Raw genomic sequence first — 129,178 nt, 5'->3', positions numbered from 1 at the left:
AAAAGCAGAAGAGGTAAGGCTGTGTCCTCCATGAATCCTAGGATGCTGTACTTAAGGCCACATTTTTAAGTACCAGTGTCACCTGGTCTGTCACTCCAGTGCTGGTCTCACAACTGACTTACTGAGGTCGCTGGCTTTATTGTCATCCTCACTTGCACAGCCTGGGCAGAGCCTGCAAAGAAAACATGGCTGTCACTTCTCAGTGCTTGAGTGACCGAGCTGCAGGGAGTGGGTCTCCCTCAAATCTGTGTTTTGCTGCTTCCACTGGATAACACAAGGGGGGCAAGGGAACATCCATTGGTGACATGCACATGGCAGCTGTTTCTTCCTCTTCCCTGCCCTTGGCTCAGGGTTGTGTTTGGAGCTGGTGCCTTTGGGCTGAGGGCATATTTTGCCCTCCTGATCTGTGTCCCTTTCTGCTCTAGGCTTATTCAAGCTCAAAAGACCCAACCCTAAAGAGCCAAGGAAATGAGGAGCAGTCTTCATTCAGTGAGGGAATACCCTGGAGAGGCAAAGCATCTTTATCGCTTTAAAAGTACTCCTTAAAAAAGCAGCCCTACAAAAGGTGAGAGAAGAGCTCCTGGATGTTAGGTGTGGGGGTTGTGCTTGGTGTGTTTGGTGTCTGGCCACACCAGTAGAGCCTGGAGTTGGGTGGATGCTGGTGCCAGGACAGCTCCTCTCCAAAGAACCCTCCAGCCCTTCCCGTCGGTGATTGAATGCCAGAGCATTCACAGTGCTGGGGGCAAACCCAGGCTCCAGCTCTTTGCTCTTTCCTTCGGTGTCGCTGGGTCAGATGACAGCCCCACCCACCGCCACCCTCCGAGCATTGTTGTTGTTATTTATTTGTGTCGTGGCAGTGCCTGGGAACATCCCCTGGGGCAGGGAGCCTTTCTCGCTAGTGCAGGTCAGGACATGCAGAGCCAAAGCAGTAAATGCTGAGTGTCATTGCAGTGACACCTCTGTCCCCAGCCGTGCCAGCATGGAGGCAGCACCCAGCCAGCACCCTGCCTGCCTTCTGGTTCGTTTGGTGACCCAAAATGGAAGAATGACAGAATCCTTTAGGTTGGAAAAGACCTTCAGGACCATTGAGTCCAGATCCCCACTTTGTCAACCAGACCAGAGCACTGAGTGCTGCCTTCAGTCATTCCTCAAACATCTCCAGGGGTGGTGAATCCACCACCATCCCACTGACAGTGGAACTGGCAGTTCCTCAGGACCATGTCGTGGAGCAACATGGAGCTCTGGTGGCAGCATGGTCCTGCTGTCCCTGACTGCAGGGGCCTCTTGTTGAAGCAGGGCTGTACACACAGCCTGGTTTGGTGAAAGCAGCAGGTCTCCAATTTAGCAGGAATTGGTTCCCTGGGTTTTGCTTCTTGACCTCAGCTGTCCTAATTATCTGGCTCCCCTTACAGTGTTTTTCAACTGTACAGAGATGAGCCAAGGACACATGAACGTAACGTGATCCAGGAAGATTCCCCGAGTGCCAGGAAGTTGGAGCGCGGCTGCCTCTGCTCTTTATGGCCGTGCTCGCTGCTCGGGGCTCCTGGAGCGGAGTTTGGAGCTGTTTGGCTCTTACGTGCTCAGGGCTAGGTTGGTGCTGCAGTAACTCCCTGGGGCACCCCGATGCACCCCCGAGCCCCCACTGTGCCCTGCCACGGGGGTTCGCGTGCCATTGCCCAGAGTGACCACTGCTCTTGGCCAGAACCCTCCCAGTTTGCTGGTGAGGGTGCAAAGCCCCTAACGGGGAGGGCAGGGAAGCACCAAGTGATGCATGCAGCCAATACCTGCACATGGCTTCTCTCCCTGCAGCCCGGCTGCAGGATCTGACTCCATGCCCGTGCCCCCAGCCCGTGGGGTGGTGGTCAGTCAGCCACAGGACCTGCTTCCTGCCATTGCCTCCCCTTCCCTGCTTTCCCTGCAGCCCAGGACACGTATCCTGCTGTGCCCCTTCTGCTCCTTGTGCCCTTGTCCAAGGAACAAATGGGGCAGCGGATCCTTCCTGGGAGCTCTGGGCAGCAGGACGAACCTGCACCACAGGTAGGTCATTACTGGGTGATTGTGGCTTTTGAGGATTTGCCTGAATTGCTGTGGTCTAGCTTTACTTAAGGGCGTTTTTGCTTGCCAAATTCTGCCCGCGGCTACCCCAGTCTGCCGCTCACACTGGAGCGCGAGCAGGATGCTCCACAGCAGATGGTGATGCTGGGAGGGGCGCTGTGATTTTGGCGACCGTTCCGTGCTGGCCCCTGCCACGCCAGCAACTGCTCCGGCTTTGCCCCGGTGGCGCTGTGTCCTGCCCGGCCCGCGGGAGGCCCAGGTGGCCTCGGTGAGCATCATGTGAGGCGAGGAGCCGGGGGCTGGCGGCGGCCGCGGGCCAAGCGCCTCTGACCATCTGCTCCGGGCCGTGCCAGGCTGGCGGCTGCTCCGGGGAGCGGCCGTGCCACGGGGCGCGGGCAGCGCCGTAACCGGAGCCGCAGGGCTCGCAGAGGAGCTGACTCTGGCTTTTCGGCTCTGCCTCGTGTATATTTATCTGTACGTGCAAACAGAGCCGCCGGCTGAGCTGAGCTGGCTGGCTGTTCCAGGCTGAGCCGATGTCCCTTGTCCCCATGCCCGCAGCTCCATCGGCCCCGGGGCCGTGGGGAGCGGCCGGCAGGGCAGCGAGGAGGGCAGTGGGCAGTGGGCAGAGGATATGGGGGCGTTCTGTGCCTCTTTCCAGCCCAGACAGGCGGGGTTGGGGGTCTCTGCCTGCTCATGGCAGCAGGTGATGCCAAAGGCCAGGAGCCATGAGGTGCCTTGGGCTGGTGGTACGGATGGGGGAGAGCAGGAGCAGAGCCTGTCCTCTAGCTGGAGCAGCAGCGAGTGCCTCAGTCAGAAAAGGGACTTTTATCTAAGGTACACACCTTGGCAACGCAGAGGAAAAGCAGGAGAGGGCTTTTTTCAGCACTATAGAGCAGCTGACAAACACCTGACTCTACATTTTTCATTTGAGCCAACCAAACGAATGCAGCCCAAGGCATGGCTTTCTCTGAGCTGGGGTTTGGTTTTTCAGGGAAGTGTGTTATCAAAGGCAGAAACGTGTTAAGAGGATTGAATGAGGACTGCTGGGGTATTGTGTGCTCACGGACATGGCACAGCATGGGGCTGTGCTTTAGGATCTCAGAATTGCAGAATTTTCTAATATTGTCTTTGAATTTCAGTCCTTGGCTTTCCTTGTAACCTATAAAATGCATAAGACCACTCCTAACTCCTTGTGAGCCAACCTGGACAAACCTCAGGACTCCTTTAATGCTGTTTTAGCTCAGAGCGAACCTCAAAGGGAGACTAATTTATTCTGAGCCTAAAAATGTGTCAATAATTGCCTTAAATGCAAGGATTATCAAAATGAGGCAACATGAAAAAGAACTGCTTGAAAACAAACCAACACTTATGATAACTGAATTTAGGGGACCAGGAATGTAAATGTGGGAAGAAACGGGTGGTGGAGGCTCCCTGTAACGTTCCCTAAACCTAAAAAGGTCTTTTATTTCCATCCCAAAAGCGCAGCAAGAGTCAAAGAAAAAGAAACCTGAATCTAGTTGACTTAAAGGTCATGAGACTTAGCGTTGGGATATTTGAGGTCTCGTGATTTTTTAAATGTTAATACTGCAATGCCTGCGGTGGGAGATTCACTGCCACCGTCACCAGCTCTGACCCAGGGATCTGAGCTGCTTCTGCCCTGCTTTAGTGGGGGTTTGATGGTAGAGTTACCAGGTTACCTGTAGGAAAGGTCTTTTATACCGTGTTCATGAGAAAATGTCAAACAGGGGATTTTTTTTTCTCTAATTCCTATAACTTTTCTGCTATTTTCTGACCAGCCCCAAAAGTGTTTAGTTATTTAGGACTTAGGCAGCTGAAGTCACCATTGCACCATTTTTTTTGTCCTCAGGGATCTCAGCACACCTTGATGAGGACACCTGAGCCCCTGCCCAGGTCTTGGAGAGGGGGGACTGAGGTCTGAGGGTGCAGAGCTGAGGTTAGAGGCACATTTCTCTGTAGCATACGACTTTCTGAGGCTGCCTCTCCTTTCCCTAGCCCTGAATTTTACCCACACATAATCTGGAAGCTGTTGGTTGAAATATTTCATGCTCAGTTTATATGTAATGCTCAGCAAGTGTACAGGGCAGCTCTTAAAAGGTCAAGTTTATATAAATCGATAATGCATGTGTATAAAATAGATAATAAATTCAGAACCCCTGTAAAACATGGGAAGGTTTTTTAGGGTAACCCATTTTAATGCTAAGTCGGGGGAGGCCTGCACTTCACCACCCTCACTGGGAAGAATTCCTTCCCAATATCTCATCTAACCCTTCCCTCTGGCAGTGGGAAGCCATTCCCTGTGTCCTGTCACTCCATCCCTTGTCCAAAATCCCTCTCCAACTTTTCTGGAGCCCCTTTAGGCATTGGGATGAACTCTAAGGTGTCCCTGGAGCTTTCTCTTCTCCAGGTAAACACCCCCAGATCTCCCAGCCTGGCTCCAAGGCACAGAGGCTCCAGCTTCCACTAGACCCTCTCCACATCCTTTTCATGTTGTGGACACCAGAGCTGGACACAGCACTGCAGATGGGGTCTCACCTGAGTGGAATAGAGTGGCAGAATCACTCTCCTCAACCTTATCCTCAAGCTCCCTCCCATCTCTCCCTTTCCTGGGAATGGCTCCAGTATGCACCAGTCAGCCACCAACCTCCACCAACAGACTGTTCCCTCAGCAGCTCTTCCCCTGGGCTGGATCCCTGCCTGTGGATGGGGTTTTCCCTCCTGGAGTTCCTCCATGTACTCAAGATAAGGATGCCACAATTATGGCATGAGCAGAAGGGCTGTGATTCACAGCACCAGTGACATCCCTGGGCCAGTGACACCCTTGGGCTGGATGGTCCCTGACTGACTTCCTTCTGGGAAAAGACATCCCCAATAACTCAGTTACTGAGAAACAAACAGTGATGATTCAGTATTGCTGTACATACCTTAAGTGAGGTGAATTCTTGTTCTGCACTTAAACACAGCGGGGCAGGTGCTCAGGTGCTGGAGTCACATCTGCCTCGGAGCAGGTGAATCCCCATAGGCCAGCAGAGCTGTGGTATTTACCCTGTGCTTTGCAAACCCACCGTGCCTCCATGCCAGAAAGTCTCTCTGGTGATTGCCCACGCTATGCTCAGTGCCTGCCAGTCCCTTCCCAACACAAACACCTCATTAATTCCCATGCTTTTAAGGAAATGAAGCCATACAGAAATACGCCACTGGTAACAAATTACGTGGTACTGATGCCACCGATTAATGCTGCAGGAAATAATGCTCTATTTCAGATGCTGAATGGTTTTATTTTCCTCCTAAATTAATTTGCCACTGTACAATAAATCATAGAATGAATCACAGAAGGGTTTGGATTGGAAGGGACCTTAAAGATCATTTAGTTCCAACCCCTCTTCCATGGGCAGGGACAAAAATGCTGTCCTGCCTGGAAGATGCTAAAATAACATGCAGACATTGTCTGAAGGGCTGGAAAAGAACTTCATTTTACCTCCTCTAGTTTTCACTATCTGAGAGCAAATAAGTGCATAAGTCTGCTGTACCAGGGATGTCCTAGCGCTTCCAGCCTCCAGCACACCTCCCATCCCAGTGCTCCCATCTCACCTATGGATACTGCAATATTTCTAAAATCCAGTGGCTGCCAAGACACCATCAGTCCCTGCTGGGTTTGTAATTACCTCTTTGCCCAGGTGATGCAGAAGCTGTGGAAGTTTCCCATGCTGGTGAGGATACAAGCAAGATCTTCTGGTAGTCTGTCAAATTGGTTGCAGTTTTGCTTTCCGTGGAGTAGCTAGGATGAGTTATGGGAAAAGGAGGAAATGAGGTGAAATACATAGTCCTTACAAGGCTGATCTTTGCACCTGCCAGCCCAAGTGAGTGTCATTATCATTTATGGAAGCTCATAAAGGAGAGGGTGTCTCTACCTTGCCAGGTGTGGTGGTTTTGATGGAATGTCCATGTGTGAATGAACCAAGAAATGTACAAATGTGCAGGTGCCATGGAGCACAGAGGGACAACAGGGAAATGAGCTGGGGCAGGAAGTGAAAGCAAAAGCGAGCACAGTACTGGGAAGCAGAGTGCTGGGTGGTGGCACCTGGGCAGGAGGAGGTGTTTACTGGCATGGGCTGTGGCTGCCTGGAAAGATCTCTTGGGTTATCATCAAGGTGCTCTGTAGACTCCAGGAACAGTGATTTGATTAAACACCAAATTAATCTCACTTAAATTAGACCTCAGAGTTGGGAGGCAACATTGGTTTAGCAGGGCTGGCATGCAGGCTGCAGCCCACCTCTGTCTGCAAGGATTAGCTCAAAAATAGCCAAGCTATCATTGTTGATAGTTTTCTTTCTTTATTTATTATTTAGAACCTTTCTAAGTGTATGATTAATCAAAACCAGCATCCTGAGACATTTACCTCTCTTGCTGGGTTGCAGTGTGGCTCTGATCGGTGCCGGGGGCTGGGCAGTGTGTGAGGAGCTGAGGAGGTGCTGGCATTGTCTTTGCAAGGCCATCAAAAGTGGACTCAGGCCATCAGTCAGGGAAGCATCTCAATGCCAGGGACAAGGAGGCCAAGAACAGAGACTTCCAGCTAATCAGCAGGAAGGGAGAGCTGGCAGGGTACGACGACTGCTGCATCCATGGCTCCGGGTGGTGCAGGCAGTGCTGCAGGTGAGGACAGGTCACATTCCAGGACATTGGGCACATGTGCTGCGAGTCCAAAGGCAGAAGAACCCAATTGGGAGAATGTGAAATTAAGACTGTTACTGACCTAAACCGAGCTCTGAGAGCAAAAGCAGTCACTTGTACGATGTGTTTTAAAACTGGTGTCATGCAGCAGCTCTGTAAGTCCTTATGTAGCACTTTCCCCTTTCCCCAGTCTTAGTGTTCTGTCCTGCCAAGACATGGAATTAGTTAAAAAGAGATTTTCTCTGAACCCCACAGACTTTAGCTGGAGAGAATACCTGTCAGCCAGGTGTGTTCCCAGTGTCTCTTGGCAGCTCAGCTGTCTGGAAGGAGCAATGCAGTGATGTTGGGGTTCTCCTCCTGGCTACCCGAACACCACTGTGGGTAATGGGAAATCACTTTGACAATGTGGAAAATCTGGGCATTATTGAGAAGTTAAATCAGTCTTCAGCTGGATTAATTCACTGCTGGTAGCTGGAAAAATTAATAAAGTGAAGATCTGTATCAAACTTGGTGACTTTCTGTAAAGCTGTAAAGTATGAACATTATCCATGGCAAACTGCTAGAATAGCAGCTCAGGCTTGGACCACTGAGAGCTTTTGTGTGCTGGGCTGCTGCAGCCATGGAGCCTGCTGGGAAGAGGCTGGGAGGGATGTCCTGGCTTCCAGCCCCTCTGCCAAGGCTGGCAGGATGTTCAGCTGGATCCCCCATAGCCAGCCAGGGTGTCCCTGCACTTGTGCCAGTAAAGTGGAATGGCATCATGGGTGTGCCTTGCTGCAATCATTCCTTATATCTTGTCCTGGTGTGAAGCTGGACATTTAAATCCCCAACATCCCAAATACCAGCTTCAGGATGAGGCTTTCAGAAAATAAAGCCCGATGAGTTGAGCTCTGACTTCAGGACTGCAGTGAACACAATGGAAATCTATTAGACACCCTGCAAGGGAATAATTTCCCAGCTTGTACTGGAAAGAGTTGAAGAGTTGAAGTCTGAATTTGGGCTAGAGGTATAAAAAATGCACAGGTTGAACTGGCTTTTTGTGTGTGGCAAGAGATGAGTATCTGAAAGTTAAACTGGCCTTGGTTAGTGTTGAGTGGGGTTATCTGTGCCGGCCATAAATCGAACCGGGATGGCTTAATTGCTGCTTGGCAGTAAATAAAGCTCTAACTGAGATGTCTGCTCTATAACATGGAGGGGATCTCCCGGGCTATGGAGGATGATAGATGGCCAGAAAAATCCATTTGGAGGCTCTTTGGGATCAATAAGCAGTTAAGGGAGTGCAGGAGGATGACATTGCCTGTCTTTGTGCGCAGGCACCACAGGCAGGCCTGGCTGTAAAACACGTGGGAAGGGCTTGGGCTCAGAGCCATTGGCTTTATGGTGGCTCCAGGTGTGATTTTGGACACCTGATGTTTGAATACAGAGAGGTAAGAGCAGTCTTTACACTGGAGGAAAGATTCCTGGTGCCAGGGTGATGGGCTGAGCCACCAGGTTTATTAATACTGTGAGGGCTCCGTGGCTCAGAGGGCTCCCAGGGCCAGCCCAGCTTGCAGGTAACCAGCCCTGGGGCTGCCTTATTCGGGCTGGAGCGAATCCACTGTCACAGCAGAGGGAGCTCAGAGGCTCAGAGCTGGTTTCAGCTGAAGGCTCTGAAGAGGTGCTTTGGTGGGGTAGCAGCTCCATCCAGCTATGTTGGAAGAATCCCTTCCACTCACTGCTGGTGGAATGGAGTGTGTTCTTGGAATTTTCCTGTGCTGTTTCTCCCATTCCTGGGGCAGTCAGAATGTGCCATTGATCGTGGGAAATGTAAATGGCAATGACTAGTTCATCCCTAATAATTTACTTTCAAATGCTGTTGTGCAGAAGGGAGATGAATTGGCACCTAGCTTCCAGCACCAGCCCTCCTGCCTTTTAAAATGGAAATATTGCAGCTGCCTTCAAGATTCAGTACTCCTTACCTGGCCTGCATTTAATTATTAATTCTCCTGTGCTGGGGGACTGCAACAGGAGCTGGCCTAAGCTGCTGCCCCTCCAGCCCAAATCTGACTGGTATTCAGAACAGACCAGGAAAGTCCAAATCCTTTCTGCTGTGGTGACCCACAGGTGTTTCACCCAGCATGGCTTTCCCTTGGGCACATGCACCTTCCTCACTCCAGGAATGCAAAATGCTGGAATCTGTGGGTGATACCAAATGCTGACTGTCCCCAGCAGGAGTTAGAAACACTTCCATCCTTTGAACAGCCCTTTTGGAAACAGGAAAGTTCTCCTGATGGTTTTGGAGCAGATGCACCCAGTGCCATGGTTTGCCAGCAAATGCTTGGGAAAAGTTGGGGGCAGGTCATGGTGTGCAAAATGATATATTACATTTTCCCTCATGAGCACATGAGAAAATGGTCTGGGTCACAATAATTTTGGAAGGACATGAGAATGTGAGGCTCTTCAGAGTTGATTTTCTTGGCCTTGTTTAATTTGCTGTCCTTGAGCCAATTTGCTTAAGTGATACTGAGTGTACCCCCATGCAAAGTCCAGACTCATCAAGATGGAGCTGCATGAGGTGTCCAGTGCACCAAAGCACTGTCATCTTCTGCCTTGATTTTCCCAGCAGATAGCTGACTGATCCAGTCACAGGAATGCTAATTATAATGCTTTTTTGGGGGGGAAGGTGGGGTAAACCCCTGCTAAAAACTTGTAGATCCATGATGTTCGAGCTGGACAAGCCTAATGGGACAGTTTGAAATATGAATCCAGACTTGGCTGGGTATTTTTGCTGAAAGGATGTTATATGTGTTTGAGCAAGTAGCGCCATAATTCTCAAAAAAATGTGGAAGTGTAAAGAAACCCACAAAGTGTAGGAGCAGAAATTCCCTCAGACATCCCCCCCACTCTGACCTGGCTAAAATGAACCAATAGGTTCTAAAAGTGTGGGTAGGGAGTGGGGCTGGGTGCAACTGTGCCAGAAGGTACCTGTTTTGCTCTTTACCTTCGGGAATGTTTTCCCCCTTGTGGTATCTACTAAAATGTAACTTTAACTGTTTAAAGTGATCCTGCACTTACCTCTGTGGCCTTATTTAGATGTGCCTGCTGCCTTGCATCCCGTCCTTGCTCCCTCCCTGTGCCAGCCCTGTCACACTGGCACGGAGTGTTGGGATGTTGCACATGTACAGGTGGTGCTTCCAAAGGCATCTGTGGGGACAGACACTTGGATCCAGGCTGTCAACATGGACAGCACTGTCTGTCCCATGGGAGCATCAGGCTGCCTTCCCTGGAATAGAACCCTTTCACAGCATCATCTTCCAGCACTCTCCTGCCAAAATCCCTTCTTTGCCCTCCTTCCTTCTCTGCTCTGGCCTCAGGATTATGGTTTTTTCCCCCATAAATAACAAATCCCTGAGCTTGGAAGCATTGCATGGACACATGTGAGCTGGGGGAGGGATGGCAGCTTTATCCCTCCCTTTGACCACACCATCAGATGTGCGGTGGGCACTGAAGAGCCTGGGCAGGGGCATTGCTGAGCCTTGCAGCCATGCAGGAACCACTGTCCAAATTCAAGATGTTCTTTGTATTTATTTTTCTGTCTGGCTCCATTTGCTGACTGCAAACGACCTGTGGCTTTGGGCAGCCGGGGTCTGTGCTACATATTTTTGTTCATCCGTCCCTCCCTGCCAAGTGCTGAAGTCAGACAAGTGGCCCTGGCTGGTGCCAGCTCTGGTTGCTCACACTGGGATTAGCACGTAAACTGCTTCTCTCCCCCTGTGGAGGCCGAGCAGGGCCTTCTCTCTTACCCTCCTGCTGCAGTGAAAGATGTCTGTGACTTTGCTTTTGACTTTCTGCAAGAGGTTGTTGTAAGAAAAGGCTTCTTCCTGGTTTTTACAGGTGTCTCTGCACCCTGGGTGAATGTGGGAGAGCGTGAATGCCTCGTGGTATTCCCTGTCTCAGCTTGCTCTTGTGCTCGACCCTTAAGCTGGACACCAAGAGTGGTAAAGGGGAAATGTCAGACACGGGGATCTCCAGGAAATCAAGGAGTAATCTCCAAGTGCTGGGAGACCAAAGAAAGCAAATCCTCCCTGAGATGGTGAACACAACTGGACTGCTCACTTGCAAGTGAAGCTCTTGTGGTTGGTTGCTCTTTGCTTGCAGTCTTTGCCCAGGACTCCACAAATAAAATTAAAATCAGCTGAAAAAATACAGTTGGGCAGGGGGAACTGGGCAGATGATGAAGGAAGACAGTAAAACCAATATAGAGATTCTGGGCCACCTCATCAAATAGCAGGAGCTGGCGTAGGGGTATTGATTTCAGCAGAGTTGTGCCAGTTCATGCAAGTTAGGGCTTTGACCTAACTCACAGTAATAAAGATATCCAAATGCTGGAAAACTTCCAGGGAAACTGTCTCCTTGGAACACATTGGTTATTCATGTATATACATATTGATACACATACATTAGCAACTGTGTGGGGCTCTAAAATCCCACACTTAAGGCAAGTTACAGCTCAATTTCACCGTGCCAGGTGGTTACCTGCACAACCTGCCAGAGCGAGGTGCTGTCCTTGGCAGGACCAAACGTCACTGCTGTTCTCTGGTGCTCAGGGAAACTTGATCTTTGCTCTTCCCGTCACTCGGAGCGTGACTGGGAGGTGCCTGGGGGGTGAGATGTGGGATTTCTGCGAACCCGCTGGGAGCAGGCGTGAGGGGGTAGCCAGGGTGGGAGCGTGGCCGCGGGGGGAATGTGCAGACTCAGTCCTACCTTGGAAAAGCTGGGGTAGTGCTGCTGCCAGGGGGGCTCCTTTTGGGGTCCCTGGGCTATAACCCTGCCCACCTGCTGCTCAGCAGTGCTGGATCTCATTGCAGGGACAGGGCTGGGCAGAGCCTGCCTGTGGCTTGCTGGGGGATCCCAGTGTGGAGATATTGGTTGTGTAGGTCCTGCCTGGGGTGCCTGTGGGTGCTGTGCCCTTCATCCATGCCCCACCTGCCTCCTTAGGGCATCCCAGGAGGTGCTGTCCTGCATTTAGGACCAGGGAGCCACCTGCACATTCCAGGACTGTCCTCTGAAGCCTACTCAGGTTTGGCTGCCAGAAAAATAAAGTCAGGTCTAAAGCTCTAGGTTTCCCATGCTTCCTACAGGTTCTTGTGGGTGCTGAGCAGGATGCTTGGAAGCCACTTGAGTGGGAATGGCTTGCTTCCATACGCTGTTACACCTGTTTTGAACAGGCTTCTTGTGACTTTTTACACAAAGCCCCCTCACCTTGGAGCAAAGTGTCTGCTTAGGTCTAATTTCTTTCAATGGGACTTCAGCATGTGCTCAAGTACTTTGCTGATTTGGTGCCCCAGTCATTAGCTTTACAGTTGATTACTCAAGTGGATTTTAGGTGAGGAAATGGGAATGCTAACATCCAGTGGGAAGAGTTGAGCCAGCACTCAGGCTTAAATTGAAACCAGCCTCAAGGTTGGCCCGTCAGGAGTGCTGGTCAGCTCTGAGTTTCAGTGTTGTTCCCATGTTTCCCTGTGTTGCCCAGGTGTCCTCTGGCCCAAGGGAGCACCTGGCCAGTGCCTGGTCCTGGCAGCAGCCTCCCCCTGCTCCACTGAACAGTTTAATGGTGCTTGGCAGCTCTGAAATCACAGTTTGAGCGGCTTCCCCCACACCAGAGAGGAGAATGCCGCGGAGCTGATTGCATGCACTGGAGGAGCTGATTAACTTCTGGTGTCGCAGATCATCAGAAATGCAAACAACCTGCACTGTAAATATACATTTAGGGCAGATCAGCAGTGTGTGCATGCTCTCAGGCCCTCACCAATTACCCAAATTGGCATGTTCTGCTCATCGCACCGGCGGTTTCGGATGTAATATATCATAGAAAAATCAGCAGCTCACAGCTAAGGTTGTCTGTTGTGCCGTGCCTCTCAACTTTTGGTTGTTTTTTTAGAAAAAAAGGTAAATAGATTATTTAATACGTACATTTATGAAGTTTGTAAAATTGCAGGTACAGGTGGGGGTGGAGTGTGTCAGCCTCAAGGTGCTGCCTGGCCTTGAAATAGTAGTATTATCTCCATTCCCAGGCTCTGGCATGTGTTGTCCTGGCTCACTGGTGCTGAGGAGGAGAAAAGGATTTTTTCTTTCTTTGATGGATGATTTGCAACCAAGTGCGAGGGCTTGGATTCTGCAAAACGACAACATTCAGTACAAATAGGGAAAAAGTGTATTTTTGTCCCAGCACCCCCAGTTCAATCTGGCCTGTGTGCTGCAGCCTTCAGCCGCCAGCTGCATGTTCTGGAGCAGCAAAACTGAAGCAAACCCTGTGTTTTATCCCTCTGCAAGATTGCAAGATGTTTCCAAATTATTTTGAGAGAAATGAAGAGAATGAGCTAAACGTAACACTGTATAGCCTCAAAAGGGGTCAGTATTCAGCTTCAAACATACACATGCAAACTTGTATGGTTGTATTAACCTTTGAAAAAACCAAACTCACATGAAAATCAGCTAATCTGAAATGAAGGCTTGATTTTGTTGTTGCCAAAGAGGCTGAAAAGTGTTGCTTTGCTCAGGTTTATCTCTTCTCCCTCTCCCAGGTCTTGCTCTGGTGTGGCACTGTCTCCACACCTCGCTGGGAGCATGGCACCTGCAATCTGGAGATAACCTTTGTGCCTCCAGCTGTGTCTGCCCATCCAGCCTGGGGGATCTTCTTCCCAGTTTCTTCCTTTAGCGTTCAGGATCACTGCTGTCTGTGCTGGCATGACCCAAGCATGTCTGGGGTTGTGGAGACTCCCACAGATTAAACACCGTGTTCTGAGCCCATGTTAAACACATTTCAGTATGAGTCTCCATTTTCTGGGGATGTGCTTGTCTGACAGACAAAGACGTGCACTTCATCCCACGGAGCTCTGTTGTAACTCTGTGGGTTTTGTAGGGAGCTTGTGAGGCTCAGGGGGCTTTGACGCTGTGTTTGCTCCCCCTGGGAGGGCTCCCACCTCCACACTGGGTGCAGAGCCCTTCCCAGCACAGTGGCTCAGCTCTGCAGGCAGCAAGAGGTGAACAAAACACCCCAGAGCAAGGAGGTGGGAGATGAAAAGAAACTTTGATGAAAGAAATGAAAGGGCAGGGAAGGGAAGGGGGTGTAGCACGATGTCGCCAGGATATGCTTGAAGCTCCTGGAGGGAAAGTGAGAGTAATACTGTGGGAAAGTTGCTGGTTTGAAGGAGATGCTGATGGATGGGACAGTGAAGGTGCTGGTGGCAGCCCTGTGGCTGCCTGGCCACAGCCACAGTGTGGAGCAGTTTGAGCTGGGAGCATGTCATGATCCATCCACCCAATCCAGTCAGAGACTCACAGGATGTTTTGGATTGGGAAGGACCTGAAAAATCATCTCAGACCTCCTTGCCATGGGCAGGAACACCTTCCACTATATCAGGTTGCTCCAAGCCCTATCCAGCCTGGCCTTCAACACTTCCAGGGATCCAGGGGCAGCCACAGCCTCCCCTCCTCTTAACTTTGAAGGATCTTCCATAGCTCAGACAGCCCAGGAGCTCCTCCTGATGCAGCAGGAGGAGATCTTTCACTTGGTGTCTGAGAGCTGTCCCCTGGTGAGGAAGAGCTGGATGTGGGACAATAGGGAGAGGTGGTTGCCCACTGCCTGTGGATGTTCCCTAGCAGGGCTCTCCAGCTGCAGAGGAGCCCTGCTGGGAAAAGTCTCAGCTGCCATGTGGCTGTGGGATAAAGACAGGCCCAGGTGTGCTGCAGGAGGTTCTGAGTAGCTGAAGTGATGCTTATCATCTCCTCTGGCAAAGTAGGGGCCTTTTGCTCCTTCCACCAGAGTAGTGGCTAGAGTTGGCCATCTGCTCCACTGCCCTGAGCCTGAGTGATGTGGCTGAGCTGTCAGCAAGCTCTTAGGATGTCACAGCCTACTTTTGATGGGAGATGTCCTCTTCCAGGTAAGCATTTGTCCTCTTTGACCACCACAATTCCAGACTTGTTACCTGCCCTCTGCTTCCATCCATTTTGGGGAGTGATCTTGTATTGGTGGACAATGGACCCATTAACTTGTCAGTGCTTGTGCTGTGAGCCTGGAGCTCTGCGAACACACCTAGAAATGTCATCTAAAAATAATGAGATTAATGATCCTCACTGAAAGTCAGACTTTAGCTTTCCTAGAGAGCAAGATGGAAACAGCAATGGGAACTTTTTCCCAGTGGGCAGGAATTCCTGTTTCTAGCTAACCAAGAGTGAGCTGTAACTCAGCCAGAAGACAGCTTGCCACAGCCTCATTTGTGGGGAAAATCCACCTTTTGGTCATTATTCAGCTTCTGGCACACAGCAGAGCAGTGGCTCTGAGGGATGCTGGCCCATGACATCCTGGTGATGCTCAAGGAAGTGTGTTCTTGGGAGGTGTCTACCTTGTCCTGACAGACCTGCTGTCTTTCCCTTCCTGGCTGGGAAAAGCAGGAGGGTTTCTGCTACATTTTTTTTTTTGTTTGTTTTTACCTTTTTGGACCAGGTGAAAGTAAGGACTCCCTTTCCTATTCTGCACAAGGGGGTCTGGATGTGCTTTCTTCCATACCCCCAGTTCACTTGCCTTAGCTCATGTTGGTGTCTCACATTGTCTAGAAACCTCTGTTATTTACCAGGAGCATGGAGATTTATGCAGGACAATGTCAGATTCTGTGTAATAAATTTACCAAGAGGTTTTTTTTTTTTTTTAATGTTACCAGCAACTTGTAACCTCTGTAAAATCAGTAATGATTTAGCTGTAAAGGGTTTGCTGTAGTGTCCTTCAGACATGAAATGAGCAAATGACATTGGAGGCTGGCAAAGTGAAATGGGGATTCATTCCTTTTCCCAGAACGGGGCTCACTTGTGGACAAATTGGCACGAGACCTGAAGATATTAAATGGGCAAAGCAGGCTTTGGAAATTAATCATTTCCTATTAATGAGGAAGGTCCTGCACTCCTGAATGCCTGCAGGGAAGGAGAGCAGTGCAGGGAGGATGTGTGCCAGCCCCTGCAAATGTTTGGGGTCACCTATGGTGTGTAGAAAGCATCTTGTGTCCAAGCCACCGGGTCTTTCCCCGAGTTCCATTGCTTTCCTGGGCCGGGTTTTATTTCTCTGCTGCCGGCAGCCAGCGCGGAGCCCCAGTGCTGCCGGCTGCTGACCTCCAGAGGTTGGTGGGGGAAAACCTCAGCCACCTGCGTGGCCCTAGGGGACACGGGGGGCTGGTTCCCAGCCCGGGCAGCAGCAAAAAGGGGGTGTCTGGCCCCAGCCCTGGTTGATGAGTAAGTGGGGAGAGGAGATGGCCGCCCTGGCTGAAGCCCTGAGCAGCTCTTCTTGTTCGGGTGCTACTCAAATTTGTTTGGAGACTGTTCCCCAGTCTGAGGCATCCATGCAGATCCATGGCCAAATCCGGCCGCTGTTGCTCAGCCTTGGGGATCTCGGGGTGTGCTGAGACTGTAGGAGTGGGGACAGAGTGTGCCTGTAACCCGTGCTCGGGTGTGGAGTTGGAGACTCACCCCAATGCCGCTCTGTGAGATGGCCCCGCTGAGCTGCTTCCTCCATCCATGCCCTGGAGCCAGGGATGTGCAAAGCAGTTGGGGTGAGCTGTGGCATACACCGGAGAAATGCCTGCAGAGAGGCATATGTGTTCAGGCTTCATTAGGACAATTTCCTCTGTAATTGAAGAGCTGCCTTGCTGCTGTATTGCCCATTCCTGGTGAGGACTGTCACTGTCCCCAGCTGGCTGCAGCCACCCCAAGTGCAAAGCTGGCAGAGAGATAGAGAGCACAGGATGCTGCTCAGGTGGGGATTGTCCTTGTGACCACAATGAAACAATCTGGTCACAAATGATGGTCTTACACAAACTTTATAACACATGACAGCTAATTTTCAGAATTACCTCTGAATAAGTTTAAAGTTTTGGCTGAAAGATCTCTTCTAGCTTCTTCTTCTTCTTCTTTTTTTTTTTTTTTAAATCCATATCCATATTTTCCTGTTGGTTTTCTGTAAACTGGTATTTCTAAATGGAAATAATTTGATGACCTTATTGTCTTTATGAAAATAGAAATACAGGTAACAATTAAAAGCTTTTTTTGCAGACCCTGATCAAAAGTCTTTGCAGGCTTTGATCAAAAAGGTCTGATTATGGTAAAAAAAAAGCTGTTGCTGTGTTTTTTCTTCCCCCACCTGTATCGCCCCCTCTGTTCTCCTCCTGCTTCCACTTAGACAAAAAAAAAAAACAAACCATTTCCACAGGCTCAGTCAGCATCAAAGAGTCACTTACTTAAAGGGAGGAAGAATATTGTGATGTTTCACTGCCTGTTTTGGATTCTGTGAAGGAATTTCATCCCCTCCCAGTTGCCACATCTCTGGCATCCCTCCCAGATCCGAACTCTCTGGAGGACGGAGGCAGAATTATCTCTGAGCTTTGCAGCTGCCAGATGCTAACCGATGAAACAGCAGCCTGGCTGCTTCCCTCTTCACTCTGGGTAAACCTCTGCCTGCCTGCCCTGTTTGAAATGCAAAACTCCCTCAAATCCCCTCTTGAAGGGTTCTTGATGTCTTCTGCCAATCAAGCCTGGCGAGGACTCCCTTTATTCCTCTTCCAGCAGCCTGCTCTAAGAATTGCACTTGTGTGTGGCTCTGGGAGTGCCTGGACATCCTGAGCTGTGGTTTGGAGGGCTGGGAGTTGAGGCTGGGGCACTTATCCTGTCCCTGGAAGTTATCTGTCCTCCTTCCTGTAAGAAAGCAGTCTTCCTCTCCTCCCTGGATGGAGATTCATGGAACAGAGCTAGGAATGTGCAGGTCACTGGCAGGCTTATCACAGAATCACTGAGGTTGGAAAACACCTCCAGGATCAGAGTCCAAACTGTGAAGGATCCCCACCTAGTCACCCAGCCCACAGCTCTAAGTGCCATGTCCAGGAGTTCCTTAGACGCCTCCAGGGATGGGGACTCCACCACCTCCCTGCATTGCCCTTTTAGTGAAGGTGCCTGACCACCCTTACAGGGAAGAAATTCCTCCTGATGTCCAACCTGAACCTTCCCTGACACAGCTTGAGGCCGTTTCCTCTTGTCCTGTCCCTTGTTCCCTGGGAGCAGAGCCTGGCTCCACCCTGCTGAGTTGTAGAATGTGAGAAGGTACCCCCTGAGCCTCCTTTTCCAGGCTAAGCCTCCTCAGCTCCCTCAGCTGCTCCTCGTATGACTGTGAGCCCCTGCCTGAGCAGGACGATGTGCATGATGGGAGCCAGGACGTGGCATCTCGTGGTCTTGGCAGCTGATCCCTTGGGAGTGACTGTGGGAAGGGCTGCCTGGATGTTACCAACTGCCCTGTGGTACCTGTGATCCCTGTTCAGAGGGGCCCAGGAGCACTGCTGGGGCAGTTCACACGTGTCCCCGAGCTATCAAAGCAGTAGCTTGGTAAAGACCTGGTTGGGAGGCAGGTTTCTCTTGCAAGCAGTGAAATGATCACGGCAGAACTCGCTATGTGAGGTTTGGGCTGTGCAGGGAGGCCAGGAGGTGCAGCAGGTCCTTCTGGCCTTCACCTCCTGTGTCTGTGAGACTGATAATCAATACAGTAGGGAGGCTGCAATGCCTGATGAGACATTCACTGCCTTGTATGTGTGACTAGTGGGTTTTGAGCCTTGAATATTCTTGGTTTTGCTCCTTTTACCTGAGAAAAACTGCTGTTAGTGCCCTGGTGATGCCAGCAGTACTAGGCACTTGTGGGCTCTGTGCAAGGGTGCAGGACACATGCTCTTGCCCTTGAGTGCAATCAGCCATGTAATTACCCTGTGAGTGATAGGATTAGGGGGAAAAATCATATTATCCTTATGATAGTGTTCATGGGGCCATTGATCAAGGTGACAATTGGAAATTCATCACGATAAAGCAGGAAAAAATGGCAAGTTTCCTTTGCACGAGGTGAGCACCTGATCCAAGCCAGCTTTTTGCACTCTGATGTGTGATTTCAGTAGGAAAATATCTGAATGGGACCCTGAAGCAGCAGATATGGAGTGAGCTGGACCATTCTCCCTCTTCCCTCCTTCTTTGGATGGACTTGCACCTTAAAACTTCCCACCCTTTGTGTGCTTCCAGATGTGGGAACATAGCTCAGACTGCAAGAAACCAAACACTGAGATAAAGTGGAACTCTTGTGGCAGGTTCCCCTCCCTGCTATTTTTTTTTTTAAAGTTTCCAAAGATAAATTGCATTTCTCTTCAAGATAATGAAATTTCCTTGGAGAAGCGACATATTTTTCTGTAGCTTTTGCATTTGGAACATGAGGAGAGTTTTTATTTTAAATCTCCATTGAAAGTGTTTGTCTGTCTATATTTTGCTTTCTTCCTTGTGAATGTTCTGACTTCACAGAGCTAGCAGGGACCCGGAGATGGAGTGTTTCTGTCACTTATTATAGCTTGCCTTGGCATAAAATTTAATCTTTGGATTTTTTTTTTTCCCTCCTAAAGAAATGGAAGTTGAAGCTAGATTAGAAACAGATAAAAAGATGTCATCCATCCTCAGACAAAGGAGTTTTTGTTTTTCTCTTTTGCATTTGCCTTTGTTAATCCTCTGCTTTCAAAGGGAACAAAGAGATCCTTCCACCTGGAGATGCTAGGAAGAAAGGGAAAACGAGGAGAAAGTGGCATGGCTGATCTGTGCTTGCGTTGTCCCACAGCTGGCAGGTCTGCTGGGACTTGCAACTGCCCTGAAAAACCCGGTTAAGAGGAAAAGCCAGGTAGCAGAAATTGCAGCATCTATGAATCAAAGTGAAATCTTTCACTCCTAAAAGAACTTGTTGATCTTTATCTGTCTTTGCTGTCCATTCCTAGAGGAGCAGGTTCCTTCCCTGCCTCCTTCCCCATCTCCATGGCAGTGTGGAGGGGAGGGCGTGGCATGTCCATCCTGTTACATGGTGCCTGGTGTGACACTGAGCTGCCTGAACACTGCTCCCACCAGTGATTAATATGTTCTCAGGCACCGAGAGGCTCGAGGCACTTGGCACTTGACTGTCTCCTATTTTGGAACTTAATAAACAGAATATTCCACCAGCAGAACCTGCAATTTATCTTTCTGTACTGTGCTAGGAGTTACTCTGTGGCCTGGCTCAGGCTGCGTCTCTTGCCCAGGGAATTAATAGACTCTTCCATACCCCAGCTCCCTCTGTTCTCACTCCGGTTTCCAAATTAACCTTCATCTCACCTACTTTTTCTTCACTTCTCACTTCAATTTAGTCCTCAAATTGTTCACATGACAAAGGAGTTGTCCTTCCTACAGCTTCTTCTGCTCTGATAAGACACCTGAATTTTCTGTGAATGCCTGGAGAGGACAATAACTTCTCTCCCTCCCTCTCTCCCTTCAGTTTCCCGATGGTATTCAAACCCAGAAGTCTCCCTGAGGTTATTTCCCCTGGGAGAACAGTAAGCAGTTTGGGTTGCACTGTGCCAAGTGGCTGAGTTGTGCCTTGAATACACTAAACATTTAATGCTGCTAATTAATGTTATTACATCATATTACATTTATTTAGACTCACAGGAAGGGGCTCAACTGCGCAGAAGGTGCTGCAGGGGCTGGATGCTGCTTGCCAGCATTGCCCTTGTTACCTGTCTCACCCACCTCTTGTTATGTGGTGCACAACAGACAAGTCTGGAATGCTGGAATATTGAAGGGACCTGCCTCTCTTATCAGGGAGAGGATTTACCAGGTTTTGACTCTTGAGAGGATGCTGTAGGTGCAGGCTTTTCCTCTACAATTAATGCACAGGCAAGCTGCTGGGAGCAGCCTGTGCTGCCTTGGCAGGATTAGGGATGCAGGAGCAGTGCTGCACTGTGTGAAAATCTTCCTGCCCTCCCTGCAGGCCAGGCCTCGGCTTGGAAAATAAACTGGGAGTGTCATGGCTGCTTTAGCTCTGTGCTGGTTCTGGCTGGGGAGGCTCCCGTGTCCTCTGCCAGCTCTGCTGCTCTGTGAGGCTGATGCAGGGGAGGTTTGTTTGACCTTTATCCTGCTCTGAGCCGCTCCTACATTAGTGTGTGGCTCACAGGGTTCTCCTGCCACCAAGGGCACCATCCCAGTGAGCTCTTGGTCAGAGCTGGGTGGTAGCTCTGGTGCAGGGCAGGAGCCTTGGTCACCCCTCACCTACTGTCACTGCAGATGTCAGGCTCCCAGAGTGTAGGCTTGCTGCTTCCCAGCTTGAAAAATTTGGGGTGACTCCTCCAGAGCCTCCTTTGCAGCATCATTGCTGCCACCAGATGCATAAGGACGGCCTGGTGGGATTCATGTTTGTACTTCAGCTGCTCCTGTCACAGCCAGCGTGGTGGGGATGAACAGGGACTGGCGCAGGCTGTGACCCCTCAGCTCTCGAAGGTGGTTACGAGGGTTTTTTGAGAAGGAGATCTGTGATGTGCCATATGATAAATCTTAATGTTTCCTTTCACTGGGATCCCAGATCTTCATCCTCCACAAAGGCTTTGGCATCTCCTGAAGCAGCATCTGAGAACAAAGGCAAAGCTGTTAATTAAGACAGAGCTAATTCTGGCAGCCGACTGCCGCCATCTCAATGCGCTGCTGTGGGCTGTGAGCACTGAGGGACCGGCCGTGCACCCCGGGCACAGCACCACCCAAAGCCATCCCTCTGCAGGGCTGCTCGTGCTCTGAGCACGTCTGTGCCCCGTGTCCTTCCCTCACAGGGACCTGGCGGGCAGAACTGGAGGTTGCTGGTTGCCCAGAGGGTGGTTTTGCCTTCTATGGGGTGTTTGCCTCCCACACATGGCTGGCTCAGAGAGGAAAATAGAGCAAAATGTGCCCAGAAACCCATCAGGTTTTAATGCTCTTGATGTGCCCTCCAAGGGGACACTGGTAGGCATTGTCTCTGGGGCAGGTGGTGACAATCCCAATGGGTGTGCAAGGAAGAGTGGCCCTGTGACAGGATGCTGCCACCTTCCCACTCCCACCCCCAGATGGTACACAGCTTTTTTGGAGATGTGTCCTCCAGGAGAAGCAAAGCCTTGCTGTTGGGAGACTCGGAGCAGGGCTGACAGAACAGAAAACATTTTGAACAAACACAGCTGGCTTTCACCCAGCGCAGCCAACTCTTTGGCCAGCTGAAAAGAAATCAGAAGAATATTGATGTATTATTCTTTTTTTTACCCTACAGAAATTGTCAGGCTTTTTTTGGTCAAATGTTAGTTTCTGAATGCAAGGTTTTCAGTTGCTAACTATTATTTGGGAGGAACCCCCCCCCCCCCCCGCCCCAAATGAGGCACTTCTCTGGATAACTCACAGGCTCAGCTCTTCGCCTCTTGTATTCTCAAACGATTAACATTTTTTTGCTTTGCACATCATGAATATTCTATACTTGAGCTGTTACTGAGTTGTGCTAGATCAGATAAATAACATGGTGTTGCTTTTATGGCAGACTGGATAAAGATGCAAATAATACTGACATTTACTTCACAGTTTTCTTTCTGTGATCCTCTGAGTGAGTAAACTGGATTGCTGAGATATTCATGGGAAGGAAATGAAGAAGGGTTGTCAAGATGAAAGCAAATTTCCTTAAAACTTAGCCAGAAGGTTCTTGGCAATTTTTTCTGTTATTTGCTCAGCTGAATAGGAGCTGCTTGCAAATACATTTTGCACAACCGCAAAAGGAAAACTCTTGTTCCCGCGGCACCTCTGACTGTTTTTTGCACGCTCTTTCCCTGAGAAGCTGACGATTTTCCAGCGTTCGGCGTCTCTGCAGGGTTTCTGGTCCCACCGTGGCGTGCGGCCGTGACTGGAATGAGCCCGTGCTGCCTGCCCTGCCCGCGCTGCTTTCCCTAACCCGCTTGTGCTCGGATCCCTGACGAGGCGGGCCAGGCTCAGCTTTGCTGTCGGGTGGGCAGCGCAGCAGCGGAGGATGCTGAGCCCTGCTAAGGCTGACCCGGGCGGTGCCTGCGGTGAGCGGGACCGGGCGAGCATCCTTCCGGATGGTTCCTTTTGTAGGCTGCGGGTGTAGATCGTTCCTGGATGGGCCTGTGGGTACCAGGGCACTGGCAGTGACGGGGCTGCGGCTGAGGGGCTGAGCATCCCGGTGTCCCCCGAGCCAGGCCGCTGCTCCGCTGCTCCCGCGTGCCCATGTGGCGGCGGCGCCCGGAGTGATGCCCAGCGAAGGATGAGCTCGGTGGAGGAGAAGGCAGGAGGCTGAGGGGCCCCGCACAGTGCCCGACCCCTGCGGCCGCGGTTCCTGAGCCTGAGGGAAGCGGCCACGCTGGGGGCGGCTGGGCAGAGCGGTCCCGTCTCTGTGGGGCGGACGGTTCGCTCCAGATTCCTTTTGGGGGTGAGAGAGGGGAGCGGGATTGCGGCGCTGTGATCTCGCCGGCGCGTCCCCGCTGCTGTCGCCGCCCGTCCACTGCCGCGTCCCGGCTCTGCGGGGGCCGGGTCCGCCCCGTCGCGGGTCCGGCTGAGGGGAGGCACGGCGTGAGGGGCGTCCTTTGGCCGCCAGGGGGAGCCGTCCCCCTTCGCACGGGCGCTCGCGGAGGGCGGGGGCGTGGCCGAGGCGGGGAGCGGCGCGGGGATTGGCGGAGCTGTGGTGGGGGCGTGGCCAGGCGGGCGCGGGGATTGGCGGGGCGGCGGCGGGGGCGGGGCCGGGCGGCGGCGGGGGCCGGCGGCGGCGTGGCCGCGCGCGCCACTCGCGGCGGCGATGTGACCCGGGCGGGCGGGCAGCGGCACCGGCACTGCCACCGGCCCGTCCCGTCCGCGGCCCCGGCCCGCCCTGCCCCGGAGCCACCCGGCCCGCGGACGCACCCCCCATGCCCGCTCACGGCCGCCCGCCGGTAGCGGCTGACGCCTGCGGGGCCCGAGGAGGCGATGGCTGCGGATCTGGTGGTGCTGCTCTGCCTGGCCGCCGCCGTGGCCGCCGTGGAAGGTGAGCGGCGACCGGGACTGCCGGGAGCGGGTGGGATGCTGAGCCGAGGGTCTTTGCGCCGCCCGCGGCGTCTGCGGCTGGGGAGCAGGCAGGGAGAGACTCCCCCGCCGTAGGGCACCGGCACCGCGCTAGATCCTGGCCCCGTGGCCCCGGCCTCTTGTGCCAGCCCGGGTTCCCCGGCCCGCGGGCGGTGCTGGCAGCCCGTGCCCTCGGGAGGGGGGCCGGGCATGGAGGAGGAAACCCGCCTGCATCCGCGTGGGGGGAGCCCCACGGCTCTCCTTCCCTGCGGAGCCCTGCCCGGCGCCGCGGTGGGGTCACCTCCGAGGTCCCTTCTGGTCCCCGGGGACGCGGTGGGGCCGTCTCCGGAGTCCCGTCGGGATCTCCTCTGGTCCCCGGGGCCGCGGCGGGGCCGCCTCGGGGGCCGTAGCGGTGCGCGGAGCCGCCTCTGCCAACGCTCCTCGTCGCAGCCCCGGCGGAGGATGGATGCGCCAGGAGCCGTGGGCAGGTGGTCTCCATTCTGGGGATGAACTGAGCCGGGGACGCTTTGCTCGGCCATGGAGCCACGGAGCAGGTGCGTGTTCGTCCTCTCGTCACGGTCCGTGCCAGTGGGCTGGGATCTTTTTCCCATCTGGGATTTGCTGGGCGGCAGGAAGGTGCCTGCAGCCAAGACTCAGGCTCCGGGCGGTTGGCCTGGTGGGACAGCCATCCCGCCCCAGCCTTGGTTCTGTGTCGCTGCTCCGTGCCCGGCACGGCTCTTGAACTATCGCTTCGATTATTTTTTCTCTTTATTTTGCCTCTGCCACCTTTTTTGCTGGTACAGCAGCAGCTCGTGGCAAGGGCTGCCCAACGCCAGAGCGGTGGCTGCGGGCGGGGGACGTGGTGCAACCCCGGGGTTTGTGAGCAGCGAGAGGCGGGGTGCGGGAGATGATGCTCGGGATCTCAAACCGATGCCGGCCGGCCGGCCTGGGGCTGGGCCCTCCTCGGGGGCTTTTAATCGGAGTATGGCTGTGGCTGAACTGGAAGCTGATGGCAGGAGACTCCGGCTCAGCTCCGGCTGCGAGGAGCTGGTTCAGGAGCTGGAATGCTGCTCCGCTGGAGCTTGGCCGCAGCTCCTCTCCGCTCGCAAGCACGGCTGCTGGATCGTGGCAGGCAGGCCCGCTCGATGCAGCATCCCCTTCCCGCTGGCTTTTGGCTGACACACGTGTTTGCCTTTCGCATTTCTTGGGCTGCCTCATGCTATCTCTGTAGGAATAGCTGGCGGTGGGAGTGCTGGTGCCATGCCGAAGCGTGATGCAACGAGCGCGGTTTGCTCGCCGCACGTGAAGAGGCAAGACCTGTTAGCAGCGCTTTGCTCGCAGCGTCAGCGGCTTGAGGCGCTGCTGGAATTGCGGCTGGACGGGAGACTTCGGCTCCCTCCTGGTCCGAGAGCACTCCTGGGTGTCACCCGGGATGTTCCCCAGCTTGCCCGGGCTCTCCCTGCGAGCACTGGCAGCGTCAGTGTCCCTGCCTAGGACCGAACCTGTCGAGGAGGGGTGATATTTCTACTCTGCTCAGGAAATTGCTTGGATAGTAAAGTAGTATCATAGGAGAGATCTCAAATATCAGGGAAAATTTTGCATGGGGAATTTCTAAGGTAGAGCAATCGAATCTGATTTGGAGTTAAGGCAAGGGTCAAATGATGTGGTCATATAAAGAAAATGCCTTTTAATAGGGTTTATTTAAATCTTACTGGATCTCTTGATACAGAGGTTGAATTTGCTAGATTGTAACATGGTTTTCTCTAATGGATCTGGAGCATGTCCTAGGACCTGCCCTGCCCTGGGTCTGGCTTTCCCCCTGGAGCATCGGTGAGGCTGGATTAGCCAGCAGCCCTCTCTGACAGCACCACCGTGGCTGGTGCCCTGCTCTGCCCTGGGCTGCAGAGGCAGCTGAGCCAGCCATGGCTCCCCGTGTCCCAAATCAGCCAACGAGACAAAAAGTCTTTTTCCCGTGATGGTGGGGGAGGCGTCTGGGGGTCTGGACCCGGCTGGAGGGGGAGGAGGATGCAGCTGGAGTCAGGGCATGGGCTGCCTCCAAACCACCCTCGTTATTCTCCATAAAACCTTGCTAACTCATTGCCTGTGGCATGGGAACCTGGATGTAATAGAGTCACTTATCTGACTTTTTTTATGGTTCCTTGATTTTTTACTAAATCCTGTGGCTTAGCTGACCCTTTTCTGCTGGACACCTGGATGTTTGTAATAATTTATAAATTTTTTTTGTGGCTTGCAAAGAGGAAGAAGGATGTGAGAAGATGACAGCACCAAATACTCTGTCTCTCCCACACCCTGCAATCACTCAGGAGCCGCTGGTGTGCTCTCTCTCATGTTAGCTGAACCAAATATAATCCATTTAGCATATAGAGAGGGTGGTAATGGACTGACAGTACGTGTTTTAACTCGGCTTGGAGCTGTTGGTAGGTCAGATGGGGCTGGTGACCATTTCAGTGCAGCTCCTCCACCTACTCTGTTTCACCTGCCTGGCCTGCTCTCCTCTCCAGCATCTCCCTGCCTCGCGCCTGCTCTTTTAAAACCCAGGTTTTTATCTCTGTGCTTGCAGCATCACGATAAGCAGAGGACAGGAGAGAGGGGGAAAGCTCTGCTTGAGGCTGGTGAATCTGGCTTAGTTTTCTTCCCCTGCTTACCCACTGGCTTCAGAGCTGCTGCCTGGGAAAGGAGCAGGGATGGGATTTGACTGGAGAGGGACGTCCCTGGCTCGTGCTCCGTGCTCCATGCCTGCCCTGCTCTCCTCCCTGTTGGCTCAGGATGCACACATCTGTTGCAGGCATCCTTTGGGCTTCCTGTGCTTCTGGCAGGCGCCGGAGCAGGCTGGGAGCTTCCCCGAGCACCAGCACCCCGTGGGCTCCCACCTCTGCCCAGCTGCTCCACCCCGAGCTGAGCCCTTCTCAAGGAGAAGCCAGAAATAAGTCTTCAGGAGGGAATTTGCAAATGCAAGTGGTTACCTTCATGGGAATTTGCAAGTGCTACTATTCAGCGGTCCGTTTACTCTTGCTTTCTTTGCTCAAACTAACTGAGGGAAAAAAGAAAGCCCTAAGGGAAAAACCCTTATTCTTGGCATGATGAGTGAGCCCAGATCTTGTCAGCCTGAAGGGAAGGTGTTTTGTCAAGTCATGGAAAAGGGGCTTTGACACTGCAGGTGCTTATGTTGCCTTTTTTTTTTTTTTTTTTTTGACTAATTCCTGTTATCTCTGCTCATGGAGAAGGTGAGGATTGTGTTTCCCTGTTCTTTTGGATATTGGAGTGCTACATGTTCTCCCATGTGTTAAGCAGCCCTGACTGCTGTGGCATGAGCTGCCGGAGGGTTTGCTAGGTCCTCTCACCCATCTTGGGTGCAGCTCCTGACACAACAGGATGGAATAAAACCCTTCCATTGGCCTTAGAAATCAGAAGAAAATACAGATGTTGGATTATGAAAGAGGCCAAATATGTTGGTCTGGATCTGGATCCAGGCTACAGTGCTGAGTAATAGATTTTTCTAGCAGAGATGGGTTCTGTAAGCTAAAGAAACGCTCAGATTTGATGAGAAGGGGGAAGTGGTACCTTGGGCAGTGGGCAACTTGATGCTCATCAGGTCAGCAAATCTTGGAGAACCCGGTCCTGGTGCAGTGGGAGTGCTGTGGGATGAGGCTGATGGAGGTGATGCCCAGAGCAAGGCTGAGGCTCTTGTGGTGTGTGTGCCCTGCGCTGGCTCAGTCCAACCAGCTCCAGGGGCTTTTCTACCTCTCCCAGCTGGGGGTACCCCGAGCTCAGCACACATGGAAAGGGCTTCCTGCAGGAACCCCAAAACTGTGTGAGGCTGCCCAAAGGGCACCATGGTGCTTTGTTCCCTCTAAACAGACAGTGTTGGTGTGAGGAGCCATTTAACAGTGCAGTGAGGCTGGGTAAATACTTGGGGTTGTGGGATGGAATGCTTTCCTCAAATATTCCTTAAGATTTGAAAGCACATTTCAATTTGACCTTGTTCTGCTGCAAACAGAGCTCCCAAGGGCTGATGCATGCATCAATACCTGGGCAAGGCAAATGTTAAGGTTGGATGTTGGCTGGGTGGCAGTTTGGGAAGGAATCTCCTGGAATGGTAGAAGGTTGGAGTGACTGTTGCTTACAGAGGTCCCAGGATGGTGTGAGAGCAGAAGGCTGTGGGAAAGGATGGAGTGATGGCAGAGTAGTGTCAGGAAAGAGCTGGGACCTTGGATGGACCCTGGACCCTGAGCTGGTTATTGCATTGTTCAACTTTCAGGGGTAAGCCCACAGAGACTCCAAAAATGAGCAGCTTGAGAGGCTGCCCGGGAGTGTGCAGGGAAGGGAACGGACACAGAGCAGATGCAGACAGCAGGTAGAGGCAGCACAGCCTTTTCCTTAGGGACAATGGGAACAAACTCTTGTCCAAATCAGCTCCATGGCTTTCCAGATAAGTGGCAAGCGTGGATGGGCTCCCTCCTTCCCTGTAAATATTGCTCACAGCCACAGCTGAGTTTTTGGAGCTCTTTTATTTTGGTCACCATCCATTTTCCCACCAAGTCACATCATGAGAAATAGTGAGAAAAACAGGACACGTGTTTTGTAGGCACAAAAGGATCTGTGCTCAATTTATTTATTTCTCACAACTTTTGAATTATTGAAGTGCGTTCAGGGGAGATTAACTTTCCCTGCTCAATATTTATTATTGTTTCATTTCCCTGAAAGTTGGAGCTACAAGAGCTTTGATGAATGGGCTGGAAGGTTCTGTAGTTTCTCTATGGCTAATTTAAATACGTCCGTATCCTTTGCTGAAAAGCTAATTTGTAATTTCCTATGGTAATGCTGCTTAGTGAATTATAATGATACACCAGGGCCTGCTTTTCATCCCAGCCCTCTGTCAGGGGAATAACGCTACCACTGGAAAACGGTGTGAAACCTGGAAACTGGCCATTAGTCCCCTAAATTTCTGCTCTAATAACAGGAATCCAGAAAGCCTGTGCACCATCTGGTCTGTTTGCTCACGTCGGGGCTGCAGAGCATCCGTCTGCCCCCAGGTTGGTTCCAGGCACGGGAGGGAGGGGTGCCCTGTGCTGATGCCACGAGCCGTGGGTTTGCGTCAGCGACTGGAGCTGGGTGGTGCAAGCAATCCCTGCTTCTGGAAACCTCTCCCACCACCCCAATTATAACCAAGTGTTATCAGTCTTTTGAATAATTGAAGAGGCTTTCTGTTGAATATTTAATTACAATAATATTTGGTTAGCAGGGGTTGTTGGGCTCAGTTTGTGCAATTGAGAATTGCTGCAAGAAAGGCTGTTAAAGGAAAATGTTGTTGTCTATGATCATTGATTTATCTTTTTTTTCTTTTTAAGCTAATCAGTTACTTAGTTGAAATTGGTTAATTAGCTCAGCTCCATTAAGATTCTTTGGCATTTAAACTTGATGTTTCTAAATAATTATAGTTTTGCCTGCTAAGCCCACAACCCAGGGTGACCTAATTACTATTAAAGCAAGACGTGCTTTGGTCTGGCTTTAATAAGTTCCTGCTGGGAGCCCCGCAGTGAAAAATCACAGAGGCAACAGTTCAAAGGGGAAGGGGCTTGTGCTGAGCCCTGGACAAGGAAGATGAGTGTCCTTCGGCCTCACTTCTTCCAACTTAAACCAGGGATGCTGTTGGTTTGGGAGGAGGGGAGTCCCAGAGCATCCCATGGTTGGCATCTCCATATTGTGTGCATATGTCACAATGGATGGTCATGGCAAGCAGTTGTTTGGAGGAGGTGAGGGTTAAAATTAGTTATAGTTAATTGATGAGTGTTAATTTGCTTTTTTCTCTTCTCAGTCATTCCCCTTATTAAGCAGGATGAGTCCTTTCAAGGCCTTTGTGGATGGGGGGAGAAAAAATAATGGTATTAAGTTAATCTTGGTGATTTTTAACGGTATTAAGGTTAAGTTATTACGAAGATCTAGTGGAAGTTGTCACTGCCCATAGGAAGGGGTTGGAACGAGATGATCTTTAAGGTCTCTCCCAACAAAAACCATTCTGGAATTCTAGGATTTTATTTATTTATTTATTTAAAATTCTAAAATATCCAGGCCAAGTAATTAGGTATTAGTAGAGCCTCAGGTATGTGCTCATTAGTTAGTGGAGGAAATGCTTATTGTCTGGGGAGGCATCCAGTCGGGGTTACTGGTGGTTGATGAAGCTTTAATTTCTTTTGCAATGAGTGAAAGTAGAGGGTGGGAATAGGTAAGGGGCTGTGGAAATCCTCACTTCCAGCTGTTTCCTGCCATCCTTGATAGGGGTTTCTTGACAACTTCAAAGGATTGTTTTATGATACTCTCTCCTCAAAAGCCCTTCTCTCATCCCACCTGCCTCTCCAATGCACTGGTACCCAATGTGCCACATCCCATCAGCAACTGGGAACCAAGCTTTGGATTATTCAAACCCAACCAGCATTTTCCCTGGATTGCTTCAAGCACAGATGGGTTTTGGTATCTTTGCCTGACTATATATTATTTTTATGAGAGGATGGACAGCTTAGTCCACTGGATGCTCCCTGCTCCTGGCTCTGCTGTCTCCCAGGAAGCCTCTGAACTCCTGCAAAGCCCAAGACCTGTTGCACATCCACGTCTTTTCTTCCCCTTCTCTATTTTCTTCCTGTTTGCAGGGCAGAGCAGTATTGTATTTACAGTAGGGTAACCCCAATGTCTGGGAAGAATGATGTGCAGAACTCCATGATATCAGAAGGCTAATTAATTACTTTATTATACTATATTATACTATAGCTATTTTACACTGTATTACACTTACAAGAACTGTAAGAAAACTGAAGAAACTTGTGACTAAACTGAATAAACTTGAAACTTGAATACTAAACTGAAGAAACTTGTGACTGTCTGCTGACCAGACAGTCGACACAGCTTGGATCTGATGGGCTAATTAACATAAACAATGTCCACCAGAATCCAATCAAGCAATCCCTTCAGGTAAATAATCTTCCAATGTGTTCCACATGTTCAAAAAACACTGGAGCAGCAAATGAGATAAGAATTGTTTTGATCATTCTTTTCTCTGTTTCTCTCCGTTCAGAGGGCATGTGAGTACCACAGAGCAGGGGGTGTGTGTCCTGGGCAAGTCACCTTCAGCTCAGGGTGGGGGATGCTTCTCCCCAAAATTTGGGCAAGCGGGGCTGCTGTGTCTGCTTTGAGCAGCAGGTCAGTGCCCCCCTGCTCTCCCTCTGCTGTAGGTGACCTGGCAGGTGCCACCCAAGATGCAGCTGGCTGTGATGAACCTGGGGGTACCCGGAGCTGCTGTTGGTCACTTGTCTCCTGCTGCTGAAACCACACCACAGGTGGAGGCATGGAGCAGGGAAGGGCCGTGTTTGAAGTTTTATGGAGGTTTTTCATTTCTTTTTCAGCAATCAGAGGCCAGGGATGGGCCTTTGATTACTCGAGGGCTCTGCTGGCTTCAGCCACTTCCGTAGCTGCGGGGCTGGAGCCGCCTCATTATCATCCTCACTAGGGCCCTGTTGATATGGGGATAATTGCATTTTGCTCAAAAGACATTAAATCACTGTGGAACAGGCAGAGGGATGTGAATTACATCTTCCCCGGGAAAACTGGGAACTCAGCAGAAGAGTTAAAAGGGAAACACTGTCCTCAGGGGGCAGGAGGAGAATGGGGCTAGCTGTGGGGGGCTGCTCTGGGCATTCCCTGCCCTCTGAAAGGGGGAAACTGAGAGGGAGACAGCCTGATGTGCTGGAGGCAGTCTGGGGCTGACCTTGGTGTTTTCACCAAAAATCTGTAGCTTCTTATTTCCAAATACCCAAGGAAGAGGATGGGCATGAAGGGAGAGAGCATGAGTGGGATGCTCTTGCAGTGCTCTGTTTGATACTGGCTTTGCTTTTCATTTGAAACAAATGTGTTTGGAAGTAACAAAATTGTCACAATTGCACTGTCAGAAGTGCTTCTTGTAATGGTTTTGACTAGTCCAGGACCTTTCCTCCCATGATGAACCCATGGAGCTGGAGAGGCTGCTCCATAGGTGTGTTTGCCCTCACCACGTGGCCACTCCATCCCTGCTCTTCTGCTGTAATTATTTTAAAAGCAGTTTTTATTTAGTCCTGGAAATTATGGGCATGACCTGGCTGCAAGTGAGCCTGGAGCACAGAGCTCTTCCCTACCCTGTGGAGTTTGGCAGAAGCTCTCCAGAAGCTCCACACAAGTGGATGAATCTCCTGGTCTTTGCTGCCTGTGCTTTGCTTCTTGGGCTGAAATTGCTGGTGGGGATCTAAGATGTTTGAGCCCATCAGGCTCTCAACAGAGGCACTGGGAAATCACATACAATGAGGTTATTGTGACCAGAGATGGACTGTAAAGTGGTAATTTCTGGTGTAGTGAAATAAAGGAGGATCAGTTCTGTACTGTGTTTCCTGGGGAGGGGTGTGTGGCTCCTTGAGCTGTGTGCATTGTGCCAGGTAACCTCCCTCTTGCTCAGTCAAGCAGAGAAAAGCAGCAGCTGTGCAGGAATTAAAGGCATCAGTGCCTTTTTCTTTGGACCCAGCTCCGGCCGAGCCCTCCCGTGCTCTGTCCATGGGCTGGCAGTGCCCCCTGACCCCTGGATGCTGCAGCCAGCTCGGTGGAGGAGAGGAGGTGGCTGCTGGCTGATGGGAGCTCTGAGGGCACGAGCTCATTGTGTTCAGTATCCCTCTAAAACCCAGCTTTTATTCTCGTGCCGTGCGTGGGTTATTGGCGCGCTGGCGGCACTGCTGCGTGCCCACGGGAGGGAGGCTGCTCAGAGCTGCCTCCAGAGCCTGCTCCAAGCCATGGAAAGCTGCTCCTTAACTTCAGTGAGCTGTGGCTGAGGCAGGAGAAAAGGGGCTGCTTTGAGAAGGATGCTCCCTCCAGCCCTGCTTTGTGTTCCGGCGCTGGGCTCCGCTTGCCAGGGCTGATCAGGGCTGGGGAAATCCCTGCTTTTGCATGGCTGGCTCCTTAACTTGTGGGAAGATGGTCTGGCTACCTCCCACCAGTGGGAACCACTTGGCAGCATCCCTGAAAACAGTCCAGCTGCCTCCCACCAGTGGGAACCACTCAGCAGCATCCCCAAAAGTGGTCTGCCTGCCTCCTACCAGTGGGATGCACTCACATCATCCCCAGGAGAATTTTTTGTTAATAAGTCCCTCCAGCTCCCTGCTGAGGGGGCTTGGGGCATGATGGGTGGGTGCCCACCTTAGCCTGTGCCCTGATAACTTGTGTGTTTTCCCACTCTGGACCCCTCCTGACTGGCCTGCGTGGTCACTCCCATCTCCTGAGTCACCAGCCCAGTAGATTTTTGGAGGTGGGTTGCAGCAAGGCACGTTTTTATTTTGTTCTTTAAAGCTTTGCAGCATTTGGGGGAAACTGGGATGTCTTTGAACCATTTAAAGTATTCCTAATAGGTTACCTTGAAAGCTTTCTGCAGTCTTGAATGAATCAAAGTGCAAATGTTTATAATGCAACACCCACACAAGGCTGGGAGAGGAATTTTATTAAGGCAGAAGAGTCAGACAACAATAATAATAAAACATGTTTTATGAAGTTGGTGAGAAACTTATAAACTAGGTGGAGTTTTACAGCAGATGAATTTGATACAAGTTGTAAATTTGAATTCCCAGGCTGGTCCTCAGGTCCTGCTCTTTATTACCTGAAATAACATTCTCCACTTTTAATAGCTGGCTGCGGCAGAGCGAGCGCGGCTTTATCTTTCTAAATGATCCGCCGTGCGTGTCTTATAATCCAACTTCTGCCCATCCTCAGGGTTCCAGCCCTTTCCTTGAGCAGCCAATTAGCAAATTGCTGCTCTTTGCTTTGCTGTTACAGGGGGACTTTGGGAATCCTTCAGTACATCCCTGTGTCTGGATTACTGACATTTTTTTTCCAGCAGAAACCACTTTATTTTCTGATAAGAGAATGTTTTGTTAATACAAGAGCAAAAAGGGACTGAAAGATGCTCTTGATAAATCAGTGTTTTGCAGTATCAACCTGCTGTGTTTCCCTGCTCCTGACACTGCTGGGAGGGATGGGGGCATTTGCCAGAGCATCATTGTGAGGGGACTGATGGCCTTTTGAGGTGTTTGGTGTCTGTTCCCATTTTTCTTTCCCATGTTGCCCTGAAAATCCCCCTTTTCCCAACAGTTTCCCTGAGGTGCAATGCGGGGACCAGCAAGGTGTCAGGGCATGAGGTGGCTCTGTCCATGATCCAGTGGTGGCCTCCCAAGGGTGGCTTGTGTTGAGTTCCTGACTCCCGTGGTTCCATCAGCCCCTCCGTGCCACTTGGCTGTTAGCAGCTGTACTTGAGGAAAGGATATAAAAATGGTTTCCCAGTCCCCTGTCCTGTCTGTGCACACACCAGCAGATTATTCCTCTTGAAAAATAAGTGATTACCTAAGTAAAGCATTCGAGCTAATGGCCAGATTATTCCCTTTAAAATGGGAAAGTAATTAGGGATGTTTTTTAAATAGGCTTCCCACCCTTGGATCTGCTGGGATTAGCTTATGTGGGTGTGTAAATATTTAGTTTCCAAGGACTGGTGTTTTTTTTTTTTCCCTTTCTTTTTTTCTCCTCCTCCCTTTCCTTGAAGTAGCAGTGACGATAAGCAACAGAAATGAGGCAGCAACTGTTCTTGGATGCTTTCCCCAGCATCCAAAATATAATTGGAATTAAATATGACCCTAAAAGGAAAACAAAATTGAGGTTCTGCTGGTGTGATGCACCAGAGGTTTCCTCTGTATGTGTGTGGAATGGAAGAGAAGTAATTGGGTGCTGGGATGTTTGGGATGATGGAGAACAAGTCCAACCCCAAGTAAGAGCTGTATATGACCATGGTGGACTTGATTGGATCTTCTTCCCATGGCTGCCTGCTAGCTGGAGGGAGTTTTTGAGCTTGTTTCCCTGTGTGGAGGTCTCTCTTTAACATCCAAACAATTTAGACTTTGCGCACCAAGGCGCTTTGATGTTTGGCTTCAAAACCACTTCTTGTTTTGAAACTTGTTGCAGTGCTTGCAATGTGTTGGTGAAGCTGGGAAGGCGAGCAAAAAGAAGCTGAAAGCAGAAGCAAAATATGCAATTAGATGCAAACGTGATTTTAAGTGAGTGATGTGATGGAGTTGCAGATTAAAGGAACAGTTGAAACCGGTCATTCACACAGCTCTCTTCAAGGTCTGCATCCCTGGAGACTCCTGCAGCTGAGGAGCACCTTGCCAAGCCAGAGGAGGCCAGATCTTGCATTCCCCCCATCCATGCAATGGATAAATCCCAAGCCCTAGTGAGCCACCAGAAGAAAACCTGGCTCAGAAGAAAAGCTGCACAGCCCCGAAGTTGGAGCTGTCATTGATATGCCTTGTGGCTTTGGTCCCATCCTGCTGCCGGGAGGTGCTTAGGAGATACTTCTGGGCCATCGTGCTTCAAATCTTCATGCACCCGTCATTTTTCTTTCTGGCAGGGATTATTTATTGCAAGCATTAACCTGGAGCTGCTTTCAGGTGCCTCAGTCATTTTTTAAAGGCTGCATTTGTACTGTTCAGCTTTTTTTGGCAATTTGGGACTTTTTGTTTGCTTGCCTGCCTGCTGGAAAGTCTTCAGAGGTTGTTTAGGAGGCGAGGGGAGTCTGTAGATCCAGATTTTTTTTTTGTTGTTGTTGTTATTATTATTATTATATATTATTATAATTAAAACATATTTTTAGCAGCTGAAATTCAAACCCGTCTGGGTATTTATACAGCAAGATGTTTTGGATGAGGAATAGGCCAAGAGAGTCACGTGGTTGGGGCCAATGTGAAACAAAAGAATCCATTTATTATCCAGGCAGGAAATTTGTTCCTCGGGATGTTGTAGCTGCAGACATAATGATTTCATTTCCTCTGGTTCACCCAGATTAATGGCTTGTGCTCTTTTGTTTGTGTGCCTGTGTTATTCCTGCAGCCCGGCTTCCCCTCCCGCTCCGTGCCGGCGTGTGCGAACATGTGTGTGAGTGCCCTGGGCGAGGAGGGGGCACGGGGGTCTCAGGCTGCAGCAGGATGCCTGGAATGCTGGGGTGGGGTGCTGGGAGAGCTGAGCAGAGCCCCAGGGACCACCTGGGGAATCCTTCCTGGCAGTGATGGATGACGTGTCTGAGGGTCTTCTCCTGCTGCATCTGTGGGGTTTTTCTCCTACTTATGTATCTGGGGATCTTCTCCTGCCCTGGTCACCAGAGCAGTGAGAGGTGTTTTCCTCTGAAGGTGTGATGGGATGAGTGAGATGAAGAGTTTTAGACAAGTACAAATGTTGAACTTGAGGAAGGTGTGAGAGCAGCGTGTCTTTTCCACAGCTGTGCTCCAGGATTTTTGTGGGTGTTGAGTACTTGGTAGGAAATCCAAACCTTTGCAGCCTCCCAAACATCAGGCTGGGAAACAGCCTCTTCCCCCGAGAGCTATGCTGATGCACAGGGATGCAGGAGTTGGCCACATGGCTATGGGTGAGCAGCTCCTTCCTGGCTGTGTGAGTTGGCCTTCCCTGCCCTCCCAGGACCACTGGCTGTCAGGGTCTGGTGGTACTTACACTCTGTCCTTGATAAAAACCCAGCAGACCCATCTTTGTGGACACTGCAAGATTAGCAGCAGCCTTAATCACTCCCTTTCTCTCCTTCTGGGTGTTTGCCTTTCAAAAGTGATGTGACAGGCAAACGGTGCCTTTGTGTTGCTGTTGCCTGGTGGGTTCTTGTGGGATTTTGGCAAAGAACTTTTAATTTACTGTATGCAGAATGAGCCAATCTTCTGTTCTGGATTGATCTGGAGCAACGTTGTGGAGTTGGAGGCACCCATTTGTGATGAGGCAGCTCATCCCAGATGAGCGTGGTGCCACCAAGAATCCACCTGGAGAAGGATTGGTGACCATCTTGCTGCCCCTGTGCCTAGCTCCTCCTCCTTCCCTTCTTTAGATGTTTCTCTCCAAACTGGGGAAGAGAGTTTCTTCCACTTCTTTTGGAGGAGGTTTTCTAGCAGGGACATATCTCGCTGAAGGAAGGCCCTCTTAGCCATCAAGGTATGTGTGCCACTCCTGCTACCATCCATTTGGGGCCTTGGTGCACTGATCCCATCTTGAACACATGTTGCTCCTTCTTGCTTTTGTTCTCCTGAGCTTTTGTGCCATGAGGGGTGTGAGCCCACTATTCAAATGCTGCAGATGAGGGGAATGGAAAGCTGGTACCCTGTCAAGCCCTGGGTGCTCTTTTCCCACCTGCCTGCCCTCCCAAATGGCTCCTGTGTCGCCCAGGTGACAGAGTTTGCGAGGATGTGACAGCTCTGTTGCGCAGAAGATGATGAACAGTAATGAGACCCTGAGCACAATGTGCACTTAAAGTGATTTATTTCAGCAAGGAAACCACAATCAGGGAGGATGGGTCACCGTCATCAGGAGAAGAGGTGGGTATGGAGATGAGCTTCAGGGGAACTTTATCATCAACCAGCAATGCTTTAAAAATGAGCAGAGCTGGTGTTGCATGAAATGGAGCTGTTCTGGTTGTGCCGGGACCATCCCTCACCTGCAGCAGGTCGCAGGCACTTCCTGGGCTTTGGTCAGTGACTGGGCTGGCTGACTGGGGGACTTCTCTTTGGTTGCCTCCTACAATTGTGCTGAAGTTTTTTGGTGAGGTGTCACCCATGTGTAAAGTCAGCATTTGGGAGGGAGACCGTCCTGAGGAGGAGGGGCAGAAATAATCCCTGAACCCGCTTTGGCGTGGCTCCCGGCACACAGATGGCCGTCCTCGTGCTGGAGCCTTTTCCCAGCTTGCGCAGGCGCTGGGGCTGGAGGCAGGGGTGTGCCAGGCAGGCTGCCTGCCAAGTGACACCTCCTGCCAGCATCCTCCTCTTCCTCCTCCCCTTCCTCACCCCCAGGGCCCGTGGGAGCTGTGGCTGTGCAGCAGCTCGGCTGGGCACTGCAGCTTGCAGGATAAGCTCGGCCTAAGAATGGCGCTGAGCAAAATCTTGTGATTTAAGCTTGACTTAGAGTAGTGCTTGTGTTTCTTCCCTTCTCACAGAAGAGGCTTCTGGCATGGGGGGATCCCTGGTGCTGTCTCTGTGCTGGCATGAGCTGGGGGGCAAGCAGTTTTTTGCCTGCTGCTTCTGGCACCATTTGGATGATGCACCATGAGCTTACAGCAAAGGGTCCTGAACCCCTGTGGATGAAGAGCGTCTTCCAAGGTGATTAGAGTTGCTCATAGTTGTTGGTGAATTTGGGCAAGGATTTAACCCAGCCCCACTGGCCTGCTGGAGCTGGCACCTTGTGTGAATGGGTGTTTGGAAATCTCGGCAAACACTCACCAGACCAGCTGTGTGTGTACATACCTAAAGGCGGCTCAGACTGATAGGAAAGCTTTTTGGATAGGTTGCAGGATGGTTACAGATCCTGGCTGCTGCTTGTTTTGTCTAAAACTAGAAGTGGAGAAGAAAAAAAAAAAAAAAAAAAGGCAAAGCTGGGAGAGCCCAGGACGAGTTTCCAGGGCATTTGTATGTGGAGCCAGAGCAAAGAACCCAGCAGGGTCTGCTGATGGGATGCTCTGCACTTTCCAATGGACTGGTTGGCTTTGCCACGTCCCTTTCTGATGGTGGGGGGGATTCAGTGGGTGATGGGCTTCTCCACCAAGACATTCTCAGGGATGCAGGCAGAGCCTTCCCCCATCCCATCCGTGTCCTGACAGAGGCTTCCCTGCGCTGCCGGCAGGCGTGTGCTGCTGTGGCGGCACAGATTTATTGCTCTTTGCCTCGTTTGCACTCGGAGCTGACTCCATATGGTGCAGAAGCCGGAGAGACGATGCTCGGCACGGCCGGCGCCGGGCTGGGGGGCGGCGCGGGCGCCGGCGCTTTTGCAGCTTGCTCCATTTGAGGTTCAATATTTGCACCTCCTCCCCTTGACGGCTCTGCTCCCGCAGCTGCGGATCGCTCGTCATCCCCAGCGCAGCCGGAGCATCCCGGTGCGATTCCACTCTCGCCCTGCTGCTTTCCCTCTTCTCCCCCTGAGATCCCCTGCGCGTGGGTGGACCAGAAATGCTGTTTTTTAGTTCTTACTTAGTCGTGAAATTTTTGGCTGGCCCCCCAGAAGGCTTTAGTAGGTGTCAGAAGCTGCATTAAAAAATAGAGGATCAATGTGGCTGCAGCTGGGCTGTGCTGGGGTGAAAAGTGTTGGTGACTGGGGGAGCACCAAGCCCTTGGCTGCGCTGGGAACAGTCGTGCCCAGGCTAAGCTTGAGTCCCCTGGCAGTGCTTGCTCTGAGCAGTCTGTCATGTTTGTGGCTCACGCAGAATCCCTGTGACATTTTCAAATAAGATCTAGTAAATAGGAGCTGGACGGTGCCAGGTGCAGCTCTGGGTGCGAGGGCTCTCTGACAGCAGGGCTGGCATTTCAGATTTAGGGCTCCGTGAGACGCCTGGTTTTGTAGCGAACGTGAAGCTTTTCTGGAGAACATGGTCCAAGACAGTGACTCATCCTGAATCTCTAAAGATGTGATAAAGGCGTGTAGGGAAACGCAGGATAAATGTTTTGATTCTTAGAGTTTGCCTCACAGGCGGTGCTACCCTGGAGTAAGGCAAAATAAATCCAGCGGGGAAGGAGAGCTGTGGGGAAAGGCGGGGACAGGTCTGGCACATGAATTCACCAAAGCTCAGTGCACCCACTGTACTCCAGCATTGGAAGTTGGCTTTGGAGTCAAGCACGTGCCCCTGTAAGACACATGTGAGCCCGCTGCTTGGGAGATCCCCTGCAATCCCATGGGTGCCGTGGATCCAGGCATGAAGACTGTGTATCCTTGTAATTCATCCTAGCACGTGTAATTGCAGATGCTATTGATGTTTATGGCAGCTCTGTCTTCTCAGATGACTAATTCTGTATTTAGAGGCTCTAATTTCCAGGGGAATCCCAGCTGATAAGGAGCCCACTTCCACAGAACTCATTAGGCTTCAAATGGCCCTTGTCTGCAAAATCTCACATGCTGCTTGTATTTATTATTTTTTATCTCTTTTTGGAGTTCCTTGCTTTCTGATAGTGTGATGAAGTTCCCTTTTCCCAAGAGGGGAGCTCCTGGCAGAATGTTCTTATGGGTGACCTCACCTGCTTTCTTTGAACCCGGCTGGAGCACACCACATGCAGCCCATGTGGGTGCTTGGATGTTGACCAAGATGTGAGCTATGGAAAAATAGTGGAAAACAGGAAGTTGTTGGTATTATTACCCAACAATGTTTGGATTATTCTCAAGACTCGGCGCTCCCCCAGGATACATGATGGGTTGGGGTTTGGGATCCTCGTCCTCTCAGCTAGTGAAATGGTAGTCCAAGCCAGCTGGTCTACACCCAGAGAGTCCAGTGATGTGAGGCTGCTGTGCCCAACCTGTGCTGGAACCACCTGACTACATGGACAAGGGACAGAGTGTCCTCAGGCATCTGACCTTCAGCCTTCATCTGCTTTGCCCTGTGCTCCTGAGGGCTGACCTGATGGATGCTGAAGAGCAGATGAGTGCTCTGCCCAACCTAAGTGATCTTTTCTTCAAACCAGACCTCCATCACTTAGCTGGACCTTTTCTGAGGTAGTCTCACAAAGATTTCTGGAGGTTAAGGTTTCTGGGAGAGTCTCTGCCCATCCCTGGTTGGCTGAGTTCCTCTTCCACATCTTGTGGAGGATGAAGTGAGTTACATGCCAAGCCTGACATATGGTGATTTCTGGGGCAGGCTGTGGCGTTCTGAGAGGTTTGCTGGCAGCCCAGCCTCGAGAAAGCAGGGATGGGGATTTAGATGCATAGTGACGTTGTTCTGGAAAATGTTCTCCTGAAAGACAACTGCATCATCTGCCTGCCCTGAATGGGCCCTTGGCATGGCTGGGTCTGTCTTGGGGATGGTGCAGGGTGTTCATTAAAGTGCTTTCTCAGCCCTGGTTGCTGTTTGACTTTGAGTTGCCAAACTGTAAATGATGGTGTATGGACAGTGACCCCGGCATATGGTGTGTGTGGATTTTGGGTATCCAGGGCCTGTGTGCAATTATAAAAAGTATGATATCAGCAACTGATTCTGTCATGACAGGAGCAAATGAGTTCCTGATAGTTGAAAACTTGTTTCCAAATTTTCTAAAATAGGTTTGCAATTTAGAAAACAAAAGGTATTGAAAGCCCTATCTTTTTTCTCTTATCTTTCCATTTGATTTGGTCGCCTTTGTTTGTTTTTTTCCTGTGATGTATGCATTTTTTGGTAATTCTCTGTCATTTCCTTCCCTTTCCCTTATCTCTCCCTCTGCAGTTCTCTCTCTCTTCCTCTCTATCCCTCTCCCCCTCTCCCTCCCCTCAGTAATTTATTTGCAGGCGGGTTGTCTCTTTGATTTACTGTCTCTCTCCTCGGTAGGATTATGATAAATGGATTGTATGGCTTCGTCTGAGCTTGTCCAACATCACGTACCCACGCTGGGTCAAGTCCCTTTGGAGCCTGGAAACCAAGGGGGGATGCTGGGGATGGAGGTGGAGTGAGAGTTGTAAACGGGATTTGGTCCATATGGTCCTGACTTTGCATCACCCCCTGAACTTTTTTTGGCTGGGGTTTTGGTTTGGGTTTTTCCTCTTGCTGTCCTGTCCGTGTGTATGAATGCATGGGCGCTTGCAAAAATGGGAGCAGGTATTTGATTGGGTGCTTCCAGGCACATCAACCAGCATATTTCAATTTAGCGTATCCTGATGTGGGGAGTGTTTGCCACTTGCAATTAGAGCGCTTCATCCCGCGGCGCAGCAGGCAGCGCTTTATTGATAAAGTTGTTCTGTAGTTGCTGAGCAAACACCCCCAAATCTGAGCTTCATTAAGTTATCGCCTGCCCTGCTGCGATGCATCTTCATTGCTCGCTGAAATCCATGGCATTGACGGGGGATCCCGGAGGAGGCCGGGACTGTGCTGTGCAGCCACAGCTTAATGCATCCCATCACAAATTGACACAGCACACTCGTTCTCGCCTGATATATAGAAATTCCTTCCCTTTCCAGCTGGAAGTGAGGGGCTTTTTGGCCACCACACATCTCCTCATGCTGGCAATGGCTGGGATGTCTTTGCAGAGCAGGCTCAGCTGTTCCTCTCTCCTGAGAGGTTTGCACAGACCCTTAAAATAGAGAAAGGCAATATTTTCTGTTGACTTGTTGTTGTTTAGCACATCCTCCCCCTCCGTGGCTGGGTTTGTTACTCGGTGGGTAATCCTTCATAACGAACCCGCGGGAGATTGATGGGGAGAGCTCGTTATGCACTTCCAGAGCCGTTCCACTGTCGTTCTGTAGCAGCAAAATGCACCATTAAAGGCAGAGAGCCCTGGGAATGATGGGACGTAATTAGTTGTTGCTGTAATATTTTTGATTGAAAGCGCAGAGATGCTGGAAGAGGCTTGGGGAAGTCAGCGCTCTCAGGAAGCTGTGAAGAGCAGCAGCTCTTGTTGGAGGGGAGAGGCTGATCCCGCTCCTACCTTTGCTGCCACTCCAGTGCTGTAATTAAACCGTCTGGGAGATGCCACATCATTCCTGCTGTGCAGGAACTGTGCTAGCTCCGGCACGGCAGCGCTCCTCTCACAGTTCCAAGCAGGAACCAAATGGGGAGTCCCCCAACAGAAGAGACGTTTTGGGTGGGATGTGCCTCCAGCAGCTCACTGCCTTGATCCCTGTGACAGAGCTGTATGGATTTTGTGCTCCTGCTTTTTCCCAGCTTAGTCTAAATTTCAGGATATATTAAAAACTTGCACAGGCAACCCTGGACTTGTGGTTAGAAGTATGGTCATAGAGAGGAATCTGGAATTACTCAGGCAGCTTCCTGGTGTGTGCTTGAATGCTTTCATGGAATCATAGAATCCCAGAATGGTTTGGGTTGGAAGGACCTTAAAGCTCCTATTGTTCCACCCCCTGTCATGGGCAGGGACACCTTCCGCTAGACCAGGTTACTCCAAGGCCCATCCAGCTGCCCTTGGACACTTCCAGGGATCCAGGGACAGCCACAGCTGCTCTTGGCAACATGTGCCAGGGCCTCATCTCCCTCACCGGGAAGAATTTCTTCCCAATATCCAACATAAATGTATTCTCTGTCAGTTTGAAGCCATTCCTTCTTGTCTTGTAACTCCATGCACTTTTCCAAAGTTCCTCTTCGGCTCTCCTGGAGCCCCTTTGTTTACTGAAGCACCAATGTATGAGAACCTTCTCTTCTCCAGGCTGAACAATCCCAATTCTCTCAGCCTTAACTCATAGACGAGCTGCTCCATCCCTCCAGGTATCTTCTTGGCCTCCTCTGGATTCCTTCCAACTGCCCCATGTCCTTCCAGAGCTGGACACAGTGCTGTGGGTGAGATCTCACCAGAGTGGAGTGGAGGATAAATTAACCTATGGGGACAGTGAGAATTAAATTCTGATTATTCTGCTGGCACCTGTGGGACTTTCCTTCCATTGGCATTGAGAGGTGTGATGCACACCACGAATGTATGGAGTGGTGATGATGATGGAAGCCATGGTGCCACCTGCACGTGGACATGGCTTGAAGTCACAGCAGCCCTGGGAAGGCAGAGCCTGTGATACCATAGCAGTTAATGTTCTTTAGCACCAGGCTTGAGAGTAAAGCGTCTTGGCGCTGTTTCCCTGTCATTCCCTTTCCCTGGTAATGTCACCAAACTTGGACAGAAGCTTCCCAAGCTGTGCGTTCGCCTTGGGCTGATTTTGCTGAAGCACTCGGAAGGGTAGGAAGAGGTAGGAAGCAAGCTTGGCATTTATGAGTGTGAAATAGAGGGGAAAATATAGTGCTTTCCTTATGGAAAAGAAGTCTTGCTATTGTTCCCCTTCAGAAAACCACGCTGTGGGGCTGGGGGTGCCCAGGGATGTGCTCTGGGGCTGGATTTTGTGCTGATCCCATTGACACTTACTGAGGCACTTCAGGATGAGTCTCTGAGGATCCCACCTGTGGAGCATCCTTTGCCCCCCAGATCTGAGCCATGTGTGCCCTGCCCTCCCATCTCCCCTCCCTCCAAAGGCTCAGCTATCAGCACCCACCTCCCTGCTCCCCACCTATCATGGGGGGCTTATTTCCAGCAGCTGGCATACTTTCCAAATCTCCCTCTCCCCATCTGTTGTTATCAAGCCTCCTCTCTCCTTATTTTGCTTAATTTCTATCTTTTTCCTCTTGGTTGTCTTAGACAAGCCTGTGTCTCTCTACATATGCCCAAGCATTTGCTTTCGAGTGCCTTAGGCTGGTTCCTGCCGTTATCTTCGTGCAGGAGGGAGAGAGCTGCTGCTCCTTGCTTCGGGAGAGGGACCCGAGGCAATTATTGAGGAGTGATGCACTTGCAGAAGTGTCTTTGTGGCCTCCCTGAGCAGAAAATTTGTTGTTGTATCTCTTTCTGTCCAGATAACAGCGTCAAAACGCGATCAGGTTGGGTTAGTTTGGGTCGGCCCTCGCCCTTTATGTGTCTCTGCCTGCAGCCAGATCGTGCTAGGGAAAAGTGACACCTTCTTCTGGCATGATTGGCAAGAACCTGCCCTTGGGAGCTCTGAAATATGGGTTTCGGGCTGGGAGTTTTGGGAAATAAGTTCTGCTTCATTTTGGACAGTTCAGAAAGGTTTTTCTGGAAGAGGCTTCAATCCTGCGGGGAAGAGTGGTTGGCAAGACGGCATCAGCTGGTGTGAGATGAAGGCTATTCTCGCCCAAATAACTTATTTTTTCCTTGCTGTTGGAAGGATGCCAGCCCATCCTTCACTCCTCTGAGGCGCAGCTTATCCTGCCGCAGGCATCATCTCTGCCCAGGTTTGCCCAGGAGGGTGTGGGGAGCCTGGGACAGCAGCGAGCCCTGCCTGCCTGGATCACAGAGTGCCATCCCAGATGGATGTGCTGCTCGGTACAGGGAAGCTGGTGCATTCTAATTGCTGGCATCTTTACTTGTTACGAGTGTAATTGTGAGTAGACGTTTGTTTTTGTATTGATAATTAGGGACTGGAACAGATGGTGAAGGCTTAGTTTAAAGTAATGTGTCCATTAAAGAAAATCTACTGTATACAGCTGAAGATTCTTCACTCCAAGAGAGCTCAGCTCTCGGTAGCAGAGCTCCTCTCTCCCTAATGAGGAGTTGGGCTGTCACAGCCTGGCCAGCGGAGCTTCTGAGCCCAGAGACTTCTCCCAGTGAACTTACTGAGCTCCCTCCTGATATCAGAGCTCCCCCAGGTACCTGCTGTGCCCACGTGCAGGTGGGCAGGTGTGAAGGGAAATTCTGGAGGAGCGATCCTGGGGCAGGGAAAGGGGTGGCAGTGTCTTGGGCACAGAGCTGGCATGGTGGGACTGCTGGATCCAGGTGGCACGGTTCACAGGGATGCTGTGCTGGATGTCAGAGGTGCAGGGAAAGGATCTTCCCCTGGGGGTTTAATTAATACCCCGTGCCAATTAACGAGGACTGGTCCTCACAGAAGGGTGAGGCAGGTGGCATGGGAGGTGCAAGGTGTCCATGTGGCTTCTCCACTCATTAGGGCTGCTCAGGCACTGATCTGCACTAATCCCCTCATTAGCAGCGTTCCCTGCCTGTCCTCCTTGCCCAGTCCCAAGTGATGGATGGGTGGGGGGTTGATCCTCTGTCCCTCAGCCTGTAGGGATATTTTGCAGATGTGGGTGCTGGGATCTCTGTCTTGTTCCCCATTTCTTTATGAGGATTTGGGATCTGTGAACCCTCTCCTGTTGAAGGAGGGAGCTCACCAGCCATAGCCCCGAGCAGCCTGGCCATAAGTGCCCCACCAAGGTCACAGTGTCACTTTTTCATCCCAGAAAATTAAGTAAAAGCCAAGATTTCCTCCAAGAGGAAATAGGAGAGGTCAATAGGAAGTTGCTGAGCCATGTCCTTCTGATGCCAGTGCCTTTGCAGTCACAGGGTTGGGTGAACTCAGCAGGAATTTGAACTCCAAGGGGGGATTTAACCATCTTATTGTATTTAACAAAAAACTCCCATGTTAACCATTTTACCAGTTTATGGATCTTGTCTATGGCAGGAGATGGCACAGGATCTGTGCAGGGGATGGTCTATAGGGGGTCAGGCTCTCAGCCCTCTTTTTTTCTTTGCTTTGCAAATTGCTTTGGAAACATAGAGCCATGGAAGTGCAAATGTTGTTCACAAAAAAGGAATCCAGTATGCAGCAAGCCAATAATTATACACTTGAGAGAGACATTGATTATTTATTTCAGAGTTGCCCAAGCCTGGGTGCTTGGTGGTGTTCAAGCACTCCAACTATCAAAGCTTTTTACTATTTATACATTTTAGCAATCAAAAGAATTAGCATTTATTGGCTGCAATATTCTCTTATTAATTAATATTCTTTCTTCTGTTGGTTAATGACTATCTTGTTTCTCATGCTAATTAGTCCAGTCTTTCTCTTTTGGGTCGGTGGTTTCTTGGGTCAGTGGTCAGTGAGTCCTTGGTCATGACCTGCCCCTGCCAGAATTACCTTTTACCCAGCTGGGGCTGATTTCAGCACAGTTGCTGGGTTGGCTTTATCAGTTTCTTCCCTATTTTGGGGTCCTGCCAAATGTCCTTGCGGCCTCTAAATTCTGCATTCTGAGTGCCCACTCTCAGTGGCACATCACACACATCCTTTCCAAGCATTGTCAACCTTCCCTAGGACTGAGATCACTGACACATGCAGAGCCCCAGACCTTAGCAAGGCAATTCTACCTTTAAAGGAATTTCTTTCCAACACCTGGACATCACCTGGAGCTTGTGAGCTGCTGTTCCACAGATTAAATCTCCTTTCTTGTTGATTAGGATTGAAACTTATGAAGATCAAACATTAATAAGCAGCCTTTCTTAAGAAAATTTTACATATTCCACATTTTGTATCACAAGCTCTGCATTTGTGGTGGAAGCTTCTAGAATGTGACCTCCCTGGTCACAGGCCACAGAATCACCCAGGAACTCCAGAAATGTCCAAAGTGAAAGCTTCCCTGCGGTTTCTTTCCATTTATTCATTTATTGTTAATTAATTTCTCTATTTACTTAATTATTTTGAGGTCTTCCTCAGCATTGCTGCTGTGCCTTCCTGCTTTCCTTCCAGAATGTGGAGCCTTTGGGGAGGACCTCAGGAGGAGGAGGGAAGGGGTGAGGCTTTGGGAGGGGTCCTGGTGAGGATCATCTCGGAGCAGAGCCGGTCCTCGCGTGCTGCCGTCCCACAGGGCAGCTGTGCTTTATCAAAAGTGCATTCCTCTGTCAGAGCTGGGGAAGGAAGCTCTGAGTGTGTGGGGCAGGAAGGGAGATGATGGAGTGAAAAGCCTTTCTGAATAAGCCTTTGGAAGAAGTGCCCTTCCTGTAAGGGAGCCTGTCCTTCTTTATCACAGAGGGTTGATGAGCCAGCTTGGGTCCCAGCCTGGCCATGGTCCCCGTGTCTCCCTGTTCTGCGCTGCCTCAGTTTCCCCTGTGCAGCACAAGGACACCCTGTTTGCTTTGGGGGAGAACACCAAGTGTTTAGTGGCTCTCAGATCATCCCTTGCCATGCAGCCCACTGGCAAGGGGCACTGGGGGACGTTTGCATGGCCTGTGGCTTCTGCCTCCACATCCATTTATGCCTGTGCACATCTTCCTGCTCATTGGAAGGGCTGTTTCAAGGATTAATGGCTGTTTAATTAGGGGCTGGGCTCTTTGGAAGGGAAGGAAGATGTGGAGGTGTTGGGAAGGTGAAGGGTGGTGAGAGTAGAAACTTGCTGGAGGTCTGGAGCACAAGCCCCTGCCCCCATTTTGACAAGGGATGGAGTTACAGGACAAGGGGGAATAGCTTCCCACTGCCAGAGGGCAGGGTTAGATGGGATGTTGAGAAGAAATCATTCTCTGTGAGGATGATGAGGCCCTGGCATAGCTTCCTGGAGCAGCTGTGGCTGCTCCTGGATCCCTGGAATTATCCAAGCCCAGGTAGGATGGGGATTGGAGAAACCTGGGCTAGTAGAAGGTGTCCCTGCCCATGGCAGGGGGTGGAACTGGATGAGCTTTAAGGTTCTTTCCAACCCAAATCATTCCTGGATTCCATAATTCAAGGCTGGAGAGGAATTGCAGCTGGGATACTTCATTTTAGCTGCCTTCTGCCAAATGGAAAATGACCAAACTATGAAGTGACGTGTGACAGCGTGAAGGTCACCACGCTTTTCTGTTTCCCAAGTGGAGCAGGAGTGAAACCTCTCCTCTCTGAGGGCACAGTGAGCAGGAGCAGCCTGGCTCCGTGCAAAGCAGAGGGGCTGTGGGCTTTGAGCAGCCCTGGCAATGCCACTGCAGCATCCTGGGACCTGTTTGGGGGGCAGAAGCTTTGCCAGCTCCCAGCCCCTTTTCACTCCATGCCTGGGGATTGCTTTGCTCTCCCTGCCCCGGGGCCACGCTCACCCCTGGGAGGGGTTTTGGGAGCGTTTATCACTCGTGTCAGGGTGGGGAGTTCCTGGTCACGCTTCTCCAGCCTCGCATCCTGGAGCGGCCGGCGAAGGGAGGGGTTGGAAGATTAATTGGAGCCTTGTTTCCCGCTTGTGATTGCTGCAGCAGCCCTGGAGAGATTAAAAAGCAGCAGCCCGGCGGCAGCACAGATTCCTGGGCTGATTTTTATTTCCTGACCTTTATTTCTCTGGTTGCACCTCTTTTCCTGGCACTGCTGTGAGTACCTGGGACCAAGCAGGAAAGGGGAGGGATTGGGGATGCTCAGCTCTGCCAGTTGCCAGCGGCACATCTCCTCCTGTTTGGTCGGGATGCAGGAATTGAGGCAATTAATCTGCATGTCTGCTTGCTGCAAACAAATAAATAAAACCTGGAGGGTTTTCCCCATCTGTTTCTTTATGGTGTTGCTCTTGCTATTATTCTTGTTGTGTTTTGTTGTTTTGGTTTTTTGTTTTACCTCTAAAAGCAGGGAATGATGCGACTCTGTGAAATACAGCATCTTTTGATTTTTAGGGTGTTTTTTTTTGTGTTGGTGATAGTATTTTCCTTTCCTGGGCAGGGAAGGGTCAGAGCTGGCAGTGTGAGCTGGGTTCAGGCCATGACTCCTTGCAAAGAGTCTTGTCCTGCACCGTTTGCTCCAGAGCAAAACTGCCTTGAGTCCATTAGGGCACCTGTTGATTCCTGAGCTCTCCAAGGGTCAGGTGCATGCTCTGGGAAAGCAACTGAGTGTTTTCCCACATCTCTGTGCTATAAAATAATGGAAAACTTAGGGAATAACTAGTTTACTTTCCTTTTCTTCTGTTTCCTCAGAAACTTTGATGGATACGCGGACGGCAACGGCCGAGCTGGGCTGGACTGCCAACCCACCTTCAGGGGTAAGTTCAGTTCCACTTGTCCAGCTGAGCCTTATGGGATCTAGGGGAGGTCCATGCTTTTAACCCCACTATTTATAGGGGTGAAATGCTGGTGGGAAGCCAGAGGAGTCACAGTGGGAACAGCAGTGCCCCATAGGGCTGGTGTGGAGTGCCAGGGCATGGCTGAGCCAGGCTGAGCATCCTTCCCCGAGCCAGTCCTGCGGCTTGGTGAAGATGGAGCTTGTCTCCATCTCCATGCTTTCTCTTTCCCTTCCTGTCCTCCTTCCTCGTGAAGGGTTCAGCCCTATCACTGCTCTCCATCCCCCTGCTCGTGCCTTCCCTCTCCCTGTGCCAAAAGGCTTATAATTAGGAAACATTAGCAGGCTCCAAACAGCTTTCATACCTGGAACATCATCCATAATTGCACTCGGCAGTGCTCTTCCTTGGCTATTAATGTCACTTTTATGAAGTAATGAGGAACCAAACACCCTGAGGCACTTAAAACATCTTTTTTATATAATACGAGCCTTTGAGGAATGGAAGCATAAAATAACCTGACTCACATTCTCCTGGCAGGAAAAGTGAGAGATGGAGCTGCGGGTGGGAGGGGATGTGAGCTGATGGATGGGCACCACGGTGGGACAGGCAGGCTGGGAGCAGCAGCAGGGCCCATCCCTGGGGACTCCAGGATGTGGCACCAGAGGGGAGAGGATGCCAGGCTGCGTCTTTGATTGGGTGTCACTGGCTTGGCCAAGTCTGCAAAAGAAATTTTGGACACCATCACCAAAGCTGGGCCACACCTGCAGAGGCATGAAATCCACTCCAGACTTGTCAGAGCCCCTTGAATTGGGGTATTTTGCTGCTGAATTGCTTTGGAAAAATTCTGGGCCCAGATAAATTGCTGGAAAAATGCAGGAGGGGCACGTGCAGGTGATGGAGACAGGATATAAATAGCTGCCTGCAGCTGCTGTCACTGAAAGCCTGTGCAAGGCAGGCGGGGAGCTTGTGTTGTAAGGCAGGGTGGTCTCACCCTCTGCAGAGCAGCTCTTTAAAACCCCTCCCCAGCCCCATCCCTGCATCCCACTGTGTGCATGCCTCCATCCCTCTGTGCTTCCCTGCAGCCACCCAATTCTCGCTTCTCTGAGAGTTCCTGGGGAGGTTTCTGCTTTACAGGAGTAGTGTGTATTACATCTTCCACAAAGTATTTAAAATGCCAAGTCTTTTATCAAAAATCGTAGAATCACAGAATCCTTTAAGTTGGAAAAACCCTCTCACACCATCAAGTCCAAGCATTAACCCAGCACTGGGTTAATGGCAAGGCCATTAACCAAGGCCACCACCCATGTTCCCAAGTGCCACAAAAGCTGTGTGGGCAGCTTTTACATCCCTCTAGAAATGGGGACTCCACCACTGCTCTGGGCAGCTGTGACAGAGCTGGACAACCCTTTTCTGGGAAGGAATTTTCCCTAATATCGAATCTAAACCTCCCCTGGCACAGCTTGAGGCCATTTTCTCTTGTTCTGTCTCTTGGTCCCTGGGAGCAGAGCCCGACCCTCTGGCTGTCCCCTCCTGTCAGGAGTTGTGCAGAGCCACAAGGTCCCCCCTGAGCCTCCTTTTCTCCAGGCTGAGCCCCTTTCCAGCTCCCTCAGCCACTCCTGGTGCCCCAGACCCTTCCCCAGCTCTGTTCCCTTCCCTGGACACCCTCCAGCCCCTCCATGTCCTTCTTGTCATGAGGGACCCAGAACTGGCCACAGGATTGGAAGTGCCCCAGCAGTGCCCAGCACAGGGGGTGGTCACTGCCCTGGTCCTGCTGGTCACACTATTCCTGACAGGATGAGAGGCTCCTGGCAGCTGCTGGGTGTCAGCTCCTTCTCTGAAGCTGCTCTCATCTCTTGGGGCTGGAGGAACAGGGATTTGATAAGCTACCTCTCCTGACCCTGGGTTTCCATTGGCATGGGCTCTGTGCAGGATTTTGGGTCCCTTTTGGGTCCCTTTGGGTGGTGGCATCTCCCCATGGCATGCTGAGCTCCCAGAGGGGCTGTTTACCCCAGCTCACAGGCCTGGCCCAGGCTCGGGGTGGGGGCTGTGGATGTTCATACTGGGGTCTGATGCCAGCCAGGCTGCAGGGGCTGTGGTCTCCCAGGATGGGCTGTGGCAGGATGTGGGCTCTCCTTGTGCTCTTCCTGATGGACTTGCTTTAAATCTTAGCGGAGACAGAGAACAACATTGAATTAATCCCCAGCTCCTTGTGAGTTATTTAGTAGTATCTCATCAAAATGATGCATTTGTTGCTGTTAAAGCATTGGTGGCAGCAGCTGCTGGCACTGTGGGTCCTCCCAGCCACAGGGACCTGCTGCTCACAGTACCTGGTACCTGGAGTGCTCAACCCAAGGGATGCCAAGGCAGTGCCAGGATCTGGCCCTGGACTCTACTGAGGGTTTTCCAAGGGCATTTCGTGTTATTCCTAAATGCAGGAAACCTTTGTTGGCAGGTTTAGGCTCTGAGTTTTGAGGCTCTGAGAGTTTTGAGGATGAATAGGAGGATTCCTGCAGTGAGGACAGTGGAGCCATGGGGCTGGTGCTAATGCTGGAGGAGAGCTCGTTTTCTGGCCTTAATTGGATGCAGGGCTGTGATGCAAAGCCCAGGTGGGAACAGCAAACAATGGCAACCCCCCTTGTACAGCTCCTGCTCTGAAAAGGTGTCTGGTAATGAAGGGGCACTGAATCCCCATGCCTTGTGCACAGGGGAGGGAGGGGGTTTCGCAGTATTTTCCTGGCATAGGATGAGAAGGAAGAACACTGGGCTGGATGAGGGAGGCTTTATTGCTGGTTTGGTAACCATGGATTAACAACAATGCACAACCTTGAGTTCTGATCTTGGCTTAAGTGTAGCAGAGCTGAGTAGGTGGGCCTGGGAGTGAATGTTCTGCTGCACTTGTTGGCAGCGTGAGGAGGACCCTGCTTTGAAAACAAAACAAAAACCTGTGTTTTGTTACATCAAGGCTGTGGCTCACAGGAGGGAAGCATGGGGATGAGAAATGTGGTTGTTCAGTGGAAAAGGGAAGAAGGGAAAAATCTGTGAGATTTCAGGGTTGGTTGTGGTGCATCAGCTTGTCAGGACTCAGTGTGACAGGGCAGGGTGGCATCACCCGTTGTGCCCTGTGTGAACACAGGCGTGAACGCTGCTGCAGCATTGCTCCTGGAAATTATCCCTGATACTGAGGGAGCTGCTTAAAGATTGCCATATGAATAATGCTGTTATGAGGAGACTGTAAACATGGATTAGTTAAAATGAATGGATTATGAGGTTATAAATCTGTCTGTAGGACTCTAATGCCATCATAGACTGTTCACAGTTTGCCGCTGTCCCTTAATTGAAATTGTAGCCTGGATTATATTAATGCCCTTCTATAAATCGAATTGCAAATCTATATTCCCTCTCTCCACAGCAGTAATGTTTTATTTAGTTGGTTTTCTTTGCCGGGGGAAATGATCCCGTTGTGCCGGGAGCTTGGGGTCAGGCTCACTCTGCAGCCCACGTGCTGGCTCGGCCTTTAATGAAGCTGTAGCCTCATGTGCTGCCTTCCCTCCTGCCTCCAGATGCCTGGGCCATCTTTCTTCCCAGTTTTACATCCTCTCAGGGCAGATAAGGCAGTTGCCCACGGAAAAGACATTTTAACATCAATTGGGAGCAATGGGGAGAGGCATGGAGGGGTAAGAGGGTGGGGATTTCTTCTTGTCCTGGCCCGGTTGGTGTTTCTGCATGTGCATCACATTGTGTGCCCATAACCACATTCCTGATCTCCTCTGGAGCTTTGGGATTGTCCTCCCAGCCCTGCCCTGTGCAGGGCGAGCGGCCATCGCCGGTCCCTCTTCCTCCTTCTCACCACCTCTCCCCGCTCCTTTCTGCAGTGGGAAGAAGTCAGCGGCTACGACGAGAACCTCAACACCATCCGTACGTACCAGGTGTGCAACGTCTTCGAGCCCAACCAGAACAACTGGCTCCTCACCACCTTCATCAACCGGCGCGGGGCTCACCGCATCTACACCGAGATGCGCTTCACTGTGCGCGACTGCAGCAGCCTCCCCAACGTCCCCGGCTCCTGCAAGGAGACCTTCAACCTCTACTACTACGAGACAGACTCTGTCATTGCCACCAAGAAGTCTGCCTTCTGGACGGAGGCACCCTACCTCAAAGTGGACACCATCGCTGCTGACGAGAGCTTCTCCCAGGTGGACTTTGGGGGCCGGCTGATGAAGGTGAACACGGAAGTGAGAAGTTTCGGGCCCCTGACCCGCAATGGCTTTTACCTGGCTTTCCAGGACTACGGGGCTTGCATGTCTCTGCTGTCTGTCAGGGTCTTCTTCAAGAAGTGCCCCAGCGTGGTGCAGAACTTCGCCATCTTCCCGGAGACGATGACGGGTGCGGAGAGCACGTCTCTGGTGACGGCGCGCGGCACCTGCATCCCCAACGCCGAGGAGGTGGACGTGCCCATCAAGCTGTACTGCAACGGCGACGGCGAGTGGATGGTGCCCATCGGCCGCTGCACCTGCAAGGCTGGCTACGAGCCTGAGAACAACGTGGCTTGCAAAGGTAAGGTTGGCTTTGGGCAGCAAGCCCTTTGCGTTTGTTTTAGGGCAAAAACTTTGTCCCCAAACAAACCGTTTTATGCGGTAGGCAGTACTTCCCCTGAGGTGGTTTTGCTCCAGGGAGCGGGCAGGAATTTGGGAGCAGTGGTCAGCCTGTGGTTTCTTGGCGTGCTCTGGTCAGTGGCCAGACCTGGTGAGCAGTGTGGCAGTGCTGGCACCGCTGCCACCCTACTGGAAGTCACCTCTGTGGTGTGGTGCCTTCAAAGTGCTGCACTCGCCGGACAGGCTCTGTCCTCGTCTGCCTCGTTATTTCCCTGGCAGAGCCAGGCAGCTGCCATCAGTCCTGGCTGCAATGGGGCTGCTCTGATTCTCTGTGTTAATTGCAATTGTGTTGCTTTTTGGGTTCCCCAGCCACTTGTGCTGCTGCCTGCTGGAGTCCTGCAGTGTGAGGCTATAAATATGGAAACAGTGCTCACTGCTTTTTGTCTCCTTTTGCCTTTGTGGTGGTGGTGGTATTTCCCAAATTCCATTGGAGTGTTGGATTTTTTTTTCTGTAGGCCCCTCTTTCCTTCTTCTCTCCCTAATTCAGGTGTTGGTTTTGCATACTGCTGGGAAGGAAAGGAGAGAGGATGGGGCTTTTTGCTCACCGTGTTTTATCCAAATAGCTTCTGGAAGGTTAACACCATCCTGACAAGGAAAGGTTGGGAAGAAGAAGGTTGAAGTGCTTAAGGGCTGGTTTGGCAGGTTGTGATGGGAAGAGGTCCAACTTGGATCTCTTTTGATGCAGGTGGGCGAATGTGTGTACCACCAGGCTTGGCTGTGATGCTCCTTGGGGAGCCCCTCAAGGTGTTTCTTCTCCACCTGTAACTCTGGGTATGTGGAAATAGCAAAGCTGGGATTCGCTCTGTGGAGAAGCTTGTTTGATGGTTTGCTCTAAACCTGGGAACTTGTGTAGGTTTTCACCACGCAAAGCCTCATTCGCACCTGGCCAAGGTGGGGGCGGTGACACCTTCCTGTGCCAGGGCTCTGACAACCAGGAAACCCCCAGAATCCTTTCTCAAACAGCATGGCTGGGGGATTCCTATGAGTTTTGTGGGTGAGCTTTAGGGTGGTTTTGTTCCCACCAGTAGATTCCCGGGAGGAGCTGAAGTGCTCAGTCAGAGGGAGGGCTCTCTGCAAACGGAGCGTTTCTGGCGAGACGTTCCTCTGCTATTGAACCAACACACAGAAAGCACACATGGTTGTGTGGCAAAATGACATTTCTCATCATGGGAAAACAAATACTAATTTTAGCTAAACACTGGAATTGGGAAGTAATGTCACTTTGCCAGAAATGGAGGAAAACAGTGACAATGTAGAACCGTGGGTTTTGGTGGTGTTGACCCATCTGCCAGCTGGAGGAAGGTGGGGTCTTGAGTGCTCCTGACCCCTGGGAGGACTGTGATGCACCTTCTCAGTGCCTGGGGAAGGGCAGAGGGTTGACAACACCAGAATGAGGAGCATGGGAACAAACCTGCTGAGAGTGGGTGTTAGACCCATCTCCATGGCTTTTCTTATTTCCATTTCTTGTGCAAACTCCAGCAGGGCTGTGAAGTATTCAGGCCATCAAAGCTATACCAAGCAGACCCCAGGAAATTGGGGATTTGTTGGGTTTTCTGTGCCCTGGTTCCTGTCTCCAGCTGTGCTCCCACTCCTCAGCACTGATCCCCAAGGAGAAACTGCTGAGCTCCTGGTGAGCATTCTGCCTTTGCATGGGGAGTGTGTTCAGACTGCTTGAGGGGAAGATTAAGGGATCCTGGCAGCTCCAAGGAGTAGGAATATCCTTTATAGATTGACTGGCAGCATGTAGGATCCTGAAAGGCACCAGAGTACGCTGTGGGTGGAGGGCAAGCAGGTGTTAAATGGCACCAAGCACGTCTGTGATGACAGGAATGTGCTGTTTGATGATTCCATGGGTGCTGGTAAGATGCTGTCTGTGGAGGAGAGCTCCAAGAATTTTCCAGTTCCCATGTTAGGAGGACAGAGAAGAGGCTGGGATTGAATGAGACCTGTGTGTCTGAAAGCCCTGCTCAATGCTGCTGAGGAATCCAAGTCCTATATATTCCTCATCCCCTGGAAGTTCACTAAAACCCCTCCTAAAAGCTTGATCCAGAGTTAACATCTTGAATTTTGGAAAATTAACTGTGTTTGAATAGAAATCTGACCTTGGGTTAGACTCTGGCTCCATGGTAGTTCATTGGCCATTAAGCTCCTCCCTGTATCCCCATGGGCCTTGGAGCTGGCAAGGGAAGACCCAAGCCCACTGCTGCCCTTCATGAAGGTTGGTGGGCAGGAGGTGTTACATGGCAAAGTTCAGAAATAAAAATTCCTTGGTTTTCTGTTTGACTTTGTTTTCTCAGAAGGGGTTGTATTCCTCTGCCTGGTGTGCCTGGCAGGGAAGCTGCCAGGATTGCACCCTGGCTCCTGGGAAGCACATACTCCTGACATCTGCTCCAAGCCTTCATCAGCCTGAGATGAGACACTTAGCAAGCCTGTGGGAATTGTCACCAAGGAAAAAAAAGAACAACAAAAAAAGAAAATCCCTCAGTATTTGAAGACTGCAGAAATAGGCTTAATTCCTGCGTGGTGGGGGAAAAGATAGGGTTGGATTGTTTGGCTCCCCCAGCTTGTCTCATCCTCCCTCCCCTGGGAAGGAGGCTGTGCCTATCATGGGGCCATTAGCCCGGAGCGGGTTCGTGCTGACAGTGGAGCTTGGGCCACTCAGGGATTCATTAATCCCGGCTTTTAGTGGCACTTAGGGCTTGAGGGAGGCACAGGCACAACGTCATCTTCGTTGGGGGTACTCAGAGCCCTGAGGAGATGATCCTCGTGTTTTGGGGTCAGAGGGATGGGGGGCTGCTACCTCCACTGTGCTGGGGTGGGCGTGGGAGAGAGGGGAATTGTCTTTGTGGATCAGCCCCGTTATTTGTTCCCATCCCAGGCTGGTTTGGCACAGACTCCCTGGCACAGCTCTCAGCTGTGTGCCAAAACCCAGAGCACTGCCCAGCCCATCCTGTTGGACACCCTGTGCCCGTGGGGGCGGTGGGTCAGTGTGAGATGCAGGCTCTGCCTGAATCCCAAATGAATAATTCATTTGGTGTGCGAGAGAGCCCACGCTCTCCTCGGGCTGATATTAAATCCATTTGTCTTGCTCTGCCCTGTCCCTCAGCCCTGCTTTATGGCTTCCTTGTGTGGTCAAGGGGCAATGCATCATGATGCTGGGGAGGAGGTGGGAGGGAAGGTGGCAGCAGGGATCACTGGGAGGCGGGGGAAACCTTGGATGAGCAGGCTGGGTGGATTTTGCTTTTTCTCCCCAAGGAAGATTGTTAAACCCTTTGTCTCCTGATGTTTGAAACCTGATGATGGCAAAGGAACCCCTCACTAGAATGTTGGCTGTCATGTCTCTTGCCTTTCATCCCTTTTGAGTTTGAGGACTGGGCACTGTTTCTGTCTGCTGGAATCACGCTGACTTTCTCTCCGACCTTCCCAGTGCCAGGCACTAACTCGGGCGCACGGAGAAGGAAAAAGTCTGGGACTGAACTACCTTTGTGCTGAATTTCTATGTTGTATTTATAAACTCAGGAAGAAGGGGTGAGAGAGCAGTCCTGCTGCTTCCCGGCCTTGTCTCACTTTCAGTTTTCCCCTCCTGGCAAATTCCTGCGCTGGCGGGTTCGGGAGCCTCCAATCTGCCGCTGCTGCCTGTCTGCTGCAGCAGCTGGAAATCTGACCTGGCCGGGGGAAAAAATCAAAACAAACCCCACAAACCAAGAGCAAAGCTGGGCTGTAGTGCCTGCAACGCTTCCAGGCATCCCTGGCTTTCCACACAGCAGCCTCTCCCCTATCCTATCTCCGGCCAGGTCCCCCATCCTTCACCTGCTGACCTCACCTGCTGGGCTCTGCCCAGCCTTTGCCAAAGCTCTCTGTGGGTTTATCCTCATCTCCTTCATCCCTTTGAGTGCTCTGTCTCCTTTCCCTGTTTGTCCTTCCCTTCTGCCTTTTGTGTGGAGGACTGGATCAGGAAAAGGAGCAGTGGGAGGGGCAGGTCCGACCTTGAATGTTGAGGAGTGAGCAGCTCCACGCTGGTTCCCCTGTTATCCTCCCCTCCTGCCGAGCAGCCCTGGTGATAATTATTGATTCCCTCTCCTTTTCTATCACAGAAGATTGGAAACAATGTGATTTATAAAGTGATTTTTAAATAACTGCAAACATTCTGCAATTAGTAGCAGAAGAATTTACTATCGCTTAAAGCAAGGGAATTGTCAAATTTTCCCAATGCAATTGTTGTCTTGAGAACTGGGAATTTTTGGGCTTTGGCTGTGCCCTTGCCTGCCTTTTTCCTGCTCCATGGTCCAGCCTGGTGCCCCTGCACCATTTTGGGGTGCCCAGGAGAGGTTTTCTTTGGTGATGAAGGTGATGTTGGTTTTGTCCCACGGGTGGATGGCAGCAAGGGAGGTCATGGGGACACAGGACCCTGCTCCCCGTGCCTTTAGCTGTACCTGTCCCATCCCAGTGTGCTGCAGCTCCATGTCCAGCTGCCTGGATGCTTGGAGCAGGGGAGCACACCAGGCATTGGCAGGGGCTGTAGAAAAGGATTTTTTTGCTTTTAAGGATGGCTTAATTTTTTATTTCTTCTCCAGTCTGCTGGTCCATGCATTTGCCCATGGTTGGAAATCATCTTCTTTCCAGCCTCTGTGCTGACCTCTCTCCTCCCCACCACTTCATCTCATTCCAGCTTACCTGGCTTACAAGTGATCTCTTTTTTTGAGATTTTATCCTCTAAAACTGGAGGGGAAAAACAAAGAGGTAAAAATAAAGTGCTTCCCCTGCCATTCTCTCCTTCCACTTATCCTTGGATTTGGTTTGGCCAGGCACGGGATGGGGCCAGCAGCATCCCAGAGTGGGCCAGGTAGAACAAGGGCTGGGGACAAAAAAGAAATATTTGGGGTTAAGAAACAACAGCACTTCCTGAAGCTCTCTACTGGGGACCAGGCTTAGGTCAACCAGTTTGTTCCCAAACCTTTCCAAACCTGTGGACAAACAGCTGATGCACACTGGGGTCTCTGCCTGGCAGCTGGGTAGAAATGAGTGATGCTCAGGATGATTTAAGTGTTTTTCTAGGGAAAATGTTTCCCTGAGGGTTGGAATTGGAATTTCAAGCTCTCCTCCTGCCCAGCATCCCAAGGCTGGGCACAGTCAGCACGCTGGGGCTGTGGATCTCCTCCTGCCCGTGCGCTGCTGTGCCTCTGCTCCCTGGGGCTTGGGCACCTGTGACACACTACCCCACTAACCATCCCAAAAGCTGCTTTTAGAAGGGCAGCAAAGATGTCCAGGGGGTGTTTTATTTCAGGCTTAGCTGATCTACAAACCTCTGACTGCTCAAAATGGGCCATTCTCTCCTTTCTTTTTTTTTTTTTTCTTTTTTTTTTTCCTTCCCCTTTTGTTTTTGTTTTTTGGCACAATATCAAGTTTCCTGCCCCTCTCCCATCCTGCATCAGCCCAAGCTGCTCTCCCTGCTCGGGCTGTGCTGGGAAGTGGCAGCTCTGCCAGCTCCTGCCCAGTCCTGCTGGGGTGGGAGGGAGGGAGGGAGGGATGCTCCCCTTTGTTGGAGGGGCTTTGCCTTTGCCTGGAAGCGATCTCCCGGCTTCCACCACTGGGTGGAACAGGCAGCCCAGTTTTACCACGGCCACACTGTGGAGGAGAAACACTGGAATCACAAAGGGGAAAAAAAAAAAGGGAGAGAGAAAAAGAAAAAAAGTGTGATTTTTTTTCCTAAATTATGCCTTAGTGAAGGCATCCATTAACCTCCGTAATAATTTGCAAGGAAAATGTCCAGAAAACCTTGTTAACTTTTTTTTCTAATGAGTGTGATGGGTTTTAATGAAACTCTTAATTAGACATTATAAGCCCAAATGTGCCTCTGATGGATTCAGGCCCTTTTCCTTCCCCCAGCACAGGGATGGGGAGGGTCCATGAGGCCTGGCTGCTGTCGGCGAGGAGGCTTGGCCACCACTGTCACCACTCCCTGTCCCTGTCCCCAAATCATCCCTGTGATCCAGACCCATCTGAAGGAGAAAAAAGGGAGAAACACAGAAAATACCCCAGGCAGGGTGTGAGTGGGGGCCAAGTGAGGATGGCAGGGTTGGGATTCCCAAGCTGGACCATCACAGCAGTCACCTCAGAGGGATTAGGGATTTGCTTCCATCTCTGGCTTTGTTTTCCTGCTTATCAATTTTTTCCTCCTTAAATTGTTCCACGGGCCATTTATGTATTTTTCTTCCCTACCATGAGAACTTCTGAGTGTTAATAACATTGATTCCAGCCTTAAAACTGGAAGAAAAATCCTCCTTTGATTTTCCCATTCACCTAAGGGTCTTTCCTTGTGACTGTTGGCAAATGGAGGCATAAAACTGCTTCCAAACCCTTGTTCTGTTAATGATCCAGTTAGGAAACTTCCTGTAGTAGCTGTAGACCCTGGGAAAATTAATTTTTGTAGGAATTTTGGCGTGCAGAGCTCCATGTGTGCGTCTTCATGAGCATCCCTGCAGCAGTGGGCTGTGAAACCCACCCATCTTAGCCAGCCTTCTCCACTGACCCAGCCCAGGAGACCTGGCTCTCACCCTGCTGCCTTTGCTGTCCAGCAGGAGCAGGGATTGTTCTCCTGGACAATGGGAGAGCCGCAAGGAAGCGCCAGATCCGGCCCATGTCCGGCAGCCGCATTGTTTCACCCTTGTTTGCAAATAGCCAGCACCTGGCAAACCCAGTGACTCAGCCAGGGACTTTTAAAGCCTTTCTATAACTTTTTCCTTTTTGTTTTTTTGTTGGGTTGTTGGTTGTTTTTTTTTTCAGTCACGAGAGGACTCCTTTGGGAATGGCTCTTCTTGCTGCGGTTTGCTTGCCAAGGGGTGGGAATCTCACCCGTGTTTGGGGCTGTGCTGCACCCTACAGCCCGTGGGGCCAGTGTCTCTCCCAGCAGGATAACAGTAATAATTTAAAACATAAAAAAAAGGAGTTTTTTACCCTGCCTGGGGAAGGGTCTGGAGCACCAGGAGCAGCTGAGGGAGCTGGGAAAGGGGCTCAGCCCGGAGAAAAGGAGGCTCGGGGAGAACCTTCTGGCTCTGCAAAACTCCCTGACAGGAGGGGACAGCTGGGGGGGTTGGGCTTTGCTCCCAGGGACAGGACAAGAGGGAATGGCCTCAAGAGGTTTAGATTGGGAATTAGGGAAAATTTCTTCACCAAAAGGGCTGCCAAGCCTGAAACAGGCTGCCCAGGGAAGTGATGGAATAGCTATCCCTGGAAGTGTTTGAAAGCTGTGTAGATGTGGCACTTGGGGACATGGTTTAGTGTTGGCCTTGGCAGTGCTGGGTTAATGTTTGGGGTCAATGACCTTAGAGGGCTTTTCCAACCTAATGATTCTGTGATTCTATAATAATAATAATAAAATGGATTTTACCCCCTCAAGCCATGAGATAACTCATCACCACTCCGCTGTGCAAGGCATTATTTGGAAGCTGAGTTGGGCTGCAGTTGGGCTTTGTGGGTCTCCTGCAATCCTTGCTGGGGGAAACAGCCCTTCACTGATAATGTTTTAGTGAGAGAGAGACCCAGAGTGGTGAAAAATCCATGGCCCAGGTGGAGGGAGTTGCCCTGCTTTCCTCTGGCTGCCTAAGGAGGTTTGTGGGTTGGATGTTCCAGCTGGGACCGGGCTGAGGAAGGATGGAGCCCGCTAGGACGAGGGAGAAGTGATCAGTGCAGAATGCGAGGTTTTAATCGGCTCCCCTCTCGAGCCCCGCCGCGCGCTCGGGTGGTGACAAATGGAGCGGTGCCGTGGGTGCCAGCTCTGAGTGTGGTACAAGGGGCCATTTGTCACGCCTGGTGCCTCAGATGGCAGAGGATGCGTGCAGAGGGGAGCGGGGAGATTAAATCACAGCGTGGCTCACGCTCTCAAACAGGCCCTTCCTTGGAGGAGCCATGGGAAAACCCATCCGTCTTCAGCCAGCGCAGCACTCACGGCCAAGGAACCTCCCTGCCTTTGCTGTGGGAGCATCAAACCAGAGCTGTGGGCACCCCAAATTCACTTCTGCACCCACCCCAGGGGAGAATTGCTGTTCTCCCACCCTAGGCTCCAGCAGCAGCCATGAAAATTTCATTAATGGCACGGAGGGAGCTTCATTGCTTTGTTTTTGTGTTCAGCCCAGGACTCATCTGCTTGTGTCACGTTTATTGTGTGAAATGGATTTGAGGCAGGAGAGCTGTGAGATGGGGTAGGAACTGGTCACCTTGGTGCTCTCATTGTGGCTACATCCTGCCTGGGCATGGCTGGGCTCCCAGCAGCAGGGAGCAATTCCTGGGATTCCCCACTCCCTGCGAGCAGGGAGCAATTCCTGGGATAATGCTGTCCTTGTCTTTTCTCATCCCTCTCCTCCCTAGGGCCTCTCTGGGATGATGCTCTGGTAGGGGCTGTAGGCACACAGTTTGTGGTGATTGGGGTGGGGCTGAGCCCCATCCCCAGTGGGCACAGCTGTGAGCAGCAGGTGAGCAGCACTGACAGCAATGAGCCATGGAGTGCCCAGGGGCACTGACCAACCACAAAGGGAGCAGAGGGCACACAGGTGCAGTGCATTAACACTGAGGGGCACACAGGTGCAGTGCATCAACAGGAGGGGATAAAAGGTTGGGCTAAGGAACAAGAAGGGCAGATGTTGCAGCCTTCTGAAGTGGTAAGGTGTTGCTCTGTATGGGTTGAAGCCTTCTGAAACGGTGTGGTGATACTCTGTGTATTGTGGCTGTCTCCTTGCTGTGCTGGGGGAGAGTTGTGGAGCACAGAATTGTGTGCCAAGCTGAAGGTGGAGAGCTCCAGCCTCAGGTCTGGTCTCTGGACTTTGCTACCTAAAATTCGTCTGTAAAAGCAGGGGCATCCTGGAGAATTGTATACAGGGGGAATTATGAATTGAATTTCTCTCCTGGCTCAAGCAGCTTTGCTGGGTCTGCAGCCCAGAGAGGAAATTGCCCATGAGGAGAGACATGATATTGACTTACACTTTTATTTTTTATTTTGTACTTTATTATAGTACCTATTGCATCCAGGCTCAACACATCTGCCCTGGCCCTGGACATAGCTTTGGTAGGGGTTGGTGCTTACTGGCATTTGTCCTGTCCATGGTGCAGAGGGACCTGGTCACCCTCCTCACAAGCAGGGATTACTTTGATGTTTATGAGTTCTGCACTAATACAAAACAGGGAGTTTGAAATGGTTCTGGGCATGGCAGAAAGGTTCTCTGGGTGTTTCCAGGGGCTGTCATTCTCTGGCTAAACCCAGATCTCCTGGTACTGTCATGGACTTCTGTTTCAGCACACCAGGCAAGCAGGGGTGGCAGGAGAGACCTGGGATTATCACAGATCTCCTGCTTCACATCGGATCTGCTCCTGAGCTCTTAATCGTGTGTTATTATTGAAGACAACTTATTCTTAGAGAGCCCAAGGTGCAAATTATGTTTCACAGCTAAGAAAATCTTCCAGAGCTGCCTATGTACAGTAAATCCCTACAGTCTCAGGTGGCTTTGACTTATGTGTAGCAGATGTTGAGGATGGAGGAGACCACTCCTTTGTGCCTGCTTGTTGCTATCACTGGCATAGACACAGGTGGAAGTTTAGGCAGGGAGAAGCTGTCTGGGCTCAGAGGTGGGCTCGGTGAGTGTCCTTCCACTCTGCTGCTCTGAACATCTGTCCTGTCCCCAGGGGGTCACCAAAATGGGCAGTGCCAGAGTGTTCACATTGCTTGCAGGAGGTCCTTTCCTGTCCAGGAGCTGTAGAGCAGGTTGCCTGCCCTCCCCACTGTGCCATAGGGGTGACCCACTGTGGGACTCATGGAAGCATGGAATGGTTTGGCTGGAAGGGCTTTTCAAAGGTGCCACCCTTGTCAGTGCTGTGTGTCCTCTCTCCTCTCTGCAGCTGGGTAGGAGGGTGCCTTTCCTCCCAGGAATAGTAATTATGGCTTGCTCTGCTATAAATATTCATTGGGAAGCTCTCTTAATTGTTTTTCTAATTAATTCCTTGCGTGGCACTCTTGGGGTGGATGAGGGATGTGCCTTGGTTGGGATGTCCTCCCATGGCAAATCTATTCCTGGGCATAATCCTTGAGCAGTCAGCCAAACCACAGCCCCCCAGGGCTCACCTCCACCAGGATGGCAATGTCCTGCTCCGTGCTGGGACATCTCCCCACCCCCGTGTGACCCGAGGCACGATGTCCTGCAGTGCTGTAGCAGGGACACAGGGAAGCTGTGTGTCCCCATGTCCCTGCCTGTGCCAGCCTGGCCCTGTGGCTGAAACTCTCCCCAGCCCCATCCTGGGGTGACTCTTCCTTCACGGTGTCAGCACTAACGAGGAACCACTTCAGATGTAATTAATGAGCACTTGATGCTCTCTAGATCGAGGGGACACTGCGTGGCATGAGCTGGAGATGGAGGAAGAGGTGCCTAATTAGTTCCTGTTAGGGATGGGAGGTATTTCCTTCCCAGCCAGTGCTTTGGGGAGCCCAGTGGCAATGCCACCCCAATTTCCCGGTCAGAAGAGGGGCTGGAGACACACTGGTGGTTTCCAAAATTCCTAGTTGCAAAGGAAAGATGCATCTTTTTTCAGGGGGCTTCTAACCACAGCCCCTGCCAGCAGCTCTGGACCTGGGGAAGAGCTTCTCCTGAAGATCCTCCAGGAATTTTTGTGCCCTTTCACTTCCCTGTTGATGAGGTGGCTTGATGGCTCATGCAGGCATTGAGGGCTGAACACAATGTCCTGGGTTAGGTGGCATGTGGAAGTATTGGCTCTTCCAGTCTGTGTCTGGCAACTCTGGAGTTTCACATTGCTGTGGTTCATGAGGGGAAAAAAATATTTCTCCATGGGGCCTGATGGCTGGAGTGGGGGTAGAGCATCTCTGGGGACTGTGATTTTGGGACATAATCCTGGCCTCAATCTCAGTCCCCCATTTTTTTACTCCAAACTCGTTGTGAGCTTCATTGTGGATGACAGATGGTGGTGGGGCACTGGCCTTGGACACTTCCAGGGATGGGGCAGCCACAGCTTCTCTGTGCACCCTGTGCCAGGGGCTCACCACCCAAGAATTTCTTTCCAATATCCAGTTTAACCTTGCCCTCTGTCCATGTAAAGCCCTTCCCCCTTGTCCTGTCACTCCAGGCCCTCGGAGCCCCTTTAGGCACTGGAAGCTCCTGCTTGCAGGGATGTTGGCCCTGGCAGAGGTCAGGCTGCAGCTGCTAAATCTATTTTTAAAGAAGAATGTGAGGAGGTTAAATAGCATCAAATCCTTGATGACAGCTTCATCCCCCTTTCATTTGTTGACTCAGACTAATGAGCTGGGGCAGTGAGGATGGTGAGGAGCAGCCTGTGCCTGGTGCTGCCATGGCCATGTGTCTGCTGCTCTCTCTGCTGTGACCCTCCCTGTGTATGTGTGTGAATTGTCTGGAGTTGGATTAATTTATTCAGTTTGATCACTCAGAGTTGCTGGTTTATGGCAAGGAAGTGGAGCTGTGGTCGGGGAGCTGTGGCATGGGACTGGACAGTGAGCCTGGAGCCAAGTGGAAACTAAAACACAACAAAACCTGAGTGGGAGAACAGTGATTTGGAAAAGTGGCCATGACAAGTGCTGGGTTTTTCCCCCCTCTCTGGCTGTTCTGGAGAGTGAAGTGAGTTCCCTGCTCTGCGGCAAGCTGGCAGCCCCGCGGCACCGTCTGCCCAGGGCGTGCCTGCTCTTCTCTTCCCATCCATCTGGGGCAGATTTTCTCTTCAGACCTTCAAAATCCTCCCAACTGTGAAAAACAGAGAGAGTGGAGCCCGGAGTGGTGATTAAATGGGTGAGCATGGACCTGTTGGGAAGCTGCAGGCAGTGAGCAGCCAGGCACGTGGGATCCTGAACCAGCTGCTTCCCTGCCCTGCTCGAGGCTTAAACTCCTTCTTTAGGGCCATGATGTCACCTAAACAGTTGGTGTTGAAGCTCCTTTGCATCCAGAGACCCCTAATTTTTCCAAGTAAGCCTTTCTGGGGGAAAACTGCTTCTGGGTGAGCATGGGCTGCATTTTGCTTCCAGTGAAGCACGTGGGGCTTACTCTGGTGAGCATTTCAGTCTGTGAGCACCTCGCTCCATCAGCCAGGTACTTGCTCCTCTGGGGTGAGGAGTGGGTTTTTGGGAGAGATGAACAGGCATGCATTCAGTCCTGTTGCCTCTTATATGCCTTGCACAGCTCCCTGCAAGCACCTTTGAAATCCTGCCCTGCTCCAATTCATTTCTCATCCATGAGAAGAAAAGCAGAGGAAAAAAAACCCGAGAAAGGTAAAGCCACATTGAATTTTACTTCCCTCCATGAATAAACCATGGCAGGCTGGCTCTGACTTTAATTTACATGTGTCCCAAGGCGGATCTAAGCCTATTCCTCCCGAGGTGCAGGTCTGGTTTAATTAAGCAGCTGCATCATGTGGAGCAGGGAGAGATGGAGCCCATGCCTGCAGGATGCCAGCCCTGATGCTGGGAAGCTCATGTTTATCTCATGAGTTTATCTCATGACTTTCTGCCTAGACAGTGCTGAAAGAAGGGAGCACTATGGGGTGGGTGCTGTTTGTAATTCGGATTGCCCTGAGGCAGGAGCATCTCTGGGGGATCCAAAATTTGTGTGTTTGGCTACAGAATGCTGAAGTTTACACCAAAAAGAGGTTTTGGGACAAGGATCTGGGGACAAGGCTCCACTGGGCTGTCCTGTCTGTGGTATTTTTGGGGTCCCCCGTGGCAGGAAGGAAATGATGAATCTGACTCCATATTCTTAGAGGGCTAATTAATTATTTTATGGTATTATATTAAAGAATGCTATACTAAAACTATGCTAAAGAATAGAGAAAGGATACTTACAGAAGGCTTAACAAGATCCTAATGAAAAACTGGTGACTCTTTCCAGAGTCCTGACACAGCCTGACTGTGATTGGTCATTAAGTTAAAACAATTCACATGTTGGATAAACAATGTCCAAACACATTCCAAAGCAGCAAAACACAGGAGAAGCAAATTAGATAATTATTGTTTTAATTTTTCTCTGAGGCTTCTCAGCTTCCCAGGAAAAGAAATCCTGGCGAAGGGATTTTTCAGAAAATGTGACAGTGACATCCTGTCCCCGTGTGCTGTGGTTTCTGGGATGGCTTGGGGTCCTGTGCTGAGCTCCCTCCTTGGGAGCAGGAGGATTCTTCAGGGCTGGAATGCTTGGACTTCCCTGTTCCTCCACCTGGCTTGCACTCTGCTCCCTACGCTGAGCCCTGGATGCTGGGATTTGGTGGTTGATGGGGTGTTTAAGGGCTGAGTCTCCTTTCTTGGCATGGTCAGGAAGGCAGGATGCAGGTACCCTCCAAGCTCTCCTGGCTTGGCATTGCTCCCAGTATGGAAAGCTCTCAGGATTCACTTGTGGATGCCTGGTGGAGGGTGGCATGGCAGAGCACCCCCTGGCACTGCTGGCTGCCTGCTGGGCTCCCTGTGCCAGGCTGAGATGTTCCTGGAGAAACACTTGGCTTAATAGAAAAGGCAATCAGATCATTAAGAAGTAGGTATGGGGGCAAAATCCTCACAAAACAACCTGCCAGCCCCCTCCCCAGCAGAGAGGCAGGAGGGAAGGGATGACAGGAGAGCACCATGCAGGGATGCAATTAAACCTCTGGCACCACGTGCCTGCTCCCTGCTTGGATGTGTGCAGGGAGGATAACGAGGGGGATGAAAGCAGGGTGGGAAAGCAGCGCCCTTGTCACCCTTTGAAGGTGGGAGATGACAGCCCCTCCCTGTGGGTGACAACCTGCCCAATTCTGCTGCTTTTCCCCCCAACCTGCTGCCTGTGTCATCATCATATCAAAGGCATTGAAGCCCAAATGCAAGGAGTGGGTGGCAGCTCGGGGTCTGTGTGTGTCCCCCCAGGGAACACGGGGTCAGCAGTGCCCCTGGCACTGCCCCAGGGGGCAAGTGGGAGCCCAGGGAAGCTGTGCCATGTGCCTGCCCCTGTAGTCACAGCATCCTCTCAGTGACACTTTGCTGTGGCACACGGTTTTGTGTGGGTGTTTATTCCCCTGGATGGTGTCTCTGAGCTGACAGTGTCTGGGAGGGTGTCCTATCTGGCACCTTGGCCACTCAGAGTGACAGCAGGATGGCAAGGAGAGCATTTTAAAGCACCCATCTCTAGGGCTAACCAGTTTGAAGGCTGAAAAATGGATGTGTTTTTTTCTTATTTTGTTTTTTAATGTATTTAAAGATAGGTTCTGTGTCGGTGGTGTCTATGAAATGCACAAGGGGTTTCTAGCAAGCATCTCCTCCCTTTTTTGGGGGGGTTTCATCAAAAAATTATGAGCCTTGTGCACAAGGTGTTGGGTTGAGATGCCAGTATTTTTTTCTTAAAGATAAATTATTGTTTGCAGAAAGTGGCAGGCTGCAAATGCCATGAGCCACAGTTTCTCCTTTTTTCCTGACCCGTGCTGTTCTCAAACCCTGCTGCCCATCTCCCAGGGTTGTTGCTGGTGCTTCCACATGTCTTTTTGGAGCAAGGCTGGATCATTCAGGCTCTTTAGTGCCTTTGCACCTGACAATGCTCTCCACACCTCCGGCTTGCTTGAGGGCATCATCTGGTGCAGCACTGCTGCTTCTAACACAGCTTTTCATCACCTGCTGTGCCAGAGTGCCACAGGTGTGCCTAAAGACACAGGCATTGCCCTGGAAAAGCACTGGACCCAAAAGGGAACCCAAAGCAAGTGTGAATTTGGGGATACCTGGAAAATGGGGTTAGCTCTGCCAGAGCAGGGACACAGGGGCATGGGATGGATGAGGCACTGCTGACTTGGTTTGCTGGGTGCTGGTGAGGGTTGGGGCAGGTCAGGGCTCTCTGAATTGCTGCTGAATCTGTAATTCCTTGGAGAAGCTCCTATTTTAAAATCTGAAAAGGAAAAATGCCACTCTGCATCCCCAGGGAGCTTTAGAGCAAGTTAATGTAGAGGCAATGTCTCCTTTTTCTTCCTTTCTTCTTTTTTTTCCTCTTTTGACTTAAGCTTCCCTGAGAGAGTAATTAAAAAGTGCAAGTTCCAGGTGCTAACTGAGAGGATTTAGTTTGAGAGTGAAACGCTTGGTTACCCCCATGCTTGAATATCCCCACACTTGCACCCTTTCCACAGAGGCTGTGATGGTGGCTTGCCTCAGGCAGGAGCAAGGATGGATGAGCTGAGAGATCTGCTTCTCTCTGACTCTTTCCAGGACTTCTGGCACCTGGACTACAATGATGCAGGATACAGGAGAGTGTTGAGCAGTGAAAAGCCCTCAGAGTGCTCCTGTGTGCCACGAGTGCTTCTGTAATCCATCCTGCTGCTGGGCACTGCCCAGGCTCCCCAGGGAATGGGCACAGCCCCAAGGCTGCCAGAGCTCCAGGAGCATTTGGACAATGCTGTCAGAGATGCACAGGGTGGGATTGTTCTGGTGACTGTGCAGGGCCAGGAGCTGGATTGATGATCCTCAGGGATCCCTTCCTGCATATTTGTGGTTCTGTGACTCCCAGGTTCTGATGTTCTGTGACTCCCAGAGCTGCAGAGGGAAGTGACAGTGGGGACACAGCTTTGTGGTGCCTTCACTGAGTGTTTGCCTTGTATGAGAGATATGACACATCCCTCCTCTGAGCCTTTGAGGGGGGATAGGAGAGGTTCAGCTCTGGCTGGGAGTCCCCAGTTGTATCCAGCCCTGTGGCCATGTCCTTACAATCACCCCTTGGATGTGACAGCGACCTGCAGCTATTTTTCCCCCAAACTTCCACTGATGACATCTCTCTGCAAGAAGCCCGAGTTTCACCAGCCCTTCAATGATGTTCTCTCCCACCCCCAGACATGTCAGCCCTGGAAAAGGAGTCCTGCTGGCAAACTGACACCTGGGATGTGCAGCATTCCTGGTGTGCAGGCAGGATGATGGATCCGTGGGCAGCTTTGGGTTGTGGGGGGGTTAAGTGCTGAGCATCCTCCCTGCTGAGCAGCACGGCTGAGTTCTGTGCCTCAGCATTTACAAACACACCCCTGGTGCCTAAATGTGAGGAAATGGATAGTTAAGCACATCATTAATCTTATCCAGCCCCCATAATCAACAATCAATTAATTCTCCTCTGGGCTGAAGAGATGCAGGTTGTGCCATAGCCTGGGCACTGGCAGAAAAAGCCTGTTCCCACAGGGAAAGCTGAGGCAGAGCCTCATCCTGCACTTTTCTGACACACTGTCATGGATGCAGACTTTGCCAGCTCTGGGAAGCTCTTGGAGCAGCCCTTAAATTAGGGCAAATGTTGCACTGGCCATTAGTGGGGTGATTTATTGCTCCCTGCTGGGCTCGAGTGCTCCATCTGAGCCTTGCACTTGGACTGTGAGTTTGCCATGTGAAGGATTATGGATCCCACCATGGCACTGCAGGGCCCTGGGGGTTTGTGCTGTGTTTTTGGTAGGAGGGTCATGGTTCAGCTCCCCCAGAAAGAGGAGACACAGGGGCAGCAGCCAGAGGGGAGTGCTGCACCCACGGCGTGTTTGGGAGGGAGGAGAAGGCATTCACCTCTCCGAAACTGTGGGAGGCTTTAGGCAAGCACAGTGTAATTACAGGAGAGAAAAGCTAATTGGTAATAATAGCAATTAAGAGCCACGTGCCTGCAGATTACAGGAATTTGTGGATAGGTGAAGTGATAAGGGGAACCTGTGGACACTGGGGTGCAGGATGCCATGTTCAGGTGTTTTGACAAAGTGTCACTTGGATTAATTGTAATTAAACATTAACAGACCTCTCCAACCAACCCACCAACATGCCCTCAAGCTTTAAATTTGGGCTTGTTCATAGCACTGCAATCCTCTCATCATCCTCCTTCCCTCCTCCATCCTCTTCCATTAAAACACAGGTGGCTGTTCCCTGGTACCACTGTCCTCCCCTTCCTGTTCCTCCAAAGAATTTGGCACGTTTCAGGTGTGTTCTGACACATCCTCCAGCTCCAGAGCCCACAGGTCCCCCTTTGCATGTCCCATGGGTGCTCCCTCTTCCTGTGGGAGCACAAGGCTGCTGGGACATGGTGGGGAGGGAGAGGTGAGGAGCTGGAGATGCACTCCAAACCTTGGTGTCCACTCGTGGTTTTGTCTCCTGCCCTGTGTGTCTGTGTAACTCTGTGCCTCCTTGTGCTGCTATGGGAATGGGGCTGTGTGTGTGTTGGGGAAGGGTCTGAATCCCTCTGCCTTCTGCTGTGGAGCATGCTGAGGGTCCCCTCAAACCCTCTGGACTGTGTGGTGACCCCGTGTGTCTCAGTGCACACTGCATGAGGTGCTGGATTATGGCCCCGAGTTCTTCCTTAGGATGCCACATGCATGGGATGTCTGTGGTGGGATGTGGAGGACTCAGCCGTCCTCCTGTGATGGGGAAGAGGAAGGGCAGTGGGAGATGGTGGCTGGCTCCTCTGGAATGTCACATCCCCACCTAGCTGTCAGGGTCACTGGAAAGAGACAGTTCATTGCAGCCAGCTGCGTGCCTTAGGCTGGGGGGGGAAATCTTCTGAATAATAAAATTGTAAAATATTGTTTTGATTTATTCTTTTCTATCATCTGTTAATATCTGGGAAGGCTGGGTGAGCAGGAGGCCTTCATGAGTTTTGAATGACAGGTTAAAGGGCTCCAATAAAGATTAGATGGTCCACTATCTCCCAAGGAAATTGCATCAAAGTGGTTACTCCTGCTTGCTCCTATTAATTTCCTCTTCATGGCTGCTAGGAGATGCCTCATATCCTGATGCAGCAGACAGGGGCTAAGAGGCACTTTCCATTATCTCAATCATCGCCGTGTTTATGAGACACGTCGGGTGTTTCTCTGCAGAGCTGTGCCCTGGGGGATGGCATCACGGGGGCAGGGTTGGCACCACCCTGGTGTGAGGCCAGGAGCAGTCTCTCCTGGGCTGGCTGGATGTCTGATCCCTTGGGTACGTGTGCCAAAATACAGATGATTCCCTTCTGCAGCCTTTGGTTCCGTCAGATTTTGTTGGATGTCAGGGATGGATGAGCATCATTCATCAGTGCCCATTGCTGAGGATGGGTGGGGTGGGGCGGAGATGAGGGACCCCATCCCTGTCACTCCATCCTTACCCTCTCTCCACAGAGCAGTGAGATGGTTGATTAATGAAACCTCCCCTGTGGCTGATTAAACCCTCACTGTAACTGGAATATCTTCTCTGTTATGAATTAGATGCCATTTCCTGCTTGAGTGAACTCAGAGGCTGGGAAGCTCCAGCCCCAGGCTGAGAGGGATGAACAGGACAGACCCATAACACACTGTCATGGGTGTCACACCAGCTTTTTAATTAAATATTTAAATGTTGCATGGAGAAAGAACTGTGGGTCCTGAGCCAGGCTGTTGGGGGGTAGTGGAAAGGGACTGATCAGGAGAAGAGGAGCTGTCCTGCTCCTGCTTGTCCATGTCCCCATGGGTGCTGCTGTGGGTGGGGGTCCCACAGCCCCCTGCCATATCCCTGCCTGTGTACAAGCAGTAGGGAGCAAAGCAGCTACTGCAGTCCCCTTGCTCTGCCTGGCTAAAGATTGTTGCCATGTAGTTGCAGTGTTTGTCTAGTGGCTTCAGGAGTAATCCACAGCCAACATGGAAAGTTCTGGCCATTCTAAGTTCGCAGGTAGGTTCTACCCCATTTACAAGTGTGAAGCTTTTCTGTTTCTCCTCTCCTTCCTTTCCACCTCCTTCCAAGGACAGGACCTGCTTTCCCCTTTGTCCAGGAACAGCTCAGGACCCAGCTGCTGTGCTCTCTCTTGCAGCCTGCCCTGCAGGGACGTTCAAGGCCAGCCAGGGCGCGGGGCTGTGCGTGCCGTGCCCCCCGAACAGCCGCTCCACCGCCGAGGCCTCGCCGCTCTGCGCCTGCCGCAACGGCTACTACCGGGCAGACTTCGACCCGCCCGCCGCCGCCTGCACCAGTGAGTATGGGCCTGGGGCTGGGGGCTGCAGGGCCTCCCCTCCCTCCTGGGGCAGCAGCAGGGATCAAGTCTCAATACATGTAGAGTTTGTTTTATTTTCTCCCCCTGTCCCGCTGTGGATGGGAGGAAGAGCGCGGCTGGGTGGGCAAGGCGGAGGGATGGGGTGGCTCCACGTCCCACCTTACTGGCAGCCTCTGGGATTTATACATTACCCAGGCAGCGGTGGTGATGGCAGGGAGATAGTCTCCAGGATAAATGAGGATTTAAAGTTATCTGCTCTGGCTGTCTTGTTCATAGTCTTGCAGATGGAGTATTTTTTAATAGGGGGAAGGCTGCATTAAGCATTGGTATTCAGCAATGCATTGCTGCTCGGCTGCCTGCCCGAGCTGCCTGGCACGGCAACAGTGTCCTCAAGCCTCTCTTTTGGTGGGGAAGAAAGCCCAGGAGAGAGGAAAGAGCTGCTGTGCTCTTCAGCCTGCTGGAAACTCAGGCCCCAATTCCCCCCAGATAGACTCCAGGCCCTTGAACCAGTCTGTCGTGGGGCTTTAGCACACGGATGCCTCAGAACCTCCGTGCTGGGAAGTGCCCAAAGCACACGTCAAGGAAACAAGGAAAGGATTTGTGTGTTTTGCTGGATCACTTGAGCTCTCATACAGGTATTCAGCAGGTTGCACAACTACAGATAATCTACAGATCTTTATTATGCCTCGTTACATAACTGATTTACAACAGTGCTGTGCTATAGGAATGCAGGAAAAAAGTCTCTTTGCTGATTTTTATTTCTTCTCATCAGTGCTTGATTTTGTAGTGCTCCAATCTGAGGTGCCATCTGTTCACCCACAAAGTTTCTCTGTGTCAGAGGAGTACATAACATTGTGGAGCTGCTGGCTGTGCCCTGGACTGGAACCCTTCCAAGGGTGATCCCTGCAGTTCCTGGGCTCCTGCTGAGGAGGGAAGGGGCTGCAATTAAAGTGGGAGGAATGTGGGGAGGCAGCAGTTTGCTGCTGGGAAAGGGAAGAAATACGGGTTTTTTTCCTTTTTCTTGAAAAGATACTAACTGCTTGAGGTATGGAGGGAGGATTTGGAATAAGGCTGGTGAGACAGGTTGCAGATTTTTGGGGGTAATTCACTCATATTGATCCCGTTGAGCCTTTGTGAGTCCTGCAGTCTTGTTCCCCTGGGGAATCAAGGTCCTTCTCTCTGCTGCTGTCCCTGCTGTGGCCCCTGCAACCCTCCTGTAACTCTTTGTGACATGTCCAGCATGGGGGAGCTTGATAATGCTGTGGTGCCTCAGGTAGAGGAAAGCCCTTTCCAGCAAGGATGCTGCAGTGGTGGCTGCTCCACGATAGACACTTTGACTCCTAAAGAGGAAAAGGGTTAAAGGGAATGGAATAATATTATCCTAATTTTTTTTAAAGCTGCCATTTCTCTGGGCATTTGAACAAAATCTTTCATCTGCATTATCCACGGGAGCAGCTTAGAGAGGCTCCCAGTGTGTCTCCATGCAGAATGACCTCTCCATCCCACCAGCCACGTCACCATGGTGCTGATGAATCTGTCCCTGTCCAGCCCATCCCTGGCCACTCAACAGGGCTGATTTATCCACAGCCCTAATGATGTTCCCTGGCACACACACATGAGGAGGGCTCCCGTGGGATGGGTTTCCCCAAGACAGAGTGTGCTTCTCTCTCTTAACCCTTCCTTGCAGGTCAAGTCCTCCATCATTTTTATTGCTCCCTGTATCATGGCAAAGTCCTTTTTCTTTCTTGGAAGTGCAGCCCCCAGCCCAGCCAGCATGAGGAATTCCTGCCTCCCTTATTTAATATAACCAAGCAGCTGAATTTTGTGGTTTTGGCTGCGGAGCCGTCCTGGCTGACCCCAGATCCATCCGTGGGTCTGTGCAGTCGTGTGTTTGTACCTCAGGGCTGCTCTCCTGGGTTCCTCCTGAAGGGCCTGCAGCCCCGATCCGACAGCGCTTGCAATCGGAGCCGCATTCAATTCCCATCCTCTGAAGCATTTGCAATGGCTCCTGGAAGCTTTGATCAATGCAATTTTCATCTCTTGTCCGCCATGGGAGCTGCTTGCAAACCATGGAATGGTGCAGGCTTTCCTCCATGCTGTGAAATTCCCGGGTTTCCAGCTTGAGATATTGAGCCCTTAATAGCCACTTTCCATTTTTGACTCTCTCTTCTCCTGCTGCTTCTCTGGTTCTCCATGGTGCTGGCTAAGTGATTTTTCTCTTGCTGGGATAATCTGCTCGAGGTGCTTCTCCATGTGAGCAGTGCAGTTATCTCAGTATCTCCTGGTGGGATTAAAATGGGTCCAACCTCATGGATGGATCTGTGTGCATTCTACATGGAGTTTTTTTGGAGGCTTAAGTGGGTTTGTGGCATGGGAGTTTGTTGCCATCATATTTTCTGAAAATTCCCTTTGCCAGGATTTCTTTTCCTGGGAAGCTGAGAAGCCTCAGAGAAAAATGAAAACAATAGTTACTGATCCGCTTCTCCTGTGTTTTGCTGCTTTGGAATGTGGTCTGGACATTGTTTACCAGCTGGTCATTGTTTGATTTGCTTCATGTGAATTGTTTTGACTTAATGACCAATCACGGTCCAGCTGTGTCAGGGCTTTGGAGAGAGTCACGAGTTTTTCATTAGTATCTTGTTAAGCCTTCTGTAAGTATCCTTTCTCTTTTCTTTAGTATAGTTTTAGTATAGCATTCTTTAGTAAAATATAATCTCATAAAATAATAAATTAGCCTTCTAACAACATGGAGTCAGATTCGTCTTTCCTTCCCACAACGGGGGACCCCGAAAATACCACAAGAGTTGTCGTCTCCATCTGGGAAACTTGTTTACATTGCAGGTGGTTGGTGTTGCCAATGTGGGAAGTTGATCCTGAGCTAAGCAAAGCTGTGGACATAAATCCCTCCTGAAGGAGGAGGTGTGGATACTGCAGAGCCCCGGGGTGTCCTTCCTGTGCTGGAGTCTCTGTGGGAGGGCAGGGACCTGTCTCAGTGCCTCTCCTTTCCCCCAGGTGTCCCATCCGGCCCCCGCAACGTCATCTCCATCGTCAACGAGACGTCCATCATCCTGGAGTGGCACCCGCCGCGGGAGACGGGCGGCCGGGACGACGTCACCTACAACATCGTGTGCAAGAAGTGCCGCTCGGACCGGCGCGCCTGCTCGCGCTGCGACGACAACGTGGACTTCGTGCCCCGCCAGCTGGGGCTCACCGACACCCGCGTCTTCATCAGCAACCTGTGGGCTCACACCCCCTACACCTTCGAGATCCAGGCTGTCAATGGCGTGTCCAGCAAGAGCCCCTTCCCTCAGCAGCACGTCTCTGTCAACATCACCACCAACCAGGCCGGTGAGTCCGGGTGGTGCCGGGGAGTTCGGCCGTCCTGGTGCCAGCTGCAAGCTCTGGGTCCAAGAGGAAAAGCTCCCGGGGTGTGAGGGTGTGTGATGGCTCTGGTGCCCCCAGCCCTGACTGGGGAGAACAGCCAGGAGAAGAGGGGGGAAGAGGAATGGGGATGGGAAGGGTTGTCTGTGCCCTGGGCAGGGTGGGAGGGTTATCTGACACCTGCTTCTATCCCCCTCTAGATTGCTTGGGGATGAAATGGCATCACCATTTTTCCAGCTGGGAGAAGGGAGATGGGGTGAATCCAGCCTTGAAACACAGTCTGACTGTGTTACAGCACAGAGGGAGCAGCATCCCAGGGCTGAGTCCAGGCTCTGTCTCCTCTGGCACGTCCCTCTCCCATCATTTTCCTCTTGTCTCCTTTTCCAGGCTCCCCTGCTCCCTTTCCTGTCCCCAGTCAGGCATCAGGAGCTGAATGAGCAGCTCTGGGTCAAACAGGGATGCTGGGGGAGTGGGTGTGCAGATGGCAAGGGGGCAGCTGGTCCTGGGCTGCCCTGAGGATCAGAGGGGATGGAAACCCATGGGCTCTGGGTTTAAAAGGGGAATGGGAATTCCTGCTTTGTGCCAGGGCAGGCAGCCTTCACCATCCTGCTCCCTCTGGATAGCACAATGGAGAAACCTGGTGTAAATATTTCAGTGTAAATATTTCAGTGTAAACCAGAGTAAATATTTCAGTCTCCTGGCTCCAGGGAATACAAATCTACACTTGTGCCTGGCTGGCATGGCTGTCTGCTGAACCATGTGCAGCCAAACCTGCCTCTTGTTTTCAGGCCTTTTTTTTTTCCTGGAGTGGATTTTTGGGGTGTTTCTTAGCTCTTCTCCCACCGTGGGGAGCTGGGAACAGCCCGGTCACCCTCATCTGTCTGTCTGTACCCTAGTGGTCCCTGTTTGTCCTTCAAAGGCTGATTACAAACATGGAAATGCTGGGCTGGAAATTCACCAGGGATATCCACGGTGTTGGTGCTCTCCCTCTAAAATCTCTTTGGCTTTGCAGAGGGTTTTTCCAAGCATTTCCCCAGCCCCATCCAAACTAAGGGGAGTTAATAAAACAGCAATCAATCTGAGTGCTAATTTCAACCCAAGAGCATTCCTGGAGCAGATGTGGAGAGATTAAAAAAATAATACAGGATTAAGTATTCTGGGTAAACAAAGGCAGTGCTGAACTATCCACATCTTCCATTGGAACCATGAGAAACAGGGCTCCTGCCAGCCCCAGGTTCCCTCCATGGCATGATCCAGCCCCAGGCTGGTTGTGCTGGGTTCAGGTATTCCCTGGATTCACACAGGGGAGGCATTTTCCCTGCCCAGCACTGTAGGCATGGTGAGGGGGAGGAGGAGGGCAGAGATGGCTGGACTGGGAGCTGACTCTGTGGACAGGACATGCCAGTGCCCCTTTGGGTGTGGACAGACTTGGATACCTTTCTTTTGATAGGATTAAATGCAGGATTAGCACTGTATTGGCTGGCTCTGCCCCTTATAAGTGTAGCTTGGAGGGCACAAAGCATTTGGAAAAAGGTCTCCTGACTGATTTAGTGGCTCCATGTCTTTAATGGTGGAAGGACAGTGTTGCTGTTTTCCTGGGAGAAGCACATTTGGCTGCTGAGGATAAGCAGCCCCTAAGAGCAGCCCCAGCAGCTTCTCTGGAGCCAAAGCTAGGCTGGGGTGTCCCTGGTTCCCTGTCACTGTCCTCAGGGTGGGCAGATTTTTGCTCCCACATCCCATTTCTGAGAGCACAGGGGGTGGCAGTTGTGGCACAGCTCCCTGGGTGCTGAGTGCTGACTCCCCAGAGAGGCTGTTACAGCAAAAGATGTCACACACAGCTGGGCCCTGTCACCAAACCTTCGTTTGCCTCAGTAGGGAGAGCTTTGCTGTGTCTCTCCCACCATGGGAGACATCCTTGGAGCAAGCAGTCTCAGGGAGAAGGAACACCAAGGATTTCCAAGCCCCTCATTAAAAGGAGCAGTTGGTTAAAATAGCAGAATTCCCTCAGTGACTTGCTGTTCTGCTTCCATGTAAAACTGCTGAGATGCCAGTCTTCCCACTGCTAATGAGTGAGCTGGTCCCGAGGGGAATCCAACCACAGGCATGGGAGATCTGGGATGCCGTGGGGATTTCCCCCCCATCAAGGCCATTTTCCTACCCCTCTCCATTAATTTTCCCTCACTCTCCTCTTCCTTGGCAGCCCCCTCCACCGTGCCCATCATGCACCAGGTGAGTGCCACCATGAGGAGCATCACTCTGTCCTGGCCCCAGCCTGAGCAGCCCAACGGGATCATCCTGGACTACGAGATCCGCTACTACGAGAAGCTGAGCCGCATCTGCACGCCCGACGTGGGCAGCACCGTGGGCTCCAGGCCGGCCCCGGTGAGCCCAGGGGAGCCCTACCCTGGGGGCTGGGCTGGGGCATGGGGGCAGGGGCAACAGCAATGGGCTCTGCTGGGAATGGGCAGGCAGGACAGGCACCAGGTCGCCTGAGCTGCCTCCAGAAGGTGGGAATGAGTTGTGACTGCAGATGCTAAATCACAGAATCAGAGTCACAGAGCAGCTTGAGTTGGAAAGGATCTTAAAGCTCAGCTAGTTCCACCCCCCTGCCATAGGACACCTCTCACTAGATTGGGTTGCTCAGAGCCCTGTCCAACCTGAGCCATTCCTTCTCTGTGGCAGCATTTGTCCAGCACACCAATGCCTGTGGCTGCCTTGGCTCTGGTGTTTGCTAGGATGAGCAGGGATGTGAATCATGGGGATGGCATCAGGAGGAGGGGAGGGGATTGGAGAGGACCAGGGAAGGTTATGGAGGTTGTCCCTGCCCCAGGTCACTGCCTGCCACTGGTGCTGTCCCTGGCAGCTGTCCTGTCCTGCAGGGGTCACGCTTCCAACCCCTGCGATGAACCGTGCCTGGTCCAAGCTGTTCCATCTCTCCTGTGTCTCGCCAGCTCTAATGAATTCCTCTAAGTATGAATAATTAGATGATCTCACCAGCAGCCTCTTACCAGCAAAGCACTGGGGAACGTGGTAAAAAATGACAGTGGAGACGCATGAGTTTTCCAGCAAGGTCTAGGCCAAGGACCTGTGCCAGCAGAGCAGGACTGCAGGGGCTGGGGATCTCAGCAGAGAGTTGCCCTTGAACCTGCTTGAGCAGGGTCTCAGAGGGCACATTATGGTGTTTAGTGGAATCACAGAATGGTTTGGGTTGGAAAAGACCTTAAAGATCGTTCAGTTCCAACCCCCGTGCTGTGGGCAGGGACATGAGGTTTCCATAACTGTGGGATGTTTCTGAAATGCACAAGGACGTCAATCATTTGAAGAGGAGGAATCTGTTGTTCATAAATTATTTTTGCTCTGGTTGATTTTATTGTTTCCCTCTGCTACTCCATGCTCCCTGCTCTGGTGGGACCAGGGGGCTGCCTGGGAGACACATGCTGCAGGGGCCTCCCCAGTTCCTCATGGGTCCTGTTTCACAAAATCATAGAATGTCCTGGGTTGAAGGGACCTTGAAGCTCATCTTATTTTACCCCCTGCCATGGGCAGGGAGACTTTCCACTAGCCCAGGTTGCTCTAAGCCCCAGCCTGGCCTTGGACACTCCCAGGGATCCAGGGGCAGCCACAATTGCTCTGGGCAACCTGAGCCAGGGCCTCACTGCCCTCACAGGGAGAATCTCTTCTGAATATCCAACCTAAATGTACTTTCTGTCAGTGGGAAGCCATGCCCCCTTGTCCTGTCGCTCCAGGTCTTTGTAAATATCCCTATCCTTCTTGCAGCTCCCTTCAGATACTAGAAGGCCACAATTAGGTCACCCCAAGGTCTCCTCTGGGCTGAACAATCCCAATTCTCCCAGCCTTTGCTGTGGGATCCTCTGAGTCAGGGACGCTTCTGACACAGAACCAGGGCCTCTCCCTTATCCCCCTGCAGCCGAACCCCATCCCCGCCCTCAACAGGGACAGCTGGGCTGCATTCCCACTGCCCTCCCGCTGTCCCCGTCCCACTGAGGGTGGCTCTCTCTGGGTGCCCGCAGGACCACAACGAGTACAACTCGTCCATGGCGCGCAGCCAGACGAACACGGCGCGGCTGGAGGGGCTGCGGCCCGGCATGGTCTACGTGGTGCAGGTGCGCGCCCGCACCGTGGCCGGCTACGGCAAGTACAGCGGCAAGATGTGCTTCCAGACCCTCACCGACGGTGAGTGCGGCCGGGGTGCTCCAGCCTCGTGCTCTGCTGGGAGTGAAGGAGCCTGTGTGCACAAAGCTCTGTCCCAGTGGCGTGGTGATGCCTCCAGCCTCGTGCTCTGCTGGGAGTGAAGGAGCCTGTGTGCACAAAGCTCTGTCCCAGTGGCGTGGTGGTGCCTCCAGCCACATGCTCTGGTGGGATTGAAGGAGCCTGTGTGCACAAAGCTCTGTCCCAGTGGCGTGGTGATGCCTCCAGCTTTGTGCTCTGGTGGGAGTGAAGGAGCTTATGTGCACAAAGCTCTGTCCCAGTGGCGTGGTGGTGCCTCCAGCCTCGTGCTCTGCTGGGAGTGAAGGAGCCTGTGTGCACAAAGCTCTGTCCCAGTGGCGTGGTGATGCCTCCAGCCACATGCTCTGGTGGGATTGAAGGAGCCTGTGTGCACAAAGCTCTGTCCCAGTGGCGTGGTGGTGCCTCCAGCCTCGTGCTCTGCTGGGAGTGAAGGAGCCTGTGTGCACAAAGCTCTGTCCCAGTGGCGTGGTGGTGCCTCCAGCCATATGCTCTGATGGGATTGAAGGAGCCTATGTGCACAAAGCTCTGTTCCAGCGGCGTGGTGGTGTCTCCATGTGCTCTGATGGGATTCAAGAAGCTTGTGTGCACAAAGCTCTGTCCCAGTGGCATGGCAGTGTCTCCACGTGCTCTGATGGGATGGAAGGAGCCTGTGTGCACAAAGCTCTGTCCCAGCAGGCAGCGTGGCAGGAGCGGGTGATTTATGGCGGTGTCTCATTAACCGCCGGCGGGAGGAGCGATCTGCTCTCAATCTCCCAGCTCCAGCTTTTCCCCTGCTATTTATTTCTGTCTCTGCTGCCTTGAGCTGTGGGGACAGATGCCTCTGGCACCAGCTGTGGGTCTGGCACGGTGTGATGGGGTGGGAGGAGGGTTGTAGACCCTTGGAGGAAGGGTCTGGGATACTTGGAGTCCATCTGAGCCATCAGGGCAAAGCTGGGATGGTCAGACCCATCTGGAGGCTCATTTCCCAAGCCAGAGGGGTGTGTTGGGCCAGCTCATGACCTTCAAGGCTTCTTCTGGCCCAGCCCTTCCCTGCACCCACAAACACTGGCTTCCTTTAGAAACTGCTAACTCATGGGAGTGTTTTCCATGAATCCCAGCTTCAGAATTTATCCAGAAATTGGTGAGTGAAGCAGGTCCTGTGTCAGAATGGGAGGAAATTTTGGGAAGTGAAATTAGTGAATTTAGGGAAACTTTAAAATTGGGGAAATCTTGAGTTGGTGAACCAAAACAACTGCATTCTCCTACCCCTGGGGCAGCTGAGAGCCCATTCCCTGTTGCTGTGGTTCCTTCTCTGTTTAGGTGACATCCATGGCTCCCAGCCTCACTGCCTGTCTTTCCTAAAGCTTTTCTTCTTCCCTAAAATGGGTCACCCCAAGCATGCATTCATGTCGAGTGCCAGCTGGGGTGGGAAGAGGAAAACCATGCTGGGTGACCAAAGGGAAGGAAATGGTAATAAACCCCCCTCCAATGCCTCAAATATTCAGGATTAGAGAAGCGAGAAGAAAAATCCTGCCTCAAATAAGCAATTAATTGAAATTTAATAAGAATGGATTGTGTAGCTTATTAAATAATAATTGATTGTTAGATGAGAATTTCTCAGGATTTAAGCAGCATGCAAGAGATAAATCTAGTTGCCAGTAATTAACTGCAGAGTAGAAAATACAGATAAAAGGGTGCTAAATGCTTTATTTTGGATGAGTTTTATTTTAACCCATGCATGTAGCTGCTGTACAGCCTAGCAGACCTTGATGGAGCATTGGAGAGAGGGGTATTTCTGGAATGCTGTAGAAGCCCCAGGAATGTGAGATCTGCTGGATACTGCCTGTTGCGAGTACCCACACCAGTAATGGGGCAGGGAAAAATGGAAGAGACACATGAAGGGTGCCTGTAGCTTTTTGGGGTTCCCCCAGGCATATCCAGTCCTCCTGGTGCTACCTTGGCTTTTACCCCAGCCTGCTGCTGAAGGATGCCGGGGTGGCTGAGCAGACAAAGGAGGTTCCAAGGGATACTTGGTGGGGAAGGGATGCTGTGGGTGCCATGGCTCTGCAGAAGGACTTGTCTCATGTTGAGATATTAAAACCTACAAGCAGACCTGTGGTGAGGGTTCCCAGGTTCTCCTGAGCCTCACTCCCAAAGTTCACCATTGTATGAACTTTGATATCACTTGTGTGAACTCTCTGATGTCTGATCTGGGTGAAGTCTTGGCACAGCATTCTCTGGCTGGCTTGGTTATTAATGGTGTTCTCCTCCTTTCCTACAACTTGTAGGAATTTTGTGTCTGTGAGACCCCATGTTAATATTGGTCTAAGTGGCCAACAGGTATAAATCATAGAGTCTCAAAAAGGTTTGGGTTGGAAGGGACCCTAAAGCTCATCTTGTTCCAACCCCCTGCCATGTGCAGAGACATCTTCTGGTAGATCAGGTTGCTCAATAAATGAATTTATTGAGGAAATAGAAATGCCAAAGCCATGGACAAAGCCACTTTGTGAACCTCATCTCTTTGGGAAACTGGGCCCATGCACATTGGTCTGATGTAATTTCCAGAATCTTCTCTCCCCTGCCTTTAAGCCAAAGCTGTGTGAGCCAAGCCTGGCAATCCTACCCATTGCAACATGGCACTGGCTTATCCCCTGCCTCAGCTGACACCCCTGCCTGGATCCCCCTTGTCCCACTGCCTTGGGAGCAGCACCCTTGGGATCAGAGGGGATCCCTTCCCAAGGGCTGCTCTCACTCCGTGAGGTGCCAGGGAGGATTGACCCCATCCCTCTTCCCTCACAGACGATTACAAGTCAGAGCTGAGAGAGCAGCTGCCCCTGATTGCGGGGTCTGCAGCGGCCGGGGTGGTCTTCATCGTCTCCCTGGTGGCCATTTCCATCGTCTGCAGCAGGTGGGTCCCTGTGGGATCGGTGTCCCTGGAAGGGGGAGGTACTAAGGTGCACATTAGGGGTGGGAAGGGTGGGGTGGGAGATCCTTGTGGCCAGGGGAAGCAGCACGATGCCACTGCTCATGGAGTGTTGGTGGCAGGGGAGTGGTTTGGGGCCACCAGCATCTGCTGCTGCCTGAATCCTGGCTGTTGTCTCCCCTGTTCTCCCAGGAAGCGTGCCTACAGCAAGGAGGCCGTGTACAGTGACAAACTGCAGCACTACAGCACTGGCAGAGGTGAGCAGGGAAAGTGGGAAAAGCAGATGGGAGACGCTCCCAAACCTGCACCCACTTCTCCCCTTCCCAGGGGGACCGGGGGTGGTGGGAGCCCCATGGCAGATGGACAGGACCATAGGGTGGGAGTGGAGATGTCCACGTGTGTCTGTCAGGGTGTGGGGGAGGGCGGGCTGCAGTGGTGCAGCACTGTGGGTGGGAAAGAAGAGAACCAGAAGGGATCTGGGGAATGATGATGGACTTAGGGCTATGTCAGGGGCAGGGGGGATGTAGGGGACAAGGGATGGGGCGATGATGCTGTGAAGACTCCCAAAGGAGGAAAGAAGGGAGAAAGGTGGTGTTCAGAGGGAAGGTGAGCCCCTGATTTCCTGCCACAGGCTCTGCCTGGGTCTGGATTGATGCTGAGCTGTTAGAAGGATTCTGGATTTTGGGAGCATGGCTGGGGTTGCTGGCATTGCTGCTGCCCTGGCTGTGTGGCTGATGCTTGCTCTGTACCTTGCTCTGGGAAGGATGTGCAGCCAGTGAGTGGGAATGTTTAACTGGCTTTGGGCTGCTGATTCCCTTGGAAAACAATTAGGAGAGCCTGAGCTTTTCCTAGGAGACATCTGTGGCTGGTGGAGCTGTGCACCAGAATTAATTTCTGATGTATTTGTGTGTAATGTCTGCTCTGGTGCCCCTCCAGCAGCCAGCACTGCAAATGAAAATAAAGCAGCAAAGCAGCAGCTTTGGGGGGGCAGGATTTTCTTGGTGTCCACGGTTTCCATGTCCCATCCTTGTGGGATGTAAATCCCACTTACACTCTCCAAGAGTTGCTTCCCAGGTACAGTTTGCTTGTGGGAAGAACCATCTTGATCCTGGGTGCCTCCGTGGGTGAAAGAGGTGTGGGATGCAGGGATGGAGGAAGGATGGGTGGGGAAGGCAGGGAGCAGTATGGGTGAGCAGAGGGCAGGAATGGGGATGGAGCAGTTGGCCTGGCTGAGAAGAACAGGAGGGCTGGAGAGAGCTAAAGAGGGAGTAGAGGTAAGCAGGAGAGCCCAGCCATGAAAGCAAAGCACACAGGATCTCTTTAGACCCCCTTGGCATCACACTGAACCCTCCCAGTGTGGTGGCAGCACTTTGGGGGGGCCCTGAACCTCCTGGCAAACAGTAAACTGTTTTCCAAACATCACTGGGTGATGACAGACCTGTGCTTTTCCTCCCTCTTTTCTCCGTGTTGCTGCACTGTGGGGAGCAGGGCAAGGTTAATTTGATGCCTGATGGATAAACTCACATTAGGCTGCAGACAGACTGATTTTTCACATTTTCCCCCTGTTTTGAAGCATTCCCTACTACATATGCATCCCTAACTGGCTCCAAGCACCCCAAAATTCAGGATGCTCAACCTAGGCAGGGAAGCAGTTGAAGCATGTGCCTGTCCTGTGTTTCTAAACCTGAGGGCTGTGATGACTGGTGTCAGAAATCCAGGGTGCCAGCAATACCCTGTCAAGGTTAGTGAGCCTCTGGGCACTCTGTCAGTGCAGAGGCTGGAGCAAAACAGGTGGGAAATTTGTGGTGAGCAACTAATGGAGTAATGAGAGCATCCTCTGGAACAAATCACCATGTGTTCAGTGGCACAGCAATTACAGCCTCCCAGCACAGCTCTGCCATCCCTCCAGCAGCCCCCTGGGATCACCTGCTGCTGCCAGAGTGCTCCAAGTGGATTTTGGGGTGAGATGGGGATGGATGTCTCAGGGTGTAATTTTTTGTGGTTTATCCTTTCCATTGCTTCACTGGGAGCTTTGAGATTGGGGAAAGAGGAAAAAACGCCCTGTTGAAGCACCAGCAGCTCAACAGGAAGGGTTTTTCTCTGTCCCCATGATATTTATTGCCAAGGAAGCATGATGCCAGAAGGAATTGGCTGCTGGAGTCAGGGTCATGGTGCAGAGTGCTTCAGCTTTTGAAGAATGGTAAAAAATTTGCCCATGTCTGCAGTAGTGAAAAATGGCCTAATCCAGTTTTCAGGATTCTTGGGATGATTTTAAGAGCACAAAGCTCTTTGCAGGTGGGCTCACCATGGGTGCCTTTGGTGGTGCACTCCAGTACCTGGAATTTCACCCAGCTTTTGCTGGTGTGGGAATGATGAGATGGGGTTGATATTGGCACAGATGAGGAGTGGGTGTAGGTGCCCAATCCCTCATTTGGATGGGATGAGGGTGGAGCTCATCCTGGTGATTACTGAGCCTATGGACACATCAGAGGGTGTTTGAAAACCAGCCTGTGTTGACAGGGAAGAGGAAACTTGGGCATTGTTTTCTCCTCTGTTCTTTCAATATTTTGATCAGTGAGCTAGTCTCTGTTACGATCCTGTAAATCCCTTTGTAATCCTGGCTGGAGCATCAGCTGCTCTTGTAAAAGAATTTATGGGGCAGTTAAAGTGTATGAGACAGAGCCATAAAGGGATTTATGAAGTGGGAGATGCACAGATGGCTTCATTGCAGCCTCCCCTGCCTCCGAGGTGCAGAACTTGTGCCCCAAAGGCCCCTTTTGGGGGTGAGGATGCTCCTGCCTGGTCCTTCCTGAGTCCTCAGTGCCCCACAGCTCTCCCCTGGTGGCTGTTTGGCGCCAGCAGTGCCCACTGTGAGGCTTTCATGCTTCCTCCTGAATTATTTCACAGCTGGGAGCTGATTTAGATTCCTGGTGCAGAGGTGATGCTGTGGTCCATGCATCCAAGAGTATGGAAGCTCTGGAGGGACTCTGGGAAGCACTGGTGTGATGGGATCATGGCCATGGAAAGGTCCTGAGCGGTGTAACTGAGGGCTCTTAAACCCTATAAGGGTGAAGTACCTTGGGGAGGGGACCGAGCAGCAATGTGCCTCCTGGTCTCCTCCAGAGATGACCTTGGGGGGCTGCTACGCCATCCACAGTCCCCTTTTTGGGTGAGAAATGGCACAGGAAGCTGACCTCCCCAGCGGGACACCACAGCCTGTTGCAGGTCCCTTTTGGGTGGCACTCCAACACTGGTGTCCAGCAGAGCCCTGTGTCATCACTGTGCCCTTGGCAGCTCTGTAAGCCCCTGCCGTCCAAACGTGACATCTGCAAACCCATTTGGGAAATCTGGGGACCTGTTTCTGCTTTTTCCCCTTGGAAAGGGGCAAGAGCCCACTTTCTGCATGTCCCTGCAGCGTGGCCAGATCCTGTGACCACACATTGCCCCGGGCTTGGGACCGCATGTGTGTCCCGGCGTCCGGCCAAGGCGTATTTCACGGATCCACACCGGTTGTTGGTTATAATTGCTGCACTCTGTCAATTTAGTAGCAGCCACAAAGCCATCAGAGGCCTTTTTGGGTAAATAAATATTTCTTCACTAACACGTGGAGCCTCGTAAAGCCTTCACTGTAAAGCCAGCGTGCTGTAGTTCAGGTCTGTAACTGCTCCCATTGCCGTGGAGGAGAAGGAGGAAGGATAATGGGAGAGGAGTGGAGGGCAGAGTTGGGTGAATTGGTGGCCTGAAGGGGATGATAAGGGTCTGGGTAGGTGAGTACAGAGATAGTAACCACTTAGTGGAGAGTGTGGGGACAGAAGGGTCTCTAGTTCTTGGACATGGTACAACTGCTGTTGGTTTTCCAGGCTGCCCAGAGACCATGGGGATCCACTGTACCTGGCATTGTTCAACACCGCGTCGGATGGGGCTTGGAGCCAAGTGGTTTAGTGGAAGGTGTCCCTGCTCATGAGGGATGGTACGGAGTAAACTTTGAGCTCCTTCCAACCCAAACAATTCTATTAACTCTGTTTCTGTAATTCTCTCCCTTTTGCTGTTGTTCCTGTCTTCCCTGTGACAAGGGTCTCCAGGGATGAAGATCTACATTGACCCCTTCACCTACGAGGACCCCAACGAAGCCGTCCGAGAGTTCGCCAAGGAGATTGATGTGTCCTTTGTGAAGATTGAAGAAGTCATTGGGGCAGGTGGGTCTCTCTGTGTCCTGCTGCCCATCCTTCCCAGCCCTCTCTGCTGCTCCTGTGTGGCTGTGCACCCACCTGGAGCAACTTTGTGGGGGAGCACACATGGTCCTTCACCTGGAAGGCCTCAATGAAGCCTTGAAACATCAGGCTTTCCTGGGTTTTTGGTGGGTTAGGGTGGACATGAGGTTGTTTTGTGCTTTCAAAGTTCCTCTGAGGGGGGAAAGGCTCCAGGAATGTATTCACTGGTTGACCATGGGGCCTCTTGGGATTTTACATGTGGCTTTTCCATGAGATAACAAGAAAAAAGCTTGACCTCACTGTAGTCTGTGCCATACTCCCCTGCATATGTATATATACACACACATGCGTATGTGTGTCATCTGTGCTGTTTTATTGCCATTTTTAAATAACTGTGTCATACTCTTAGAGGAGAAAGTGAGAAGCCAGGGAGGGGAAGCTGTGAGGAAGCAATGAGTCAGTTTGTTTGGGATCAAGTTCAGCAATGTATCACCTGCCCTTTGCTGCTCATCAAGGCAGAGTGGCTGCAAACATGGCTTAAATGTAATCCCTCCACAGGCAAATTTTGCTTTGGTGAAGTGAAAGCCCTCCTGCGTTCTCTGTATTTTAAATCAGAGAGCAGCAATGTAAACAGCCCAATTATTTCCCACCCCAAGATAAGTGATGTGCAGAAAGGCAGCCAAGATTAACAATACTGACACCTGATATTTGAGGTACTCCTTAAATGTGGATGCACTTTCCCTGCAAATCCTCCTTGTGGGGGTTTGCACAGGTGGCTGCCTGTGTTGATGTTGGGCTCTGTCACCTTGAAGAAGGTTGCAAACCTAAACAAGTCCCCAGTAGCAGACATTGGCCCTTTTAAAGAGGACTGGCAGGCAGATTTGTAGAGGAGAGCGTTGTCGAAGTGTGAATTGGCTGCCATTTCTCAGCTGGGCAAAGTCTCCTTGCTCTTTGCAATGTTTAGTGTGGAGGAGGAGGTGGTACTCTGGTGTTGATTGATCAGAGGTTGGACTCAGTGATCTTGGAGGTCATTTCCAACCTACACGCTTCCCCCTTGTGCTCACAGGGGAGTTTGGAGAGGTGTACAAAGGGCGCCTGAAGCTGCCAGGCAAGCGGGAGATCTACGTGGCCATCAAGACACTCAAGGCTGGCTACTCGGAGAAGCAGCGCCGCGATTTCCTGAGCGAGGCCAGCATCATGGGCCAGTTCGACCACCCCAACATCATTCGCCTCGAAGGGGTGGTCACCAAGAGCCGACCGGTCATGATCATCACAGAGTTCATGGAGAACGGCGCCTTGGACTCCTTCCTGCGGGTAATTTAGGCCGTAATGGATCTCCCTGGCAGCTTGGAAGTGATGCCCCATGAGGTGGGGCCCACGTGGGCTGTGGGATTTGGGAATGAGATGTTGGTGTCCCGTTTGTAAATCCCAGTCTGTTTCCTTAGTTTGGGAGCTGGCTGGAGTGTGCCATGCATCTCCAAAACGTGTCTTTTGGGGTGCTTACTGCTGCTGTAATCAGGCAGGGCAGCTGGAGTCCTCTGGGGCGGTGCAGCATCCTCCTGAGTGGCCCTGGTCCCACTGTGGGATCTGCAGGCTCATCCCAGTGCCTGCTCTTTGTGCTTGCAGCAAAACGATGGGCAGTTCACAGTGATCCAGCTGGTGGGAATGCTCAGAGGGATTGCTGCTGGGATGAAGTACCTGGCCGAGATGAATTATGTGCATCGAGATCTGGCTGCCAGGAACATCCTGGTCAACAGCAACCTGGTGTGCAAAGTGTCCGACTTTGGCCTCTCGCGCTACCTGCAGGACGACACGTCTGACCCCACCTACACCAGCTCCCTGGTAGGTACCTCCTGCAGGATGTTCTCCTGTCCAGCACTCCCTGTGCCCTGCACCTGCTGAACCTGGGAGGAAGGTGCTGGGTGTTCAGTCTGCCATGGGTGGGAGTACTTCATGAGTGTTCCCACCACAGAGGGCTCATGGTCCAGAGGTCCTGGCTGTAGTTTCCACAAATTATCCTCTTTTCCCTGCTTTCTCTTCCTTCTTTTTAGAAGTTTTCCACCTCCCTCCTCCCTAAGCACCGTTCTGCCTTCTGCAGCTTACAGATAAGCCTCTTCCCTCTCCTCTGTGGAGGAAGAGTGCACAGAGGAGTCCCTGGAGAGACAGGAAGGGGAGGCAGGGAGATCACAGCAACTCCTGGCAGCGCAGCAATGGTGTTTTAGCACCCCTTCCCCCAGTGCACCGGGTCTGGTCTCCTTTGGGTCTGGTCTGCTTTTTCCTGCTGGAAACTTGTTCCAAGCATAAATCAAAGAGTCAAGTCTAACGGGAGCTCTGCCATTCCCCAGCCATCCTTCTCCTCCTTAATTAACTCATTTGTAGGTAACAGCAGCTCTCTTCTCCCCTTGCTCCTGGCTACCCCAGGGGACCCCCAGTTCCCCACCGTGGCTGTTGTCCTGCTTGTGAGCCCCTGAGGGGTGTTAAGGATGAGCAGCAGGCTGGCCTCATCTAATGGATTAATAGAAGAGTGTGAGGTGGGTGCCGGCACGAGGCTGCACCAGCTCCTGCCAGAGAAGTTCCTTGGGCTGCTGAGCTCTGCCCAAGTTCCAGAGCTGCCAAAATGGGAAAGCCAGGGACATGCCTTTAAGGCTGGCTCAATGTTTTGGCCCAGTTGCAGCCCCTCCCTGTCCCTGCCCTGCTCAATGGGATGTTCCTGTTCCCCCCAGACCTGCCCCACTCCCTGCCTAGACCCTTCCTGCAGGCAGCAGCCTTTGAGCAGACACCCAGCTTTTATTTTTCCTTCAAAGACCCCAGCAGTAGCTGTTGAGATGAGGCATGAATTAGTCTTTTCCCCACCTTCAGAGATAAAAAGAGATTATCTCATCTGTGTTTTTATTTAATTTAGGCCATAATAGATCTCCCTGGCAGCTGGGAAGTGATGCTGTGCCTGCGATTGCATCACTCTGCCTCCCACAGCAGGCTTTTCGCTCTGGGGAAAAGGCAGGAAAAACAACCTAGCAGTTAATTTCTCCATTTGTAGTTATTCAAATCAAATTTTTTGCCATTCATCCTTCAAGAGCGGCTGACGCGTCCTCGGAAAGGCTGTGGAAAATGATTGTGCTAAACGATTCACAGTGCAGTCCTGCCCCCAGAAAATTCCCGTGTGTCTGTGGTTTTCCTTATCCCTTGGCTTTTTTTGTGGTTATTTTATGGAGCTTTCCCAGGGAGCAATCCCTCTGTGCGTGCTGCTCCTCCTCACATCCCTGTGCCCTTGGCATGGCCTTTGGCCCTGGGACCTGCCCTGACTTGGAGGGGTGGCTTAAGATGCTGAGCCTGATTTTGAGCCTTTGGGAGAAATGAGGAGCTCTCTGCCAAAGGCACTTTCCTACACCAGTGCTTTCCTTTGGGTTTTAAAGGTGTTTTTCTTTTTGCCTTCCACTCCAAAAGTAGAGCTGGGAGGACCCTCTGGCAGCTGTGGAGTCCACATGAATCTGTAGAGGATGCTTTTAGTTCAGCCTTGTTTCCATTGAAGGCCAAGGGATGGGGATGCCCGTGGCTCCTCACCTGTAACAAGCACTAGTCCAGTTGTGCTTAGCCTTGTCACCTGGTGACTCCCTGGGAAGGGACCTGGGGCCAGGCCACTGATGTGCTGGGTCCTGCAGGGCAGCTGGAGTGGGGTGGTGTCAGTCAGTGGGGTAAATCCTTGGATAAACCCTTTTGATTTGTTCAGCTAAGCCATTTTAGGCAGATACATTCATGCAGTTGTTTTTGGCTCCTGCCTCCTCGTCCCATCAGGTGCCACCTTGCCCACTCCTTGGTGGGGGCCCCAGGAAGCCGTGGTTTGGGGTGTGTGGGATGGCCCTAACCCTGACTCATGGGCATCCAGCCTCCTCTGCCTAGGGAGACATTTCGCAGCTGAAGTCCCTTTTTCTGTAGGGGGGCAAGATCCCTGTCAGGTGGACAGCACCGGAGGCCATCGCCTACCGCAAGTTCACCTCGGCCAGCGACGTCTGGAGCTACGGCATCGTCATGTGGGAGGTGATGTCGTTCGGGGAGAGGCCCTACTGGGACATGTCCAACCAAGATGTAAGCACTGGGGGTCATCCACACTGCTCTGGGGGCCAGGGGGTGGGTGCTCATTCCCAAAAGAAATCCCTGCCTGAAAGGCTCTCTGCTCCTTCCTGGAGCCTCAGGAGCACTCGGTTTGGAGATGAAACAGGCTGGTGAGTGAGAGGATGCAAGGAGGGAAATTGGAAAGAAAAGCCAGTGGGCTGGTAATTGGACTTCAGCAAGCTGCAGGGCCTTTGAAAATGTTCAGAGGGTTTACGAGCGGGGAAGGAGCTTTGGAAGTGTGACTGCTGTACTCCGGCGAGATCCGCCGAGATAATGAGTGGCAGCTCTCCGCTGGGAGGAACTGCAGCCGCGGAGCATCAGAGCGCAGATTAACCTCTGGGAGCACCCGGTTCCTCCCGCTCCCTTGGCTGCTGATCAGCCGGGCTGGCCGTCCCTTCCCGGCTGCTTGCAGCCCCCTCTGCCTGCACAAGCAGCTCAGGGAGCCGCCCCAGTCCTTTATCCCTTCATCCACTTTCCCCCTCACTCATCCGTCCTCAGGTCATCAATGCCATTGAGCAGGACTACCGGCTCCCGCCGCCCATGGACTGCCCGGCCGCCCTGCACCAGCTGATGCTGGACTGCTGGCAGAAGGACCGCAACACCCGCCCGCGCTTCACCGAGATCGTCAACACCCTCGACAAAATGATCCGCAACCCGGCAAGCCTCAAAACTGTGGCGACCATCACCGCTGTGTGAGTGCTGGCCGTGGGGATGCTCCTTGCCACTGTCCCACGCCGTGGGTAAAGGCTCCCCGAGCGCCTCGAGGATCCATAAATCCTTAGATGGGGGCGGGGGGGTTCTGTCTTCACTCTGCCTGACAGTCAGACAAAGAACACGCAGTTTTCAGCCAAGCAACGGCAATAATTCTTTGCTATTGATTCTTTATGGTCTGTGACCATTTGGGTGTGGTGGCTGCTCTGCTGACGCCTGATCCCTGTGGCTCCCGCAGCTGGAATACAACGTGTGAGCTTGCAAAGCACTGCTGGGCACGGCAGTGTTCCCATGGGACAGGCCTTCCTCATGGCCTTCCATGGGTGTGTGCTGGGGGGAGCACAGGGATACTGGGAGCGGATTGAGGAGTGTTTCCCTGTGCTGGCCAGGCTCAGGCAGGACAGCCCCTTGGTGCCAACCAGGCTTATCTCCAGCGCTGTGTCCTGTTTCAGGCCTTCTCAGCCCCTCCTCGACCGCTCCATCCCCGACTTCACTGCCTTTACCTCAGTAGATGACTGGCTGAGCGCTGTGAAGATGAGCCAGTACCGGGACAGCTTCCTGACTGCTGGCTTCACCTCCCTGCAGCTGGTGGCCCAGATGACATCCGAGTGAGTTGGCCATGCCAGGGCTGCCCAAAAGTGGGGTGCTGCCCAGCTGGGGAGGTGGGGAGGTCAGTTCAGGGCAAAGGACAGGTGTGAGCATCCCTTACATTGGTCACCCAGTCTGGAGGTTGCCACATTCACTATTTGGGGGTCAATGTGTGGATGTCTCCCTGCTCTCAGTGATGCTCATGGGGCCATGCTTGAGCTCTGTGGATGTTCCAGCTGAGCTTACCTCCACAGAATTCACAGAATGACTGGGTTGGAAGAGACCTTAAAGATCATTGAGTTCAACCCATGCTCTAACACCTCAACTAAACCATGGCACTGAGTGCCATCTTTAAGACATCCATTCTTTTCTTAAACACATCCAGGGATGGTGACTCCACCACCTCCCTGGGTAGACCATTCCAGAACTTCATCACCCTTTTTGTAAAGAACTTCTTCCTGATATCCAAGCTATGTTTCCCTTGACACATCTTGAGACTGTGTCCTCTGGTTCTGCCTGGTGAAAGAGACCAACCCGCCCTGACTACAACCACCCTTCAGGAAGTTGTAGAGTGATAAGGTCCCTTAGCAACAGCAAACCAGGTTCACTACCCTCAGCTTTCCACTGACTTTCCTCTGTCTGCCTGTCTTCCAGAGACCTCCTGAGAATAGGGGTGACTTTGGCCGGGCACCAGAAGAAGATCCTGAACAGCGTGCAGTCCATGCGAGTACAGATGAGCCAGTCTCCGACCTCGATGGCATGACATCTCTTGTCCCACGGGGAGGGGCCGGGGAGGGCAGAGGTGGGAGGGGAGGAACTGGCGCGGGGCAGCGCTGCCAGAGGAGCCGCCACTGCCTGGGGACTGCCACTGCAGCCCGAGGATGTTCCTGGGACTCACCTCTGACTGGTGACTTCCGTTCCTCACCAACAGAAGCACACTTACCAATGTCATGGGGGACAGCGTATAAATACGTATAAATATGTACAAATCTCATATATTTAAAAAGCAAAGCAAAACAAAAAAATCATAAAAAACAATGAAGACAAACCAATGTGCGTTGGGGAAGCAAACCCAAACCCTAGAGACCAGACTCCAATCCCGCCACCAGTGAGCAGTGGTCAAAACTGAGAAGGAGGAAGGGGCTGTTGGGGAAGGGAGAGGCATGAGATGGAGCATCCTGTCCGGAGGAACCACCTTCCTTTTTTCTTCTTTTGCCCTTCCTCCCTGCCCTGGCCCTCCCGGCTCACCCCGCTCCCCTCTCTGCTCACGGACTGGGTGGAAGTGCCCTCAGATGTCTCTGCAGCTCCCTGCCATCCCACCCGGGTGCCGCTCTGGCAACTACCAAAGGACTTCACTGACCACTGCATGGGGGATCCGACTCAATCCAGTTAATGTCTTCATATTGAAGAAGAGATGTACCTTCAATAGAAAACCTTGGGTTTTGGTTTTTTTTTCTCTTTTGCTTGCATTTTTTTTGCAAAAAGGAAAAAAAGGATTAAAAAAAAAAAACAAACTCTCCATCCTGGAAAATGGAAAGAGGTGTTCCCGTGTGTGTGTGCGCGCTTGTGCGCCTGTGTATGTTGTCAACCTTCCGTGGACTCGCTGCTTGTCCATGACCGAAGACCAGCGCTGACCCTGCAGCCAGCGGCCGGCCGGTCCCTGGCCCAGGGGGACAGGGGTTGTACCCACAGCCCCCAGGGGCAGGAGGCAGCCTGGAAGCACCTGGTGATGATGAAGGAAGTGCTCGGCATCCTGCACGTGGGGAGGAGGATGCCAAGGGCCGGCCGGCATGGTGGGGATGGGATGGGACTGGAGGAGCCACCGCGTGGCTGTGACTGGGTTGGTGGCTGCTGGAGGAGGAGAGATGCTCTGGGAAATGGACTGCTCAGGCCTCCAGGGCCTCAGTGATGTCTGGAAGATGGCTATGGAGGACTTTTTCCCCCATCTTGTGGACCTAAGGATTTTGATATTGATTTATGGACTTTGGTTTCATGGCTTCAGAGGTAGGTCCGAGTGTCTTGTGTATCTCTGTCCATCCATCCGTCCTGCTCTATATTTTTCTGCTCTTCTTTATAGCCTCTCCCAGTGGATGTTTCCCCATATTTAATTTGATCTTTAGTATTCTTTTTTTTTTTTGGTTCCTCCATTGGTCTCCCAGGCAAATTGATCCAGTTAAAATTGCCCAACACGTGTTCAGTGTTTACCCAGAATATTGTAAGGCTGGGCCATCTGACTTCCCCTGCGGATTGCGCCAGGAGTTTATAAAACGAATGAACTCTTAATAAGGCTTTTACTTAGAGGGCTGTGTGTGAGTTGCAATGATCCATCACCGTGCTCTTGCTGGCGCTGTGCCGCGTGACGGCAAAGCAGTGGCACGGGCTGGCTGTGGCTGTGCCTCAGGGGCTGCAGGTCCCAGCTGGGATTTGGTGCTGTGGAGGCTCATATGTACATGGAGATCTTCTGTCCTCCTCACTCACCCTCCATCCCTCTCACTCTTCCATCCCCACCGTGGCAATACGCCACATCTGCTTGTGCCATGGGGATGTCCTGAATCCATCCATGTCCTGGGGGTGTTCCTGAGCCACAGGGATTCCCCATGTCCAGCTGTGTTACAGGGGCTGCTTTACTTCTCAGCCCATGTCTGTCTGTGCCGGGGTGATGTCCTGTGTCCATCAGTGCTGTGAGGATGGCTCATGCCCATGTGGGCTGTGGTTTTTCCCCATGTCTCTCTTTGCCATGGGGCTGCCCATATCCAACTACACCATGGGATTGCTCCATGTCCATCTGCCCCATCATATTCCCATCTATGCCTGGAGATGTCTTACCAGATTTGCTGTCTGCCTCTGGAGAGAAGGAGAGAAGCCTGTGCTCTGCTTGCTGCCAGCACCTGTCCACATCTCCTGAGTGGGAACACTGTCCCTCCTGTGTTGGGGCTGTCAGGGTCCTCTGTGGGTGGACCCCTATGTGTCCCATGAGGAGCACATGCTCAATTCATGGTGGTTCATGAGGAACACGTTCGTGCTCATGGTTCATCACCACCAACAGGTGAAGGACCCTTTGGGGTGCTCTCTACACCTCCAGTTTTTTTTCTTCTGTTGCCCAAGGCAGGTGACCCGTGCTCTGACGAAGAACAGGAACTAACAAGATGCAGGAAAGAGCTTGTTTCAATTCACTGAACTCCCCCCAGAGAAAGAGGCAGAGAAAAACCCCCCTTGTTTACAACAGCAGGGACTGTTCCTCTTCCTGTCTGATAGACGATTGCTAATACCTCTCGGGATGCTGGCGGCCCAAATCTGTATTCTGGGATGTTGTCACACGGTACACAACATGCAGATGGAGCAGGCGCCGCGCATGCTAATGCGCCGCCCCGCCACATTGGTATTCGCTGGCACTGAAGGGTCCTTTGTGGGTTTTTTTATGATTTCTCTTTTATTAGAAGGAAGCTAAAGGCGTTTAAAGGAACGAGTGACAGCCACACAGGCTAAATATCAATACTGCACCTTTATGGCTCCCCTGCCGCTGTTGCCAGCCCTGCAAGCACCTGCGAGGCAGCTGCTACTGCTTGCTCGCTGCTGTCCCTGCCCCAGAACACCACGGCAACCCTGGTTTAGTGGAAACCCTTTAATGCAGAACCACAGTGTCACAGGGTGAGAATGGGTCTCTGAGACCATCGAGTCCAACCTGTGACTGATCCCCACCCTGTCAGCCAGTCCTGAGAACTGAGTGCCATGTCCACTGTTCCTTTAACACCTCCCATTCCAATGTTTAATCACTCCTTCAGTGAAAGAACTGGTGTCCAACTTGAACCTTCCCTGGCACAGCTTGAGGCCATTTTGTGGTGAATATGAAATGGGAATCATTGACTCCTGCCCATCCCACTCAGCAGATCAAGTACCCCTGAGGGATCAAACGGGCTGTCTGGGTGCTCAGGTGATATGAGAGATGCCAGGACCCTCTTGGTTCAGTTTCCCAGGCATGATGCTCCTTGGCTCTGAGCCACCAGCAATGCTCCTGGGCATTGCCAGGGCTGGTGGCCTTTCCATTCTGTTGCCCTTTCCCAGCTGTCCAACATCTGATGTCTCCTGAGCTGTGTCAGAGCAGATGATTCCCATATGCCACCACTCCTAACCAGCTGTCCCTACATCTTGGCCTTGTGCTGGAACCTGTATGTGTCCCCTCCAGGGTCATGCAAGAGCCCAGCAGCAGACTGGTGATGCTCTGGGCTGAGCAAAGAGGATGCAGGTGGGCTCAAACAAATCCCTGCAGTGAAGAGCCATCATGGGCCAAGGGAGTTGCTGTCTAGGTGATACTTGAGGGAGAGTCACCACGAGCCACCTGTTCTCTCGCCTTTCAATGAAAATCATTTTATCCCAACCAGAAGATTTCATGAAAGGCCATCAGTCTGTTAGTGGAAAACAAAGGGGAAAGTCCAAAATAGCCATGTTTGGTTTTTGCTTTTTATTGAAAAAAAACAGCATACAAATTTCAGATGATTTCTTGACAGACCATTCTGTTACTTTAAAGGCCTTTCTTCCACATAAAATCAGTTTTCCAAACTGTGAAGCCTTTCTGTCTGGAAGTGACAGTGCTATCCCTGCCTGGCCATGGCAGCAGTGTTGTGTTTGACCTGCTCCTCCTTTTCCTTTGTCAGATGCCAAGGAAGAGGCTCTCACCTTGACTTGGGTTGCACCTCTTTGATGCTGCTCTGTTGCTCCTGCTCTGGCGAGAGCCTCTTCCTTGGTGTAAAGATGAACACTCCAGTTTCACATCTGATCCAAACTGGTTGGTGTTGGACTTCCTTTCTTTGATCACAGAGGAGAAGGGATGGCTCAGAAGCTGTTTTCTGCCTGCGGAGTTATGGTTTAAAGGGAAGAAAAAGGAGTTTTGGATCAAAGAGGACGAACTGCACAGGCCTTTCCTCTGGGCTGGGGTCCATCCATCACACAGGGTCCTGATGGGTTCCTGTGCCATGTGGAAGTGCTGGGAGGGGCCCATTGCTGGTGACCCCCCCCCCCCCCCCCCCGGGTTGGATCCTGATCCCTGCCACTGCTCATGAGTGAAGCTCAGTCACAGTGCCTTGCTCTTTTGCTGCATTCCATGTGAATATCCATGCATGGATGTGGCTGCGTGCCCGGGTGAGCCCACCTCACCCTCACCCCCGATCCTGACCTTTCACTTTGTGCTCTGCAGTCATCTCCTCCTTCTCTCCATTTCTATGGCAACTGTAGAAACCCCAACCCTTTTGTGTCTTTTTAGGGGATTTTTTGTGTATGTGTCTGGGTTGGCTTTGTCCTTTTTGCATAGAGTGTTAAATCAAAAAAGGGACTTTTGGCTACCAAACCCCTGCTCTGAGCTTGGCCCAAGGTCTCCTGTGAGAAGTAGTGGGCAAGATCCTCCTCACAACTGGACTGGGTGTTGCCAAGTGGCTCCACATTTCCAGCCCTGCTGTTACTTCCCTCATCCCCCAAAAATCCCCATTTGCAATTCAGCTGCATTGTTCTCCCCTGGGGCTTTTCCATGCTTTTTCCACAGCCCCATCCCTGTGTGTGATGGAGGAGCAGCAGGCTTCTCAACAGCAGTAATTAAAAGGAGATGTGGTGCCTCTGCCAGGGAAGGTGCACCCAAGACCCTCGCGTCCCTGAGGCTTGAATGTGGAAGAAGAGCATGTATTAATGGTATAATTACGTGCCTCTTTCCAGAAAAAAAAAAAAAGGAATGTATTTTGTGCCATTTAATGACCTTCAAATTAACAGTTCTTTGAAAGCACTTATGTATATTTAATTTTAAATATTTCTGCAAGTCAGAGCAGGGCTTGCAATGAAAACAGCAGGCAGCCGGTTTTTAAATAAGAGTGATCTCAAACCATTATTTCTGAGCCTGTCAGCTCTTGGTGCTTCTAATGCTCTTTTGCCAAGGAGAAAACAGGGCCATCCTTCCCCCTTGCTGGAGTCCTGTAGGATCTCTTCTGCTTTCTGCTTTTCCAGGTGTTTGATTCAGAGAGAGGAAAGGGTTGGGTTGGGGTTGAGTTGCAGAATCTCAGCAATATGTTTGCCTGCATCCCAAGGACATCTCTGTGGGAACATCCCAATTGGTCCATGTTCAGGGATAAATCATTGAGCATCGCCCATGAAAGGTTTTTTGCACTGCCATCAGCCCCTGCCATTGTTCTGAGATGGGGACAGACAAGTTTCCCTTTGTTGAGGTCTGAATTAAAGCTTCTGCCTCTGATCCATAAAAACTGCCAATATATCTGAGCCACTCTGTGTTCACTTGGAAATCATTACTCTTAAACATTGAATTTGAGTTTAAAAAAAAAAAAGGATCAATCAGCTTCCAAGACGAGGAATGGATTTACAGACCCAGAAATGTTCTGTAGCTCCAAGGCCACCTGTCCTCCTTTCCTGGTGGAAAGGGTGGGGCCCAGGGAGTCACAACCAGCTCCAACACCCATCCAGGTGCTGCTCATCCCTGCTGCCCCAGTGTCCCTGCTGCATGAGGAGCTGCAGGGGGTTTTAGTGGTCAGGTTGTTGTCTGCTGTGGTGCCTCTTCTGTGAAGGATCCTGCCAGGGTGGATAATGATCCAGTACTTGGATCATTCCTAGTGAGTCTCCTCAGAATTTTGGAAGTTCCAGAAACTTCTTGAGTGATGATGGGGGAGAAGCCAGCTCCACACTGACAGGACTCCTGTGGCAAGTTTTTTCATGCCATCGGTGATTTCTTTGCTGCTCCAGTTTTGCCTTATGTTTTTTCCTATTTTTGGGGTTTTGGAGGGGTTCTTTGGGATCATCTTGGATCATTGACCCTCCTGCCATGGGGGAATGGCTCTGCCTCTCCCAGCTGAGCTCAATCTCCTCCAAAGCCTGTCTGGGAGGTGTGAGAGCTGCTGTTGGGTTGTGCTCTCCCATTTTTGATGTCCTCAGGGTTTGGCTCTGTGTCTCAGGGGAGATCTGCTGGCTCATCTCCACCACTGGGCCCTCGTGGGCTCTGTTGCCTTCCCAGAGTTTGACATGGAAAGGGGAGCTGCTCCAATCAGGAGAGGACCTCTGCTTTGCCTGGCAGGAAGAGATGAGAGGTGGGAACCGTGAGCATCCATGGCAATCAGTGTGATATCTTGGTTCCTGTCAGAGTAGCAGATCAGTGCTGGGGAGGGAAGTGCACCTGTCTTGGTGACCATGGTGCCTTTCACCTGTGCCTTTTGGGGCTGTCAGAGCTGCTGGCACTTGGGTGGCGTCCCAGGGCTGTCACTTTTGGCTGGCTGTCCTCCACGAACCAGCACTGTGAGCACCCCTCCAGCCCGGGCACAGCTGCCCCCTTCTCCCTGTCTGTGTCCGAGCATTGCTGCTGCTCCTGCTCTCCTTCCTCTGGCCATTGGAATTTAAACAACCCCAAAGCCCTTGGCTGTCCCACCCTGCTGCATTGTTCTGCTGTAGTGGCAGTTTTGGGGACAACTCCGTGTCCTTGTGGACCCCAACACGTGGTCAGCTGCATTGCAGGTGACACAGCCATGGAGGGGGTGGCCCCGTCAGTGGCAGAGGCAGGATGGTGTTGAGGTCTCCTGGCCTGTCTCTGGAGGATTAATGCTGGAGGAGGTTAATCTGAACAAACCAGCCCTGTGAATTTTAAGTGGATTAGCTGAACTCTGCTCCTTCCCAAAGCAGACAGTGCCCTTTTGGGGCGCATGTGGAAGTGGATTAGGCAAAAATCTCCTTAAGGCTGCGTTAATTCCAGATAAGTGTAGGGGGATTAACGCCCGTCCACTTAAAAAAATTAATTGGAGTGAACTTTTCTCTGTGTCCCCAAGTAAACAAGACTCGGAGCTTTCCCCATCCAGCAGCTGGGCTGTGCCTTTCCCTTCTCTGCTCTCCCATCCCCTCACGTTGTGCAGGAGCTGCCATCGTGGTGGGGGAACCTGCTCCTCTCTGATTATCCTCAGGGGCCTCATTAGGCCATTGAACCCTTGTGTGAAGGTAGGGAGAGAGGGCAGGAAAATTATGGTCACCATCAGTGCAATTATCAATGCTAATTAGTGCCAAGCAGGACTGACAGCAGGAGGTGCAGCCCATGGCAAGTGTTGTCTGAGGAGCCAGGTGAGCCTCACATCACATCCTTGTGGGGCTTCCATGGACAGGCAAATGTGGAACGTGCATATATTGCTTGGTTTTCTTGTTTTTCTCCACCGTGCTTTGGCTGAACTCTTCAGATTCCACAGCCTAAATATTTGGGAGACAGCCAGAGGCTGCTGTGGTCAGGGGCTCAGACTGGGGTTAGTGCCTGGGTGGCAGTGCCATGTCATGTCCCTGATGGTGCCTGGATGGGGATGGGGCTCTGGGAGGCCCCAGGGAAAAGGGGGTGAGATGAGACTCCTTTTGCAGAGGGTCTGGAAATGGGCTGGTGCGCAGGGGGGGGCTTGCAGGATACAGGGACAGCTTTGGGTCACTCCCAGAGTTGCCTCCATCCTTCCCAATTCCCACCTTTTTCCATGGCATCACACGGGCACAGCAGCTGCGTTTGCAGAGCCACCCATCCTTGATTATTTTGGGTATTTGCAATTCTGGTCATTCCCAGGAGTGTGGAAAGGGAGAGGCCCGGGGGGTGATACGGTGCCTGCATCCCAGCCACGCTGCTCGACATCTCCTTCCCTCTTGGAACGCCTTCTCGCCACACAGACGTGGCCTTTTCATTGCTATTTGTGTCACGGCAGCACTCGGAGGCTGAGATCAAAGCCCTGCCCGCCTCGCAGGGGTTCCCACGCCGGCGCTCCGGGAGGAGGAGGAGGTGGGATGAGGGGTGACTCGGTGGCTGCGTACCTGTGGATGAGCTGCACTGCCCCCAGCCCCCCCACCCCAATCCTCATCAAGCTCTTCATGACCTGTCCCTCGGGTCTCTTGAGATCCATCCTTTGGGATCGGCACAAATCATCCTTAGCTGTCCCTGGATCATTTTTGCCCCGACGAAGAGAAGGGCTGCAGCTGCTGTGGGGGAGCCGAGCCTGCAGCCACCACCCCCGGTAGGGCGCGGGTTCCCCAGGGAAAATAAACCCCAAACCCTTGGGCAGCTCTGCTCTGCCGGGCGGGTTGGGAAGAAGGGCTGAGAGCCGGGAATGCTGCGGGGGAAGGCGGTGGCGGGGCCGGGAGCAGCGCCCGGGGCCGGAGCCGTGCTCGAGTCCGCCTTTAACGTGGCAGAATCCGGAGCCGATAGAAATCCCCGCCATCCCTCCGAGACTTGCACCCAGCCCCCGGGACCCGCCCGGCTCTAGCAGCGAGTTCAGCATCCTTACATCAGTCGTATTTCTGTCACAGCTTTTTTTTCCAGGTGTTTTGCTGTTCTGATCCCACTAACGTTAACGAGAGCTGAGAGACCAAACCTCCAAGCATGGCACCAAAAGTGGCTCCCTGCGCCCAAGAAATAGCCAGCAATATCTTTTCCCCCCAGCTCAAGTTCCCTTTTTAAAAAGATAATCTCAGTTTCTCTTCCCTTTTCTCTGCCCCTTTTCCCATGAAACACTACATTACTAAATAAAACTTTCATTACTACCTGGGTTTGCTAAAGAAAAAAATTATTTCCATTCAGGAGAATGATGAATTTTAATAGGAGTGAAATGTCAGGCACAGCTGGGGTGGGTTTCTGAAAGCATTGGTATGTTTGGAGAGGCACAGAGATGCCCAGCAATAATTAGCCAGTGAGCCCTCTTTTTTTGTGACCCGGCAAAGGGACCCAGCAGTCAATTGCTTTGTTATTTAATGTGCTGCCTTTATGTTTCCAAGGTGCAATTGTATATTAAAAGCATCTTTGCCTCTCCAAAGTAGCTAAATAATGGCGTTTTGCTGCTGTGTGGTACTTGTTGGTTATAGGGTGTGGAAAAGGTGCTCCTGGGGTTGCTCCTCTGGTTCCCAGACCTTTTGGTTTCCCCCTGGCAGCAGAGAAAATGGGGATATTTTATTTTTGTTACATTAGAAAAAGCGATTTGATGGTGCCTGGTGGTTTGCTCCTGCTTTACACCGGGGGGGGGGGGGTGGGGGGGTGGGGAGCAGTGGGAGGGGGTGGAAAGGCATCTTGGCTGCGGGGGGACACAGATACCCTCCCACCCCCAAGATCACATCCCAGCCTCCACTCCCTAAAGCAACTCAGCTTCACAAAGAATTCCATCTCTTTTCTCCCTGAAGAGAAATGGAGAGCTTTCAGTGAAATCATCACTTTTCTGACAGCATATTAATTAATCCTTGCTCTTTTTTTTTTTTTTTTTTTTTTTTTTGAGAGGCTGGGTGTGCTGTAAGAAGCCTTTGGGTTTCTCTAGGTGCGGGGAAGGACGCGTGGCACTCTGAGCTCTGGACGTGCCTATTCTCACCCTCTCCTCGTCTTCCTCTTGCCTTGCAGGGGCGTGGAGTGCAGCATTGCAGCGGGGCAGCAGCGTCGGAGAAGGGGCCCCAGGGGCCGCTCCCCAGCCCAGGATGCTCCGGGAGGTCCCGCAGCACCCAGGTCCCCGTCCCCCCGAGCCGCGGCGTGTCCCGGGCCAGCCCTACCCTGTCCTGTACATAACCAGTGAGATGTCTGTAAAAGATTTCAACCCTTGGAATTTTTTTTTTGCTCCCCTCTCCCTCTCCCTTTCTTCCCCAATTTGTTGATTGTGTTGAAATTGTCGGAGTTTGTAACAGTATCTTTCAGAGAATATTGTACTAAAGAGAAAATTGCACTCAATAAAAAGGATGAAATAAGCCTGGTCCCTCGCCTTCCCCTTCCCAGGGGCAGCCTTCCTCCTGCCGGCTTCTCTTCAGCTCGGAGCTGGGGGAGTGTTTGCCATGAATATTCATTTGGAGAGCTGGCAGCGCTCCACCGCTCCTTGACTTTACCTCGAATGTTGATGTCTATCAGATTTGGCTCCCCGGTTTGTAAATGAAGTGACTTTATTCTTGGCGATCCCTATCGGAGCTTGCTCGCAGCAAAAAAGCCGGGAGAAGGAGTTTTCCTGGCGCGGCTGTTTGTGCGGAGCGCCTTTCAAAGCCCTGCTGGGCGATGGCTCAGGGAAGCCGCGCTGGAAGCGCTGCCTGGGATCAAAGTGCCGTCCCTGCTGGCTCCGAGCTTCCCGAGTCCTGCTGGAGCCTGTCCATGCACCTCGTCCTGAACCTGCTTTCCTTGAGGATTACTGTAAATGATGGCTGGAAAATGGATTCTTCCTCGTGCATTGGCTGCACTTGGGCATTTCATCCTGCTGGGATCAATCACACAACCCATCCAGCTCTGTCACACACACTCTTGGGGTGGTCCTGTGCAGGCTCAGGAGCTGGGCTCCATGATCCTTGTGGGTCCCTTCCACCTCAGGATATTCTGATTCTCTGATCCAGGTGATGCTTAGAGCAGCTGGTCCTGCCGGACTGGGAACATCCTCGAGCTGACAACAGGGGCTGAAACAGGGGCTAAAGGTTTTGTAAATTAAAAATATGCAGCCACCAATGACTTATTTGGAGCTCAGAAAGGGGAGCTGCTACTGGGAGACTTCTGGAGGTGGAGTTAGGGGTTCCCATGGCTGGGGTTTTGGGGTGAGCCCTGGGGAGGGAGGCAAGCAGTGCTTCAACTGTAGATGGGGCTGGCAGGACCCTGCGGTCCCTGGCATCCTGTGATTGTCCCACCAGTGGTGGTGTTGATATGGCTGGCTGTCAGATTTCCAAGTCCTTTCTGCTTCTCCAGGGCCATTAGAGCTGGGATGTCTTTATTACAGGGATTCTTGAGTGAGTGAGTTCCGTGTGCTGGTGGGGATTGCTCCAGGTCCCTGCTGGCAGGACTCCACTGCCCCAGACTTCCATACCACAGTGGGGTTTGCCTCACGCTTCACACAGGAATAGAACTGTAGTTTTGGGTGTTTTGCATGTTTTTTTTTTGCCAAGCCCATCCCAACAAATGAAAGCAGGGAGTCTCTGGCATCTTTGGATATGTGAGATGCAAATAGGCAGCAACTGATGGAGGGTAGGGTGAAGTTGTTTGTGTCCTTAATTAAGTAGGCACTTGATTTAATGGGCTTCTGGTGTGGTTTAAATGAGTGTTCATGTTTCTTGAATCCTCTGGGATTTGGGATGCTGGGAGGATGTATCCTTCACACAAGTCAGTATGAGGTTTTCCCCTTTTCCCAATAGACATTTAGTGCTTGAAGTAGTTCCTGAAGTAGTTTGCCTTGGGAGAGCCTTTTAACAGGGTCTGGGGGAGCTCTGCTGACAGTGTGGTGGTAAATGGGGCTCTGAAGGACCCTGGGGAGCTGAAAGCCCCTTGGCAGAGCCTGGATATGGCCAGCCAGTCCCTGACAGGCCTTCACTCCCTGATTCAGGTTTATACAGCTGCAGGCTCTGGAAGCTGTGTTTGATTTCCCCCAGGGGATACCCAGTCACCATCTCTGCCTGTGTCCCAGCTGGAGCGAGATGTCATTTATGAGACCACACAGCATCCAAAGAAACTTTCCCTGAGCTTTCAATACAGACACAGGCGACTGTCACTGCCAGAACAGAGCCTAACCCTCAGAATGAAAAATCTTTCCTTCATGGCTCTCAGGTTTGAAAAATGGAAGCAGCGTGTTGGCTCTGATTACCCCGCAGCAGCTCCCAGAAATCCCAATGCAACCGGCGCTCCAGCACAGCAGAGTGATGCCAGCCTAACTCCAGCCTGGCAGTGGAATAAATCCTTATTTACCCCACTGCAAGGAGAAAACTGAGCCAGGACTGTGCTCAGCTCCATGGGGTGCAATGAGGGGCTTCCCTGGGCACTCTGGTGAGAGACTCTTGCTCTTATTCCAATGCACAGCTCTGGCCCAAGGACAGCCCTTCCCATGGGAAGAGAGTGGCTGGGAATGTATTGGCTGTGCAGAGATGTGGCAGGGAAGGAGGGAGAGGTCAGACACACTTCCCCTGGCCTCTCCCACCTCCCCTCCCTCCCTCCCACACTTGGCAGTGAAAGACAAATAAAAGATGAGCCCAAGAGGACCATAGGCTAAATTGTAATTGGAGCAATATGGGCCGATGATAAAGTTCTCTGCCAACCCACATGAACTGGCAGCATCTGCTGGAATTATTGGAGATGCCTCGTAGCCTATTAAAAGTGCTGGGATTTTCCTGGAGGACAAGCCAGGGAGGCTCAGCAGTGCTGGAGAGCCAGGAGGGCTCGGATGGAGCCGGTCTGAGGCTGCTGCAGTGTTGAAATCTCCTCCAGGCCCTCTGGAGAGGTTTTAAGGGATGTTCTTAAGAAAGTCACCTCCTGTGACTTTCTTGTCACATGGTTCGTTCCTGTTCCTGTGGTCACCCCACATACCTCTCCTAAGCGACACCACATCTTCCCTCTGCTCCAGGGTGATGGGGACAGGGCAGGATTTACTCCAGGCAGTTCTTTTAGCTGGATTTCAGGTACTATCCTGATTAAACCTGCACAGCTGCCCCCTTTGCTGCCCCAAAGCCACCAGCAGCACCCAGGGAGGAGATTCTGCCCCTCTGCTCTGCTCAGGTGAGACCCCACCTGCAGTGCTGCATCCAGCTCTGTGGCCTCCAGCATAAGAAGTATGTGGAGCTGTTGGAATGAGTCCAGAGGAGGCCATGGAGATGCTCCCAAGGGAGGCCCTCTGCTCTGGAGCCAGGCTGGGAGAGCTTGGGGTGTTCACCTGGAGAAGGGAAGGTTTCAGGGACACCTTAGAGTCCCTGCCAGTGCCTAAAGGGCCTCCAGGAGAGCTGGAGAGGGACTTTGGAAAGGGATGTAGGGACAGGACAAGGGGAAATGGCTTCCCACTGCCAGAGGGCAGGGTTAGATGGGATATGGGGAAGGAATCCTTCCCTATGAGGGTGGTGAGGCCCTGGCACAGGGTGCCCAGAGCAGCTGTGACTGCCCCATCCCTGGGAGTGTCCAAGGCCAGGTTGGACAGGGCTTGGAGTAACCTGGCATAGTGGGAGCTTGGATGAGCTTCAAGGTCCCTTCCAAAGCAAACCCTCCTAGGATTCCAGGAAGCTCCCAGATACACACTCTCACCCAGCTGGCTGTGCAAATCCCACCTCCTGGGATTTGGGCAGGATGGAGGACAAGTTTGAGCTGCTCCTGTGCTCTGAGCTGGGCTCCTCTGCCCCTGCCCTCAGCAATGGGGAGGATTCAGGATGTTTTCCAGCAGGACCTGCCTCTCAGAAACACCACTCACACCCACCTGGCCCTGGAGGAGTGGGAGTGCTTTACTGTACGGTGCCCTGGGGTGCTGGCATTAACCTGGGTGGGAAAATGTCTCTGCTGTCACCCCAGCTTTGGGGACTGTCTCTGCTGCTTGCAGACCCAACTGGAGATGCTGGTGCCTCTCTGAAGGAACATGGGAAGTGAAAAGCTCCCCAAAACTCCACAATATCCGGGCTCAAGACCCAGGCATGCTCAGCAGTCCTGCCCACATGCCCTCGTTCAAGTGCCAGGCAGGGCTGGGAGGTGCTTTCCCCACCCCAGCCGAGGGGATGTGTTCCCTGCCTGGCCCCGTGCCACACCCAGAGCTGCTCCCCAGCCCTTCCTCCCCCGGTGCCACGGCAGCCCATGCATTATTTACCATCCTCTTCCTGCATGCCAAATTATTAATTTCCCTCGTAGGCCCTTTCCCTGGCTCTCTAATCAGAGTTTCTTAGCTCCTTATAAACACTAATGAATTTATTTCTCCATGCCCTTATGAGGGAGATGGGGTATTTTATCTTCTCTATACACAGTGAGCTCAAGTGTGGATTTGGGGACTTCAAAGCAGCCTGGGAGCCCTGCAGAGCTGGTGTTCCACAGCCAGGGGAGTCCTGGGAGGCCTGCAGAGCTGGTGTTCCACAGCCAGGGGAGTCCTGGGAGGCCTACAGAGCTGGTGTTCCACAGCCAGGGCTGTTTGGCACCCAGCAGTGGCCACGGGCATCAGCTGGCTCTGGGTGTCCCAGCACAGAGGGGGGGAATTTGTCCAGCCTGGTGCTGGCCCCATGCTGCTGGTCCCTGCTCAGTCTTCATCCCAGCAGCTCCATCCTCCAACCTTCCTTTCTCTGTTCAGTGTCTGTTTGGTCACTTGGCTCTGAAAGCACTAGGTGGGCCCAATGTCACGGGTGGCAGTGGGTGGCCCTCCAGGGGACTGCAGTTTGTGCGCTCTGGGAAGGCAACCAGGCCCCAAATTGGGGTCCAGCTGGAGATTGTGCAGGGCTGGTTCTTGACGTGACTCCTGGTTTGATCAGTGAGGCTCACCAGGCAGTGCCTTAAAACAAGAGTAACCAGGGGCAGCACAAAATCACCTCAGCAGCTTCATCCACCATTGCGGGTTTTCCCCCAGGACAACTCAGGTGATGTTCAGGATGGATATCAGGGAAAAGGTTCTTCCCCCAGAGGATGCTGGGCACTGCCCAGGCTCCCCAGGGAATGGGCACAGCCCCAAGGCTGCCAGAGCTCCAGGAGAGTTTGGACAACGCTCTCAGGGATGCACAGGGTGGGATTGTTGGGGTGTCTGTGCAGGGCCAGGTGTTGCACTCTGATCCTTGTGGGTCCTTTGCAACTCAGCCTATTCCATGATTCTGTGATTACAAGTCAGGGAGAAACTGGTGGATTTTGTGGAGCCTGCCATCCCCAGTGTGAAGCTCAGGTGTGCCTGTAGCTGTAACAGCATCCCTGGGGTAACCTGTGGGCCCACCAGGAGCTGCCCAGGGTACAGGAGCACCCTGTCCTTGCCTGATCCCCTTTCCCATTTGCTGCTGCAGGCATTCCTTGACAAGCTTTGCTCCCTTCCAGTTGCACCAGGTGCCCCAGGTGTTTCCTTGCTGCTCTCTTGGACCTCTCTGCCCTCCAGAGCTCCTGGGACCTCCAGGCTCGCCATCCTGCCCACATTCCCTCTCTCTTCAGATGGCCTCGCTGTGCTGAGTCAGCAACTTTTTCCCCATGCTCTGTCCCCGTTCCTTCCTTTGCGTGTCCCCACAGCCTCTTCTGGACCCCTTTCCTTTAGGTTTCATCCCCTGCCGAGCCCCGGCGGCCTCACCGGGGCGGTGAGGGCAGCGGGGGAGGTGTCGGGCCTGCTCTGCCCGCAGGGAGAATTCCCAGCTCTGCCCTCAGGGAGAATTGGCTCGGTGGCTGCTGTGGGGTGTGAGGCACGGCCGGGGCGGGCCGGGCTGGCAGTGCCGAGGGCTGCCCCGCTCGCTGAGCTGTGCTAATTACCCCCGAGCCTAATTAATGAGCCCGGCCGGGCTGGGCTGTGCCGTGTCACCCCCGGGGTGCCCGGAGGGACCGGTGCCCTCCCCGGACTATAGGATTCAACGTGACCCCCCCGTGGCAGGGAGAAACGACGAGGAGGACTCCATTGATATCAGATGGCTAATTAACTACTTATTATACTGTATTATTCTATACTATTTTACACTACATCTAAACTGAATGTGCACAAGCACCCAACTCAACTCCACTGCACAGAATCTCGTGACTCTCAGGCGACAGTCCCGACACACACACACACAGCTGGCCCTGATAGGCCAAAGAAACAAAACCATCACTCTGGGTAAACAATCTCCATATTGCATTCTACTTTGGCACAACACAGGAGCAGCGAATGAGGTAAGAATTGTTTTGATCATTCTTTTCTCTGCTTCTCTCACTGCTTCTCTCAGGTTCAGGGAATGTGAATCCCACACCAGACCGGCCACCAGTGCCCGGAATCCTCTCTGCTGGCAGAGGTGGCCAGTGCTCCATCCCTGGGGCACAGGGAGCTCCTGAGGAGCAGAAAGAGCCATTCCCTGTCCCTGTCAGGAGGATGGACACACCTCTACTCCTGCACCCAGGTGTGGGTGCTGCCACTGCACACAGGCGCAGCTTCTCTGCAGGAGCACCAAATGCATGGAGGGGATAAATTGGGTTGGGAGATCTGGGCAAGAGAGCTGGAGAGGGGCTTTGGACAAGAGAGAATGGCTGAGGTGAGATTTTTGGGAAGGGATTCTTGGCTGTGAGGATGGGGAGGCCCTGACACAGGTTTCCCAGAGAAGCTGTGGCTGCTCCATCCTTGGAGGTGTTCCAGGTCAGCTTGGAGCAACCTGGGATAGTGGGAGGTGTCCCTGCCCATAGCATGGGGTGGGAATGGATGAGCTTTCAGCTCACTTCCAACCCAAACTATCCTGGAGTTCTGATTCTGTGCTGAGCTTTCAGTGTGCCAAACCAATCCAGATGCATCCAGCAGTGTGTGGAGATTTGTCCCTGTGGGTCTCCACAACCTGATGGATGGGAAACCTTGCACTGCTTAGGCAAGGAGCTTGAATGTCTTCCCTCCAGCCTACTGGTTCCCCACAGAACTCAAACAAACATCTTTCTCCTTTCCAGGAGCTGTTCTCTGGGTGAGCTCAGTGCTGGCTCCATGGCAGGATGTGCACAGCTGTTCTGCCAGCAGATCTCCTGGGATGCTTTACAGCTCCACACTCCTCCCTCTCCCAGCAAGGCTGCCTGTGAGATGCTGCTCCTGTTTGAGCAGATGCTGGCACCGATAGCCCTGACAAGCAGCAATTATTGCACTGACAAAATAAAAGTTTTGAGTTGTTTTGCAAATATTTTTGAAGCCCTGATACAGCAGCAGAAGTGGGCGTAATTACACATAAAAGTGTATCTCCTTTAATTATCTACTCAGGTGAACCATAATTTGAGGGGAAATGCTTTAAATCTGTTCATTTCTAATAATAAAAAATGAGGTGGGAGAGTGTTATTTTAATGTAATTAAGAGCAGACATGGCTGGATGGATGGCTGAGAGAGCAGGATCTGTGCTGTGCTCTGGGGACCTTGGGCTCTGTCCCCTCCCCTGCCACCACACAAGCCCTGTCTCTGTGCTGGACAGTCCATTAACACCAGAGTGGAATTAAGTGCTCACACGTGCTGACAACACTGTTTTGTGTCAATACTGAGTAGTCTTGTCATCAGCCTTCCTGAGCTCAGCTTTGCCAGGCCCTGCCCTGTAAAACCTGGGACTACTGGGGGACAGCCTGAGACTGATCTTCTCTTGCAGGCCGCTCTCCAGCCATGCCAGGAGAACCTCTGGAGGCCAATGTGGGATTAGAGCTATCCTGGGGAAGGAAATAATGGAATGGTTTGGGCTGGAAGGGGCCTCAAAGGTCATCCTGTCCCACCCCTGCCATGGGCAGGGGCCCCTTCCACTGTCCCAGGGTGCTCCAAGCCCTGTTTAGACAATCTGGGCACCTCCCAGGACTTGGGCACCTCCTGCTGAGGACCCAGCTGCCCACACCAGTGGTGGCACCTCTAGGCTGAGCCCTGCATTAAAACTGGTTCCAAGCCTCCAGCTCCTGCCAAGCATTAGCTGTAACTCTGATTTCCCCTCTTCCCTCCCTGAACTGCTGTCAGGAGAGGCACCTTAAAGTAAGTTATTTCCATCCAGTCTGCAGATTTCCAAGAGAAAACTGAGTGTTGAACTTTATTTCTCTTCTAATGGCTCCTCAGAGCCCCAGATAAGATCAAAGCCTGGCTGCTTTGGGTGTGTGCTCCACACATGTGGCACATCTCCTGTGGATCCAGTGAGAGGGATGGATGATCCATCTGCTGGGGAGGGAAGCTCAGGCACCAGGGGATGAGGTGACTTTTCCAGGAGTCTGCAGGCAGCCCATCCCAGGGGTGCTGCAGGTGTTTGTGTGAGGCACACAGCTCCCTGCCTTAGCCTCTCCCAGGGATGTTCCCAGCCGGTGGAGAGGGAAAACCAGGCTGTTTTTCACTCACTTTCCCGGGAATGCAGAGCTCTCCCTGCCTGCCTGTGCTGTTCCTGTTATCGTGAATGTCAAGCACTTTGCAAACAGAGGCATTAAATGTCAGATCCTGTCCCTTACAAGCCCTGCTTGTAATTTGAATGCTCAGACATGCTCCGTGCTCACCTCAATCCCCTTCCCTTCCCCTGATAAGTGGCATGCCTGGTGCCACTGCCTTGGGAGTGAGGCCACCAAGCAGTGCTCCTTACACCACCCTGGACCCTCATCCCAACGTCTTCATCCTCCCTACCTCATATTTAAAAACCCTTAGGATCAGATTTCCATCTGGCCCTCTCCTTTGAGGATGGTAATGGGCATTTTTGGGAATTTTGGGTCCCATGACTCTCTATCTCCCCGTGCTGAACTCTTTAACAAACAGAGCCAATCTTCCTTTGCAGCTGTGCCCAGGTCTCCTCTCCTCAAAAGCTCCTGGTTCCAGCTGAGGCAGACCTGCTCCAGGGTTTCTCACCTGGATTTGCCATTGCTCTCCTCTTGGATAAGTGAGGTGAGGCATCCTGCATTCCTCTGGTGAAGTCCAGCAAGGCCAAGTGCAAGGTACTGCATCTGGATTGGGGTACTCCCAGGCACAAACAAAGGCTGGGTGGGGACAGGATGGAGAGCAGCCCTGCGGGAAGGGGCTTGGGGGTGTTGCTGGACAAGAGTGAAAGGCTTTAAACTGCCAGAGGAAGATTTTGATGGGGCGTTAGGAAGAAATTCTCCCCTGTGAGGGTGGTGAGGTCCTGGCACAGGTTGCCTGGGGAAGCTGTGGCTGCCCCATCCCTGGATGTGTCCAAGGCCAGGCTGGTCAGGACTTGGAGCAGCCTGGGCTAGTGGAAGGTGTCCCTGCTCATGACAGAGGTGGAACTGGATGAGTTTAAGGTCCCTTTTCACCAAAACCATTTTGTAATCTCTCATATCTCATGCTGCAAGCTATCTTCAGTCTTCTCTCCCTGTTTTTCTGTCACTTCTGTGTATTTGCTGTTATTCTGGATAACAGGCTGGCCCACCAGCACACTGCTGTGAGTCCTTGGGGTGATACCCACTCTCTCCCTTCCCTACATTACTGCCTTCCCCCTGGTGTGCACCCAGGCACTGAGCTGGTCCCTTTCCCACCTGTGGCAGTGGGAACAGCCATGGTGGCTGGCAGCTCTCTGGCTGTTTGTCCTTGATGAAAAGCTTTCCCCAGAAACAAAGGACATGCCAGCTCCAAGTCACCAGTAACAGGGAGTGCTGAGCTCTCTTCCCTTTGCAGCCTTTGAGATGGAGTTTCTCATTTGCACTGTGGCATTGACACAGTAAAATAATGCAGAAATTGCACAGAATAAATTAAAGCAAACACTGCATGTGCCGCTGCCCAGAAATTTGGGACTTGCTGCATGGCTAACAAGGTGCATTTTAATAATTACAAATGAACCTGTGGCCAAGAGAGCCTTCACTGAGCACACCTGGAATGAATGCTGATGCTGCTGCTCCCCGCAGAATGCTGATAATCACATTTGCCAGTGCATTAGAGCTGATTTAGGGGTAAGCAATAGCTTCCATCTGAATTTGTTTTACAACCTATTGACTGTAGCAGGTACCTTTTTTTTCCCATTGAAATAATTGTGAATATTTTACTGGGCTTTCACACTGCATTTGTTCTTGGTGTTTGTTTGTTTTGTGTTTTGGTGTCTTTTTTAAAAAAATAATTATTTATTTATTGTGAATTGACAACAATTGTGTTCACCCTCCATCTAATCCAAGGAGCTCATGGTTGTTTCCTCCCCTCTCCATCCTTTGTTGGAATAATTGTTCTTCCCACAGTGCTACTGCATGGTTTGTAAGCTTATTTCAGGCTCAACTGTGGGGATTAGTGATAACACTGCCTATTGTAGGAAGGTTCATATTATTTAAAATTGGAACTAGAACAAAGGCATTTCAATCCCAGTTCCTTGCTGCTATTTACTGACTGGAACTGCATTTACTGATGCTGTCCAGGAACTGCCAGGTAGGATCTGAGCCTCTGCCTGTCTGCAGGCTGGGGAAGGGAGGTGAATCTGGCTGGGCAGGTTGAGTATAGCCCCAGAGCCTGGCCAGGAGTGGGGAATGGCTCATCCTTGGGTGCCCCTTCCCTGAGGGTTGATGTTAGTGCCTCCTTAAGCACTGCCCTTGGCCTGGAGATCTCCAAGTAGCTGCTGCAGCAGGGATGGGATGTGCTGTTGGGGTGGAAATGCTCAGGTTTTAATTTTTTCCCAGTACAGCAGAGTCTTGGGGACATTCCAGTAGGTCCACACTGGCAGCAGGGATTGGGCTGCTCCCAGCTCTGGTGGTCAGGTGGCTTCACACACACAGCACTGGGCTGGTGCTGGGCTTTGGTCAAGTGACAGCAAAGAGCTCGAGTTGGCAGCTCCTTCCCTTTCTGCATGGCCAGCAGTGTGAGACCAGATCTCCAGCAGACAGCCCAGATCATCCATCCATCCATCCATCCATCCATCCATCCATCCATCCATCCATCCATCCATCCATCCATCCATCCATCCATCCAATCTCTGTGTGTATCTCCTTTAAGCCAGGTTTAAGCTGCAGTGTTGTCTCAGCTGCAGTTTGTGTCCCCACTTTGGCACACACTGAGTTGGTGTCCTCGAGCACCATGAACCTCTTGTGGAGAATCTCCTGGACTGGTGAGATCAGAGGAACTTGTGGCAGGGTGGAGAAAGCTGAGAGTGCAAGGAGGTCCCAGTGCTGGCACCATTGGACCTCTCCCTTGGGATTCTGCAGGCCTCTGCCACTGGCAAGTCATGCCTTGGCTCTTTAGAGTTCACTTGGGGATTCCAGGGATGAAGGAAAGGCATTGCTGCCTTTCCTTCCATGGAGCTTTTGCAGCCATTGAGGTTCATTGAGTTCATAGAACATTTTGAGCTGAAAGGGACCCACAGGGATCATCAAGCCAGCTCCTGGCCCTGCATAGACACCCCAGCAATCCTGCCCTGCACATCCCTGAGAGCATTGTCCAAATGCTCCTGAGGCTCTGGCAGCCTTGGGGCTGTGCCCATTCCCTGGGGAGCCTGGGCAGTGCCCCAGCACCCTGTGGAAGAAGAACTTTTCCCTGATATCCAAGCTAAACCTCCCTCCTCCCCTAGTGATAGCACCCAAGGGAATGGCTGGATGGATTTACTGAAATATTTTTGTCAGCAACATTGAACTCCCTGCTCAACTCTACCCCATCCCTGACCCCAAACCCCTGCCCTGGTACACCCTGAAGGGAATGCTGGCTCTCCTTCAGGCTGGGAGTGCTGGTGTGACCTGCCCTGGCTGCTCCTTGAGCTTCCCATCCATCCCCCTCCCCTGCTTCCTCAGAGGAGGGGAGCGCGTGGGGTGTGCAGGGGGCGGTGAGAAACCCCAGACACACAAAAGCTGGAGGAACCACCAGCAGCTGTAACCCTGGCAACTGTGTCTCAGCATTTGAATGTAATTATACCTCGAACGTGATAAACACTCCCAAGGACTCCTTATGTGGAGATCATACTAAACAAGTCTTTGAAATTACCCTCATCAAATATTGATAGAGGGAGAGTTTTTAAAAAAATTAAAAAGGGAAAAGGGAAAGAGAGAGAAAAGGCAAATTCTTGCTCTTGCCCACGGGTTAATGAGGATCTGTTGGTTTATCACCACGGTGCAAACCCCACTGAGAGCTCCAGAGCACTGCAAAGTTAAAAGTGGGGGCGGGCGGAGAAGAGAAATAAAACCATCAGGTGAGGCAGCTCTATTGATTGGCATTTTGTTTTATGTTTGGCACACAGGAAAGCCATCCCAATAAACACCATTTATCTTGCCCAGCCCTGGCAGACAGGGTTTAATTGCTCAGGAGCAGGAGTGGGTGGTGAAGAAGGGGCGTTCCTGAGGTCCCTCAGCAAGGAGGGTTGTGCTGGCCAGCAGAGCACTGAGCATGGGCATCTCCTCCCACCTGCAGGGCTGGAGACAGAAGGCAGAGTGTTTTCCATCAGGAGAGCAAGTGGAAGTCCAGGTGGTTTCCAGCAGCTGTGGATCAGGTGTGTAGGAACATCCCTGGAAGTGCTGGCCCAGTGTGGGATGCTCCTTGTTGGTGTTTGTGTCCTACCAGCACTGTCCTTGGAAAAAATCCACCGGGGTCTTCCCTGGCTCTGGTGCTCTGCAAAGGGAGGGAGCTGGGTTGCAATTGTCTCCTCTCCTCAAGCCAGGTAGGGGCAAGAGATGCACTAAAAAAAGGGCATGAGTGGAGTTGAGACAGGCTGCTGTGCTGAGCAGATACCCTGTGCAATGCTTGGAGGAGGTTTGGTGAGCTGAGCAGCTTCTTGTCTCTTGAGCAATCTCACAGCACCGTGTGGGGCTGGGGAGAATATGGGTGAAGAAGGACCAGTGCTGCCCAGAAGAAGGGAGCAGCTCAAACTTCTTGGAGCAGAGGCTCTGGAGGTGTGGAGGAGGAAGAGAAGAGATATCAGCTCTTCATCTGGGCTCTGCAGGCAATGAATGTCAAGGGGAAGGAAGCTGCAGGGGGCCAGTTTTGTGAATTTCTGGTTGTGATGTGCTTGGTGACTTTTTGAGTTAGCTTTCAACAGGGAGAAGAGGCAAACAGGGGATCCTGGCTGCAGTTTGGTTCTTGTGAAGTGTTGGTTGATTTGCCATAATCAAATCTCACCTGGAGTCAGGGAGGCCTGGAAGCAAAGGTGTGTTTTTTCCCTGTGTGCCGGGGATGGGGATGGTGGTGGTACTGATGTGCTTTCATCTGACTGAGGGTTTTATCACCTGGGAGAGGTTTGAGGAGCAAACCTGACCTCCAGAATTAGAGGCAGCTGCTGACATCCCCATGGGATCCCTATGGGAACACTGGCCATTGCTGTGGCCAGGGGGCACTGGGAGTGCAGCCAGAGGACAAACAGCATTTTAATAGGAATGAGGGAGGCATGATCGGATCTCCAGCTTGGTGGAGAGCCATACACCCCTGCTTGAAAACCTCCCTTCCCCACTGAACATCTCTGTTCCTGGCAGACCAGCACCTAAAACAGTCTCTCAGCACTCTCTGAAAGGACCTGGAAACATCTCCTGAACAAGAAAACTCCAACTTTCATCTCCAGCTACCCAGATCTGCAAAGTCAGATCTGCAAAGATGCCAAAAGATGTGCCAGGATAGGTGCCAGCCTGTGACCTAGCAGGACTGGCACGTTACTGAGATCCACCCGATGTGTCCCCAGCCCTGTGCCAGGGCCAGCTTGCTCCTTGTGCTGGGAACAGTGGGCATGGCTGTGACACACAGACACCAGAGCTCTCTCAAGCACTGCCAGCTGTTTTATGGGCTGCTTGGAAACAGTTGGAAAGCCCTGTAATGCCAGTGCTCAGTATTAGTTACTGCTGATGCAGCTGGAAGAGGAAATAAGGGGGAATTGCAGCTCTGAAAGATGTTTTGGGCATCTCTGGTCCAACATCAAGGGTGGGATTGTGGAGCACAAGGCAGCTGTGGCTTAGGAGTGGGAAGGAGAAGGTCTGCTGGACTCCTCCATGCTGGGGGATGATTGTGAACAGCATGGAGCATGTTGGAGGGAAAGAAGAGCTAGGATTCTAGGTTGTGATCTGAAATGTATTTCACAAATGAGTCAAAGAAAGCTGCGCTAATCCCATGGCTGCTCTGCCTCCTGCTGAGCTGCTGGCTGGAGCTGTTTCCCACCCAAGGATGGATTGGGGTGGATCCTACCCAGTATGTGCTGGTGATCACTTGCTGTTAGCTGGAACAGGGAACAGGGGTCTGGACAACATGTTGGATCTGAAGCCTTTGAAGGGGGATCCAGATGGTGTCTGCATCCCTTGTTTATCAGGCTAAAAATAAAAACTTTAGAAAAATCTCAGTCTTCCTTTCCCACTGAAAATTCCCTGTTCTGGAGTCTTTGGAAGAGATGAAGGTGGTTTTATTCCTGCACAGCCCCCTGGGAGTTGCTCCTGCCATCAGCAGAAGGTGCCAAGGGCGGTGCAGATGCTTTGAGGGGGAGCTGCTGTGTGAGGGAGCTGTGAGATGTGCGATAGGAGGGCAGATGTGGTCACACATCACCCGCGGTGTGTGCAGGGAGGAAATGTCAGCTGAGGGCGAAAAAGACGCTTTGACCTTTTGGAAGAGCTGTCTGTGTGAGGTGGCTGGGGTGCAGTGAGCCATTTTACAGAACAGCTGAATCCCTGGGCTGAGCCACGCAAGGACTACCCCTGCAGAGGGGCTGCTGCTCCCAAGAAGGCTCCCAGGGCTCATGCTCAGATGGTTCCTTTAAAGGTTAATTCTCACCGGCAGCATCTGGAAGAAAACTGGGAGTACTCAGAGGGAACTCAACCCACTCCAAAGAGTCTTCACGTTTGTGGTTCTTTTTGTCTTTGGTTTTTAAATGTTAAAATTTGCTCTTATTCACGTCTCAAGTTAAAAATAGAGAGAAAGCAAACCGAGAGAAAGGCGGCCCTCCCAGCTCGGCTCCCGGTGCAGCGGCACAAAGACTCAGCCGTGCCGGTGCCGGAGCGGCAGCGCGGTGGGCTGCGCTTCCCCCTGCTCCGAGGTGGCAGAATAAAGAGCTCCCGCAGTCACCTTTCTTTCCAAGAGTTGCATTGTTAAACCCTTCCGTGGGGAAATCCAGGCAGTGTAATTGCTCTGGTCTGACTCTGCCCGCCGAGCCGCCTGAATTAAGTGGGTGTTTTGGCATCCCGAGCCGAGCCTTGTGGGAAGTGACCTTCGCCTTCCGCCGCTGCTCCCTGCAACCTGCCGCTAATTAGGATGGAGAGAGCCCTCCTTTGTTTCCAAACAGTGGTTTACCTCTGTCTCGGCGTTCTGCCGGGAGCTGCCCGGTGTGACTCGGTGCATAATGAGCGCGGCGCAGCGCACGGCCGGCTCCGAGCGCGCCTCACCCGCGCCGAGAGAGCGGCTCCGAGCCCATTCACCGCACAGCCTCTCATTAAACAGCGTCCCAATTAGCATCTCAAACGACGCTTTGTCTAAAAAAAAATAATAAAAAAAGAAGACGTAAACCCCACCATTTCCATGGCGCCTTTCATCCAGTATTTGCCAACTCGGGAGCGACATCAGTGCCCGCGGTGTCACACAAGGGTCATCGCTGGAGCCTGTGGAGATGCGCCGGGTTTGGAGAGTTGTCAGGGGTCCACGCAAAGAATCACAGGGTGGTTTGGGTTGGAAGGACCTGAGAGATCATCCAGTTCCAGCCCCCGAGCCGGGGGGCAGGGACATCTCCCACTAGGGATGGGCTTTACCTGCTCTTGGGACAATTCTCCCAAGTCTGTAATGGTCTAGAACTGCCTCGGCTTCAAGCACTGCTAAAAGGGGAACGAGGAGTTTCTGCCTTTTGGAAAGACACTTATCTCCAACCTAAAAAAACAAGGACAAAGATGATGAAGTTTTCAATGGTACAACTCAGCAACTCCCCTGCAGGAGAAACTGTAATATGGGACACTTAGGAGGGTTTAAGGCCAATTTACTCAGGAAGAGGATTAGCTAAAATATGTTGAAGTTTGAAGTTCTGTGTGAACACCCTCACTGAAATGTAATCCGGTTTATCGGCATTTGTGTTGGAAATGAGCTTGGTAAACCCAATTAATGTCACTTCAGTTCTGAGTGAGAACAGTCTGCAGGGATTTCCTAACTTTAAAGCAGTGTGCTTTAAATTCACACCTTTAACTTTACCCAGTGCTCCCCTTGAGCAGTTTGCCACATCTGCTGACAAGGGGACAAGAAACCAAACAGATTTATGGGCAGGTGTGAAAAACCTCTGCCCACGCTCTAGAAATACTCAGACCCCAATTCTCCTGAGACATCTTGGATCAAGGAGATCCTACTCAAAAACCATTGGGTTGGGTGAGCAGTGGAGGTGTGTGTGCAGACAGCTTGGCTCCTGCACACAGGAGGCCACTGATGCTGTCAAAAAGCCATCTTCAGGCAGGGTCTGCTGCTGCTGCAGATCCCTCAGATCCCGTGGCAGGCTCCCAGCACAAGCAGCTCACCCTCAGACACCTGTGGAACCTGCTGGGCAGAGGGAACTGAGAGCAGAGCAGGGCTGGTGTTGCCCTGGGATTGACCAGAGGCTGTGACCATCCTTTGGTGGCAGGACCTGACCCCTCTGGGACAGCTGTGTGGCAGGAATATGAGGAATGTCCCTACACCAGAAGCGATGGGAAAAACTGGGATGTGCCAGGCAGTGAGCCGGTGCAGAGACAGAGTGATCCACCCTGCAGGGCCTTGGGGTGAAAAATCCACATCAGCTCAGCCTCACACCATCCAGCCCAGGCTTAGGGATGGGGTCCTGCAGGCCTGGCCGGCTGCCGTGAGGCAGAGCAGCTGCTCTGCAGGGAACAGGATCTGCACAGAGCAGGATCCAGATCCCATCTGGCTCTGGCTGGGAGCTGGCTGTGCAGGACTAGATCTCAGCTACCCCTTAGGCAGCCCCAGCCAGTCCCCTCCTGGCTGTTCCAGGTTCCCTCAGTCTTACCAGGGAGCCAGGGCGATGCCTCGTCCTCCAAGGGTGCTCCCTGAGGATTACCTGGTGTGAGCTTTCTGGGAATTGCCACCCAGCACAGGAAGTGCGTGGCGGGGCAGGGCTCAGACTGCCCTCCTGCCATGTCCTTCTCTCCTCACCAGCTCTCCCTGTGTCCTCAGTGCTGCTCAGAGATGTCGGAGCTTGGATGGTAGCGCTGAGTTGGCAACTTTTAATATTGCTGAAACATAATCAGCTTTTGCTTCTACAGCAATTAGCATGTTATTACCCATAATGTTTTGCATGGCAATTTTGTTGTAAACATTTGTACTAATTCACCATAACCTAATTATTTTTATGACACATAATTATGAAATATTTTTGGAGGAGGAATGGCTTAATTTTCTATTTATACCATTATTTCCTGGAAGTGTCAGTTATTTTTACATCAGGAAACAGCATCTCCCCCCTTCCCCAATTAGCCCTTTCTATTTACTGCCTCAGCTTGCCTGTAGAGGCAGTTGCTGGGACCACATTCTCCTGGAGCTGCGTGATGGATTCTAGGAGAGCCTAATTGAGCTGTAATTTGTGGGAGCGCGATACGTAAGGGGAGGAAGGTAACAAGTGGTTTTCTTTGCTGCTCAGTGGGTGGATGTGATGATTCCCAGCTACAGCATCTGCCCCAATGACCCCTTCCAAAGTGTTTAAGGAAAGAATGATGTGAAGGTGAAGCTGTTGCCTTAAGACCATGTTTTTCAGGAATGCCAGTGGAGCACGACCTTTTGAGGGAGATGCTCTTGAGTTTCACAGAACCATGGAATAGGCTGAGCTGGAAGGGACTAACAAGGATCAAAGTCCAACTCCTGGCCCTGCCCAGGATACCCCAACAATCCCACCCTGTGTATCCCTGAGAGCGTTGTCCAAATGCTCCTGGAGCTCTGGCAGCCCTGGGGCTGTGCCCATTCCCTGGGGAGCCTGTTCAAACCCTGACCACCCTCTGGGTGAAGAACCTTTCCCTGATATCCAGCCTAACCCTTCCCTGGCACAGGTTTGGACATCAGTGACCTACTGCTCAGATCTTGGCATCTGTGGCCCAGAACAACTGAGAGACTCCCCAGCCCACTCTGTCTTCCAGCCTGCTGTGATTGTGCCAGTGTGGTGAGCAAGGGCTTGGGGGGGTACCAGATGTGGTGGGGATGCCTGGAGGGCCAGGAGAAACATCTGGGCTGTGCTTCAGGCTCCAGGGAAACACCCCAGGCCTGAGCTAGAGAGGGAAATGCAACATGAAAGTCTGGATGAGCCCAGACTTCAGGGAGCGCTGCAGGATGGTGGGAGAGGGGGAGCTGGATCTCCACAGCCAACATTTAGTGGCAAGAGGCTTTCCTTAATCAGATTCACGGAGGCACTGTGTAGAAAATTCCAAATTCAGGCTTCTCCTAACAAGTATGAAACTTGGCAGGCTGAAAGGCTTGTATATCTTGTCTGATCTCCAGTCTGGAGAGGTCTCAAAACGGAGCCATGTGTAGTGCATTGACATCTTAAAAGAATTTCTTAAAAAAAAAAAAAAAAAGCATTTCTAGATGATTGTATGTCATATAAATGAGATTTATTTCAATGCCTGTCATGATGTTGAGGCAGTAACAAATCCAGTAATTGCTGGTGCTCTGGTCGTGTATGCTCTGAATGTTTAACTTAGAGATACATTTTTGCAGCAAGTCTCAGATTATTGAGTCAATCCCTTTCCCATTTTTCCTGTCTCCTGGCTGGTGAAGGTGGAGCTGCACGGTGTGTTAGGCACGTTGGGCAGGGGGAGTGTTGCACGCAGGCTGCTGTCTCAGAACCTGCCTGTAATTACCTGTTAATTGTGTGTAACTGATGGGGACCGTGGTAACTGGGTTAAGAAAAACTCACTGGCATTTTAAAATCCTTCTCAGTGCTGGGTATTAGTGCACAGTCACACTTCAGGAAAACCTTCGAGTAATCAGAGGTGCAGAGCTGAAATGATACAGTGGATTTGGGGACTGCAAGACCTGGGAACTGAAGGGGGTGGTTATGTGAGGAATTTTAGCAGCTCCTTGCCCTCCCTAAGTACCAACAGACTCCCTCAAAAGTGACTTGTCCAACAGCCCTTCTAAAAAGAGGTGGCTTTTTTCTTTGGTTATTCACTGCCTGTGAGAAAAGAGAAGGTGACTTGCCAAGTTCTTTCATCTCCAAACCCCAGTGTTATCCTTGATCTTTCCACAGAAGTAATGAACTGAGATAGTGTAAAGGCTGTCTCATGAAATGTCTTGAAAATGAAGTGAACTCTGCTCTGGGTTATGACCCAGCTGATATTGCCAGATCCTTAGCAGAACCTGAATTTTTTGTGCCCAGCTGTCACTGTGACTTTTATTTATTTTTTGTCAGGGATTATGCATCAACAAGGTTATTCTGGGCATCAACAAGGTTATTCTGGGCATCAACAACAGTTAAAAATATGTCATAACTTGATATGGTGTTTGATATCTATCAGCTGAACTCCCTTAAAGGCACCACCTTTAAGCATGCTGGGCAGAGATTTTGGGTTGAGTCAAGGATATCTAGAAGGTCCCAAGGGACTGGCAATCACACTGATAATGTAGGGGGGTCACTTTTGCATGGGATGACATTTTTGCAGGGGGGCCTGTGAGAGGGGAGCAGGACAAATGCAGCTGCAGTGGATGGAAATGGGTAATTTTTAATTTTGCTTTAATATTTTGGGGAATTGTGTCCTGAGTAGGAGCGAGCAGAGGACATTTCTGTATTTTCAAGGTATCTGGTAAAGATCAGACTGGTCTAATCTAATGCTATGGAGGTCAGGAAATTGGAAGTAGGGGCTCATTGCAGTGGAGAAGTTTCCCTGCTCATGACTGGAAATGACAGTCAAGAGTCTCTGATATACTCCAGGAAATATCTGTTGGGTCATGGCACTGCTTTGTTTTTTGCAGGAACAGGTGAAATAAAAGCAATAAAAAGAGGCAAAGACAAAGGACACCTCCTCTGTGTCAGGAATCTTATGAGAAATCCATCCCTTATCGCTGCCTGAGGTGTTATGAAGACTGAGTTAAATGTGTGTATGACCACAAGAGCCAGATCATATTTGTGAGAGTAGACAGATTGATATCATCTAATCATAAAAAACACCCCAAAATATTCCACCTGCCTCACTGGAGAGCACGTTCACCTCTGCCTCTGTGGCCTGCTAAATATCTGTGAATTAATCCTTTATTAACATGCATTGCTGAGTGCCTTGGCAGGGGTGAGATGGGCAGCCTGCACCAGGAGATCTCAAAGCATCTGCCTGGGAGTGCTCATCAAAACAGATTTTAAAGTTGCTTTTAGTGGTCGTGCAAGTGTCAGAGGGTTTGTCCATGGTGAATCCAGCTGTGTCAGCCCAGCAGTGAGGGAAACCACGTGCAGAGCTGACAGGTACCTGCTCACCCCAAAGCCAAATCTGTGTGATCTCATGGCAGCCCTGAGCTGCTTTGGTTTTCCCAGAAATGGGATTTGTAGTGCTGGGATCTGGAGGGAGCATTGCAGGAACTGACAGATGGGCTCGGAGACACACGGGGAGGTGGCTGAGGCCTAAGTGTTCCAAATTTATGGTGGCCATAAAAACCTGTGGAAATGATGGATTCTGCTCATTGCTCACGCACACAGTGACAGGTTTTCGAATAAAGCAGTAACTGATAGCCCCTGGGCTGGGAATTGAATTTCTCCTTCCATGATGTCATCATGATGTCATACTTTATTGCCTGTAACTCTAAACCCCATGGCTGTTGTCAGTGTGCTGGGTTCATGTGTGTGACATCACATGGGGTTTCAGCTCCGGGCTCTGATGACGGCGCTCCTCTAACCGTGATTTAAAGTGCTTTCCTCTCCTGATGGAAAAGTTATGGCTTTCCTGGGGCATATCGTGTTCCAGGCCAAATGCTGTCCTGGCTGAGGAGGGAATGTCATTTGGAAAGGTCTTTGGAGGGCAGTGAGTGCAATTCTCAGTGCTGTGTATTCAGAAAAATATGGGTTTTGTGGCCTGGAGGACACTGTCACAGCGAGAATGATTGTTTGGGACTGAAAGGGTGACTGACACATGTAATCCTTGTGTCCTTTGCCTCCTCTCTCCCAAAGGAATATTCAACAGCTTTCCTCTAAGGACAAATAGAAAGGAGAGGAAATATGGACTCATACATGTCCAGGCTGGTTAATGGATTCTCATGTTCTCCTTCAAACACACCTTGTGCTCAAAAAAGGAATTTGAGAATGACCCTCCCCAGGTGATAAGTGGTGCACCCCTTAGTTCTGATGAGATGCATTTTCCTCCTGTCCCAGGAAAATGTGTCTTGCCTCTTCCAACCCCTGGCTCTGGGACCTAGGGAAAGATGCTCCCAAGGGCAGGAGGAGCACAGGCAGCAAAGCCAGGCCTGGGTGTTGGCTGCTTGGATTTAGTGAATGGTTCAGGTATGGTTACCATAGCGATACATGTGGGGTTTTGGAGGCACAGAGTTTGTGGTGATTGGGGTGGGGCTGAGCCTCATCCCCAATGGGCTACAGCTGTGAGCAGCAGGTGAGCAGCACTGACAGCAATGAGCCATGGAGTGCCCAGGGGCACTGACCAACCACAAAGGGAGCAGAGGGCACACAGGTGCAGTGCATTAGCAATGAGGGGATAGAAGGTTGAGCTAAAGAACAAGGAGGGCAGATGCTTGCAGCCTTCTGAAGTGTTGTGATGTTACTGTGAATGGGCAGATGACTGAAGCCTTCTGGTGAGCTAAGGTGTTACTTTGTTTGGGGAAATGCTTAAAGCTATCTGAAATTGTGTGGTGACACTCTGTATATTGTGGCCTTCACAACTGTGATATGTGCTGTGACAGGTTTAAACCATGGTGGAGGGAGGGGTGTGGCAGGGAGCTGTAATCCTGTGTTCCCAAGGCCTGTGCTTCACCAGACCCTGTTGTGGTCTGCCCATGGTGGAGAGCCCAGAGCATGTGTTTTACCAATATTCCTTCTATGCAATACCTATTTTCTCTTTTTGTTTTGGAGAGGACAGGCTCCAAGAGCTGCTCCCTTGTTTGAGCACACCCTTGTCCCCTCTAGCCCTTTGAATTTGTATCTGTAACTCCACTGTGCTTGTTGTTTAGTAGTGAAAGGTTTATTTTGATGCTTCTGCTATGTCCCATCCTCCCTTCAGCATCCTCCCCAGCTGGCTGAACTGAGCCTGGATTCCCTGGAACAGAAGGGTAGGCACAGGAGCAAAGTCTGTCTTTCTTTTGCAAAGCTTGTGGCAGCAGATTGCAGCGTTTGCTGTCAGTTCATTAATTACAAGGGCATTAACTTCCAAGGCTAGAAAACACTGGAAACACCAAGGTTGCTGCTTGGATATTATAAATAACATGTTGGATAGTTTTGAATTGGTAGAGAGCTCAAGAGCTGCCAGGTTTTCCTGGGAATACCTGGATCTCCTCTGTGATGGGGCTCAGAGTTACTGGAAGAGCCTGTGCTTAGCTGGCCAACACAACTTGTCCAGTATGGAAATATAAAAAATCCATGTGGGATCCATGGTGTGGGGATGACAGGTTAAGCTTGGTGTAATTCCTGCTGCCAGCTTATAGGAACAACCCTCCAGGAGTAAAGTGATATTATTGTTGGATTGTGTTGGATATGCTTCCCCAAAACTGCATCAGCAAACCTTAGGAAGTTAACATCAAAGATCTCACTGATATTCAGTCTCTGGTGAGTGCCAGCTATTGCAGAAGGAGAAAACCAAAGCAAAGACATAGCAGCGACACTGATTCTTATTTTTTTTTTACTATTTTAATTTTTTTTTTTATTAAAAGTGCACCCCTGTGGCGCAGCTGGCTACTTGCTCAATGCAACAGCACCAGAGAGGAAATTCCTTCCCAGCGCTCACAGGTGATCAACTTACACATTGAAGCATGAAGTTTGATTACCCTTGTAACATTTTATTAGCTTGCATAGCTGCAAATGTTATTAATGCTCATAAAATTATCCAGTCCTTTAAAATGTCTGTTCCACTGGTGTGCGTCTCCATGACTTCCTGGGGTAGTGGATTCCAGGAGTGACTGTGCTGGGTCAAGTCATATTTTTCTTTTATTTCTCTTCAATCCACAGCCCTTTTGTTTCATCAGGTGCCCCTAGTTTGCTTTTAAATTATGGGGAAGGCTAATGTGAGGCAGCAAACTGGTTTTGATGGCAAATTTGGCTCTTTTATGGACTTTATTTTTTTTTAGTGTATGGATATTTTACATGTATACAGTGTTTTAATAAGTAATATATTTGTGAATATCTTTAGGTGCATGAATATACCTGGAAGTGTATGCAGCTATTTATATATAGACACATAAACTTATGTATTTATTATGTCACTTTAAATTTTTTGGTTGTCTTGGGTGCCAGTGGTTTGCTGCAGGGATCCCACCTCACCCTCTGTGTCTCTGAGGGATGTTCTGGGAGGCAGAGTAATAACAGGGAAGAAAAATGTGGCTCTGAGCCGTGTGTCAGCAGACTTCAGACACAATGGGGCCCGTGTTTCCAGACAAGCCTTTTTAGCTAATTAGCTGAGTAAAAAATCTATTTCTCTTCTTCAATTCCCTGCCATCCATCCACCTAATAGAGTCAAGCAGCTCCATATTGTGGGGGTTATGCAATAAATCATCTATCTCCAGAATTTATCTCATCGCTCCCAGCCTGGGCTCTCCATCTCTCTGTCCACAGGAGCTGCCTGGTTGCCCATTCTGGCTGCTCCCTTCTGTCAGTGACTGTAATGGAAAAGTGCTGGAGTTCTGCTCTGGTTCTGGGTGTCCCTTGGCTGTCCCCCAGCAGCTCAGTTATGGCCATGTCCCTATTTGTCCATGAGATATCCTACAACAGACTCCCAGAGAGCAGAGTCTCCTGTGGCTGTGTGGTCTGAATGACCTCCGCACCCTGGGGCTTTGCAGCCCATGTAGGGTCTAAGCTGGTCTCCAGCAACATCTCTGGAGCCAGGCCTGGGTGGCCTCTCCACGCTGGGCTTTGCAGCCCATGGAGGCTTTGAGCTGCTCTCCAGCATCACCTCTGGAGCCAGGATGGATGAGGGGTGGGACTCTGGGGAAATCAGGAAGAGCGGTCTTGGCTTCAGCATCACACAGGCAGGCGGATACACCCCCAAATTTTGGTTGTGTGGTCAACTGAGTAGGAACCTCTCCTCTGGAAAGCCATCGGAGTCTCATGGACCCATATGGCAGCAATTTTCACCTCAGGTCTGGATTTGGACATTGCAACTCCAGCCTGCGGCTGTTGGATTGCAGTGAACAAGAGCAAAGAGCCACTAGCATTGTTTTGGGTAGCAATGCCTGGATTGGAGTCAAGCTGCTTTTTAACCTTCTTCTTAGCAAACTGAATTGGCTGAACCCTTTCAGGTTCTTACCTCAAGGCTGGTTTTTCACACCCAAAATTTATTATTGTAGCTATTACCTGAACTTGCTGTTTCTGACAAGACTTTTTTTGGTAGGTGTGAATACAAAAGCTGGACAAAATGTTCCTGCCAGCACCAGCTAATCATGTGAAACATAATTCCCTTTGTACTCTACTGGGCAGGGGGTGTGGATGGCTCAGTTTGGTGCTGGAAGCTCATGTTCAGCCAGGTGTTCACCCTGACCTTCCCTTTCTGAGCCCCCTCACGTCCCACTGAAGTGAGCAGCACTGGCAGGGACATTGCATGTGGGTAGGCTGCCAGGTCCTTAGGGATGACAGACTTTGGGGTGGATAAAGGGTGAGCTGGTCACTGCTTTGCTGGGCTCTGCTTTTGTTTGCAAGCTCTTGAGATGTTTGAGGAATGTGGAGTTGGCTCTTCTGGCTGGAGGAGCAGTGCTGCCGCATTTTGTTTCATCTGTTTACAACCTCGTGTTGTATGAAGTGGTTGAACCCTCATTAGTTTACCAAGAAAACACATTTCCTACAGCCTGGTGACCTGTCCTTGGCTGGAGTTACTGTGCTGTTATCCTTTGCATTTCCTACAGATGCTCTCAGCCATTTTTCAACCCGCCACTGAAAACCCTTGAATGTGAGCTGAGAGTTGCCGTGATCCTTCCCCTGGTTTGTGCGTCTTTTTACTGTCTCGCTTGTTTTAGTAAGAGAAATTAAATTGTTGGGCAATGATTTCTGAAACTGTTAAAAAACAGAACAAAACCCCAAGAAAATTCTGGAACAGAATGCTTTTGTTGGCGAGAGTAAAGGTTTGTAAATATTTATTCTTCATGAGGAAAAAATATCAGGCTGTTGTGATAGAAAATACCCAGGCAATTCAAATTTAAAGTGACAGCCTCCATGCAGGAATGGGGAGCCTGCAGAAATGTCAATAGGTCAGGCCCAGTTGTTGTGTTGGCATCAAGCTCCTCCACCATCCAGGAGGGTGCTTTCCACCCTGTGTTGTTGTTTGGAAAACAGTCACAAGTGTGTTTGTATCTCTGTGCTCCTCTCAGAAGATTACCCTGCCAGCACCCAACCTGTGCTGCAGACAGCTGCCATCCCAAAACCTGCCTTGGGATCATATTTATGCTGGATATTCTGGAAAATGTCTTCACTGAAAGGGTTGTCAGGCACTAGAACAGGCTACCCAGGGCCTGGTGTGAATGTGTATGGTGGAATTCCCATTTCTGGAGAGATTTAACAGACATGTGAATGTGGCACTTGGGGACATGGGTCAGTGCTGGCCTTGGCAGTGCTGGGGAAATAGTCAGACTCAATGATCTTAAAGATCTTTTCCAGCCTGAGCCGTCCTGTGATTCTATGCTGTTTGGATGCAAGGAGAAGATCTTGAAAACCTTCTCCTATCAGGAAAACCTCTATAGCACCTGCATTCAGAGTCTTCTGTAAGTAGATTAAGGCATGGAGGAGGTTGTCCTGAGAAGGGCAAAATAAGCATGGATGTGGGACATGGGTCATTGGTGGGCCTGGAAGTGTTGGGGAAATGATGATCTTAGAGGGCTCTTCCAACCTTAATGACTCAGTGATTCTGACTATCTCCTTCTGCTAAGGTGTGATGTGAAGCCCCACACTCAGCTGTGCTCTCCCTCTTGCTCTTGGCTCTGCTTTGCCATGCTTTGAAGCCAGGTGGAAGAGTGATCCCAAAATGCCTTCCCTGGCTCCTGCCAGGGACTTTAATGGGTTTTGCTGAATGTCCAGGTGCTCTCTAGACCTCCCTGGTGCAGATGACTGGCATTAAAGGGTAGATTTCCTGAGTGGCTCTGCCTGGACAGACC

General features: G+C 51.6%; 1 protein-coding gene across 1 annotated transcript; it reads left to right on the top strand.

The window, feature by feature from the left end:
• Nucleotides 1–23,401: 23,401 nt before the first annotated feature.
• Nucleotides 23,402–103,421, top strand: EPHB1 (EPH receptor B1). Its single transcript, XM_059855119.1, has 17 exons — nucleotides 23,402–23,620; nucleotides 48,879–48,943; nucleotides 52,834–53,515; nucleotides 72,381–72,536; nucleotides 75,570–75,905; nucleotides 78,139–78,320; nucleotides 79,970–80,132; nucleotides 82,965–83,073; nucleotides 83,281–83,345; nucleotides 87,162–87,284; nucleotides 88,366–88,613; nucleotides 88,926–89,141; nucleotides 91,233–91,382; nucleotides 91,908–92,101; nucleotides 92,573–92,728; nucleotides 93,363–94,712; nucleotides 103,084–103,421. The coding sequence occupies exons 1-16, from the start codon at nucleotides 23,563–23,565 to the stop codon at nucleotides 93,469–93,471; spliced, it is 3,012 nt and encodes a 1,003-aa protein (XP_059711102.1). The 5' UTR covers nucleotides 23,402–23,562; the 3' UTR covers nucleotides 93,472–94,712; nucleotides 103,084–103,421.
• The last annotated feature ends 25,757 nt before the right edge of the window (nucleotides 103,422–129,178 follow it).

This window comes from Haemorhous mexicanus, chromosome 10 (genome assembly GCF_027477595.1).
Source record: "Haemorhous mexicanus isolate bHaeMex1 chromosome 10, bHaeMex1.pri, whole genome shotgun sequence".
In the NCBI taxonomy this organism is placed as follows: domain Eukaryota; kingdom Metazoa; phylum Chordata; class Aves; order Passeriformes; family Fringillidae; genus Haemorhous; species Haemorhous mexicanus.
Note: the sequence above shows the minus strand (reverse complement) of the source record. Positions and strands in the feature narration are given on the sequence as shown.

Coding starts and splice junctions, on each gene's coding strand:
- EPHB1 (XM_059855119.1), top strand. CDS start 23,563: ATGGCTGCGGATCTGGTGGTGCTGCTCTGCCTGGCCGCCGCCGTGGCC. Junction 48,944..52,833: donor CTGCCAACCCACCTTCAGGG/GTAAGTTCAGTT, acceptor TCCTTTCTGCAG/TGGGAAGAAGTCAGCGGCTA. Junction 53,516..72,380: donor GAACAACGTGGCTTGCAAAG/GTAAGGTTGGCT, acceptor TCTCTCTTGCAG/CCTGCCCTGCAGGGACGTTC.